The sequence below is a fragment of the Epinephelus fuscoguttatus genome, linkage group LG6 (assembly GCF_011397635.1).
Source record: "Epinephelus fuscoguttatus linkage group LG6, E.fuscoguttatus.final_Chr_v1".
NCBI lineage: Eukaryota > Metazoa > Chordata > Actinopteri > Perciformes > Serranidae > Epinephelus > Epinephelus fuscoguttatus.
Genome location: NC_064757.1, coordinates 44,804,110 through 44,926,005, shown reverse-complemented (window position 1 = coordinate 44,926,005; position 121,896 = coordinate 44,804,110). Strand labels below are relative to the sequence as shown.

General features: G+C 42.3%; 5 protein-coding genes and 1 pseudogene across 11 annotated transcripts; 1 reads left to right on the top strand and 5 right to left on the bottom strand.

Annotated features, from left to right (window-relative positions):
* Window positions 1-580: 580 nt before the first annotated feature.
* On the bottom strand, window positions 581-13,943 carry LOC125889694 (GTPase IMAP family member 8-like). The gene is made up of 4 exons (XM_049577737.1): window positions 13,880-13,943; window positions 9,988-10,035; window positions 5,157-6,311; window positions 581-3,425 (listed from the first exon to the last, which is right to left on the bottom strand). The coding sequence occupies exons 1-4, from the start codon at window positions 13,941-13,943 to the stop codon at window positions 2,488-2,490; spliced, it is 2,205 nt and encodes a 734-aa protein (XP_049433694.1). The 3' UTR covers window positions 581-2,487.
* A 7,647-nt stretch (window positions 13,944-21,590) lies between these two features.
* LOC125890743 (uncharacterized) lies at window positions 21,591-22,640 on the bottom strand. Its single transcript, XM_049579541.1, has one exon. It carries the CDS (start codon window positions 22,638-22,640, stop codon window positions 21,600-21,602), a length of 1,041 nt encoding a protein of 346 aa, XP_049435498.1. The 3' UTR covers window positions 21,591-21,599.
* A 19-nt stretch (window positions 22,641-22,659) lies between these two features.
* On the bottom strand, window positions 22,660-42,365 carry LOC125890733 (uncharacterized). The gene is made up of 7 exons (XM_049579515.1): window positions 42,035-42,365; window positions 33,094-33,206; window positions 31,964-32,047; window positions 31,616-31,675; window positions 30,755-31,393; window positions 26,910-28,121; window positions 22,660-24,440 (listed from the first exon to the last, which is right to left on the bottom strand). Exons 3-7 carry the CDS (start codon window positions 31,980-31,982, stop codon window positions 22,663-22,665), a joined length of 3,708 nt encoding a protein of 1,235 aa, XP_049435472.1. The 5' UTR covers window positions 31,983-32,047; window positions 33,094-33,206; window positions 42,035-42,365; the 3' UTR covers window positions 22,660-22,662.
* A 1,529-nt stretch (window positions 42,366-43,894) lies between these two features.
* On the top strand, window positions 43,895-77,560 carry LOC125890742 (RING finger protein 223). Of its 7 annotated transcripts, XM_049579536.1 has the most exons (5): window positions 61,379-61,993; window positions 62,097-62,178; window positions 67,987-69,139; window positions 72,450-73,420; window positions 76,493-77,560. In XM_049579536.1, the coding sequence occupies exons 4-5, from the start codon at window positions 72,630-72,632 to the stop codon at window positions 76,749-76,751; spliced, it is 1,050 nt and encodes a 349-aa protein (XP_049435493.1). In that variant the 5' UTR covers window positions 61,379-61,993; window positions 62,097-62,178; window positions 67,987-69,139; window positions 72,450-72,629; the 3' UTR covers window positions 76,752-77,560. The 7 variants fall into 7 exon arrangements, with proteins under 7 accessions (XP_049435491.1, XP_049435493.1, XP_049435497.1 ...); XM_049579534.1 differs by lacking the exons at window positions 61,379-61,993; window positions 62,097-62,178 and adding an exon at window positions 43,895-43,961 and having other exon boundaries at window positions 67,282-69,139; XM_049579540.1 differs by lacking the exon at window positions 67,987-69,139.
* On the bottom strand, window positions 56,995-64,378 carry LOC125890737 (GTPase IMAP family member 8-like; annotated as a pseudogene).
* A 9,260-nt stretch (window positions 77,561-86,820) lies between the features above and the next one.
* Window positions 86,821-93,382, bottom strand: LOC125889693 (cilia- and flagella-associated protein 157-like). Its single transcript, XM_049577736.1, has 9 exons — window positions 92,985-93,382; window positions 92,155-92,429; window positions 91,408-91,567; window positions 91,045-91,288; window positions 90,752-90,852; window positions 90,319-90,469; window positions 90,070-90,206; window positions 89,661-89,801; window positions 86,821-87,050 (listed from the first exon to the last, which is right to left on the bottom strand). Exons 1-9 carry the CDS (start codon window positions 93,068-93,070, stop codon window positions 86,987-86,989), a joined length of 1,359 nt encoding a protein of 452 aa, XP_049433693.1. The 5' UTR covers window positions 93,071-93,382; the 3' UTR covers window positions 86,821-86,986.
* Window positions 93,383-121,896: the final 28,514 nt, after the last annotated feature.

Here is a 121,896-nt window from a genome sequence, read left to right as displayed (position 1 = left end):
TCTTACCCACAGAGCGTTACACAGTCAGGATCCTGCTCATGTGGCTGAACTACTTCACCTGTATTCTTCAGCTCGCTCTGTTTGATCAGATGTACTAAATGATCTGTCTGTCCCTTGCACTCACCTTAAGACACGAGGTGATCGAGCTTTTGAGCCCATAGCACCTACATCTTTGAACACTCTACCTGCTCCCTCACAGTCTGCTGAGTTTCTGGTTTCTTTTAAAAGCTGGTTAAAGACGCACCTGTTTAGACAGACATTTGGGGAACCTGTGTGCACCAGCTCTGTGTTTTCTTTATTTTTTGTGTATTCTTGTTGTGTATCGCACTTTTTTTCCACTATGTATTGTGCAAACAATTTTGCACAGTATATAAAGCAATCACTTTATCATCTATGTTTTATTCTTGTATGTTGTATATTGCCTTTGTAAAGCACCTTGTGACCTCTGTCTGTGAAATACATTTGACTTACTTAGCCTGGCTAAAGGCGACAGGAGCATCAGGCTGCACACGTAGCTTCAGATGTTATGAGTTAAAGGTGTTTTATAGACATATGGCATTAAAGACCGTCCACACTGAACTACAGGGAAACACTTTATTCATCTTTTATAATGATAAACAGACAAAATCAAAGATTAAACACAGAACCTGATTAATGATTGACCTGAATTATGACTTTAATTGATATCATCAGATATAAAGCATCCATTCTGATTTGACATGTAGTGAAACAATGGAACTTCTGCACGTTTCATTTCACTTCCATCTTAAACATGTTCCTACATGTCAGAGCCACTTAAGCACATACTTATATTTGGTAAAGACGTCTGTGTTGATATGACATATTATACAGGTTATGGTGATATTCAAGATCACACAACAGCTTCTGTTTATGTTTAACAGTGTATAGTAGTAGTAAAAAGGAGATTAAGTCGTGCGTCAAGGTGACATGAAGTTTGTGTAGGTTTGGATTGTAATACGTTTTTGACTGTGTTATGGTTATATAATACACCTCACGGTGCAGCCTGGACACATCATCAGTGAAGGACCTGGCATCATTGGGTGTTTCGGGTCTTATCTTCAGACACCCTCTTCCTTGTGTCCAGGTAGCGAACTGTGCCATTCGTCACCCCTCTTACTCCAGAGCCACCGGGAAGCCTTCTCAGCGGCTTCCTGGATGTTTTACTCTAGTTAGTGAATTATTTAGCATTAAAAGCCTGATTTATCATTAAATAGACAAGACTTCAACATTTAGTCACTGTGTCTCTTAGCGCCCTCGTGCAGATGTTGAGTACATGAAATAAAAACAAAACAAAGGTACTGATACGTAATCAAGGAAGCAAACCTTCATTGTTTGGTTATTTTCATATGTTGAGTCCTTTATAACCACGTTAAACCAAAGTCCACGGACGAAAGGAGAAACTAGGCCGTGGTCATGAACCAAGTATTGGACACATTCAAATGTTGACCCGATGATGGCGCTAGATGAAACGTTCAGAGGAACACTAAAGTTATTAGGATTCATCCTGGAGGGACACGATGATGATGATGATGATGATGAATCCATCCAATAGAAATATTTAACTAAAAAACAGAAAATGTCAACCTGCTGATGGTGCTGAAGGAAAAGTAAGAGGATCATTAAAGTCAGTAGGATTCATCTTCTGGGGATCGTGAATGTCATGGATGATTTTTTGGCAAGCCACCCAATCGTTGTTAAAATCTTTCAGTCTGGACCGTGGTGGTGGACAGACTGACACTGCCATCCATAGAGCCAAGTCTTGAGCATGGCTACAAATTAAAATCTGTTACGAGGTGCGGCACCAAGCTGGTCTGTCCAGGTCTTTCAGAAGTTCCTGTATCAAGTCACTTATTTGTTTTTCATGGGCTCTCAGCAGATCTTCCTCTTCCTTTAGACTCCTCGCACTCTTCATTTCTTGTTCCTGTTTTTTCAGCAAGTCACTGACTTTTTTCATATTTTGTCTTTTCTTGGTGACACACTTCACTAAGTCATTTATCTCTCTTAGTTTTTTCTTCAGTTGTTCTTCACTCTGAGCTGAAAGTGCCTTTAGGATGTCATACTGTTCATCTTTGGCTTTCATTTGTTCCTCACGCTCTTTCAACTCCTTCGTGCATTGCTCTCTGAATTTATTCATTTCCTCCGCTTTCTTTCTGGCCATTTCTTCAGATGTCTCCTTCATATCCATCAGGGATCTCTCATAGTCTTCCTTCAATTTATTTCGCTCTTTTTCCTCCTGCTCTCTTCTGATTCGATCCTCTTCTTTTCTTTCGTTTTCAAATTTTTCCTTTAGCTTTTCAATCATGTTGTGGTCTTCCTCTTGCCTCTGCTTATTTTCCTCTTCTCTTTTCTTCCACCACTCTTTTCGTTCTTTTTCCGCAGCATCTTCTTTTGCTTTCATCTCCTCCATTTTCTGCCTCAGCTTTCTGTCAATCAATTCCTTTGACTCAGATTCTTGTTTTTCTATTTTCATCTGCAAAGCTTTAAGTTGTTTTTCCCAATCTTCTGTAATTCTTCGTGTCTTTTCATCACCCGCTCTTCTTTTTCTCTTCTTTCTTGTTCCTTCTTTCTTCTGTCAAGCTCCTTACTGATGTATTCCTCAAGTTGTTTTTCTCTCTTTTTTCTCTCAAGTTCAATCTCTTCTCTCTGTTTTTTCATTCTTCTTTTAATTTCCTGCATTTCCTCTTCATATTTTCTTCTCAGCTCCTCCCTCTCCTTCTTCATCTCTTCTTCCTTGTCCTTCAGGATCCTCTGCACTTCTTTCTTTATAGCTGCCTCGGCCTCTTGCAGCATCTCATTAGTGTAGCAGCTCCCTCCATTTGTCTTCACCATGGTGTCAATCTTGGTTATCAGCTCACTGACGTGTTTGTGGTTGTGTTTATCATAGTTATTGAACACATGGTATCTTCCTCCACAGTCAGCAATCAGCTTCTTAAAGGAGTCATCACATCTTTCTTCAATGTATTCTTCAATCGTCATCTCCTCATGTTTCAGTTTATCTCCTCCAGTTAAAAGAATGATGGTGAACTGTTCAGCATTCTTCCCAAAGCCTTCCTTGATGAGTTTTAATGTCTCCTTCTCCTCTGATGTTAATCTGCCGATATGTAACACCAACAGGAAGACATGTGGTCCTGGAGCCAGAAGACTGATGCATTTCACCATCTCCTCATTAACCTCTTCATGGGACAAAGTTGTGTCAAACAGACCAGGAGTGTCGACCACAGCAACAGGACGACCGTCCACCTCACCCACTGCTTTCTGACAACGTTTGGTGACTGATTTTCCACTTAATTCAGCTTTAAACTTCTTCCTTCCTAGGATGGTGTTTCCTGAAGAACTCTTTCCACAGCCAGTCTTCCCTATCAGCACAATCCTGAGACACTCTGGGCTCTGCTTCTCTTCATCACCTGTGAAATAAGAACTGAAGTTACTAATCTTAACAGTGTCACACCACAGAAAGTGCCTAAAGGGATACGCCAACATTTGTTTTGTTTGCAACTGTTGGCTTTTTTTTGTTGACCTACTTACAAGCACGTCCGCGGTGGTTTGCGCATGCGCAAAAACTGCAGTTTAGTTTTGTATGTATTTCTTTAGAAAATTACATAAAGTGCTAATCTTAGTCTAAAAATAGATAACCTAACATAACGCGGTAAAAAAACGAGTCACAACAAGCACACAGGACTGTTTAGAGTTGCTGAAGAGTTTATCTGATGACTGTGGCAGAGGCAGGCTAGTGCTTCCCGTTGACTCCCAGCATTTGAGCTAAGCTAATTAGCGGTGGGCGAGCTCTGCCCGTCTCTCCCTTGTTACTGCACGTACAGTCGAAAGAATGGTATCTATCTGCTTGTCATGGACTCGGGAGTGAGGCAAGACATGCAAACAAAACAATTGCTGGCGTATCCCTTTAAGAAATGGTTTGTGGTTATGTCTTTGGGAATTTACACAAAGCCTTGGAACTAAACCAGCTACTAGTACATCATATACAGAGTTGCATCAGTTGCTGATGCCTTAGAAAGGATTTGGATCTTACTTAATCCCCAGTGAGCTCAAGCCTGTGGTCCAAAATCCTAGAGCTTTGTTTGTCTGTTAGAGCCCGATTGGGCCCGACCCATCAGATTGGGACTGGGCCAGACTGCGCCAAAATCCGGGTTGGGGAGATGACCATGATAGAGTTAAGCAGTTGAAACTGGTTAAAAATATGCTCCTGACCATGTTACGGTGAGCGAATGTGAGTTCAGCCTGTGCAGACACCTGGATTGTTTTATAAAGATTCTAACAGTATCTGCCCCGTCAGATGCACAGACAACTGAAAATAATAACTGCTGAAATGATTCCTGTGCAGACACACCATAAGCAAATAAGCAGGACAAATATTTTTATTGATGCCAGAGAGCAGAGTCTAATCCAGAAACAGCATAAATGAAGGCATGCAGAAAATGGTCTGATCTTTGAGATGTTTCTGTGATGTAGGAGACAGGACTGAACTGTTTATTTGACATGTTGGTTTAAACTGAGGCTGCAGTAAAAAATGACAACAAGATTCCTGCAATGGTGACTCACTGAAAAGGACAATGAACCAAGACTGTTACAGATTTGGGTAACTGCATTTTTTTAATCTATCATCAGTAGTTCTGTCTCATCAGCATTTGGCTGAAGGGAATTTGAAGACAATTTAATGCTTTAGGTTATCAATATTCTGATGATTGTTTGCAGGATCACAGCTCAGATAGATCTGTGCATCATCTGCATAAAAGTGGAAGATCGAATAGCACACATGGAAAGCAGAAACAGACTGAGCACTGAGCCTTGAGGCACTCCACAGGACATACCTTTCGCAACTGACCTGGGATCATTAATACCAATCAAGAAAAGCTGCCTTCACCCCAGAAATACTTCAGCTGAGAGTTATCAGTCACTGTCCATCACAGTCTCAACAAAGGAGATTCTCACTTCTCCACAGCATGCTAACTTTCTTGTGTTGATGTCCGACCCCTCTCATTTATTCTGCTTTCTGCCTCAGACAGGCTCATATTAGATAAGACCCACCTTCTTGACACTGAATCTTGGCAACCAATCAATAGATCAAATGAAACAGTAAATAAGGAGAAAGCCATCAGAGTACTTACAAGTGATGTTGCTCTTTTTCAGCATTTGAAGTTCATCTTGTTGCATGTTGATACATTTCTCCTGTTGAATGATCTTCTCTATTTGGGCATGCGCAAATGTCTCTGTTGTGTAGCTGCATGGTTTGTCCACAATGTCCAACATCTCAGCGATATGCTGCTTGTTCTTCATGTTGACAACATATCTTCCACAGCTCTGACAGAGCTCCTGGATCTCTCTGTTCTGTCTTACATAATCAATATCTGGAGCTGTAGGATCTGACTCCACAGTGAACAGGATCAAGGTGAAGTCATTGACTCGAGAGCTGAATGTGTTCCTGATGGTCTCTAACTCTTTCTTGTCTTCATCAGTGAGGAGACGCACAGGTAGGACCAGGATGAAGGCATGGACGCCCTCAGGATCACAGAGGGAGATACACCTGAATGATTCCTCCATCACTGCCTCCTGAGGTTTTCCATACAAGGCAGGCAGCTCCACCAGGGAAACCCAACGTCCACACACCTCTCCCTGATGTTTAACACACTCTGATGAGCTGGAGACTGAATGAAGCTCTGTGTGACCTAAAATGGCCTTGGCTGCTGAAGTCTTCCCTGCTCCTCTCCTCCCACACAGGACCAGGTTTAAAGCTGCTCTGATGGGCTCTTCAGTGAAGGTGAGGAAGGCTTCTTTGTTGTCATGCACAATGTTCTCAATCTTCTCCATTAACTGTCTGCGGTCATTTTTAACCATGTTGTAGTGTTGTCCTCCACAATCTTTACAGAGCTTCCAGATAGAGAAATTTGTTTCTTCCCCCTCATGTGTGCTGATGACCATGGAGTATTTAAAGGCATCTTGATCAAACAGACTCAGGATGAACTTCAGTGTTTTTCTGTTCCTCTCAGTGAAATCTGAAGGTTCCAATAACAGCAGCAGAACATTTGGTCCAGGATGACAAAGAGTCACACAGTTCTTCAGCTCTTCTCTGAATGCTTCTACAGACAGACTAAAGATGTCTGGCGTTTTCACCACTGTTAGAGAATTTCCTCTCCACTCTCTACAGATGGCCACACAGTCTTTGACTGGGTTACATTTCTGGGAATCAAAGTCTTGGTTACCGAGGATAAAGTTGCCGAGTGTTGTCTTTGGATCATCACTTTTCCCAAACAGCACAATCCTGAGATTTTGAGATGCTGTAATACAACATGGACATTCAGTGGTTGTCAAAGTATTGGAAATAAACTCAGTTTCAAAGTGCAAGGACTTTAACTATACAACAATAGGACGTATGACTAAACAACTTAAAAACAGCAGTTGTTTACAACTATCTAATGAGCATCCACCTGCTGGGGGGAAATATTTAATCATCATCCCCCAATATCTCATGTAAACATATCTGTGGAAGCGATGAGGCTGGAGTTTAGATGCTGACTGTCTAGTTGTCTGACTGAACTGTTTAATTCCAGCTTGCTATCATTAATCTTGCGACAGAATTTGTAAAATGATGATATTATAATTACATCATCACATTGTTTTGCTGAAATCCTGTCCAGCTCTATGAGAATTCTTGCTACTGTTTGCTCAAGACTAGTTTATTATGGTATTATTATGGTTATCAGGTTGATAGATTTTGTTTAACATTTGCTAAACATTAACCCCATTCTGAGTGATTGAGGACCTCAAACACATATTGAGAATGTTTACATGCAGCGTGTATGGATGAAACAGTCTTTACTTTGGTTCCTTGTGCTGCAACACATTCTTACTCTGATCTTGTCACATATTGACATTTGGTCAAGTACTTTTCAGGTTGAGATGCAATATGCAAGGGTGTGTTGGTTGTTGATATTCTGGAATGCCGTGTCAACTTTAGCCTGTTACACAAACTTTATGTCTTCTGCCCTCATAGGAAATGTACAGTCTCATTCAAATTAAAGCATTACTACACCTGTACGACACTGCGAACTGATGTATTTTTCTTCAACAACAAATGCATGTGGTTACTTTTTGCCAACACATGCACATGGCTGGGTTTAGGAAAAAAGAACAGAGATTGGCTTTACAGTCATACATGAAGCAAACACCTGCCTCCCAGTTGAAAATTGATGGTTTTGTACCTATCCGCCACCACTCCCACACTACTCAGACTTCCACTATCTTAACTTTCGTTGTGGTCGCCACGTTTCTCCATGAAGCTGAGTGCTGTTCAACAATAACGGTGACAGACCAGGGGTCCGTTTCAGAAAGGAGGTTCAACAAACTCTGAGCCTAACCCTGAACTCTGAGTTGAGTAACTCTGAGATGGGAAACTCTGTGTTACGGGTTTCAGAACAGGTGATTTCAATCCGTTCAATCAACACAGAGTTTGTTCACTCTGAGTTAAGCGTGTGCACCACGACTTTAAAAAGCCGTCATCAATGGAGCCCCGATACCACGATTGACCATGGCAACAAGCTACAAGAAAAGGTCTGCATTTTTTACTACTCTGGGGTTGGATATTTTCATGCGCTCATTCAGTGAATTTGAAGCTGTTTTCAGGGAGAAGAGTAACACGGCTGCAGCAGCGAAGGATCGGGAGTCGGTGTGGGAGAAAATTACTGCTCGAGTCAAGGCATATGTTTAAATTTGTTTTATACATTTATGCAATCACAATAATATTAGGCTACAGATGCAAACAGGTGGAATGGTGTTAAAGCTAAAATTTAGTTCACTTAGATGCAATCCCACCGGCAAAAAAAGAACGTGAAAGCAGCTCAAGATGAAATATAAAGACATCTTTCAAACAGGTAAGACTTCAGCATAATAATCGGGGTACCGACCCAGGCCACTTGGCCTCCACATTAGTGATGGGCTGCATCACATATGATCTTGACAGTGCAGAGAATGACAGATGTTAGTTGTTGGTCTACATTTCTCATTTCTAATCAAATCAAATGTCTTTACACTTATGACACATCACCTAAAAAGTAACTTGTTTTTAGACAATTTTCACTTCTTTCAAGCTTCTTTCAATTGAAATAAGTAGAAATAACAAACTTGCTCCACTGACAGATTTTTCTAATTATTTTTGAAAATGGTGAAAATGGTCTAAAAACAAGTTACTTTTAGGTGTGATTTGTTTTGACTAGAAATAAGACACATATTCTTGGTATGATTTTGAGTTTTTGCAGTGTGATGCAGTCTGACATTTTGAGACAATCAATCTACCTGCACATTAATGCTGTGACTGGACTTCATATTCACATTGTCTCCTTCATTTTGTGAGGGAGCAATGATGGGAATATGGGTTCCATCAGTGCATCCTATCACACCAGGAAATCCTAAAAGAAATTAAAATGACTAATCCCAGTCTGAGGATGTCATTAACTGAATATGTCATATAATCATAAATTTTAACTTATTTCTACATCATTCACCTGCAATCCTGTGGAACTCCTCCTTGATGACCCTCACGGGTTTATGTCCAGGGAACACAACAAAAGAGTTTAATAGATGTTTCAGAGCTAGGGACACTTTTCTCACGGCTCTGCAGACAGTGGCCTTACTGATATATTCTGCATCTCCGATTTTATACAGAAAACTCCCATTTGCAAAAAAACAAAGAGCAACACAAAGAATCAGGGTAGATGAAAGTGCACGTCCATGGTTGGTGGCGTTGGTTATGTCACGACGGATGAGGTTATGGATATAAATGATGGACTGTGATGTGAAAGCGGTACGTTCAAAAAGAAAATGTTCTGGAAATGATAATACGTCAGTTCTGGGCCTGTGAATAATCTCCCGACGAATCGTAACTCCCTCCTCAGTAACACTGCCTCTTCGTCCACAGGGTCCTCCAAGAACAAACATGCCATGGTCGAAAAAAGTAGATTTAGAACTAGAACACACTTTAGGAACCGACTTTACCTTAAGGATAGATGATCAAACTCACTGAAACCCACGCGACACTCAACGAATGAATGAATGAATGAATGAATCATGCTGCGTGTGTGGCGTAAGAGGAAGGAGACAGCTAGAAACTCGAGGTTCATTGAAGAAAATCTGCTCCCGACCAGGTTAGGTTCACAGAGTCAGTTGCCATAGTAACTAACGCCGAGCTTCAGTTACCTCTCTCTCTGAAACGGGCTGGAGTTACTCCGCTTTCTCTGGTTTAAGTTACCACCCTTTCTGAAATGGAAAACCAAGAGTTTCCCTCATTTCAGGGTTAACAGACTCAGAGTTTTCACTAAACCTGCTTTGTGAAACAGACCCCAGGTGTCATGTCGATGTGAAAGGACAGCTTTTTTTTATTGGTGTCTGACACCGGAAGTCACTGCCCAAGTGCTGGATTTCAATGACTTTGGAGTGACTGACTGACTGACTGACTGGGTTGTTATGTTCCAAGTTAGTGGAGCTGTCACATTTGAAGGACCCATGTAAGCACAGTTTTCATGGGAACACAGCTGTTGAGGCTTTTGTCTCACAGAACTGTCTGTGGTGTAATCTAAAGTAGAACAGGCTGATATCTCAGCCTCTATCATTCCGATGTCGGTTGCAGCATCCTGGAACGTCAAAAGCACATGCAGAGGGATGCCTCGAGTGTAATATGTAGATGAGAACTTGTTGACATTTGAGCTTTAATGCCCATCTGGAGATGTTTGGCAGCTGGAGCATGACCAGAGCCAGATCTGCTCATAAAAGTAAGTAGCATGCAGTAATTTGTGTAAATACTTGCAACATACAAATAAAAGTGGCCAACAGCTGTTTCTCAGGTAAAATATATGCACGAGTTAATGTGAACCAAAATAATAAACAAATAATCTTGTGTGTACTTTGTGCAGTGAAAGATAACAGTGTTTTATCCAGACTAATAAATCTGACTAGACTCACCGCGTGGCGCCATGATGTCACTCTGCTGGAGAACTTTAACTTCAGAACCTAAAAAAAGAAAAAATAGCTTCACTTACTGAGAATTTCACGTTAAACAGGCTCAGTTGTCATTTATCTGGTCACATGTGCAGGTAAACCCAAATTTCTTCACATCTTTTCTCTGAAAAAACACAACAAAACAATCACGCACACATATGTGATGTAATATTTTAGCTGAGTGTGCTGTTGCTCTTCTTAATGGTATTTCTGAGCTCCCTCAGTTCATACACAAACTAGAAAAGTGTCAAGGGTGTGGTTTGAACCCAATTGCGGTACCAAAGGCAGACAGGACAGTCTGTAACGACCTTTAATGAACCACTTCCGACACATAGAACAAACAGGCAAGTGAGACAGTGAGCGAGATCATCTCCTAGGCTTGAGTTTTCCAGGGCACAGGTTTAGTCCAGAAGCTTCAGTGAGCCACACTGTAGCAGAGAGCAGGGGAGTCTCTGGTATCCGCTGGAGATCAACAGTGTGCAGCAGTACCGTGAGGAGCAGACAGGAGGTGATGTCAGACGAGCAGAGGATCTGATACCAGGTGTACACACGAGGAAAACCAACACACCTGTGAGGAGTCAACTGTAGGTTGGTTGGAACCGGCGAGGAGTCGAGGAACCAGGGGACGCCGCAACGCGCACACAATGGCAGAATGTGCAGCCACATGGAGAGTTAATCCACAGCACAGGTAATCACAGGCAGCAGAACAGGTAAACTCACAATATAGAACTGACCCGCAGTCTCTCCACACAGCCACAGGGTGAACAGGTGAAAAAAAAAACAGAAACGTGGAAGCAGAGCTCTTGGTTGGGGTCAGAAGGCTGAGTGGCTTACCAGGAAGCAGATGAAATGGGAGAGTCAGAGCCATGCATACGACAAAAAAAAAACAAGTTGGCCATGAGAGTCTGTGAAGCAGGAGTCTTTATGTTAGCAGGAAGTAATGAGCCACAGGTGAGCAGAGTTGGCTTGATGAGGTGGATGTGGTGGAACATCAGGAGCGGCAGATGTGTGGACAGGTGAAAGACTGGCAGGTAGGTGTGGTGCAGAGGCGGGGTGAGAAATTCACTGGGTTAACTAAGACAATGGCCTTACATATTGACATTTTGGTCATGGACTTTCGACATCCACATACAATGTGCAAGGTACCCTGGGTGTGTTGGTTGTTGGCGTTCTGGGGCCGCGTCTCAAGCTCTCTTCTTTCAAAATACACTTCTGTTTTCACAGAAAATTTAACGTTTAGATACAGTCTCTTTCAAAATAAAAGCACTATGTCGGTACAACACTGAAAATTGACATTTTTTTACTTCAACATCAAAGGCACATGGTTGGGTTTAGGCAACAAAAGGAAGTGGTTACGTGTATGAAAAAAGAACAGGGATTGGCTTAAGAATCTCACGGGATGCAAACATCACTTTCTCAGGTGAAAGTCAGTGTCTGTTGGACCCATCCACCAGCCCCGCTCGCTCACCCCACTTGGACTTTCACCGCCTTAACTTTCAGTCTTGTCCTGCCACATTTCCCTATAATGCTGCCAAGTGCTGTTAAACTATAATGGCAAAAGGCTGCATTTCATGCCGATCCTGATGGATACCATTTTTCATGGGTTTCTGACGCTGCAAGTCACTGACCAAGCACTGGATTTCGATGAGTTAGAGCGTGCTCCTACCGAACACTTAAGAGTCAATAAAAGTTTTTTTTGTCAACAATTATGAATCACTGCAACCATGAGAGGTCTTTGAGCATAGAGTCATACATGTGTGAACAAAATATTAGGCCAATTGGTCCAGTAGTTTGCGAGACTAGATGCAGACAGACGAATGCACATGCACAGATGCAAGCATGCATGAGACCAAATGCATGATTCCTCCAGGCATAGCCTGCCAGAGATAATTACGTAGTACACAGTTTCACCTGAAAGAAGACTGTGAGGTATTTGTAACAATAAAACCCATCCTTTGTCTAAGCAGGTTTTTCCCATTGGTACCTGAGGTGTGGTTCAGGTAACATTTAAACATTCATACCAGTACTTTGGCAGTTTGCCTTCAGCTCAGAGTTGTATTTGTTCAAAGTGACGATTGATGATTTTTAATTTTTAATTTTGATGGTACATTCTGAGAAAAATTATGGACCCTCACTTGATAATACAAATCATCTCTAATGGCCAAAACATTTTTTCAACCTGTAGCTGCTTTCACACCCCACGCGTAACTTGCTCCTGCAATCATTTCTAGAGGAGGCAGAGGGAAGCACTTTCCAACACGGAGGTAGGTAAGCAGTTGCTGCCAGTGTGAATGTGCACAGACTTTACTTTGCTGTGCAGCGTTCACCATGTTAAACTTCTGGTGGTTGCAGCCTGGATTTGAGAGATCAAATAGTGGGCGTCGCTTAGGAAAGAGGACAAGATGGAGGAGCTGATAGTGCTGGCCTGAAGTTATGACAATGGCAACCTGTATGGACAACCAGAGGAAAAACTGAGCCTGGCGGACATTTCCACCAAACTGCAGATGACTGGTAACTTATCTAAATATGCAAAAATATTTGGCAGGGCTAATATCAGCAATTTCTGTTGTCTTGCTACAGCATTCAGCCACAAGCTAGCTTGCACTTCTGCCAGTGTTTACTGATGCACATGTCTGTCATCATAGCTGTGGACCACAGCAGCAGCAGCAGTTTTTAAAAATGCTTTGCTTTTTAGTGGACACTCTTTTGCAGGTAGGTGGTTGACACGGTGGTTACCACACAATGTTTGTATTACAGTTTGGTTGTTTGAAATAAAATCAGTTTGAGGAAAAGGCAGAGTCAGGTAATTAAAGTAATTGAGGCACTACTAAAAATAAGATGAGAGTAGAGGCACAGCCAGTCAAACAGGCTCCAATCAGTTTCTTGTTCTGTCAGACAAACATAAGAACACTCCCACCTGAAACATTCACATGTGAAAGAGTGAAAGTATCAAACTGAAACAATCGCATACAGGTGTGGAAATCATTTGACATTTGTTCATTAACCCAAGCTCAAGGTAACTGATGTAACTTTATGACACTAACAGCAGCTCTATCTCCTCATCGTTCTGTTTATTTAAATCTTAGAGTGCTGGCTTTGAACCAAATGTAGACGATCACAACTAGAACAGGTGAGACACATTTTGATGCACAATTATGTGAAGAGGTTGAAGGAAGAATCTAGTTTCAGACCAAAAGACAGAAAAGCATCAGTTTACTTTCAGATGGTTTGAAAGCAGCATTTCAACCAGCTGCACTCAGCACACAGTGTTTCAAGTTATCTTTGTCTGCTGATGTTCTAACTGGATATTTTCAGACGACACGGCCATTCTCAGTCTCCTGCACAAAGGTAAAAGTCCTTCAGTATAATCCACAGGTGTGTGCAGTGGTGTGATGCCTGGTTACTACCTGGTTTTAAACACCAAAAAAACTGAGGAGATGGTTTTGAACCCCAGGTCAGTGGGAGATCACGACCCAGTCATCATACATGATGAACAAATAAATCAGGTGTGCTCCCCTTAGCGTCCACCTGCACAGCACATCCTCACTGTGACCTCATCACATGTCCATGTGTGGTCATGGACTTTTCACGTCCACATATGACGTCCAAGGTACCCTGGGTGTGTTGGTTGTTGACGTTCTGGGACGCCGTGTCAACTTCAGCCTGTTACATGCATTGTCTGTTTTCAAAATACACTTCTGTTTTCACAGGAAATGTACAGTTTGCATACAGTCTCTTGCAAAATAAAAGCACTATGTTGGTACAACACCATGAATTGATGTTGGTATTTCTTTCAACAACAAAAATGTGGTTGGGCTTTAGAAGAAAAAAACAGGGTTTGGCTTTATAATCTTACGGGACGCGAAGACCGCTATCTCAGGTGAAAGTTGGTGTTTGTTGGTCCCGTTGGCCACCCTCATGCCTGCCCCAGTTGGACATTCGCCGCCTTAACTTTCGGTCTTGTCCCACAGCCTTTCCCCCTGATGCCGCTGGGTGCCGTTAAACTGTAACACTAACCGGCCACGTATCATGCCGACATTAAAGGACGCCCTATTTCATTGTTTCAGTCACTGCCCAAGCACTGGATTTTGATGACTTTGGACTGAGTCACCTGGACAGTAGCCTTAGCTGGAGGGTCCACGTTGACAGTGTGTGCTCTCGGCTACAGCAAAGGCTTTATTTCTTGAGAAGACTTTGGGTGTTTGGGGTGGATCAAAGGATCATGTTTTTATTTTATCAGGCTGTTCTGGAGAGTGTGTCAGGTATGGTATGTCAGCTTGGTTTGGGAATCTGACTGTAGAGTTAAAATCAAAACTTGCTGGTCTGGTTCCCACTGAGCAAGCAACGTCTGTGGACGTCCAAGTGTAGTTGATATCACGTCTGTGGACATGATATCAACTAGACTTGGACGTCCACAGACGTTGCTTGCTCAGTGGGTTCAGACAGCCATGAAGGTCATGGGGAGGAGGGAACACCAGTCCCTCCAGACACTGTATGAGCAGTCTGTTCTCAGACAAGCACAGAGAATACTGTCTGACACTTCCAACACTCTCCACAATGAGTAGGAGCTTTTACCTTCAGGCAGACGCTACAGGATGCACAAATTTAAACTTAATTGTTTTAAAAATTCATTTGTTATTATTCAGATTTTAAATAATGTTGCTTGATGCTTCAGAGGTTGTGTTTTGCTCATGGTGCTCTGTTGTGTGCTCGCATTATGTGTACTAAACAAATGGCTCATGTGCAATGCTGTTATGTGTAGTGCATGTTTTTTTTTTTTATGGTGTATGCTTTTCTTTTCTTCTGGACTACTATGGAAGGCAGCAAAACTTGTGCAGCTCCTGAGTCCAAGATGGGGACAATAAAGTACATCATATCGTATCATATCAATTTACATCAGTAATGCTGCACTGAGTTCCCAGCAGTAAATGGTTGCTGCACTTTTAAAAAATACAGTACTTTTTAATACGTTATAACAAAGGTAAAATAAAACACCTCAGAGCGAATGTTTCATGAATACAGAAGTTATAATTAAAACCCCCTAGTCCAGACACAGCAAGTCCAAATCCATCCAGACAACACAAACACACAATACATTCAGAAAATAACGTATTGAAAACCATATTAGGATTACAGTTCAAGAAGCAACCAACTACAAACACAGTTTCTCTGTACTGCTGCTTGTCTGTGGATTTCTCATTGTGGGACAAAGAGAAATCTTTTTACATTTGAACCTTCTCAAGTCACCGATGTCATCAGGCTGCTGAGTGTCCCCAGAATGCAAACTAAACATGGAGGCAGTGTTCACTTACTGAGCACCACAGAGCTGGAACAAACTAGCGTATGGAAGACAAGAGAATTCCCACACACTGTCACATTACTTGCAGAAAACTATAAATTTTCTATGAATTCATTTTTTGCAAGTAATCAGATGGTATGTGGGAATTGTCCTAGCTGTGGTCTTTGGCCTCCTGTGCACCTGTCCACAAGTTTTTTAATGTGCATGAGCCTCTATATTACATTTCTTAGAGCATGTAAGCCCACCTTGTCCAGGCTCCAAACTTTGAAACCTAAATACTCATCATTAACTATCTCACCCTCCTGTATCTGTATCTCTGTGTCTCAAGTTTTTAATTTGTTTCTTAAAATGTCAATAGCTTAATTTTTGTAAAGCACTCACAATTGCCTTTGTGTATGAAATTGTCTCTCTTACCTGGTGCAGTTCCCTCTATGTCTTCTGTCCAGCCAGGATTGGTCTAATCAGGCACCAGTCTCAGCAGCTCTGGGCACGTTTCTTCATTTATTCACACCCTTTAAGCAGTCGCTGAATAAAAAAAAAATCCTCCCATCTTGTCTCATGCTGACAGTCGTACTGAGAGAGGCACTAAAATATCAAACCACTTCCCTGTTGATCTCTGGGGAATTCTTCAGGACAAAACAGCAGAGCAGGAGGCAGGACATCAATCAGTCAGTTAATCTATTAACCCTTCTCCTGCCAACATATTGAACATACAAATATTAACACCTGGGTCCCTGAAACCAAAATAAACTGCTGTAGCAAAATGTTAACTTGTCCATTCTTAGTCATTATTAGTTATGTAATGATGTCATCTTCAAAGAACAAATTATAATTATTTTTAGGATAGTTTAGGGTAGTCACTTAAGTCACGCTTAGCTGACTCTGAATATCATTTTTCCCGAGGAGGAGCTGTATTTAGGGTCGTCATCAGAGCACATGAGGAAAACTGTGTCTTTCACCTGCAAAATGACAGAGTGAATCTTATCTGCATCTTATCTGATCAGCTCACATTCACCTGAGCTCACCTGACACTCATCAGTGGGCAGTGTCCAATTAATGATATCAGTGTACAGACTCATATGGTCATGAACTTGTGTCCATGAACTTTGCTTCATGCACCATTTGGGTTTTGGTGTCACAGTACTTAATTTTAGTTTCCTCAGCTGCTGAATGTTGTGCTGTGTCATCAGTCCAAGAAGATGAAAGTGAAACTAAAGAACATGTTCAGACGTGTTTCAAAATACGAGACACAAAGAAAATACTGTGAATGTATCTCAACATGTCTATTATTAATGGCACAGCGCAGCCTCTGTTGGTGGATTGCAAACAGTTTAACACTTTAATTTTTCATACATACATTATGATCATTTCTGATGATTTATGTTTTATTTATATTTAATATTTCCTGCCATATCTATGAATTGAGTGTGGCAGGAAAAACACATTTAATTGTTCTAATATTTAAACATGTATTTAAGTCAGAGGAGGTTTCACACAGGATTAAAATGTTAATAGGTACAGGCACGTGAATCATTAAGTCTGTACAGAAAATCCATTCAAACTCAGTTAAACATGTTTTGTTATTCTTTATATTTCACCCTGTTTGATGCCTCCTTAATTAAATAACATATAAAACCATATCTTTTTATTCAGCCAGTTATTTTGGGGCTGCTGTTGTTAATGCAAAGCTGGTACCACACACTGAACCAAATAAAGGGATCTAATAAAGATAGGCGTGTCCATATTTTACAACATTTTGAAACAATACATTAATTCACAACTTGTATAAAATGATACAAACAAAACAACTTAAAAAAAATGGCCTCATCTCCAATAACCACAAACTGCTTTCCAAACTTCTGCTGACTGTTAGAATCTTTATAGCTTCTGAAAGTCAGGTTTTCAGAAACTGAATGGAGATGCTGGAGACTGGACCATTCTGGTTTTTATTAGACTTAGGTGCAGTTTTTGATTCAGTGTGGCATCATGATAAAAAAGACTTCAGCAGTGAGCTGATATGTCTGATACAGCTTTGCAGTGGTTTTCATCATATCAGTCTCTTTGTATGTGTTTTATGTCTGTTGGTGACAGTGTCTTCTCTATCTTTGATAACGTGGAGTGCTCCAGGGTTCAACTTTAGGACCACTCCTATTTTCTTTGTATACGATTTATATGTACAGTACAGGCCAAAAGTTTGGACACACCTTCTCATTCAATGCGTTTTCTTTATTTTCATGACTATTTACATTGTAGATTCTCACTGAAGGCATCAAAACTATGAATGAACACATGTGGAGTTATGTACTTAACAAAAAAAGGTGAAATAACTGAAAACATGTTTTATATTCTAGTTTCTTCAAAATAGCCACCCTTTGCTCTGATTACTGCTTTGCACACTCTTGGCATTCTCTCCATGAGCTTCAAGAGGTAGTCACCTGAAATGGTTTCCACTTCACAGGTGTGCCTTATCAGGGTTAATTAGTGGAATTTCTTGCTTTATCAATGGGGTTGGGACCATCAGTTGTGTTGTGCAGAAGTCAGGTTAATACACAGCCGACAGCCCTATTGGACAACTGTTAAAATTCATATTATGGCAAGAACCAATCAGCTAACTAAAGAAAAACGAGTGGCCGTCATTACTTTAAGAAATGAAGGTCAGTCAGTCCGGAAAATTGCAAAAACTTTAAATGTGTCCCCAAGTGGAGTCGCAAAAACCATCAAGCGCTACAACGAAACTGGCACACATGAGGACCGACCCAGGAAAGGAAGACCAGCAGGTGGCGCTGGACAAACCAGTGAGGACACACAGAGGATCTGTCTTCTATCGAACCATTCATGAGCTGATGGTGACTGTGGTTATACAGGGGGTGGACACAATAACAGGAACACTGTCACTCTAATGCAGATGATGACAGTGTGCAACATGTTGGAGCTTCATGAGACTCATCATGTTATTATTTTGTGACGCTGTCAGAGGTGTTGATTCAGCTCAGTGCTCTTTTTGGAGGCTGGAGTTTGTTGTTGTGTTCAGAGTCTTTCAGTCAATGTTGCTGAGGACCTGCTGTGATCTTTGCTGACAGGTTTCCTGTGTTTGGACCAACATGTGGACTCATGTTTAGTCTGTTCCTCTCACATCCTCTCACTGTGTCTCACACTGATGCAGAAGCTCTTCAGACAGCAGCTCTCTGACACTGTGCTGCTTTCCATACAGCAGCACTAACTTCATCCTCCACAAAGACCAGAAGGTTGAATCAACACGTCTCAGAAACTGTTTCAACACAGACCAAACATTATAACCTTCATGATGGACGGTTTATTACAGGACGGTTTATTACATAGGCTGCATTGGTTTTAGTGTACCTAATAAACTGGAAACTAAATGTATATTGTGCATGTGTAGAAAGTTTAGCAAATGTTTAAACTGGAAATGATTTCTCAGGTGTTTTCACTGTGAGTTTAGGTCATTGTTTAATAGTTTAGCTCTTCACTGAGCAGCAAAGTGTTTCATTGGGTAACTTATTAATTATCGTGATGTTTGAACCTCCAATCACGACAGTTTGTTGACACATAACAAACAGACTGTGGAGACCAACTTTGTGCTCTGCTCTGTATATTTCCAGTTTATCTGTGTCCATGTTGTGTCCTGAGCTGTGACAGAGATCAGCCTGCTGACTCTGAGGCTTCAGCAGTGAAGACTCAATATGAAAAACAACTTTACCGTTTTTAATGCTTTGCTGCAGTTCCTGAAGTTTCCATCAAGTGTCACTATAGAGCTATGTAAGTATTAAAATAATGAGTAGTGACAGACTTTAGGGAAGTCAGGAGGATTTGACCATGCTGTGCTGTGTTACAGTTTGAGTAAAGAACAAAAAAAGTTGTCGTCATTCAGCTTAAACAGTGCGGTTTCATTTATTTGAAGGAACAAGATTTTATAGATTTGTCCAGTTAAGAAAAGCTGGAAAAGCCCTACACCTTCAGAAGTGAGACACTGTGAAAGGAGTAAGAATTAATCTTCAACAAGTATATACATCAATAAACACATACAGGACATGTCATTTGATTAAAATCCATCACTACAGTAACAATAAAATAATTAAAGAGGTTGGTTTGACAGTAATAAGTGAGAAGGTCTTCTTCAAAGTTTTCTTTTCATCACAACTATAATTTCTCCATGTACACAATCTAAACTGAAAAAATATACAACAATGTTTCTTTAAAGTTAGTGACAGGTTCAGTGTCTGACTCTTAACTGTCTCAGAGCTGTCACAGCTGCAGGGAATCAACGTTATAAACTGAACAAACAAATACAGTTAAAAAAAAATACTTAAACATGATATGGAAAAAAAAAGATCGTTCATACTCAAGCTGTGCTTGTTCTATCCCAGCAGGACAGGACAGGCAGCGTTGGAGGCGAGGCTCAGTGAATTAGAAGCAGGCTCCACACCATGGAAAATTACTCAGTAGCTGCAGTAGTTAGCCAGCCCCCTGCAGCTGGCGTGTAGCCACTTAGCATAGCCTTTGCTAGCGGTCCCCCAGTAACCCCCCTGCAGCCGGGGGAAGCGTAGTACCAAGCCGAAGCCCACTGTTCACCACCAGCCTGTTCATGTTTCCAACCCTTTTCCCCCACTCAGCAACACACCCGCTGAGGAGAAAACTCTGATCACTGGCAGCTCTATTCTGAGGAACGTGAAGTTAGCAACACCAGCGGCCATAGTCAAATGTATCCCTGGGGCCAGAGCGGGCGACATTGTGTCATATTTAAAACTGCTTGCTAAAGCTAAACGTAGATTTAGTAAGATCGGTATTCACATTGGCAATGACACCCAGTTACGCCAATCGGAGGTCACTAAAATTGATGTTACCTCGGTGTGTGAATACCCTAAAACTATGTCGGACTCCGAACTTTTCTCTGGACCCCTCCCAGCAGTGATGACATGTTTAGCCACATGTCATCATTTAATCGCTGGCTGTCCAGCAAACAATGTGGGTTTCGTTAACCACTGGCAAACTTTCTGGGGAAAACCTGGTCTTATTAGGAGAGACGGCATTCATCCCACTTTGGATGGAGCTGCTCTCATATCCAGAAACTTGGCAAAGTTTATTAGTAATTCAAAACCCTGACAACCCAGAGATGAGATCAGGACTCAGAGTCGCAGTCTTACACGCTTCTCTGAGCTTCTAATGCAGTTACCCACCCATAGTTTTATACAAACGGTGTCTGTCCCCCGACCACCTAAATTATCTAAATCTAAAATTAAACAAAGAGGAGTTGTGCATAACAACCTCATAAAAATTAAAACCTCTTCTGTGACAGAAAGACAAAACAGGAGAATTAAATGTGGACTGTTAAATATCAGGTCTCTATCGTCTAAAGCAGTGTTAGTAAACAAATTAATATCAGATAATCATATTGATTTACTCAGTCTCACTGAAACCTGGCTGTGTCCAGATGAATATGTTAGTCTAAATGAATCCATTCCTCCCAGTCACAATAATACCCACATTCCTCGAGGCAGCGGCCGAGAAGGGGGAGTTGCAGCCATTTTTAACTCTAGTCTGTTAATCAGCCCTAAACCTAAACAAGACTATAATTCATTTGAAAGCTTCGTTCTTAGTCTTTTACATCCGTCCTGGAAAACCTCGCAGCCATTTTTATTTGTTATAGTGTACTGTGCTCCTGGCCCGTATTCTGAATTTGTATCTGAATTCTCAGAGTTTTTATCCAGTTTAGTTCTTAAATCAGATAAAGTTATTTCTAAGAAACGAGATCATATTTCTCCTGTTTTAGCTTCTCTGCACTGGCTCCCTGTAAAATCCAGAATTGAATTTAAAATCCTACTGTTAACTTATAAAGCTCTAAATGGTCAAGCTCTGTCATATCTTAGAGAGCTCATAGTGCCATATTATCCCACCAGAACACTGCGCTCTGAGAACGCAGGGTTACTCGTGGTCCCTAAAGTCTCCAAAAGGGAGGGAGGGCTCCTCTCCTGTGGAATCATCTTCCTGTTACGGTCCAGGAGGCAGACACCGTCTCCACATTTAAGACTAGACTTAAGACTTTCCTCTTTGATAAAGCTTATAGTTAGGGCTGGCTCAGGCTTGCCCTGTACCAGCCCCTAGTTAGGCTGACTTAGGCCTAGTCTGCCAGAGGACCCCCCTATAATACACCGGGCACCTTCTCTCCTTCTCTCTCTCTCTCTCTCTCTCTCTCTCTCTCTCTCCTTTGCTAACACTCATGTCCTGTTACTGCATCTCGCTAACTCGGCTGTACTGCATGTCACAATTGTGATTTGTGATACTGGGCTTTATAAATAAAATTGACTGATTGATTGATTATTGAAACCAAATAACAGCAGAATAAAATCATCTGAACCTGCTCTGCTGTCACATTTACATGAGACAAGTCCTCATGAAGTCCAACAGATTGACGGTTGTCTTGTGTCAGAAGTGTCTGTATCAGGTCACTCATCTCTCTGTCATGTGTTTTCTGCAGATCCTTCTTCTCCTCCTCGTTTCTCACCTGTTTCATTTCTTGTTCCTGTTTATTCAGTAAGTCAGTGATTATTCCCACATTTTCTCTCCTTTTGGTCACACATTTGACTAAGTCAGAAATTTCACCTTGATGTTTTTTCTTTAGTTGTTCTTCATTGTGAGCTGAAAGAGCCTTTAAGAGGTCATACTGCTGCTCTTTGTCTTTCAGTTGTTCTTCATTGCTGTCTGAAAGAGCCTTTAAGAGGTCATACTGCTGCTCTTTGTCTTTCAGTTGTTCTTCATTGCTGTCTGAACGAGCCTTTAAGAGGTCATACTGCTGCTCTTTGTCTTTCAGTTGTCTCTCATGCTCCTGCTTTAGAGCTGCACATTCCTTCTTGTATTTCTCTTTCAATTCATTGAACTCTTCAGCTTTCTCTCTGGCCTCCTCTTCATGTGTCTTCATCAGATTCTCCATTTTCTTCTTATAGTTCTCCTCCATGTCTTCCTCTTGTTCTCTTCTGAGTCGCTCCTCTTCTTTTCTCTTCTTTTCATATCTCTCTCTCTCCTGATCGTATTCTTCTCGAAGCCTTCTAAGTCTTCTTTGCTCCTCCTTTTGTCTTTGTTCATCTTCTTCATATCGTTTCTCCCACCATTCTTTTTGTTTTCTCTCCCAGTTCTCTCGTTCTTTCCTCATCACCTCTCTGCTCTCCTCCAGCTTTCTGACAATAGTTTCCTTTGATTCTGACTCTGATCTTTTTTTTTGCTCCAAAGCTTCAAATTTTTGTTCCCACTCCTGTCGTTGAATTTCTTCCTGTCGTTTTCTCTTCCTGTCTTCTTCTTCCCTCATTTCCTGTTCTTTCTTTCTCTCCTCACGTTCCTTGTTGATCCTCTCCTCCTTTTCCTGAAGTACTTTTTCTCTCAGTTTTCTCTTTTTCAATTTCTGCTTTCCGTTGTTCTTCAATTTCCTTTCTCTCTTTTTCCTCTTGTTCTCGTCTGAGTCGCTCCTCTTCTTTTCTCTTCTTTTCCAATGTCTCTCTCTCTTGGTCGTATTCGTCTTGAAGTTTTCGAAGTTTTGTTTGCTCCGCTTGTCGTCTCTGTTCATCCTCCTCATATCGTGTCTCCCACCATTCTTTTTGTTTTCTCTCCCAGTCATCTCTTTGTTTCCTCATCTCTTCTCTGCTCTCCTCCAGCTTTCTGTCCTTTGATTCTGACTCTGATCTTATTTTTTGCTCCAAAGCTTCAAATTTTTGTTCCCACTCCTGTTGTTGAATTTCTTCCTGTCGTTTTCTCTTCCTGTCTTCTTCTTCTCTCATTTCCTGTTCTTTCTTTCTCTCCTCACGTTCCTTGTTGATCCTCTCCTCCTTTTCTTGAAGTAGTTTTTCTCTCAGTTTTCTCTCTTTTTCAATTTCTGCTCTCCGTTGTTCTTCGATTTCCTGTCTCTCTTTTTCCTCTTGTTCTCTTCTGAGTCGCTCCTCTTCTTTTCTCTTCTTTTCATATCTCTCTCTCTCCTGATCATATTCTTCTTGAAACTTTTTCAGTCTTGTTTGTTCTTCCTGTCGTCTCTGTTCATCTTCTTCATATCGTTTCTCCCACCATTGTTTTCGTTTTCTCTCCCAGTTCTCTCTTTCTTTTGTCATCTCTTCTCTGCTCTCCTCCAGTTTTCTGTCAGTGGTTTCCTTTAACTTTTCCACTGATCTTATTTGTTGCTCCAAAGCTTCAACTTTTTGTTTCCACTCCTGTTGTTGATTTTCTTCCTGTCGTTTTCTCTTCCTGTCTTCTTCTTCTCTCATTTCCTGTTCTTTCTCTCTCTCCTCACGTTCCTTGTTGATCCTCTCCTCCTTTTCTTTGAGTTGTTTTTCTCTCAGTTTTCGCTCCTTTTCAGTTTCTGCTCTCTGTTCTTCCATTCTTATTTTCATCTCTTGCATTTCTTCCTCATATTTTCTTCTCAGCTCCTCCTTCTTCATCTCTTCTTCCTTCTCCTTCAGGATCCTCTGCACTTCTTTCTTTATAGCTGTCTCGGCCTCTTGCAGCATCTCATTAGTGTAGCAGCTGCCTCCATTTGTCTTCACCATGGTGTCAATCTTGGTCATCAGCTCACTGACTTGTTTGTGGTTGTGTTTATCATAGTTATTGAACACATGGTATCTTCCTCCACAGTCAGCAATCAGCTTCTTAAAGGAGTCATCACATTCTTTTCCAATGTATTCCTCAATAGATATCTCATCATGCTCCAGTTTATCTCCTCCGGTTAAAAGAATGATGGTGAACTGTTCAGCATTCTTCCCAAAGCCTTCCTTGATGAGTTTTAATGTCTCCTTCTCCTCTGATGTTAATCTGCCGATTTGTAACACCAACAGGAAGACATGTGGTCCTGGAGCCAGAAGACTGATGCATTTCACCATCTCCTCATTAACCTCTTCATGGGACAAAGTTGTGTCAAACAGACCAGGAGTGTCGACCACAGCAACAGGACGACCGTCCACCTCACCCACTGCTTTCTGACAGTGTTTGGTGACTGATGTTTGGCTTGATTCAGCTTCAAACTCATCTCTTCCTAGGATGGTGTTTCCTGAAGAACTCTTTCCACTGCCAGTCTTCCCTATCAGCACAATCCTGAGACACTCTGGGCTCTGCTCCTCTTCATCACCTGTGAAATAAGAAGACCTGGAGTTACTTTAGAGACATTTTCAAGTTTTTTTTTTTTAATTTTTCTAATGTAAAATGTCAAAATGTTAAAAATATTTTTGATGGTCAATCTTGAACACAGGGCAGAAACCTCGTATCTTCATCTGTATTCTTACATATATCAGTGCTATTGGTCCCCCTTTACATCTGTCTGGGTTTTACAAATATTCATATAATAATACCATATATATTCCCATCTGCATGATTGATTGATTTACCCTGGGAAAATAAAGGCTCACTAGCACTAGCGTGCTAGCTACATTAGCTGTTGCTGATCACTGCCAGCCAGAAACAGATATCTATCCATGGTAAGGAGAGGGAGGTTTTCTACTTTGGAGAAGAGAGAAAATGGCAGAATTACAGTGAATGTGAGGCATTTATTGTATTCGCACTAGGGATGCACCGATCCGATATTAGGATCAGATATCAGCTGCGATATCAACATTATAGCTGGATCAGGTATCTGTAAAAGCAGCCAAGACCGATCATTCCCCTTTAAATCTTTGCAACACTGGCTATGTCATACGGCACGTGTGCAATATGTCGTGAGAGTTGTGTGCCGGATGCTGGGAGAGTCATGTGCCGCATACCGTGAGAGTTGTGTGCCGAATGCCGTGAGAGTTTTGTGCTGCATGCCGTGAGAGTTGTGTGCCACATGCCGCAAGAGTTGTGTGCCATATGCCGCAAGAGTTGTGTGCCGCTTGCCGCAAGAGTTGTGTGCCGCATACCGCAAGAGTTGTGTGCCGGATGCCGTAAGAGTTGTGTGCCATATACCGCGAGAGTTGTGCACCGCATGCCGTGAGAGTTGTGTACCACATGACGTGAGAGTTATGTGCTGCATGCTGTGAGAGATTTGTGCTGCATGCTGCGAGAGCTGTGTGCCACATGCCGTGAGAGTTTTGTGCCGCATGCCACAAGAGTTGTGTGCCATATGCCGCGAGAGTTGTGCACCGCATGCCGTGAGAGTTTTGTGCCGTATGCCACAAGAGTTGTGTGCCGCATGCTGTGAGAGTTGTGTACCGCATGCCGTGAGAGTTATGTGCTGCATGCTGTGAGAGATTTGTGCTGCATGCTGCGAGAGCTGTGTGCCACGTGCCGTGAGAGTTTTGTGCCGCATGCCACAAGAGTCGGGTGCCATATGCCGCGAGAGTTGTGTGGCGCGTGCAGTAGTGGATCCTGATCAGGCCTGAGTGAGCGTTTGCTCAGGGCGGCACACACTTGTGTGTGTCCAGTGCTGTGCTGCGCTGCTGTGCAAGCAGTGTGTTACACACTGTCCATAACAATAACTTTGTCAGGTAACAAACTACGTCGGAGTCGGGTTGGGTTCTGACAGGAAAATGCATCCCGAGTTGCGCAGCGTGCTCACCTGTAAGTGTGTGCACGTGTCTAATAGAATGGTTGGGGAAACGCTGTTTGTGGTTCTCATTTCACAGGCCAAATAATAAAATCTTGTAATTGTTGCCTAATGTTTTTTTAGTGGGGTGTTGCCCAGGGCGCCATTTAGGCTAGAACCGCTACTGGCCGCATGCCGCGAGAGTTGATTAGAGAGTGGCAAACACAAGCAACAGTGAGCGAACAAAAGGGTCTGCTATATCGAGGTATTTCACCCGTAGCATGCCAGCTAGCTCGACAGCGGTTTGCAATGTCTTGTGTTCATGTGTAAACCCCCCTCTGGCAGTGCAATAGACTGCAGACTGAATCAAAAGAAGAGGAGCTGCACATCAGAGGACTGTGTTGCTCTGTGCTGGCTTAAAGAAGAAACACAAAGATGGACAGTGGGATAGATGAGTTTTTGGCTCAGAATGCATGCATCGTTTGATGCAACTCGTCCTGTTTTGTTATAACTGTTATATTCTCTTTTTATAGAAAAAAATCAAACTGCAAAAATCAAATAGAATCTATCTTTAATAGATAAACCTCAGAAATAAGTCATTAAACCAACAATTTCCTCTCCATCTCTGCCTTTCTAGTGTACTACTATTTGTTTTAATATTTGGTTACTGTGTGTATGTTGTTTCTATGTTTGCCCAATTGAGTTTCAGCTGCAACATTTGTATTTCTTTCTAAGAAGATTGTATTTACCTGAATCTAAATGCTGATGTATAAGCTATTGCAGCTTTTGCACAACTGTTTACTTTTGTAACAAATGGTTCATTGCATTAAGTTGTTTAATCTTGTTGTATTTTGTCTCAGGAAAGAAAGGTGGAGTCACACCTGATGCCTTTAGTGTGTTCGTCTTGTTAAGGTTTGTAGCTTCTTAAATCAACAATATCGGATCGGTATCAGGTATCAACCGATACGTAAGATATCATCATCGGATCTGAAAAAGTCAGATCGGTGCATCCCTAATTAGCACCCCCTCCAAAAGGCACAAGATTGCTGTATGTTGTAAGATTGTAATGTTGAGATGGGATGTGTTTAAATTACTTACAAGTGACTGTGCTCTTTGTCTTCAGTTCATTCAGCTCAGCTTGCAATGTGGTGATGTGTTTCTGTTGTTGGAGGATTGTATCCATCTTGCCATGCGCAAAGATGCCTGTTGTATAACAGTGTGGTTTATCCTCGTAGGCTCTCATTTTTTCCACAGCATCCAACAGCTCTGGGATCTGCTGCTGGTCCTTGATGTTGAGAACAACATATCTTCCTCCACAGCTCTGACAGAGCTCCTGGATGTCTCTGTTCTCCTTCATAAAGTTAACAACAGGTGGAGCTGTAGGATCTGACTCCACAGTGAACAGGATCAAGGTGAAGTCATTGACTTGAGAGCTGAATGTGTTCTGGATGGTCTCTAACTCTCCCTTGTCTTCATCAGTGAGGGGACCCACAGGTAGGACTAGGATGAAGGCATGGATGCCCTCAGGATCACAGAGGGAGATACACCTGAATGATTCCTCCATCACTGCCTCCTGAGGTTTTCCATACAAGGCAGGCAGCTCCACCAGGGAAACCCAACGTCCACACACCTCTCCCTGATGTTTAACACACTCTGATGAGCTGGAGACTGAATGAAGCTCTGTATGACCTAAAATGGCCTTGGCTGCTGAAGTCTTCCCTGCTCCTCTCCTCCCACACAGGACCAGGTTTAAAGCTGCTCTGATGTGTTCAGACATTGGTCTGATGGGCTCTTCAGTGAAGGTGAGGAAGGCTTCTTTGTTTTCACTCACAATGTTCTCAATCTTCTCCATTAACAGCTGGCGGTCACTTTTAACCATGTTGTAGTGTCTCCCTCCACAGTCTTTAAGGAGCTGACTGAGAGGAAGGCTTGCTTTACTCCCCTCATGTGTGCTGATGACCATCGAGTGTTTGAAGGCATCTTGATCAAACAGACTCAGGATGAACTTCAGTGTTTGTCTGTTCTCCTCAGTGAACTCAGAGGGTTTCACTAACAGCAGCAGAACATTTGGTCCAGGATGACAAAGACTGAAGCACCTCCTCATCTCTTCTTTCACTGCTTCCTCAGATAGACTGAAGATGTCTGGAGTTTTCACTGCTGTTAGAAAGTTTCCTCTCCACTCTCCACAGGCGGCCACACACAGTTTGTCATGTTTTGGAGAATGAAAACTTTGATTGTTTAGGATGGAGTTACCAAGCATTGCCATTTTTTCCTTACTTTTCCCCACCAGTAAAATCCTGGGTGCAGACACTGCAATAAGACAGAGAGAGGAGAGAGGACAAATAGAGAGAGAATTAAGACAGTTTAGAGTTGGTGGCAACAGAGGAGTGGACCCAAATTTAGATATTAGGAAAAAGTTTGATGTAAAATTGTCTGGACTTCTTTTTTAGCCCCCTGGCATAGACTTTTCCTGGAAGACGATGTCTCATAATTGAAGGTTTGCAATCAATAATTAAACTTGCAGTCCCCTTTCTTAAGATGAGAACCACCACTGTGGTATGCCTGTACACATGCACTGCCTGCACCCTAAACATGACACTGTGGGTGTGTGAATTAAGACAATCCAACATCGTCCACTCCTGGCACCTTGCCACTGAGGGGTTCTCAACCTTTTGTAACTTAAGACCCACTTCTGAAGAAATATCTGAGGACCACCTTCCCATATAGATGATGAAAAGAAAAAAAACATTACATGACAACAAGGGAGAAAAAATAAATGTGGCTGTAAATATGTGTAATGCCACTGTCAGCTTTTGGTGCTGTGATGTACCCGAAGCCCATTCCTTTAGGAGATATTCTTTTGGCTTCCAAACACATCCCGAATGCTTTGTTCTGAAGTGTCTGGAGCTTCAATGGTTATAGCGCCTCATCTGGCAGATTTTACCACATTCAACACACTGTGCTGTCGGCTCAGCATCACTGCCCAATATTATGAATCCAAATTTAATGTATGGAGGGTCACATTTCCTCACCTCCACATGCTTTGGAGCTTTTTTTGGCACAGGGTCATCTCCCACATTACTTTTTCTTTTCAAAATCCTGTTCATTTTTTGTCACTGCATCCCATAAAAAGATAGGTACCTATCAGTGGCAGAATATGTTTCTCAGCCTGATATTGTGTTGTGATTGGTGTGATGATGTTCAAACATAACTGGTCATTGAAATCATGCATCTTAATGTGATGGGTTTTTTTTCATTTTCATAGTCTTGAGCACATTAAGAAATAAAAATCAATTTTATCTCGTGGATTAAATTGTTATACAGCGCCCCTATTGCTAGTGTTAAAACTAACTCAACACATTCCAACTTCTTCCCTTTAACACGCGGCTGCCGTCAAGGATGTCCGCTATCACCATTTCTGTTCGCCATTGCGATTGAACTGCTTTCCATTGCCCTTAGGAGTTCACTGCTTTTCACCGGTATCTATAGGAATGTGACTGAGCACAGAGTATCACTTTATGCTGATGACCTCTTACTCTATGTCTCAAACCCCACTGTCTGCACCGACAAGATTCTGGACATCTTACACACATTTGGTTCCTTTTCTGGTTACAAATTGAACATTAACAAAAGTGAATGCTTCCCTCTTAATAATGCAGTAAAACAGATCCCGACTCAAACACGACCATTCCGCTTAGTCTCTTCTAGATTTCAATATTTAGGCATTAATATCTTGAATAGTCTCCCTTTACTGTATAAACATAACATTGTGGAACTGTTTAAAAAGGTTAAGTCAGGTTAAGTCTTTTAGGTAGAATCAATTCTATCAAAATGAATGTCCTACCTAAATTTTTATTTCTTTTTCAGTGTTTACCTATATACCTGCCCAAAGCATTTTTCAAAAAAATTGGATACGATTATTTCACATTTCATTTGGGCGGGAAAGACTCCAAGGGCAAAATACTCAATTTTACAAAGAACCAAGGATGAGGGATTTCAGGACATACTATTGGACAGCCAATATTCGAAAAGTTACCTGGCACAACTCCCCCAACACAGACTGGTATCAGATGGAAGCCTACTCGTGCAACTCCATCTCTTTATCATATGTGCCACTCTAAATGCACATCCCACTAAAGTCACCTCCAACCCAATTGTCCTGTCTACTATAAAAATCTTGAAACAGTTTAAACGGCACTTCAAAATCACTTCTCTTTCTCCACTAATGCTGTTGGTGTTCTAAAAGGGGGAAAATGGGTGAAATGTATCCTTACTGACTGAACATGTATTTTGTCTTAATAACCCAGATATATATGGAAAAAAAAAGAAATAAAAATCAGTGGCTGTGTATATTATCATTTCATTTAAGTATTATTTTAAACTAACAAATTGCCAATACCTCTAGATGGCACTAGATGGCCACCAATAGGTCACAGCCCATTGGCTGAGGGTTGCTGCCCTGCACTACCTGTCACTGATAAAATATAATCACATTACTGTCATGCGTTATCAGGAAATGTGTTATGGCCCACTGCATACAACACATTCCTAGATTTACTTTGTTTTTTTGTTTTTTTTTTTACACTGGTAGCTTGTGTTTTCCCCTGGCGATGAAGTGTGTGATGTAGGTCTAGATTTAATCCCTGCTATAAGATGAAACCATAAATATTAACTACAGCATATCAACTTCATATTAGATCTGTATAAATAAATAATAAATATTTGTAAGGTACTCACAGTTGGTGAAATCCTTTGTTGCTGAATACAGGGTGCTTGACATATATATTATTACTTGTATTATGTATATTACTATATAAGATATTTTTGCCCCATAAAGAAGACAACACCATCAGCTGAAAAAACCCTTAACTTAATATGCAAACTTGATCATGGATCAGTTGTATTCATAAAATGATAAAAGTTACTCCTGCACTCTGTGGTACCTTGAGCAGGATCCAAGTTGAAATGATCTCCTTCCCCTTGTTCCGAGCTCTGATGACCACCAGGTAATTCAGATGCTGCATCTTTGAAAACATCACAGCTCACATGCTCTCCATTGTTCTCCTTTACCATTTTGTCCATGAGTGTTAGCAACTGCTGACGTCCAAGGTTTTGGTGCCACAACAAACTGGATCTACATTTTTTGATCATGTCGCCTAACAGTGGATTTTGCAAATATTTTTCCATGAAACCTGAACTCTCCTCTCTTGGTGTTGATATCAGTATCAATGAATGATCAAATGATTGATCACTGAAGAGTTTCAGGACTCTGCAGAGTCTCAGTTTGTGTTCCTCAGTGAGGTCTTCAGGCTGTAGACCCAGCAGGAACACATGAGGTCCAGGATCAGAGAGTCTCACACACTTTTCTACATGTTCTGACAGTTTGTCTTCAGAGATGTTGAGATGCAGCAGATCTGGAGTGTTGATCAGAACTATTTCTTTGTCCTTTATCTGTCCTCTTTCTGTCAGACAGCAGTCTGGTTCTTCCTCAGTGTTGAACTTAGTCTCTCCTAGTATGAAGTTCCCCACTGAACTCCTCTGAGACCAGCTGTTCCCCAGCAGAACAACCCTCAGCTCAGACACTGGAAAGACAAACACTGAATCAAAAAACTTGATTTAGTGCAACAGCCAACTTTATTAAAGGTGGACTTAAGTGATTGTGTCAGCTGTTCTTATCTTGAAACTTTCAAATTTACCATAAGTTTTCAAATATCAAAATAAAATGTTTGTATCCAGAACATGCTAACAGTGTAATTCTAGATGTTAATATGCAGAACAATAATTCTGACTTCAGTTTTACTCACTGGATGGTGGCAGCCATTCATAGCTGCGGCTCCGCTTTAAGGGTTGCAGGTCATCTGACACTATACAGATACAGAACAAAAAAATGCTTTTAACCTTTTAATCTTTAATCAAAGGGACTCCGTCTCCCGAAGGACTCACTGCTGTTTTATCATTTTGATTTATTTTTATGCATTTTTATTTTTTGTGTTCTAGTTAAAAGTAAAGCTTTTTGCCTTTGATTCAGACAAACAGATCAAAATAAACTCAGATTAAAGCAATTTATAGAAAAGACTGAGTGACTCCATGGTAAATCTCTGAGAAACATTTGAGTATTAATATACCACAAACCAGAACTACAGTGAACTCACCAGGTGCTGCAGTCGCCATAATGTCACCCTGCTGGAGACATCAGAGACTGATTCAACTTGAAACCAACTGCCGGGTTTGAGAACCTAAATAGAGAATGTAAAATATCTTATGGCTCTGTCTGTTATGGCCCGCCAATGTCATCTGCATATGTGGCACAAAATGGTCAGATAAATAGGTAATATTTAAAACCTGTAGTTATATTCTGAATATACAGTATGTACCACCCCCAGCCCATGTATAAAAGGTACATTTTAGTGTGCTTTGTTAAAAAACAACAAATTCAATTCAATTCTGCAGAGCAGTGTGTGAAAATACTCCTGGGATTCATGACCTTTTTCATAGCACTGTATATGAAATAATAAATATATATTTGGGTACAATCAAAAAGTCTAAAGCTGAGTTTGCTTCAAAAAGCAAATGTTAACAATCTTTCCTGAATAAAAATGTGTCTTAGGGTAACTTGTCGTCCTGTTCATAGCAGCAGTCATCATGGTGTTAGTGGTAAATAGTTAATGTGTTATCGATGGTGGTAAAACTTTGTGTTTTTATAGCTGTTGTAACGTTTTACATTAACATTTAATCTGAACTTCAGACTCCTCAGAGTTTTATTGCTGCATCCACAGAATAAAAAGCATCAGTATCAGTGAACATTAGACACTGTGGCAAACTGGGGTTGTTCGAAATTCGAACTTCGAACTTCGAAACTTTAATCATTACCATGGTAATTAACAACCAAAAAAATTTAAATGCTCCATATACACTGCTCTAAAAAAATCAAGGGAACACTGAATGGTCACAGTATATCACCAAGTCAGTTGAGCTTCATGACTGGTTTGGTGGTGGTCAGTGATGGTCTGGGGAGGCAGATCCTTGGAGGGTCACACAGACCTCCATGTAATAGCCAACGGTACCCTGACTGCTGTTAGGTACTGGGATGAAATCCTCAGAGTGATTGTCAGACCTTACACTGGTGCAGTGGGCCCTGGGTTCCTCCTTGGCTGATTACTCACCAGTCAAAACACAAACCAATGAAGTCACTTGTGAAGTCTTGTTAAAAAACAATGTTCTGCTGGGAAGCATTAAAGGGATAGTACACCCAAAAATGAAAATTCAGCCATTATCTACTCACCCATATTCCGAGGGAGGCTCAGGTGAAGTTTTAGAGTCCTCACATCACTTGCAGAGATCCAAGGGGAGAGGAGGTAGCAGCACAACTCCACCTAATGGAGGCTGACGGCGCCCCTGATTCAAACGTCCAAAAACACACAACTGAAACCACACAATATCTCCATACTGTTCGTCCATAGTGATCCAAGTGTCCTGAAGCCACAGCATAAAAAGTTGTTTGGAAAAACGTCATTTGAACTCTGTTTTTAGCCTCATTGTAGCCTGTAGCTCTAACCCTATGGGCCTGAACGACGCATAGTGCGTCCAAATTCACACCTGTTCTTCTCTATGGATTTTCTCCACGACCGTGCGTCATAGCGAGAAGCCACAAATATCACATGAAATAATGGAATTGTAGCTTTCCGACAAGACCAAGCACTTGTCGGTAGTCCAATGTTTTCACAGGGAAAAATAATGATAAAGTAACACTAAAATTATGTATAACAAAGCTTTCATACAGCTTTGCACACACATTACTCTTGGATGGATTACTCGTGAATGCAGCATCGCACAGAAATGCCACACATATCACATGAAAGCGCAGGAGCAGAGCTTTCCAGTGATACCACACGTCATTGTGCTGTCATCCCATCATGCTATAAATCCAGATTGATTGTCTACAAAATCCTGACGAATTTCTTTACAATCCATTATACAGATCTTGTTATCAGTCACTTCATATAGTGAGGAATATCATATCTTACCACGTCTTAGGCTTGCGTGTGTTTCTCCCTGTCTATCCACATTTGTAGTCCGGCTTTCAAGATGCAAATATCTCCATATTGTCCAGCTGACACTCCATCAAACTTTGTATGACAAGACCAGCCACTTCACCTTTGCGCACCCTGCAAAAACTGCAGCTGCAGCCTAATTATGCATGCTGACAGGGCCGTAGTCACCATATACATTGAGGGGAACATGTGTGCCCCCCCCCCCCATGCTCAAAATGCCCCCCCAATATATAACTGAAATTGAAAAACAACAACAAACTTTGTTTACTGCAAACAAAGTGGCAGATATTATCTTGGAGGACATCATTGCACTTGGTTGACTATTTTTCTATGATCTTAGATGTAAAATTGCATGTTTCTTTCAGATAAAACACATTTTTGACTCGTGAATGAGTCAATGGAATTTCTTGCAATAATGAAAAAATACTGGCAATCATGTCCGCCTGGCACAAACCACATGTTTTGGACAACTGTGAAGTGACAGAATGTCCCAGCATCATGGTTCTTATAGTGGCAGATTGCAGAGAGTCTCCTCTCTTCATATATGGCAGAATGTGTCATTTTCCAACTTGCTATGCTGAGATACATGTAGAAATGTAAGAATTTTTGTAAGTATGTAAGAATGTTTTTTTCATTGATATAAAAATTAATATAAAATACAGGCACATAGAAGGACATGGAATGATGGCAAATCTGGATAGCCTACATTGTCCTGAAAAACAAAACAAGATATAGCATGTGTATTTAGCCTTTATAATGACTGAGCTTAAAAGTAAAGGCAGTAAAAATACCTAAAAAACGCCTAAGGCCCATAGGGCTAACTGCATCTCTGGGCACCGAGCTCACGTGTGTGTGCTTGCGCGAGACTGTGAGACATGGGCACCGCTTTCATGTGTGTTCACGTGCTTTCCCTGGTCTCGCGCACAAGCACACACACGTCGGCATCCGTCAATTTGCCTTTGTCTCTCGTGCATTGTCCGTGCTCCTCCTCAGTGCTCCTGCCACTATTTTCCTTTGGACAGAGGAAGTAATGGTGATTGGAGGTTCCCTCACTTTTACAGTCTTTATTCCTGCATAAGAAAGTGTCTGAGAACATGTGTGCCGTGTGTGGTGACGAAAGACATTATGATAAAATTTACCTCTGTAAGAAGTTCAGGAGACTGAAACTCCATGATAAGGAAGCTGTCCTGAAAAGAGTCAAAGCTTGCACAAAATGCCTTGGATGCCATGGGAATGATGGATACTGCAGAGACACTTTCTTATGCAGGAATAAAGACTGTAAAAGTGAGGGAACCTCCAATCACCATTACTTCCTCTGTCCAAAGGAAAATAGTGGCAGGAGCACTGAGGAGGAGCACGGACAATGCACCAGAGACAAAGGCAAATTGACGGATGAACAACAGGACTTTTTGTCTGGGCTTTCCCCAGAGATGGCAGAGAGGTGCAGGAAAGTTTTCACCAACAGCACCACAGGAACAACCAACACCACTGAAACCCGGACTGAGCTTCTGGAGAGAAGCGAACTTCCTGTCATCATGATGCTGCTGGAGGTCACAGCAAATGCAGGTCAGAAGATCGGGACTTTAATTGACCTTGCTTCTGATACGAACTACATCACTCATAAAGCTGCTAACAGGCTTAAATTACGGAGCGAGAAAGTGACCTTAGTTGTACATGGTGTGGGAGGGATGACCATGGGAGTGAACACACTAAGATATCTCCTCAGAGTCAGGATCAAGACACCTGAAGGCAGAGTAATAGCCCACGAACTTGTCTGTTATGGGCTGGATGAGATTGCCAAAGTACACAAGACTGTTGAACCTGAGAGGCTGAGGATATTCTTCCCTGAGGTCAAGCTGGAGGAGTTGAGGAGACCAAAAGATACTGAACTTCTCATCAGCCACAGGGAGGGGAGACTTGCACCACAAAGGGTGAGAGTTGTTGGTGACCTTGTCTTGTGGGAGAGCCCTTTGGGAAGGACAGTGGGCGGAGCGCACCCCGATCTGTTTGAGGATGTTGAAGTCACCGCCCATGAGTCGAAAACCCACTTCGCCCGGTCCATGAGAACAGCGGCTGTCAAGTACAAGGAGGTCGTCAGAGGCCCTGAGACTGAGTTTGCCTTCAAACAGAATAAAGGTGGGCTCACCCCAAAGTTCACAACGGCTACCAACTGCGAGTTTCTTAAGTGGTGGCAGTGGGAAAGCATCGGAGCAGCTTGTGAGCCCGTGTGTGGAGGTTGCCGCTGTGGCAAGTGCCAGCCTGGAGGAAAAGAGATGACTCTGGCAGAGGAGAGAGAACTGGAAATCATAAAAGGAGGACTTACTCATGTGAAAATGGATGAGCACACAGACTCTCCACACTGGGATGCCAAGTACCCATGGGCAGAGGACCCCACCTCACTCCCCAACAACAGAAGTGCAGTGGAGGCTACATTCTTAAGGACAGAAAGACAACTGCAGCGACAGCCAGAGTGGAGAGCCACGTACACGACCCAAATCCATGAAATGGTTGAGCGGGGTGCTGCCATCGAGCTCTCTGAAGATGCCAGGAGGAAGTGGAAAGGTCCAGTGTGGTATGTGAGCCATCTGGTGGCGCCAAACCCACATTCTGTCACAACTCCAGTGCGGTTAGTGTGGAATAGCAGCCAAAAGTTCAAGGGAGTGAGCATGAATGATCTTCTGCTGAAAGGACCAGATGTGCTTAACCCGATTAGAGCTGTGTTGTTAAGGTTCAGGAGAGGTGTACATGCAGCCCTTGGTGACATCAAGAAGATGTATAATTCAGTGTGGTTGGAAGAACGTGAAATGCACCTACACCGATTCCTTTGGAGGGATAAGCCTGAGGAGGAAATAAGAGAGTATGCCATCACCCGGGTTAACATGGGGGACAGACCAGCTGGATGCATAGCACAGCTAGCTATGCGGGAGACAGGCAAGCTTCCCATCTTTTCACATCGAAAGGAGGAACGCAGAGTCCTTGAAGAGGATAGCTATGTCGATGACATTCTTACCTCCCATAATAGTCTGGAAAAACTGGATGTAATAACCCAAGGTGTGGAGGAAATCCTGAGAGCTGGGGGCTTCCTTCTGAAACCATGGGTCCGGTCACGGCACAGTGGGAGGCAAAGAGGTGATGATGCCCTGGAAGAAAAGGAGAAAGTGCCGAAAAGTGTAACCATAATCCTCCCAAATCAGATGAGAGATGAAGATAACAAGGCGCTGGGTGTCGGTTATTGTGTAGAGGAGGACAAACTCTACATGTTGACCTCCATCAACTTCTCCAAGAGGAAGAAAAAGATGAGAGAGGGCAAGGACCTTCTCAAGGTGGAGGTGAGACCTGGAACCCCTGACCCACTGACCAGAAGGGAGCTTTTAAGTCAGGTGGCTGGACTTTATGACCCCATCGGCCTAGTAACACCAACCAAACAGAAGGGGGCGATCCTTGTAAGGAAAGCATTCCAGGAGACAGGGGGTGGAAAACTCACCAGAGAAACCTGGGACAAGCCGCTTTCAGGAGGCCTCAGAGGTGAATCCATCAAACTTTTCGAAGAGTACGTGGAGCTTGGGCAGATCAGATTCCACCGCAGCATCACACCTGCCAGCCGGGAGGGGAAACCCTGGGGGATCACCTTCTCAGATGGAAGTGATAAAGCCTATGGGGCTGTGATGTATTTGAGGTGGAGCACCAAACAAGGGATTGATGTCCGGTTTGTTGAATCAAAAGCCAAGCTGACACCATTGGATCAAAAGGGAGATGCTATCAAGGCTGAACTCTGTGGTGCAGTCTTTGCTGCCAGGCTCAGGAAGTACTTTGAGAAGTATGGAGGAATGGATGTGGAACGTTGGATCCACCTGGCAGACAGTCAGACCGTCCTGGGAGCTATCCAGAGAGAAAGTTATGGGTACCAGACATTCTTTGCCAACCGTGTGGGTGAAATCCAGAAGGCTGGGCCAGTGGAAGAGTGGTGGTGGATCCCTGGAGAGCTGAATGCCGCTGACATCATAACAAGAGGGGGTTCCCCTGATGAATTGAAGGAGGATTCCACATGGCAAAATGGGCCGGCATTTCTGAGGCAGCCAGTGGAGGATTGGCCTTCAAAGTCAGCAAGAGAGGTTGCATCGTGTGCCAGAGAAAGTGTTGACAAGCTCCAGAGGAAAGCCTTCACATCAGTAGTAACCAGAGCCCAAGCTAAAGCAAAGCAAAAAGAAACTGAGCATTTCCTTCCATCTTCACCAGCACGTTCAAAACCGGAGAACGGAGTAAACCCCCCTGCTATGGCAAGCACACCTGCTGGTTGGAGGACTAAGGACCTCGTGGAAGTGGAGAGATTCAGTAGTTTGTCCAAACTGGTTAATGTTGTGGCCTGGGTCCGACGAGCTGCTAAAAAGTGGCTGGAGATCAAAAAGAAAAAGAAGAGCAAAGAACAAGTAACTAAGGATGAGAAAGTTGTGCTGAAACCAAAAGAACGGGAAGCAGCCCTGAGGGACCTTTTCCTCGCTGCCCAAGAAGGGGTCATCTTCCCGGAGACAGCTTTGAAAAGACTGGTAGTATTCAGGGATGCCGGTCTCTTGGTCTGTGGGGGCAGGATCCAAATGTTTAACGAAGACAAAGCTGTAGTGCCAATCTTACCTTATGAAGCATGGTTGTCCACACTGATAGCACGTGAGGCCCACAAAGCTAATCATGAAGGAGTAGCAGGAACCATTCTCAGGATGAGGAAAAAGCCTGGGTGGTAAAAGGACGAAGATTAGCAAAAAAAATGGTGGACAGTTGTGTGATCTGCAGGAAAGCTACAGCAAAGCAATGTAAACAAATAATGAGTGACCTTCCACCCGAAAGAACCAACCCTGCTAGTCCATTTGAGTTTACAACTATGGATTTGTTCGGGCCCTACAAAGTAAAAGATGAAGTGAGAAAGAGAGTCACACTCAAAGTCTGGGGTATTGTATTCTGCTGCATGGCCTCGAGAGGTATATACACCGATGTTGTCAGTGACCAATCTTCTGAGGGATTCTTACTTGCCTATCAAAGGTTCACATCTCTCAGAGGGCACCCCAAGAAATTGTGGTCAGACTCAGGAACAAACTTTGTGGGAGCAAAGCCTGCACTTGAGGAACTTTACAGGTTCCTAAAAGAACTAAACAAAACAGAAATTGAAGAGGAAGCCTCCAAATGCGGTACAGAGTGGTCATGGAAGATCCATCCAGCAGACTCCCCCCACAGAAATGGGGCAGCGGAAGCAGCTGTTCGACTAGTGAAGCGGGCTTTAAGTAACATTGGTGGTGAGGGGGCCTTCACATGGAGTGAGTTCCAGACGATCCTCTTCATGGCTGCAAATCTGGGTAATGAGAGGCCCATAGACGCAAGGATACAGAGCCAAGAGGACTGTGTGAGTTACATCAGCCCCAATTCTCTTCTGTTAGGACGAGCCAGCACAAGAGGAGACCTAGGAGACTTCCAGTTTGAAGGTTACTCATACAAGAGACTCCAGAGCATCCAGGGAGAGGTGACCAAATTCTGGAAGAAGTGGTGCCAGCTAGCGGGCCCAAACCTCTTCATAAGAAGCAAGTGGCACACTAAGGAGCGGAATGTGTCCAAGGGAGATGTGGTTTGGTTGGCCGACCAGAATGCATTGAGGAGTCAATATAAGCTGGCCAAAGTGGTCGGTGTCAACGCTGACAAGGATGGCATCGTGAGAGACGTTTATGTAAGGGCCTTTCCCAGCTATCCTGTTCCGATCAAAAGGCCAACCTCATCAAAGCAAGGCTGCAAAGCATCAGGAAAGAAGGGACTCACCTCCAAAATTCCTGCAACAATCCTGCACAGAGATGTCAGACGTTTGGTGGTCCTGATTCCAATCGAAGAACAAAAGACTGATGAACTGTTGTGACCTCCTTGGGTTTAAAAACCAGGAGCCCAAGTGGGAGGTGGTAAGTTGTAAAAAGAGGAAAAAATCTGAGACATTATTATTTATTCATTTATTTTTCCCTTTCTCCTGGTCAATGTAGTTAAAGAATAAGATAATCCTGTAGAAGTAATAATGATACAGTGAAGCAGAGGTGAGAGCGGGTGTGTGCAGGTGGGCGAGAGAGAGAGAGAGAGAGAGAGAGAGTGCGGCCGTCCTGATTAGGTGCGAGCAGTCAGGTGTGCATCCTTTTGTCCATGGTCAGTTTGGCGTGCTGTCGCAGTGAGGAATGAGCCGAGGAAAGTTTGGGTGCAACAATGTTCAGATGAGCACAGAGACGCTATCGGTATGTTGACAGTCATTATTATTTGTTGAATGTATACGATGCGCTAGAGTGGTTTGTGTAGAAGGAGCCCATTCAGGTCTGCCCCGCCCCGTAAGACGTAATTCATTCATTACGGTGTGTGTGTGTGTGTGTGTGAGACTGCGCTTTAAATGTTTGTTCATTCACGTTTAGTTGCGTTTCTGTTTGTTAATAGCTTAGCGTCTTAAAGATGTTTACAAATATAGTTTGTTGCGACATGTTCTAATTTAAAATCATTAGTGTTGATAAATATATGAATGAATGAATGAATGAATTAATTAATTAATGGATTAATAAATAGAACAAACAAATAAGATGAAAATAGTAATGATTAATTCCTTGGTTAATTCCTTTGATATTAAAAAATTGTTTATTCACATTTGCGCTTAAGTTCAGGTTTAATAGCAATTTCAATCTTTGGAGGGTGCAAATTAAAGGACCAGATTAAACCTAATTTGATGTGTTGATTGATTGGTGATATGTAGTTTTCCCCTCTATCAATTGATTTGTGAGTTAGATAATTTGATTTAAGACGAATTAAAACACACTTTAGTGGGGTTTTAGTTACCATATTGATATTTTATTTGATGTCTAATGTGATGGTCTATTTCATCCTACAGGTTATCAACCTACCCATCACCTACCCATCATTTACTTGAGTAAATAAAAGACAAATGAGTGGAGTTGAACCGCGTCCTCTGTGTCCTTCTATGCTGTATTGAGCTTCGGCAGGCATTGGGCAGTAAACCCTGGGATAGCTCAACAGTGCCCAGAGAGGCAGTCAGAGCTACAGGCTAAAATGAGGCTAAAAACAGAGTTCAAATGACGTTTTTCCAAACAAATTTTTATGTCGGGGCTTCAGGACACTTGGATGGCTGAATTTTCATTTTTGGGTGCCCTATTCCTTTAAGTCATGGCAATAAAGTGGATGCCCAGTGACGCACTCCAAACACCACCCAAATTCCAATCTAGTCAAACATTTGTGGGTACCCCACCACAAACCCACAGGACTCAAAGGATCCGCCACCAACACCCTGGTGCCAGACACCACAGTGCCCCTCAGAGGTCCTGTGTTATGCCTTGAAAGGTCAAGGCCAAATCTGATCCAAAGAGGTCCCAGCATGAATCAGGGGTACCTCTAGGCTTTCGGCATGTCCCACAGACACTTGATCAGATTGTGATCTGCGGAATTTTTGAGACCAGGTGGATGGAAGTCTGCAACAGTCTGCAACCAAAGGTTTCCCAGCTGAAAAAGGCATTGTAACAACCCTAATGTTCTTCACTTCACCTGCAGGAGCTTTAATGTTTTGGCTGATCGGTGTATGCATTACCCCAAATATCCCAAATAGCCCACATATTCATCACGCATCAACGCTGATTATTATGAGTTCTTCTCAGACTAGGACATTTTCTGACTCTGACTTGCTGTGATCTAACATCAGTCACCAGCAGGCCAGCACTACTAAAACTGGGACTGTTTGGCAGGCTTAAAGATACGCTAGCAAAATGTTAAAAAAGTCAAGCATCTGGAATAGTTTCAAAATTGACTTGGACGACCCCCAAATAAGTCAAGTACCAGATATGTCAAAGGAGGCTGGTATGTCACAATGAGCCTGGCAAACCACCTCAAAACAGCATGTATCAGCTCAGCTGTCTTGCAAAGGATTGTTTCTTCCAGCTGTTATGATAACTTTACTGTGCCATGCATGTTAACAACGTGGCCAGCTGTCACGTTATATTAGGTGAATCCACCAAAAACAAATGTTTCAAAGGGTTCGACTTATGTCCTCGTCTTTCATTAACTCTGTACCCCCGTCGAAGCTTCGATTAATTACAGATATTTTAGCTGAAGTTTTGGTGTCCCAGAACTGGTATTCAGGATTAATTTCATGTCACCACTTACCTGAGGGGGTTGTTGGTGTTAGCTCCGGTCATTGGCCTCCCATCACAAATTTTTCAAAGTATATTGCAAGAAAGAAAAGCCTGTTTTTCCAGCTCAGTCATGTGGTAACTTTAGTAACTCCAAACAGTGATGACTCTGCTCCAGCTAATCACAGTCCTGAATAGTCAGCATACATGTGAAGACTTGTGACAATCACTTCTTCCCTCGTCAATCCATGAACGTTGTCAGTCTTAAACACCTTTGTTTGAATTTATATTTCAGCTGTGTCTGCTCACCAGGTCAGATCCTTACTGCTGCCAGGTACTTCCTGGCATGAAACTCACAAGGGACGACCTTTCCTCTCAGACTGGGCAGGACACTGCACACACATGATATCAATTCAACAGCTATGTTAATGTTTAACAATCTTGAGTTTTACACCAGGAACAGGAAAGCCTGATAAAAACACTGCTCAGTACTTTATATCTTCACTTAACACACACAGTATTCCTTCACCCTCATGTTGCAAATATCTATCACAGAACATGGACCTATAATGTCGGCTGGAGGAATTCAATCCTTTAATGAATGGATGTGATAATAAATTAGTTAAAACTAGTCCATAGCCATTGGTAGCTTTGTCACCTTCTACCTATGCCAGTCCTCAATGCCTATGTGCAGTTTCACATAGATTGACCACGTCAGTGAGTAGAAAAACGTGGGACAGACAGAATGACTGACTGACAGAATGACACACGGACAGTTTCCGTCATTATGTACAGCATACCATACCATGACTTAGTCATACCAAACATTAGAAAACAACACCAACATTGGTCCGCAGGGGGAGCCACAGCGATCGGTTGCATTTTAGCCATTTTGAAGCATTTTTCTGTTGTTATAGCGCCACCAAGTTGCCAATTAGAGTTAAATTTCTCCAGTCACCTTGAGGCGTCCTGTTCTACATATCTACCAAGTTTAGCAAAAATCCATATGGCGGTTAGGCCTAGATAAGAAATGAGCTCTCTAGCGCCCCCATTTTGTTTGATGGGCTCAATAATGGAGGGGTCCCCTCAGATTATGTGTGGTCATATGCCTACAAAGTTGCGTGGTGATGGGTGAAACCCTTGAGATGTTCTACACCTTTATGTGATGAGCCACGCCCTCCGCAATATTCATTGCCTTATAGAAGCTCAGTTTTAGGAAGTTTTCCAACTTTTGCCAAGAGGGAACTTTAGATATTTCTCCCTAGATTATGTTCACCCAGTTTCATGCAGATCGCTCAAACTTCCTAGGAAGAGATCCATTTGAAGTGTTTTTCAAAAAATTCAAAATGGTGGAAAATCTATATAAGCGGAAGTTATGGGTTCTTGAGGCAAATGTGTTCCTCATGAGGAGAGGCATCTCTGTGCAAAGTTTCATGTCTCTACCACATACGGGGCATGAGATATGCCCATTCAAAGTTTGACATTTCAATGGGTTGCTATAGCGCCCCCCTTTGGCCAATTGATGTAATATTGCTTCATTGGCATCCTCCCATGACCCTCTACCACTGTGCCAAATTTCACATGGATTGACCAAGTCAGTGAGGAGAAAAAAGTGGAACAGACACACACACACAGAGTTTTTGTCATTATATAGTAAGATAAAGTTATGCTGTTCAGATACTACATTTATCTCAATGACACAGCAACCCAGTGCACACTAAAGTTTGTGTAACCAGTCCAACTGACTCTTTGCTAATTCCCTCCCCTCAAATGCAGACTGGCCAACTATAACATTGCAACAACCAGCTCTGACCAGGGTCCGACAACAACACAGCAGTGCTCCATTGACTCTAATGCAGTCGTTTCAGATTTCCTTCATTTTCAGGCTGGTGTTGTGGATTTGGAGCTAAATGTTGTGCCTGGGGCACGTCGTGTATTAATGATATTCGTTACCTGGAGAGGTTGGAAAAAGATAACCGTTTCTTCCCTGTTCCAAAACCAAAATCAAACCCTGAAAAGTGTAGGGTTAGCTAGCTAGCTACTGAAGATATAGCCTACTGAATGTATACACATGCTGCTTTTGCTTTGTAATGATTATAACAATGATCAAAACTTAGCGAGGAGTCAGTGGATTGTTAAATAACTCTGCATTAACATAGCATCACAGCATTCTGTTTTTAATTTTCCTTTTACCAAAATAATACAGAAAATTACGTATTTTAAACAACAACAATAATAATAATAATGATGAATGTGTAGTTCACAGGTACAATGGATGTTTCATTTCACATGGTGTTTGCACAGGGACTCACACTGACTTATTCAGCAGATGGTTTTGTACTAAGTGATAAATAAATGGGGTACAATCAAAGCTGCAGTAGATCAAGAAGTCTTTGTAAATAAGTGTCTCAGTGCTCAATGTTTGACTCCAGTCGGATTGCACAATTAATCAAAAAAAATTCTAAATTGCAATATGGCCAAGTGCACTATACAATTTCAGGAGCTGCAATTTTTTGATAAGGTAAAATGTGTCACAACACACCATTATAAATGAAGCACTGTGGAGCTAAAGAGATGTCCCGTCTACAAATCATATTCATGTACAGCAAAAATGACCACTCTCTTGAAAATTGCAACTTATATCACACTTGCAAATCATCATCAAAATAAAGGCAATATGATTTTTTTTGCAGATCGTGCATGGGGCCCTAAGCAAAATGTGATTTTGGGGCCCTCTATTACTGCCAATAATATTGATTACTGATCATTCACACACCTACTGTAAGTTATTTCATGTTCTACTCTGTCATCACTTGTAAAACTAGATGTGAGAACTTTTTGTTGTAGTTAGATTGTAATCCACAGTGATTAAGGCCATGGAAGCAGACAACATGTTTTACCCATCTGAAAAATTAGATGGATCTAAGATGAAAAACAACAACAAAAGCTAGTCATGTTCGATGTCATATTACACTTGAAAATTATGCTGCTTATTTTCTAAGTAAAATAGTGCAGCTATAGCTTGTAATGAGAAAACAACCTGCCAGTGGCACAACTGAACATTGCTTGAGAAGTTTTGAAATAATATGCATTTATCTAAAAACATGTCCATTTTCATATGATTATATCTTACATTAAAAATGATTCATTTCAGAATGTTCTGCAGTACACTGAGTATTTACAAAGGCTGTTTTGTTGTTAACTTACCAGGTAGAGCTGAGGTTGCAGCAGATACAGAGGGGACAGTGGGCACAGAGCAGAGGATGGAGATGGACCTAAGATGAAAAACATGTCCCTTGTCATATGATTATATCTTATATTAATATCTTAATAAGATAATTTAACCAGAAGTTAAATATATATGGTGACAGTTTTTCCCTCACCTGATTCATTAGCCTTGGCTGAGCCTGAGGAGGTGGACTGCCCCTGGGCTGAGTCAGTGCCTCCTCCAAAATACTTTAACAGTGCTCCTGGGGAAGTTTCATATAACTTATGAGCATAATAGGGAGTTGATGTAAAAGGAATATGTTTATTTACTCAAATAAATTACTATGCTCTGCAGCAAACAATATATCTCAAACTATAAGTTAACGAAGTTAATTCATTAATGCAAAAACATATTGCTAGCAAACGTCACCGCGTCTGTAATTAGTGTTAGTTGTTATTAAACATTTGCTATCAAACGTTGTTATTAAAAACGTTGTTTTGATGCCAAAAAGCGACCCAGAATATATACACTGAGAATCAACTTATTCAAAGTATTACACAAACACAAAAATGTTAGCTTGAATAGTAAGCTATCTAACCTTCCAGTTAAAAGAGAAATGTCTCTAGTTTTGAACTAACGTTAGCTAGCTAATTTGCTATTATAGGTTAACGTAGTTGGAACAAAATATCAACAATAATTAGGGACTTTCCTAATTTGAGGAAACTTTTCAAAATCTCCGTGACACCAAACATTACATTACCAAGACATGCAAACATACCTTTATCTTGTCGTTTTTTTCTCCTCTTTCTTCCTTTTTCTTTTTTCTGCCCCTGAAAGGCATGTCCTTTGTTGCTACATGATTATAAGTTAATTCATTAATGCAAAAACATATTGCTGGCAAACGTCACCGCGTCTGTAATTAATGTTAGTTGTTATTAAACATTTGCTATCAAACGTTGTTATTAAAAACGTTGTTTTGATGCCAAAAAGCGACCCAGAATATATACACTGAGAATCAACTTATTCAAAGTATTACACAAACACAAAAATGTTAGCTTGAATAGTAAACTATCTAACCTTCCAGTTAAAAGAGAAATGTCTCTAGTTTTGAACTAACGTTAACTAGCTAATTTGCTATTATAGGTTAACGTACTTGGAACAAAATATCAACAATAATTAGGGACTTTCCTAATTTGAGGAAACTTTTCACCAAACGTTACATTACCAAGACATGCAAACATACCTTTATCTTGTCGTTTTTTTCTCCTCTTCCTTTCTCTTTTTTCTGCCCCTGGAATCAGTGGTGCAGTTTTGTTCGTCCCATAGGGCCACCCAAGGGTGGTGCGTAACAACATAACACGAAATACAATCCAGATCCAGTTGAAGTAACAGATTGTGTTGAAAGATCATCAGATGCCAAAAAACCACTCAACAGTTAATAGTACTTCGAGACAGGATTTTACATTTCTGGAGAGTTTCACTCCATCCATCCATTTTATCCACCTATCCGAGGCCAAGTCATGGAGACAACAGGCTGAGCAAAGTACTCCAGACGTTCCTCTCATCAGCAACACTTTTCAGCTCCTACTAGACAAAATCCCTCCAGTAGGGCTGGGTGGTATGAAAAATTTTTTATATGATGGTTTTTTTAAAAAAAATCATACCAGTTTCACAGTATTTGACTGTAATTTGCTCGGGTTCGGCCCACTTGACATGCTGCTGTGTTGTGCTATGGCCTATTGAAGTGCTGGAATTTGTAATTTATACAACAACGTCTCAGGCCCTTATTAAGAGGGCAGGGACCCCTGGGCACAAATTCTTGGAGGGCCCCCCAAATACACACGCACACACACACACACGCACACACACACACACACACACACACACACACACACACACACACACACGCACACAAACAGATTTTTGTATTATGGACTGCTATTTGTTGGAAACACCTGTAACGTATACAGGATTTACACTGACAGGGTGCAGCCTACTGTATATGACCACAAAGAAAGACAAAATCGACACCTGCAGATTTCCTCCATCATACAGGATTTACACATAATTGCAACAACGCTTTCCTCGCCAAGCACCAATATCAAGAAATCAGCTAATTGTTACTCATTAGCCTTTGCAAACATAAACTGCTTCACCTCCACAAGTCCAGATTATGGATTCAGAATCTTCCATAATTCACACCTAAACCTACATACACATACCTGTACATATGGCTTTTCTGCTCTGCCTCCAGATGCTGTTTGTGTCCTGTCTTTGGCTCTCTGAGGGCTGTCTCTGTTTTCTGTCTCCTCCATTATTAGCTCTACTCTCATTTACTGGTAACGTTAATAAAAAAAAGGATACAAAACAGCACTGGTCAACTTGACTAAGAGCCTTACTCTGATATTAAATAGAAATAGAAAATTAAGGTAATATAGGTTGTCTTCACACACACATAACGTTACATACACACACAGGCACGCACGCACGCCCACACTCACACACACGAAACACCTGTAGCTGTCTCCTTACTGTCTGTCTGTCTGTCTGTCTCCTCTTTCTCTTCTTTTTTACGCCAGCATGCAGCTACAGTGCTCTGTGCTTTTATCGTGATCCTGCAGACGTTCTGTCAGACGTGAATAGGTGATCCAGTCACGGGAAACTTTTTCTCCATTTTGTAAACGGCTGTACAGCAGATCGTTAGTGAAGGAGTGCACTTTACCGCCTAACGCCAGGGCCACACTGCCCGCGGAAGCGCAGTGTACCGAAATTCTCGTGCGCGCCGGAGCACCTCCGTTCACATCAGACGCGCATTTCTCCATGCCGTCGACAAGCGATTCTGCTCCCAGCTCTTGTTTTTCACTGCTTGGCTTGTCAGATTCGCTCGCGGCTCCTCAGACGCCGAACTGATTGCTGCAAATCGTGATGCTAGGGCCACACCGCCTGCGGAAGCGCCGCGAATAGCCTCGAAGCGCCGAGAAGAGAAGGTAGTTTCCTTTCGGCGCCCATGTTAACCGACTGTGTCGTCCACACTGGCCGCGCCGCGCTGGGAATCTCCGCAGCAGGCTCACAGTTTGCAGCGATCAGTTCGGCGTCTGGTCTATTTTCTGCGCGAGCCGCGTCTGATGTGAACGGAGGTGCTCCGGCGTGCGCGAGAATTTCGGTGCGCTGCGCTTCCGCGGGCAGTGTGGCCCTGGCGTGAGCCTGCCGCGGAGCTTCCCGGCGCGGCCAGTGTGGACGACACAGTCGGTTAACATGGGCGCCGAAAGGAAACTGCCTTCTCTTCTCGGCGCTTCGAGGCTATTCGCGGCGCTTCCGCGGGCGGTGTGGCTATAGCGTTAGCCGCCGTCACGAGTTGATGCTGGGTATGTGCTCGTGCAAGTATGGAAGGCTGCAGGTCCACGATCAGTAAGAACAGCTTGCGTGTTTTCACTCACTTCACCCAACAACGCCGGGTCCGACACTTCGTACATCCACTGAGAGCTGCCGGTGCTGTGACTGCAGCTAATCACAGGTTGTGGCGGGCTTCCTGTGGCATCTTCCTCGCTAGCTTAGCTTGCACCGTGTTCTCCAAATCCAAAGCATCTTCACCCTGATTCTCCTGGCTCCATTTGAGGAAGAAAGTTTGAATGGAAGGCACACGTTGTTGCCTCCCTCGCCTCCTTTTCTTTTCTCCGCTTATGTTTGGTACAACCACTTGTTTCGCTATCTTTCACTCTCTGTCACTGCTATTGCTGAGGACAGTCGCGTAGGGACGGAGCGGCCTGTTACCATGGTTTCCACACTTGCACTTGACCAATTAAATCATTCTATTTAGGTAAAAAAACAAACAAACAAAAACATCATCGTGATTTTTATTGGTTATACATAGTGTCATTTATTTGAAATTTGAAGAGGAGGGATTTAGGGGAAAAAACCTTGTAAAGTCATTTTCTCCCATTCTGGCTGGGCCCTGTCTGTGCATGGGCCCCTGGGCCTGTGCCCATAAAGCCCATTGGGTAATCCAGCCATGCAACACCTGAACGCAACACAGGCTCCGCTCCATTAGTGCCGTGCTCGGTTATAATTGTCTCGGACTCAGGTTGGCTTCGGTCAGGAAAATGCGGCCTGAACCATGCTGAAGTGTGCTCACCTGTGTATGTGTGCTCACCTGTGCATGTGTGCGCACGTGTTTGTGTGTGTATGTGTGTGTGTGTGTGTGTGTGTGAGTGTGTGTGTGTGTGTGTGTGTGTGTGTGTGCGCGCGCATCAGAGTGAAACTCCTCCATGTGTGATACAGAGAGCAGAGGAGAATAAACGGTGGTGCGCTGCTGCTAGTTGCATATAGGGGAAATTGCTCTTTTGGTATGAGCTCTTCTGGCCCCACTTTTATTTCTGAACAAGAATCAGTAAAGCACACCCCTCCCACTTGCCCAATCTCAAATATGTCCCTGTCACACAAGAACTCCCTGAAACTTTTGTGGACATACACACACACACTGTGTAGGCTATATGTATATAAACATAGTGTGTGTGTGTGTGTGTGTACATATAATATATAATTTCATCTGGATTTACAATAGGCTGACCTCATATGGGGATTCTGACATAATACTTGCATCATTATGTGTACAGATCCACTGGCACGTAGCCCACATGTAATACCACAGCAGGACTGCTGTACATCAAATGACCAGCAGATGTCAGTACTCCCAAATGAGCTGTTAAACGGGGCTTCATGTGATCAGTCTTTTGGCGAAGCAATGGCCGGAAAGATTTGATACATTCACAGGGCTTCATCACACCATCACTAGCCTACTTCTGGGTCATCGTGTACAGTTGCTTCACTTGCAGGACTTTCTCCAGCAGCCATTCTTGTCTCTAGACTTTTCTCTGTGCTCTCACTCTCGCCAGCTCTAGCCATAGACTGTATAGAAACAGGCTCTAGCACGCCTGTGGTGTGCAGTGGTGAAGTGGGTCCCCGCTGAAACAATGTTTACCACCGCACATGTACTGTACGTTGTTTGGGCTATTCACCAGTATTGCAGTATATGAAAAAAATATAAATATATATCTACTGCAGTACCACTCGATGATTTCGACTCCTGCATTAATGTGAAAGCATGCATCAAAGCATGTTTATGTTTTAAATAGGCAAGAAAATGGGTTAAGATTACCTGATTTATCTTCTTACACAGGAAAATTTGAGGAAATGACGTTTCATTCATCTTCTAACCGCTTAATCCTCTTGAGGGTCGCGGGGGTTGGGGGGTGGAGTCTATCCCAGCTGACATCGGGCGAGAGGCAGGGTACACCCTGGACAGGTCACCAGACTATCACAGGACTGACACATAGAGACAAACAACCATTCACACTCACATTCACACCTACGGACAATTTAGAGTCACCAATTAACCTGCATGTCTTTGGACTGTGGGAGGAAGCTGGAGCACCTGGAGGAAACCCACGCTGACACGGGGAGAACATGCAAACTCCACACAGAAAGGCTCCCACACCCGGGATTGAACCGGCAACCCTCTTGCTGTGAGGCGACAGTGCTAACCACCACACCACCGTGCCGCCCAGAAATGACATTTGTTTCCTTAAATTTTTTGTAACTTGCAATGTGTGTTGTATATTTTCTTTATTCCAGTTCTTCATGAGAGCTCTGTTTAAACTGAGCAAAGTCCCAAGAATCATGTCTTAAATGGCTGCATAATTCTTTAGAACAGACATAATCAGAGAACCATCGCATGCTTTTATACACATTCCTGCAGAATTTATGACTTTATGAAATGTGTGATCTATATTTGTTTAAATAAGGTTCTGTGGTTGAATGTCTGCACAAATTACATATTTTTATGATGGTGTCACTGCTGGGTCAGCCAAAGTTTAATAAAGTTATACGACACCAACTTGGGAAGACATTTTAGCACTTTCAACCTACAATGATTTCTTAAAAATTGTGGAAGTTATGCCAACAAAATGATCACCTACTATATGCATCACTAAACAGTGACTAAAAACGGTTGTAACCAACCAGTGTTCAGAGGTTCAAAGTCTCCCTCTGCTAGTACAGTCAGAGTCCTGAAATATGAAAACACAACTGTCAGGTTATCAAATCCACACTGTACTCCTGCATGAATGTGATTGGACGTTACGTGACTCAGAGCAATGAATGAACCAATGACTGTGAGGAATACTGCAAACAGCTGATTCCAATCAGGCTATACCAGCAACACCTCTGTGCTCTGTCTGAATTAACACTATGATTCATTTTGAGCGTTTACACAGGAGTGAACATTGAAAACAAATGTAATATTTGTAATAACTGCTCCACATTTACACCTGACATCTGATCATAATTCAGTGATGCTGTGAGGTAATCATCCTGTGTCCTGTATACATTCAAATCTGAAAGGACACAGTAAACTCACAGGTGATGAGTCCACAGGGACGCACAGTGACTTTACTTATTCTGAGAGTATCTTTCATGTCACAGAAACCACTGAGACTGAAACTAGTGTTTTGGATGTTATACTGTTCCTGATGTGTTGTTTTTCTACCCTGGTGCTCTCCCCATTAACCCCAACTCCAGTGGACAATAATCATGATTTTAGATTCATAAAATGTACTTTAATGCTGTATTCACTCATGTTGCTGATGATGCTTCACCGTCCAGGTAAGTAACTAGAAAGGACAACAGAGGAAATACCCACACACCAATGCAACTGGGCTGGACAGCCATAAAAAGGGCCACAGGCTGAGAGCAATGCAGAAATAGTCTGTTTAATCAAGACATGCACAAAGGGAGGGTGCTTACAGTGCAAAACATGATAAAAAGTGAATGAAAGCAGCAGCAGACATTTCAGTCCTTGACTTTCATCAGTGCTGCTGACATGATGCTTCACAGAGCAGATACTGACACTGACAGATGATCACCAGGTGTGATCAATCAGTCAGCAGGTGTCACTAATGAGATGAGATCAACTCTGAGGAGCAGAGGCGTGACGACCAAATCACAATGACCTGTCCTATGAGTATTGCACTGTCCACAACATCCTTAAACACCAATATATGATAGCAGAACATAAGAATATACAAATGTGTAGTTGTTTACTCCTATACCTCATCCACTGTGACGGCCACTAAAAAAACTCGATCAGATAACCTTGTATGTTGCACTACCTACAGCCATTGAGCAAACAAACAAATAAAGGAGGTCATAACCAGGCTCTGGCATATCTGTTGATGATGTGGGTAAAAACTTGTTTTCTAATTCTCCCCTTTTTGTCCCTTGCAGAGGCTGTAGTCTCCGTGACACACTGGTACATGCAGACACCTCTCAAGGAGGGAGTATGGATGGCTCGATGGGCTTCTTTACTTGCCATCATTGCACTTGCTGCCAAAATAACAAGAAAAGCAATACTTGTTAGTCATATCACCAAAAACCAATACAAGATTAAGAAATGTATTACTTGTCATTCCACTAAAGTTATTTACCTTCTGTCATGTCTGTGGTCTGCAATATGTAGGCAAATGATTTCTCACACCTGGTGGTAATCTGTCACTCATGTCAGTGATGACCAGATGATGCTCAGCTGTCAGGTGGATGCACCACATGCTGAATAAAGACCACTGATGGCCATTTTCGTACCGTGAATATCATATCACACAAAACAACAAGATCCTGTTTTGTTCATGCTCTCAATAAGTGAAAGGAAAATATTGTAATTCTTCTTAGTGAGAAAAAATATTTCATTTCTTGTCATGTTGCTTCAATATTTATGGATTTCACATACTATCACAATCATATCACATTTGATTTAGGCCTATTTGACTCTTGGTAGATGACCTGGTGCTCTCTGTACTCAACTCCAGATGTGACTGTCTGCTTTGTACATGGACTGTAAATAAATATAAAGTCTGAGGTTTTGTAAATTGTATTAGTGAATTGTAAAGTTGTCAGATTTGGAATTTCATGTGAAATTTTTCAGGTACATTTTCAACATACTACATGAATATAACAATAATTATTACCATGTGACATCAAGCGCGAGTTTAACACTAAAATCTGTCAAAAAACATAAATTCTACTGGGGACCCACTGAATGTCCCTGGGCCACATATACAGTATTTATGCACTTGGTCCTTTGTAGCCCTCTAAATGGACTCAGAGTCTTGACTCAGCATTTTCTGCACATATGTGAACTCAGACCCCTCTGAACTGAACCGTACTCAGACCCCTCAGGAGGTGGTCTGAGTCCCATTGACTGATGTAGGGGAAATACCTTTTTGAGAATGTTTGCACTCGTGATAATGTTTGGGGCACCCCCCTCCTAATGAGGGAAGTGACTAATCAAATTAATAACTCCGTAAACCAATTATTAATTTGTCAGCACACTTATCAATAAAGAATCAGTCTCAATATCTGGGTTATGAATTCTCCATACAGTGATCTTTGCTCCTGCTCAAAAGAAATATACACAGACAACGACTTAGCAATAAATGAAGATTTATTTAAGCTAAATGGGTAACAGCTGAATAAATGAATGAGGATAATATGAAATAACACAAAATCAACAGTATGTATAAATGGATTAAACTATTTAATTTGGCAATAGTGAGAGAGTATGTGAAGATAAATTGGGAACACAGAGATGCGAAAAATATTTATCTAAGGAATCCTAAATTAAGATTAAGATTATTAAATCTTCTATTTGACATCAGCTCTTACCACTGCCCAGCGGGTCACCTGTGAGGAGAATTCGTTGGCTCCCTTCTTAGCAGCGAATCATGCAGACGTTTCTCCTGGAGCCCCGAACTGTCACTTTGTAACTCCCAGACTTTCCAGCAGAATGAAATCAGCTGGTGCACTGTGGTTGGGGGAGCGGTTTGAGCCTGTGATGTCTTGTGGGTACCCCCAGCGTTGGTTGCCTTACGCTGCAAAAAAGTCTTTGAGTTTAGCACAAGAACCACTGTGGCAAGTGGCTGGCAGCCGCTGGGTTTGATGAATCTTGGGTTGAAGAAGCAGGTCGAAAAGGCACTTGTCTACTTTGTTATAATTACTCACTCATAATAATGGTGAAAACAATATCGTTGGCCATTCGATATTGTTATCAAAGTTATTATTAACACGCATAAAAATGTTGAAAACACTGGAGATAAAAGAAAGCTGGATAAGCAAAACTTAAAAGTTTAAAATAACTTTGATCGTGAGAGCATAAAAGTGTAACTAATACGTAAATACAAGAGAGGCTAAGATACGAAAAAGAAGAAACAATAAGGAAGAGAAGTTAAAAAAAGAGAGCAAGAATACAAGAGAACAAGAAGACAAGAGAGTGTGTGGCCAGTCTGATAAGGCGGTCTTCTTAGTTGTAAAACAGGCTTATTACTTTATTTCAAAAGAAACTTCATGCTTTTTATTATACGAGATCATATACTTTGACATGTTACGCGCAATAGGCACATACTCTTCTTATTATGGTCAAATCGGTTCTTAACATCCAATTAAAATGAATACAATTATTATACCACGTGTATCAGAAAAGTACATGTATAAACTGCTTCAAATACACACACTCTAGACTAACCTATAGTTGCAACATATAATGAAAAACAAAATGAGGAAACACATATTCATGAAGACAAGTTGATTAATAAACCCAACTATATTTTAACTCTAAACTCTAAATAATATGGGGCTCCTTATGGGAACCCACTTTAACTACCATCACAAGATGGCAGTATGTCTCCATGTCAGATGAGGGATTAAAATCTTATTTTCTTAATTCCCTTAATTTTTGCCTTACGGAAACAAGAAAAACATCATTCAACTAACAAACAAGGACCATGCACATCTGCAACGCCACAACATGGATAAAATGTATAATTTCACTTTCAACAGACAAAGAAGAAACACCAAGAAACATTTGGTAAGAGAGTGGAGGGCGTGATTTCCCCGGGGCAACGCAAATGGACAGGATATGGTTGAGAGAAAAAGCATTGTCTCACGACAACTAGAGGGTCGTTCATCACCCTCATCGCCATCTTAAAGCATCCAAGGCTGGATGCTTTAAGATGGCATCTGAAATTTGAGGGATCCCAAGTGACTTTTTTTTTTTTTTACCTCCTTTTGGCTTAAGGATGGCTGAAAGAAGTTTTTGTCCAGTTGGGGGTAATACAGGGGTGAGTCCTAAGCATCTGACCCCCGGTGGTCTCATGGGTCTTGTTCATTGATAATACTGGTTCAAGGGAAGTCCAGAGAGGCTGTTCCTCTACACTGATCACCATTTCCTCATATCTTTTCCTCCAATGTTAAATGTGTGGGACTGACGCCAGGCAAGGAGTGAGTAGAACAAAGTTTCTCATGTCTTTGGGGCACTACAGTTTAGTTACACACATGTAATAGGTGCTGTTCTACCCTGCCTGCAGGATTTTTACTGCTGCAAGAATGAGGTTAACAGAATCATGAAAGATTCCCTGTAGAAAACAGTCTTTTCTCTCTGCTGAGCTCAGAAGGAAGCAACCGGATAAACCATGCCATGTCACTGCCAGAGATCACCCCACTGTCCTCTCCCTCCAATTATAAACATTCATTATTATATTCTTTTTAATGCTCTGATTGAAGGAATGGCTGGGATTACATTACAAAAAATATTTTTTCCAGCGGGTGTCTTAGTTACAACATGATTGAGCTAACTGGAGTAGTTTCATGTCATATCCAACAACGGGAGGCTTTTAACAGATGACGTTCTAATGTTAAGTTAGCTTTGCTTCTGCTGACCCTGCTTTCTAGACATCATGATTTCCCAAAACTGAATAAATACCACACATAGCAACACAAAACTGCTTTGCTAGCTCAATCATGTTGTAACTAAGACATCTGCTGGAAATTTTTTTTTTTCACGGACCGTTTAGAGTTAATGAGTCATTACAGACACAGCTAACGGGGCTAACAGCTAACAGTTAGCCCCGCTAATCTACGATAACCATGTTATTATTTACAAAACATGCACACAGAAATAGTAATGTTTGTTTAATCATTGTGTTGATTGACTTTACAAACACCAGATTAGTCTAAACGGTGACATAGTGAGGTGAAAAATGTGAGATATTCATATATATATATATATGTAGCTAAACTCCGCTGGTTTTCTACCCGAAGTATTTGTTAACAACAAGGTGATTCCCTCCGAAGGGACACTAACAACTCAAAGTACACGTCAAATAAAATTTCTCCAAACATGTTTCTTGTTATTTTAGGTAGTTATTATCACACTAATGTATGTTCAAGTGTCCATTTCCCCCGATAAGTTGGTTTTAATTCGTTATTTGATTCTATAAACACAGTCTGACCATCTCAAGCTTTTATTTTGGTACTTCCGGTGACCGGCAGTGTGAATTTCCATATTAGCTAAATATTTAGTTTCACCCAGAACATTTAGATTTAACATTTAAATTTAGATTTATATTTAGCATTTAGATTTAACATTTATATTTAGATTTAACATTTAGATTTAACATTTAGATTTAGACTTAATATTTAGATTTAACATTTAGATTTAGATTTAATATTTAGATTTAACATTTATATTTAGCATTTATATTTATATTTAGCATTTAGATTTAACATTTAGATTTAGATTTCATATTTAGATTTAATATTTAGATTTAACATTTAGATTTAACATTTAGATTTAGCATTTATATTTATATTTAGCATTTAGATTTAGATTTAATATTTAGATTTAACTATTTAATATATTTCTAAGTTAACAAATATTGCTGTAAATGTGGTAAAAGGTGACGTTAAAAAATTCACAATACTTTTTTAAACATTGTTTGAAACTAAATGTGGCAAAATGTTGATGTTATTTTCAGCGTGAGCCACTTTACAAACGGCACCCCATAGTATTAAAGTTTATTTTATACAAAATTCCCACACGTTCTGCAGACAGTGTTTCCTGGCTGACTTGAAACAGAGAGATGATAACACAATGACAGAATTTTGTTCTACAAAGGCTCTGGAAGACATTGTGTCTCACTCTTACTGATAGATCATTATATTTGCCTCACCTGGACCCTGAAATGCATTTTTTGACCAAATAAGAACTGCAGAAGTTGTCTCCCATGTCTTACACCTTTGTTGTACTGGGAGGAGATTACTTTGAGCCAAGTCCAGAAAGACAGAATGACCACAACAAAAAACAGCTGTTTCAACATACAAATAGTATGCAAGTGCTTAATTAGGGACAGACAGGTGAAATTTATTCTAACTTATTCTGTTTAACATCCAGGTCACAAGGCAATTTCATATAAAAAGGAAAAAAAAAAACCCAAAAACCCCAAAACAACAAGATAAGAAACCCAACAAAATACAAGTATTACCCTCATAAAACCTTTCACAATTATGGCAGACTGAGCATGCTTTAACAGAACATGCCATTATCATTAACATTTCAACAAATCAAAGTCACAAACTGCTAATAATCAGCTGTTAATGAATTTTCTCAGCACTTCTCTCAGCAAGTGTTAAAAAAAGATATAAGATAAGATAACATACACAAGGCACAAAGAAAGCTGTCAGAGGCAAAAATGAACATATTTTCATTTGCTTACACAAATTATTTTTAGTGTACACTTAGTATTTATGAGTAGAGCCTGAAGTGAAAAGAAAATCTAAATGGAACACAGCAATGAATCCAGAGTCTTCGTGTTATAAACCCCTCTTGATCAATTCCACAGTATTTTCCTTTTTGTGTTAAGTTCCCAAACTGCAGCAGCGGTCAGAAAACATGAGCTTCAGGAGACAACATGCTGAAGTGTTTTGTAATTTCCTGTCAAATTTTCATCATCAGATAGAAGTGAAACTCTCATCCTTTCTACTCATGATAAATGAGTCATATCACCATCCATCCTTTCACTGTCTCAGACTGATGCAGCGGCACTTTAGACAGCAGCTGTGTGACATCATGTTGCTTCCTTACAAAAACAGTAATACATGTGATTAAACTGAAAGTGCAGCTTGTGTTGCTGCCTTCATAATCGTGATTTACAAAGGCTGACAAAATAACAAAAAGCAAAACATAAAAAAGGGTGTTAAGTGGTGTTTAAATCATAGGTGCACAAAACAACAAAGGCAACTGAGTTATCAGCAAAATCCCACAAGTCCTTTAGGGATTGAGATGCTGACCATGACCACAATGTCGCCCTGTTCGAGTCCAGCTCGAGAAATTTGTTGCTCTGTCCCTCGTTTCTTATCATCTCTCTACTTTCTATGATAAAAGCACAAAAAGAACTTTGTTACCACTAAATTTAAATGTTATGATTGGCACCATCTTAGTGCCCAAATCTTGCTGGAAGTACACACCTCATGCAGCCAAAAACTGCCAGGAAAGTTTAACAAATGGATTGGAATAATTTACATTTACAGTTTTAATCCAGACAATATAAAATGAGATAAGATGATAATGTTTAACTCATTGGCGACAGGCCTTTAAGGAGTGATTGATATCAGTTATTATACCTTTCAGACAGCTGTTATCCAGTGCAGATCTGAAGAGAACAGAAAGGGCTTTTTTCATTTGAGATAGCTTTGTCTAGTTTGTCCATTCATTATTAAGTCAAGGATCTGCTTCTGTTCCCTACACCAGCAAGGTGGAAACATATCTATTTATCTGGCAGTTCATTTAAAATATGCAGACACAGCACACAAAACTGACAGTATGACCAGGACATAAACACATCAAAAGACTAAAATTGATTCTTTAAGAGGTGAGCAAAGCAATTTCCTGGCTGGACTTCTTGTATATGTTCTTTGTTCCACACTATCACTGAATGGGGCATCTGTTTTTCTTTTCAGCCTGTTTACGCTTTGTTTCTTCAAGTTCTTGTTTAATATTTTTGATTTCTATCTGCAATTGGAAGAGATTTTGCTCATCAGCTTGTTTAGCTCTTTGTTCCATTTTAGATAGTCGTGCTTCCAGTTTTGTTTCCAGCTGTTGCATTTCTTTTTGTTGTCTCTCGGTGATACTCTGTCTCTGTTCCTTTTTCATCACTTGCTCTACTTCCCTTTGAATTGTTTCCCTTGCCCACTGGAACATCTCAGTGGTGTAACAACCACCATTTTTCTTCACAATGGTGTTGATCTTAGTCAGTAGCTCCGTGACTTGTGTGTTGTCTGTGTCATCTTTGTTACTGAAGACCTGGTATCTTCCTCCACAGTCACTGATGAGTTTTTTTTACAAAGTCATCACAGTCTTCAATGTAACTCTCAAATGACATATCTTTCAGTTCTTCTCCTCTGGTGAAGATAATGATGATGAAATCTCTAGACTTCTCGCCAAAAACCCTTTTGATCAGTTCCACAGAGTCTTTCTCGTCTTGTGTAATGTTCCCAAGCTGCAGCACCAGTAGGAACACGTGAGGTCCAGGAGACAACATGCGGATGCATTTTACAAGCTCCTGTTGAATTTCATCATCAGACAGAGTCGTATCAAACAGGCCGGGGGTGTTGATCACAACAGCACGCCGTCCATCAATCTGTCCTGAAGCTTTCTCACAAGACTTGTTTGCTGGTTTTGGGGCGATTCTGGGTTTGAAATGCTTTTTGCCCAAAATAGTATTTGCTGTTGCACTCTTCCCACTGCCAGTCTTCCCAATCAGCACCATCCTCAGACACTCTCTGCTCTGAGTTTCATCATCACCTCCCATCGCATTTCTCTGTTTCACATCCTGCAGTTCAGCTTTAAGTCTTGAAACATTCTCCAGCTGAGCCTTGGTGAACGTGTCCTTTGTGAAACATCTGGATCCTTCAGCCATCATCTTTTCCACAGCATCCAACAGCTCTGGGATCTGCTGCTGGTCCTTGATGTTGAGAACAACATATCTTCCTCCACAGCTCTGACAGAGCTCCTGGATGTCTCTGTTCTCCTTTATAAAGTTAACAACAGGTGGAGCTGTAGGATCTGACTCCACAGTGAACAGGATCAAGGTGAAGTCATTGACTCGAGAGCTGAATGTGTTCCTGATGGTCTCTAACTCTTTCTTGTCTTCATCAGTGAGGGGACCCACAGGTAGGACCAGGATGAAGGCATGGACGCCCTCAGGATCACAGAGGGAGATACACCTGAATGATTCCTCCATCACTGCCTCCTGAGGTTTTCCATACAAGGCAGGCAGCTCCACCAGGGAAACCCAACGTCCACACACCTCTCCCTGATGTTTAACACACTCTGATGAGCTGGAGACTGAATGAAGCTCTGTGTGACCTAAAATGGCCTTGGCTGCTGAAGTCTTCCCTGCTCCTCTCCTCCCACACAGGACCAGGTTTAAAGCTGCTCTGATGGGTTTGGACTTTGGTTTGATGGTTTTGGACTTTGATGCATCCTCAAACACATCACAGCTCACATGCTCTCCATTGTTCTCCTTTGCAGTTTGACCCAGTCGTGTTAACAGCTCTGGACGTTCAAGGTTCTTCTGCTTCAGGTATCTGTATCTACACATTCTGATCATGTCTTTTAAGGGCTGGTCTGGTTCATCTTTGAAACCTGAACTCTTCTCTCTGGGTGTTGATATCAGTATCAATGAATGATCAAATGATTGATCACTGAAGAGTTTCAGGACTCTGCAGAGTCTCAGTTTGTGTTCCTCAGTGAAGTCTTCAGGCTGTAGAACCAGCAGGAACACATGAGGTCCAGGATCAGAGAGTCTCACACAGTCTTCTACATGTTCTGACAGTTTGTTTCCAGAGATGTTGAGATGCAGCACATCTGGAGTGTTGATGATAACTATCTTTTTCTCCTTTAATTGTCCTCTGACTCTCAGACAGCAGTCTGGTTCTTCCTCAGTGTTGAACTTAGTCTCTCCCAGTATGAAGTTCCCCACTGAACTCCTCTGAGACCAGCTGTTCCCCAGCAGAACAACCCTCAGCTCACACACTGGAAAGAAAAACACTGAATCAGAAAACTGACTCACTGTTTACTTTGTCCAAAATCATATTATACTTATATCATATTCAAAATGTGAGTTTGTACCCACCATCTACGAACGTTGTAATTAGATATTATTACAGTTTAACTCACTGTAAGGTGGCAGCCATTCATAGCTGCTCTTCCTCTTCAGGTGTTTCACATCATCTGTCACTGTAATGACACAGAAAACGGATTCATATACATGAAAGGACTGTTAATCAGTTAACCACTGAGAATAATTTTGAAATGGTTGCATGTCTGTCTATTGTTTACTTTTGCTAGTCTGCTATTTATTGTACCATGCATTGCATACTGTGTCAAAATATGGGAAAATGCACACCAAACAGATACCAATCTAGTCATTACATAAAAATAATCACTCAGTCTGATCATATATAGCCAACTGATGCCTCGTTTATGAAATTAAAAACACTGAAATCTACTGATCTGATTGATCATAGTTTTGCAGAAATAATACAAGGCCCATAACATCTGCTGATAAGAGAAGTATAAAATACAAATATAATTTGCTGAAATATTCAAAACATGTTTGCAAAGAGATACTGGTTTGAACATCTTGGGTGATCCAATCCCAAGTGGACAGCTCTAAGTCTGTCTGTCTGTTTGCACCTGGCATTAGGATGCGTCTCCACTGACCAGGGGAGTAAATGAACATTTGCATATGTACAACTGCTGCTGCTTGTCAGGTACTCATTTACAAAATCTCAGCCATGCAGGGGCCAGGGAATGAACCACCAACTATTCCACTGGTAGACAAGCGTTCTACCTTCTGAGCCAAAGCTGCCTGTCAGCTGACGCAGCTGCATCAGTCGGTGAGTTGGCTTGCACACACACAAAGTGACAGACCTAACGGTTATTAGTGGGTTTCACAAGCCATCTTGCTTTTAATCTGATTTTATTGTATCTGTTTAACAGCTGCTGCTGCTGCTGCTGCTGCTGGGAAGACTAGGCATGGTCCTTCAGTGCTGCATCTAACTTGTGTAATGTTGAAGATAAGGTAGATATCCGCCTCAAGACAAAGTGTGTTTATCTGGTGGAGAGTCAGGATCCTTCAGTGTAATTCTGGAAACAATAGTGTACCTAGTGCTGAAAGAATGTGGCCATATGCAGCCAAACCACCTGGGAATCTGGTCTAAGTAATGGGATCTCAAGACACACTGAGGATGAGCTGGGTTTCACTTCAGCAGTGAGTCAGAGAATTACTCAACAAACGTTCGAAAATGATTCATATTGTGTAATTCATCAGAATGAACAATAAGTCAAGAGGAATGCTATCGTCGTAATAACGGTTATGATAAGAATTCTAAAACAATATTTATCAGCATGAGTGGGTATGGAGCTCACTTTAGTGCAGGAACAATTAAGAGGATACACTTCTTTTAAACAGATGACGAGAGCAGACAGTGTGTTATCCAGAATAATAAAGTGTGACTGAACTCACCAGGTGCTGCAGTCGCCATGATGTCAGGCAGTCAGTCAGAGACTGATTCAACTGGAAACCAACTGCTGGTTTGAGAACCTAAAGAGAGGATAGCATAAAAGGTTCAGCTGACCAATCCTAAGTCCCACCCTGCTTAGTTACTGTTGTTAGGTTGAACAAGCTTGACAAAAAGAGACACCAGTTCCATTTAACCGCGTAGTGTATTAAATAGTTTCTGGGTGTCAGGCAATGCAGCTTAGGAAGCCGACAGCAAGGACTACAGTGGGCTATGTGATGGAAGGATATATGTAACCTGGTCATTTATACAGCAGTAATATGTGTAATCAAGTTATGTAAATGTACATTTGTAATATGTTCCCTACATTCACCTTTCGGGGTACCCCAACTATAAAGGGGTGCCACCTTACCTCGCCCCTTTTGCTGTTGTGCTCCATGGCAGAGGAAAGTGACATTGCTCTAGTAGTAACTTCTGTGTTTGAGTGCTGTTAAGCTGTTTTTAAGTTCATTTTATGCTGACATATTCCTTTGAATTTGTGTAGGGGCTCAAGTTATATGGTCATAATTGATGGAGGATTTTGCTTTTGCCACTTGCTGTCAGGAATAAACGGAGATCACCTCCAAAGATATCTACAGTCTGAGCCTCTTCATATCTACACAACACAGACAACCCTAGAGTCCACCAGTTACATAATATTCATGATGATGTCATTTCTATCCAAATAAATAACACCAAAAGTTACTTGAGAGTGGCACGTAGCTGTACAGAGATAATACAAACAAAGCAACATTGGCCTAGGTCTTTTCTGGCTAATAATATTTCATGTCCTCCTGCCAGCAATACGTAGAAAGAGAGGATGGACCCACCAGTCTGTGAGGGTTCATGAGAAAAAACATATATTAACATATATACAGCACAGTATATTAACACATTTCTCCTCCATTTTGTTGGTGTTCAGCACTTGCACATCGAGGCCCTTTGGCCCACCTCAGGAAAAAAAACGTTGGTGGACACTGCCCTTAATGGTGGTGGTAGTGATGAAAAGTTAATTTGTTACCAATGGTGGTAAATCTTGCAACTGTAATCTTGTTTTCATAGCGGTTGTGCTATTCATCAGGAGATGATTTACCTTCCTTCTTCATCTGTGGTCTGATCTTTAGACTCTGCCAGTCTTATGTGTACATTTATAGACCTAGGACATTCTGCCAAGATCAGATGCCCCATCTTGCAATGCTGAAGGTGAATTATGCGACATTTAGACCTTCCTGGCAGAGGTAATAATAAAAGAAAAATCTGTATCTTTATCAGTATCGCTTAACATTAGACACTGTTATATGTCATAAGACTTCATTGTTAAACTTCAACAAAATTGTGAAACAAATTCTTGAAACTATTCATTTTCGTGCCACTACTTACCTGAAATGGCTGTTGCTGTTACCTTGGGTCAAAGGTCTCCCATCATGGATTTGTTAAAGTATATTTCAAGAAATAGTAAGCTCAGTTGATGTGGTTACTTTGGTAACAACAAAGAGCGATTCTGGTCCAGCTAATGAAAGGTCCAGTCCTGAATAGTCAGCTCACACCTGAGGATCAGTGACGGTCACTTTTTACTCATCGATTGAAATTTAGTTTGAATTTGTATTTCTGTCATGTCGACTCACCAGGTGAGATCCTCTTTGCTGCAAAGTACATCAGTGAAATTTCAAACTGCACACTAAAGCCAGACTCACCTGGTACAACCTTTCCTCTCAGAGTGGGCAGACACTCAACACATCAATTCAACAGCTAAGTTAATTTTTAACAGTTATTAAAGTTATACTGTACAAGCATGATTACACACACATAAACACACACACACACACACACACACACACACACACACACACACACACACACACACACACACACACACACACACACACACAGCCTGCAATCCTAAATGAGACAAAATCAAGCTGGCATCCTTTTCCACCTTTGTGTTTCCATGACAGTGTTTCCATGCTTAGCTGTGGCAGAGGAAATCTCTTGGATGTCATATGAACAAATTTCTCCGTGTAGTAAACCTACAAAACACTGCCAGGACAAATTTTCAGAATATTATTTTATTATTATATTTTATTTTATTTATGGCTGACCAGTATATCAATATTATATTGATATCATGATATGAGACAAGATATGGACTTAGATTTTGTTTATAATTGTATGATTTTTCTTTCTTTTTTTTGTGAAAGATAAAATATTCAACCCTACAATATCATCGCAATATTGATATTGACGTATTTGGTCAAAAACATTCTGATATTTGATTTTGCTCATATCATCCAGCCCTAATAATTTTTGCATTTTATTTTCGCAACATTTAAATGACACTTATCGCCCCTTTTTACATTAAAAATGATATTCCTATATAATATGATGCAGAACTATAATAATAATCTACCCAGTAGTATACAAAGTATTTAAATTTGGCTCCACATTAAGAATTACAACATTAACATGATTTACATGTATTGTACATGTTTGCATGTTGGTGATAAAAAAAAAAAAGAATGATATAATATTCTGGGCGGCACGGTGGTGTGGTGGTTAGCACTGTCGCCTCACAGCAAAAGGGTTGCCGATTCGATCCCGGGTGTGGGAGCCTTTCTGTGTGGAGTTTGCATGTTCTCCCCGTGTCAGCGTGGGTTCTCTCCGGGCACTCCGGCTTCCTCCCACAGTCCAAAGACATGCAGGTTAATTGGTGACTCTAAATTGTCCGTAGGTGTGAATGTGAGTGTGAATGGTTGTCTGTCTCTATGTGTCAGCCCTGTGATAGTCTGGTGACCCGATGTCAGCTGGGATAGGCTCCACCCCCCCCACAACCCTCAAGAGGATGAAGCGGTTAGAAGATGAATGAATGAATGAATGAATTAATATAATATTCTATAGTAAAAAAACACTGTGAAAGGAGCTATTCAGCTTAATGTGTACCTTAAAATACATTTTGCTGATAATACCTCTTTTTATTTACACAAGTATCATTTTTGAACAGGACACTCTCAGTGTGGTATTGTGTCTTTTAGTTGAGTGAGCACCGTTATTTCTTACACCACTGTACATAAGTTGCTGACTGCTGCACTGTAATGTATAAGGTAACAGTTGTCTGAAAGATTTTTCCTTTCTGTAAAATTATATTATAAAAAAAGTAACGTAACTTTTCAGGTTAAGATGCCTGCAATGTGGCCACTAACTGCTAATCATAGATGTAGGTTATTATTTAGAATACAATATTACATTTAAGTAAGAATAAATAAATAAATAAATAGTAATACAAATAATAATAAATACCAACTAGTCCATAGCCATTGGTAGCTTTGTCACCTTCTACCTATGCCAGTCCTCAATGCCTATGTGCAGTTTCACATAGATTGACCACGTCAGTGAGTAGAAAAACGTGGGACAGACAGAATGACTGACTGACAGAATGACACACGGACAGTTTCCGTGATTATGTACAGCATACCATACCATGACTTAGTCATACCAAACATTAGAAACAACACCAACATTGGTCCACAGGGGGAGCCACAGCGATCGGTCACATTTTAGCCATTTTGAAGCATTTTTCTGTTGTTATAGCGCCACCCAGTTGCCAATTAGAGTTAAATTTCTCCAGTCACCTTGAGGCGTCCTGTTCTACATATCTACCAAGTTTAGTAAAAATCCATATGGCGGTTAGGCCTAGATAAGAAATGAGCTCTCTAGCGCCCCCATTTTGTTTGATGGGATCAATAATGGAGGGGTCCCCTCAGATTATGTGTGGTCATATGCCTACAAAGTTGCGTGGTGATGGGTGAAACCCTTGAGATGTTCTACACCTTTATGTGATGAGCCACGCCCTCCGCAATATTCATTGCCTTATAGAAGCTCAGTTTTAGGAAGTTTTCCAACTTTTGCCAAGAGGGAACTTTAGATATTGCTCCCTAGATTATGTTCACCCAGTTTCATGCAGATCGCTCAAACTTCCTAGGAAGAGATCCATTTGAAGTGTTTTTCAAAAAATTCAAAATGGCGGAAAATCTATTTAAGCGGAAATTATGGGTTCTTGAGGCAAATGTGTTCCTCATGAGGAGAGGCATCTCTGTGCAAAGTTTCATGTCTCTACCACATACGGGGCATGAGATATGCCCATTCAAAGTTTGACATTTCAATGGGTTGCTATAGCGCCCCCCTTTGGCCAATTGATGTAATATTGCTTCATTGGCATCCTCCCATGACCCTCTACCACTGTGCCAAATTTCACATGGATTGACCAAGTCAGTGAGGAGAAAAACGTGGAACAGACACACACAGAGTTTTCCTCATTATATAGTAAGATAAAGTTATGCTGTTCAGATACTACATTTATCTCAATGACACAGCAACCCAGTGCACACTAAAGTTTGTGTAACCAGTCCAACTGACTCTTTGCTAATTCCCTCCCCTCAAATGCAGACTGGCCAACTATAACATTGCAACAACCAGCTCTGACCAGGGTCCGACAACAACACAGCTGTGCTCCATTGACTCTAATGCAGTCGTTTCAGATTTCCTTCATTTTCAGGCTGGTGTTGTGGATTTGGAGCTAAATGTTGTGCCTGGGGCACGTCGTGTATTAATGTTATTCGTTACCTGGAGAGGCTGGAAAAAGATAACCGTTTCTTCCCTGTTCCAAAACCAAAATCAAACCCTGAAAAGTGTAGGGTTAGCTAGCTAGCTACTGAAGATATAGCCTACTGAATGTATACACATGCTGCTTTTGCTTTGTAATGACAATAGCAATGATCAAAACTTAGCGAGGGGTCAGTGGATTGTTAAATAACTCTGCATTAACGTAGCATCACAGCATTCTGTTTTTAATTGTTCTTTTACCAAAATAATACAGAAAAAATTACGTATTTTAAACAACAATAATAATAATGATAAGAATGTAGAGTTCACAGGTATAATGGATGTTTCATTTCACATGGTGTTTGCACAGGGACTCAAACTGACTTATTCAGCAGATGGTTTTGTACCAAGTGATAAATAAATGGGGTACAATCTTTGTAAATAAGTGTCTCAGTGCTCAATGTTTGACTCCAGCAGGATTGCACAGTTAATCAAAAATATGTTCCAAATTGCAATATGGCCAAGTGCACTATACAATTTCAGGAGCTGCAATTTTTTGATAAAGTAAAATGTGTCACAACACACCATTTTAAATGAAGCACTGTGGAGCGAAAGAGATGTCCCGTCTACAAATCATATTCATGTACAGCAAAAATGACCACTCTTGAAAATTGCAACTTATGTCACACTTGCAAATCATCGTCAAAATAAAGGCAATATGATTTTTTTTGTAGATCGTGCACCCCTAGACAGAAGACGCACAAGGCTACATGTGTGTGACAACACAACTGTGTTTATTCTGCCTGAAGAAGAAATGAAAAAGAGAAATGTGCTCTTTTCTATTTGTGAAAAGGAAGAACAGCTCAGCGGCTTCCACTTGTAATTAAATTCTATAACTAATGATACCAATTCAGCTAAATAAAGAGTTACACTGTTTTCAGCATTGCTCCTAAAAATAAAAGAAATGTTTGGAGGGCACTTTGTGATCTTTGCCATTTTGGTTTTGTTATTAAACAGGCTTCTACCAAAACTTCCTAACTGATATTGAAAGTTATGTTGTAGTCCAGCATTTAAACATCTCAGTCTGGATTTGTTTTCTCTTCCTGAATTGTAGTGACATTACATTTAATTGGAAAGCAACAGAAGTTCTGTCACGTCACTGCTCATATGATGACTAAGTGACTTTCTCCCTCTTAACACAATAGTTTTGGTCCATGAGTGATTTGTTCTCTGCTGTTTTACTAATGTTAACAACCAGCTGTGTGGTCAGCTGTTGAATAACTGAGGTGTTCATGGTTGGCTATACTACAATAATTCTTCGATGCTGAATTCCAATAAAACTATATGATCAGAAAAGATGAAGTGACTGATTTTCTCATCTGTAGACTTCTGTCTCCTTTTTGTGGGTTTTGCTCCTGACTGCTGAGGTTAGTTCACTGTGAACATTAATACTTGTCAGTGTCACAGTTCACTCTTTTACATTTGGGGCATTTTGTTCACCAATAGGCAACAGTTAAAGCAAAACATACTTTCACACATTTGTTTAATGACTGGGACAATTATTAACACATGTGTAACTCAGAGTGATAGCTTAATTATTGGAGGAGAACCCACAGAGTGTTGGTGTAAAATGGCTTCAGGTCCGTTAATCAGCATCACTTCCTTCAGGTGTGTTAGCCTCAGGTACAGACAGGAAGGCGCGCGGCCAACAGGTGATTTGACTCATCAGACACGGAGTGAGACTGTGACAGGGTGGACAGACAGAGACAAGCTGAGGCCGAGACACAGCCACAAACCTCCAGGAGGGTCAGTGTGTGTGTAATAAGCCAGCCTGATGATGATGCAGTGTGGGTGACAGGGGACAGCAGTCACCGGTGGTTGTAAACGGTAAGAGCAGAGGTCTCTGCTTGCGCGCCAAACTTCATATATGAATGGTACAGTTTAGTTTCCCGTTGATGTGCAGAGGCACACACACAGTAAAAGTGCTTATTTTTGAGATTTCACAAATCAAGGGGATGCTAAGGTAAATTCGGCGTAATGACTGCCAACAAAGCAACGCTTACTGTCGACGGTATCACGCAAAATAACACACAGTTTAACCAGAACGCCTTTCGCATGTGTGCCGAATTTAGAGACTCTTCGCACTGATTAATTTTTGTCTCTGAAAACAATTTTATGAAGTGCTTTTCTAATAAGGTTATAGATTTTAAATTGCGAGATTTTCAGATGGCGTTTGGTGAGAGTTTTTTCTTTGTAATTCCGCACAGTCAAGTAGTTCCTGCACTGAAAATGTACAAGTATTCCTGTTAAGAGCTGGTCCTGTAGGGAGCCGTCATGATGTAGTAATTTTAGTGTCACTTGCTTTATTTGTATTTTCAGGGTTTAAACTGGTCACTAAATATTTAATAGAAATGGTTGTTTTGTCCTAACATGACGAGGAAAGAAGGAACTGACCGATCAGCTGGTGCGATGTGATTTACATGAGGATGCAGGACTGAACAACACACACACACACACACACACACACACACACACACACACACACACACACACACACAGGAGCTTTATGTGCAGCCATCAGCATGCTGAATACACACCTTTATGAAACACTACACTTCTATCATCATGTGTGTCTCCTGTTCGAGGTGTTCCAGGAAGTGGCTGTACATCTCCACGTGTGCAGCCAATTAGAAACGTGCACATGAATTCTGCTTTTGTGTAGCAGCAGAGCAGGAAGCACAAATAATTCTGTGCATGCTCAAACATCATAAGAGCAAAGACTTTGCTACAGAAGCACAGCTCTGATCTGCTTCTTGGTGTCCAGTGTGATGTAAGGAACTGATAGTCGTCTATGAAGCTCTTAAAATACACAGAGTTCGGCTGCATGTGTCCAAAGGACAGAGGGATGTTGTATGCTGTAAAGCCTCTGTATGCTGTAAAGCCTCTGAGCCTCTGATATTGGGCTTTATAAACAAAACTGATTTATTCTCGATGAATCTGCTGATTATATTCTGGAATATAATCAGTTTATTGTCAGTGGTGACTCTCAGTGTGACAGATGGTAAAGATCTCAGTACAGATGATGCCTCTGTGTCTCTGCTGTGTTGGGAGCTGCAGGTGATCCCTGCTGGGTGTTCCTCGGCGTCACAGCTGGAGGCCGGCAGCTTGTTTTGCATCTTATTTCCCTTTTCAAATAAAACGGACAATGCAAACTTCTGTCCTGTTGAAGCCAGTTAGACTGCAGCACATATCATGTTGTGTGGGGCAGAGTTCCTCATTCTGACTCAGACCAGCGTCCAGTTTTACCTGAACTTAGACAAACTGCAGTTTAGCACAGAGAGCTGACGTGTTAGAAACGACTGCAGCTCTCCGGTAACTGTGGAGGTAAGTACCGTCTGTCTTTATTACCAAATAGGTTTCTTTTAAGGCTTTAAAAAGTGCATAATTGTATACATTCAGCTGATGAATCTGATGTCTGTGGGATAGCTATGGATTTACAGATGAACTACATGAGGTCATAAAGCTCAGAGCCCGTCGTGGTCTGACAGGATTTTAAAGGTTTATGTGGAACTTGTTTGATTTTTATTTTGCTGCAACAGGCAACAGTTCTTAAAACTTCGTGTTATTCTTGCATGATACACCACGACGGGCAAACACAAGGAAGGAACCAGCTGCACCTTCACAATAGTTGCCTCTCTGTCCATGCTAAGTGTTGCTTTGCTGGCTGTCACTCATGAGTGAGATCCTGTTGATTGGTAACACATCTAGGATAAGACACTTTTTTTCAAGTCTTTTGAAAAACTGACATGTTTGAAAATTAGTAGAAAAAAGGGAAATGTGTTTTTTCACATGATACTTTCTTCACAACATGTCACTGTCTGCAGAGTGTAGTCAGTGAGACGCACACAGATGAGACGTATGGCTGCAGCGTTGCAGTTTGACACTATGATGATGATGATGATGATGATGATGTCAAAGTGTTTTGTAACCTGAGATTGAAATTTGATGTTTGACCAGAAACACTGTTGACTTTAACTTGTCTGAACCTCTGACATGTTTGCAGCACAGAGTTGTTTTTTCCTTTTCAGTGCTGAGAGAGGGACAGAAATAAATTAATTGCGCAGAAAGTGGAAGTTCCCCTGAATCCGTCGGCCTGTAGAGTCTGTACGATGATATGTAGTTTCCATGTGTTGTCAGTGACTTAAGCTTGGCTGGATATATGCTGTATTGTTACCATGGATGGGGCTGAGGTCAGGACTGCAGACCAGTCAAACCATTTCCTTATTGACCCAATCGCCAGATTAAAGTTGGCATTGTACGTTTCTGCAAACAAACGATTTTGACATTTGTACAAAATTTTGTGACAGAAATGTTGAAACTATGTTATCACAACATCGTGGTTGTGTTTAGGCACAAAAACATTTGGAGGCGGCTGTGGCTCAGAGGTAGAGGGGGGCGTCCATTAGTGGTGGCTGTTCCATCAGTGTGTGAGTGTGTGTGAATGGTTACTGAGTAGCAGGTGGCACCATGTCCAGTAGCCTCGGCCATAGGTGTGTGAACAGGTGAATGTTGCCTGTAGTGTAAAAGCATTTTAGTGGTCCGGGGACTAACAAAGCGCTTTGCAAGTGCAGTCCATTTGGTTACGGCTAAAAAAAGAGCATGTTTGGGCTTAAAATAGTTAGTGTTTGTGCCACAGTCACACTGGACATGCTGCTGATACCTCTATTTGTTGGTTTGGCAGCCATCTGGCTTCAATCCCACACCATCCACCATCCTCTAAACCCCCTGATGACAAACTCAGCTCATATACATGTGATCAGCACGATGTCACTTTCTGAACATTGATGTGACACGTATGAAATGTATAAATGTAACATATCGGTGGTTTGCAGGAAGTCAGCAACATTGTCTTCTGGCGACCAGGCTGGTTTTATGGAGCTGGGTTTGTGCATGGGGACATTGGTGATGTTAAAGCAGGAAAGAGACGGAGTGTTGACTCAAAGCTGGAACAATACCACTTTCTAGAAGGTCATGATACGCTGCAGCGTTAGCATTTAACTTCATTGGAGGCAGGAGTTCAAGACCAAATCAGAGTAAAACAGACGGGGGTGTCCACATACTTTTGGCCTTGTATTATTTTTACTTGACTCTGTAAGCAGATTAAATCTGAGTGTTGATGATGTCGTTTCATTTGCAGATTAAGTGTTGATTTGAAGACCGAGGCTACTCCACGAGCACCTTCATCATTTCCTCCTCATCCTCCATGTGACTGGTGTCTCCCTGCTGACCGCTGAAGGCTCAGCTCCCTCCATCTGGTCACCTCCGTGGAGCTCCACTGTCGTTGTCTCTACCTTAACCCCTCCTCCATCCGTCCGTCATGAATCCCTACAGACACACAACACCACATTCACCTTCTGACCCTTCTGATATTTCCCATCATCCCCCTCTGTCCGCAGCGTCACCTCCAGTCATTCAGACAGGTCAGAGCTCTCTGAGAGTCGTGAGCTATGACTCTCCTCACCATCAGGCCTCATCAGACCATGATGAAGGTCAAAACCTGGTCCCGTCACCAAAGTCAGACCGCTCCTCCTCGCCGCTTCCAGCCTCAGATTCAGGCTCCAGCCTCAGTCCCCGGCCTCAGTCCGGCCTGTTTTCAATCTCATTTCCAGGTCGAAGTCCATCTGCTGTCTCTGCTCACACACTGAACCCTTACCCTCCCCCCGGCCCTTCACCTGCCCCTCCCCCGGCCCCTTCATCCACCCCTCCCCCGGCCCCTTCACCCGCCACTCCCCCCTCCTGCCAGGTCTCCATCATCATCCCGTCGCCAGACCTCCAACCGTCTCCCCTCCCATCTCTGTGCTCTGAGGACACCGGCCCGGACCTGGAGTGCTCCATCTGCTTCAGCCAGTTCAACAACATCTTCCGCTGTCCCAAGATGCTTCAGTGCAAGCACACCTTCTGCCTGGAGTGCCTGGCACGCATCAACGTCAAGTCGGCCGAGCCCAACGCCATCCAGTGCCCGCTGTGCCGCGGCCTCACGCCTCTGCCCGCCCTCGGCCTTCCCAAACTGGCCACGAACTCAGACATGCTGTCGTACCTGCCGGCCGCCATGCAGAGAGTCTACAGCATCCGCTTCCAGCGCAGCAAAGGGAAGCTGCAGGTCAAAAGGTATCACCACCCTTAGCTGTTGAACAGTTTTAAAACATGATTCATATTCTTCACTGTTTTTATTAATGAGTGAGTAACTTTTCTGAGGCTCAGGGTTCTTGGACTGTTCTACATAATACTGAAACTAAATTTAGAATTTAATGAAGGTTTTCTTTTCGGTCACGTCCCCTTTCTTAAATATATTTGGGGATGTGGGTAACAAAACAAGTGCAGCTGAATGTCATTTTATTAAAATATTATCACCAAAAGACGAACTAAGGCTCTGCACTGAACATGGACCTGACAAGCACATTTTCACATCCTCATTGTTTGCTGATCATCATCATATATTTTACTGTGTAAATAAACTATGATGACCTAAATATTAATTGCCTTGCTCGCTTCAGAGAGCTCCTGTTTGTTTGTTCAGTTCCGTCGGGGAACTTCCCCTCAGTCAGGTCTTTTCTGTCCGAGATTCACCACAGTGAGGGGGTGATGTCAGCGCCATAAAACAACTATGATGTGCACCTTTACAGTGTCTGTGGACAAGAATTAAAAACAAGTGATGTTTAGGAGTTAAAAAGCCTCCGGATAGGTGTTGTTACAGAAATTAAAAAAGGTGGTTGAAAGAAGTCTTTTTTTAAAATAAAAAAAAATCTTCCAGTGATTTCATCAGTTCCTCAGATTCACACTGATGCTCAGTTTATCTTATGGCGTTTAACCTCTCTAACTCCTCCCCCCTCTGTTAAATGGTATCTCCCAGGCGCACTACGTCATCAAACCATGTGATGTTTGGTATTGCCGGATTCAACAAGCTTTCGACTTTTCAAAAATAACATTGTTTTTCTTTTATTTATTATGTATTTCACACCAGAGCAGCCTAAACACACAAAATCCAGAATCGCGATGAGTGGTGACAAGTCATGTCATGCTGTTTTTCGACGGGAAAAGTTAAAGTATTACTCGCGATAGTATGCGGAGCCGCTAGTGGGGACTTAGCTGTTTTATAAAAGGTAAGAGTCTCACTCCTACCACTATTTTTGGCTGAGATACACCGTCTAGAAAGTGGGATCATAACTTTCCCGTTTCATATGGCTTTATTTGGTGATATTTTATGGTGTTTCTGTGTCATAAACAACATCAGCTATCTTAATCACACCTGATTTCAATAAGGCACAATGTTTGAAGCTGGCTGAGTGTTGTTTGATCACTGATAGTACTGTTTTGAAGACGAGTGACCGACTTGTCATTTGGAGCTCCGCCTGGATCTTTTCATAGAAAAAACACTGTAGAATGGTCATACTTTGAGCAGTCTTCTTCAAATTTGACACAAGTGTTCATTGATAGTGTGCCTACAGCCCCACAGTGTCATTTACCTGCTCAGATGAAGCCACAGACAGTTATTCATCCTGAAAATCATTTTTTATTTTATTTTAGGCAAAATCTTCAATTTTTTACTGACTTCAGAGGCCCATTACTCTGTCTCTGTATCACCTAGAGTGTTTCTGACACTTTCACAAGAAACTTCAGGGAGTTTTCTTTGTGGCAAGACCTCATGCATGCATGTAGTCAGAGCGGTTCAGACGCTACAGTCATTTTAATTTGGGTATGTCATTTTAGGCGTTTTTGCTACAAAATGGGGGTGGAGTGCAAGATTAAAAGATGCAGAAATTTTAAGACTTTTGCAAAACAGTTACCCTGGCATCACTAGATCAAGTTAGTCTGGAACCTGAAAGGTCATTTTTGATTTTCAAGGGGCGTCCTTAGCAGCTGTAGACCAAAATACCTCTGGACAACTTTTTGGCAACCAGCAGGGCCAGTTGGTAAATTAAACTTTTACCAAATCCTGTCTGAAGTACGGCAAACACATCTTTCCCATCAACAAAAGCTTTAAAGAGAGAATCTGACATTTTTCAACCTTCTGTGTCACTGCAGTGTGCACAGGTGAACGGTGTTTGGTTCCCCTCCATGTTGCCAGCACCCGGAGCCTCCCACTCGTCCTCCGGTGGGATCTGCTGGGTGCACCGAGGGAGGTTGAGCGCTTTTGATTTGCATGTACTGCCCACATTGCAAAGAGACAGAGATGGTTGAAAATCTGCGGATTTCCCCTTTAAGGGACACTTACCCTATTTTCCACCAGCTTTGTATCGTAACACTGTGGGTGGAATGTGTAAATTAAGTGTGGTAAATTTCCCTCCTTCTAACCAGTGCCCAGATCTCCCTGCTCTCTGCCCAGCAAGACTCCGCTGGATGACGCAAAACAAGTCATCCAGCAGAGTTTTGCTGGCTCCCAGGCCGTTGCTCCATCTCCAAGCTGTATGTGTGCATTCTTAAATAGCCCACCACCACGGACTCAGAGTATGGAAGCACCTCAAGAGAAAGACCAACCCTTTTTCTGTTTCTGTCTCTTAAACTGAGATTGAAATCCAATCAAACCTAAAACACAGCAGCTGTTTGAATGTAGTTTAAGGTTATGTTACTGTGCTGCTTGTTTCTCTCCTCAGATGTATCAGAAACATGTTTTAGCCTTCTGTTTAACTGAAATATGATATTGTTATCAGACAGACAGCAGGAGTGTTTACTGGTCCAGTGCGATGCAGTGCATTCTGGTAGTTGTAGGTTTTGCAAACGCAAACCTCACAGCCCTGTCCCTCGGTGTCTCAGGTCACACTGTACCAATTTATTTATTTATTCAGTATTTGCATCTTTCTGCTGCACAGATGTCTAGTTTTATAAAAAAAAAAAAGACCATCTTTCCAGCAGTGAAATACTTCTTGAGTTGTTTGTTCTTCTTTAAGAGAAAATACACTCTACAGTTATTTTAATACTGACGTGACGGCTGATTCACGTCAGTGTTCCACACCAGCGGCAGCCATCTTGGTGGTTTACAAAAATGCCTCAGCGGCGCTCCTCTGTCATCATCGTGTCAAAGCCGCCCCACATTAGATGAACTGTTGTGATTGGCCAGACGCATCAGCCAGAGCAAATAAAACTTGAAAATGTCTTCTGAAATAAATAAAACGATCTTAGAACTAAAAAGACGGATTTTATAAATTCAGTTTCATCTGATCAATAATGTTGTTTCTCGTTCAGCTCATCTCAAGGTCATCGGCGGTGGGGTCAGAGGTCGCTGACATCTCTTCGGTCTGTGAACCGCTCTCTGGATGTGGGGCTTCCCAGCCCGCCTGTCATGGGTCCCAGCGAGGCCAGCGGCATGGGTGGAGCTCTGTTCAGACTGACGGGCCGGCCGGCGTGCCGAGCCTTCCTCCTGACATCCGTGGTGATGATGATGGTGCTGCTGACAGGCATCATCATCTTCCTCCTCACCTTCAATGACAAGGGCAGTGAGTGACATCACGTTACATCATATCCTGTTTTCTTGATTATATTTCTGTGGAGGGAAAATGCACAAAAACTCATTGAACAGTAAAATTTAATCTGAGTCCAGCTAATGAGCAACATCTGTCCCACTGCTGAGGTTAGAGGATGAAAACTGAGCCATCAAGTCACAGAGAGATCAGGACTCACACCTGAGCCGAGGACGTGAGGAGCAGTGGACTTTAATCTGCTTCATACTGTTGAACTTGTGCCAGAGTTTCAAATAATCACATAGATGTCTGAATCTAAGTCAGCAGCTGAGGTGGGAAGGTGTCTGTGAATCTGAGAAACAGTGGACTTTAATCTGCGTCACACTTCTGCCAAAAGCTTTAAATGATCAGCGAGCTGTAGCCAGACGAGTCACAAAATGTCGGTCAGGTAACAGCAGAGGTGTGACAGCTGTGGAAACTGAGAAGCCGAGGACGTTAATCTTCTCACAGCACTTAAAACTTTGACAAAAGCTCCACTCACCTCAGGCTTTGGGAAAATATGCACATTTATCACTTTTAATGTCGTGAATTTCATGTTGCCAAAGGGCCATCTGGAAAAACAAGATGGCTGATCTAAAGGTCATTTGATAGCAGACAAGATAAGTTTGTAATAAGACAATAAAACAATTGACTGACAGCAGGTTTATTATAACTTATGTACAACAGCTCAAAGTCTCTGGTGGCTCCAGCTGCAAATAAGAGCCCTAAACAAACATCAAATATTTGATTCCAGGGACTGAAACTTTAGGACATAAAACAATGTATAAAAAATAACATGACACAAACCTGTCACTACGTGGATCCCTCTTCTTCATACTTTGAGCACTTTAAAAACGCAGCGACTGAATGTTACATGTTTGATGTTTCTGTGTGTTTGTTGTCTTTTTGTGGACATGACGGTGTGTTTCCTGTCGGAGCTGCAGCTCCGCTCCTCGCTCTTAATAACCAAATTCTCTAAACAGAAGTCATGCAAATAGACCTGTGTTCCAGTTAGTCTGACGCAGAGAGCAGAGGATTTTCATACAAATGTTAATATGTGACGGTGGCTGGAACAACTGAACCTCGAGACACATGGAGAATGTAAAGGGTTAGTTCACCCACATTACAAAAATACATAGTTTGGATGTTTAGAGGTGGGGTTTTATGAGGCACTTATTCTGTCACACACTGTAGATGCCATCGGCACACCCCCAGTTCAAAGAGGCAGGCTGGAGTACCACCACAGAAACTAAGGAATGTACTGCTGCAGACAGATATGGCAGCAAAATGGATTCTAGCCACCTAAAAACAAAAACACACAAAGATCTGTCTGATTACCTGTGCACCATATTAAGGATATTTTCACCACTTTACCTCAATGTCAGACAACGACTTCCAACAAGGAACTGAAGCCGTTGTATCGCTCTCGTCAAAGCCAGACTCTGCCGCTGAGTGGTTATTTTATTAGTGTTAATGTGTGACTTCAGTGTTTTTAAAGGCATAGTTTGGATTCACCAAAGTCTCACAACAGCACAAACTAACTGATCAAAGCAGCGTTAGACCAGCATCCCTCATCCTGAGCCGTCTCATGTTGCCGCTTCATCTGTGGCCTCTCACGTCTACACATTACATGCTAGGTATCCTCCTGCATCTGCTGTTGAGGTTACGGGACGCCACAACCAGCGCCGGGATGTCACCAAATGCACATGGTTAGATTAAGAAAAAAAACATCATGGTTTGGCTTTTCAACAATACAGGAAGCGAACATCCATCCACAACCCCTCATATCCTCCTATCCATCCTTACAGCAGCGTTTCAACCTAACACCATCCAGTGGCGAATCATAAATCTGCGCAACGTTGCGTCTGGCCGCGTTACAAACTGACGCTCCCTACTGGTGTATTATACCACCAGGAAGGGTGGCTTTTGGCGTCCGGTGTCTGATGCTAAAACCACTGACAAGGCGGCAGTATTTGATGACTTTGGAATGACGAGGGTAGACCAGTGTGTTAAATCACTGGCGTCTGTCTGACGCTAAGGTACAGTGGTGAAAACATTCTAATATACCGCACACTTAACTGATATTTCTATGTGGCTAAAATATGTTGTGCTACTGGCCTCGTCCACAGCAGTACATTACTAAGCTTCCATACTGGTGCCTGCTTTCCCAAACTGGGGGTGTGCAGATAGCATCTACTGTAGGTACACTGACTATGAGTACGTCACATAACCCCACTTCAAAACATCCAGACTATCCCTTTAACCTCTAGAGCCAGCTCTACAAGCAGGTAGTTTTTGGTTTTATTGGACCATGTCTGTAGATTTCAGCCTGACACAGTGAAGGTGAATAGATTCTGTTCTTTTAAATGTCATCTTCCAGGACTGCGTCACAACAAAGTAAATCCCATTAGAATCCATTTTATGGTGAAAAGACAGAAATCTGAAAGTGTGGATGAACAAAACCAAAACTGGATCGATGAGTTCACTCTGAAGGCGCAAAAACGTGTCTGTCTGAGGCCGTCGTGCACCTGAAATTAACTCTTGAGCCTTCCAGCTGATCTGTGACACCCTGCAGGAGGCTGGGACGGTCCCTCTGTCTGATCCAGTCGTTCAGTCAGAAACCTGATCAGCTAGTTTTAACTGATCGATCAACAGATCAGAGACACATTTCACATAACACAATCATGAATTTATTCTTGGGCTCAGCTGAAAACTGCACAAGGAAAACTTTTTCCACAAATGTTTTGACTTGCAAATCAAACAAGCCAAAAGAGCAACCATTAAAATATGTATCATAAAATGTTATTCACAGGTATTTCCATGATGGCTTAAGGCTGAGTCTGAGAGGGAAAATACATTTTAACCCAATGTTTCCTTTTGTTTTTGATGTTTGTATGTCGTGTGTGTTTTTAGGCTCTGACGTGTTTTACTGTGCAATGTAAAATGAAATAATTTTATATATTTATACCACTGTTTTAGCAAAGCTTGCACTATCACTGTGTTTGCCTCATGTTGAACTTGAATAAATTCCTTTTTGAATCCCAGTTTGTCTTTTTTTTTTATGAAGCAAAAGAAACTTTTCAGAGTTGAACTGATTTCTTAAACGGGCAAAATCTGGAGTCTAAGCTTAAATAAATATGCACATTGTTGTTAAGGTATCTTAAACTGTATTTTAAATTCTGTACACAGCAGGTAAAGATCTGCAGGTTGGTGAATGTGGAGCTTATGTTCAGTCCAGCAGAGTTTCAGAGTTTAAAATTATCAGGAGAGAAAATCAGAGAAAATGTTAAGATTTTTTTAAACTATAATTTACTACGACTAACGTTTTGCAGCTCACTGCTGGTGCTGACAGGACTCATCAGTCAACAGTCTCTGGTGTTGAGTGTGCCAAAGTCTCCCTCTGCTGGTGGAGAACACACCTGAGCAGTGTTACTGACACTGAAGGCTTTCTCACAGCAGACACTTTGACGTGTATCAGCAGGAGCAAATAATGAAATGATTGCTTAATTCCACTCAGCTGCTTAGAGTTCAGGTTCAGTAACACCTGAGCTCCTACAGCAGGTCAAAATGTGTGCTGTGAGAAAAGCCTCTGATGAATCAGTTTGGTTTATATGGTCAAAATCACATGTGTGCTTCACAGGTTTTACAATGTGCACAACATATAAGTTTATTCTGAGAGCCTTGATTTAGATGAGAGAAACTGATTAAAAACATTTTCACTGAGAAGACGGGAAGAAACCTCACAGAGAGCAACAGGTGTGTTGTAAATGGACCTCTGGTTCACCTGCGTCCTGCTCCCCTTTCTCTCCCACCTCTCCTGTCCATCTACAGCTGTCCTGTCAATAAAGTTATCCAGTTAAGGCTCATGTACCTTCATGTCCATGTGTGGCCTGGCTGTTTGAATGCTCACACTGTAATGCACTCTGCTGCTGACTCTGACATTTTTGTCTTGGTTTACTTTTATTATGAATACGGGCTACAGGTGTGGCATGTCACATGACGGGCTCGGGGAGCACTATGGGTATTTAAGATGACGACTTTCTATCATGTATCAGAAGTCTGAGGAAGAGCCGTGTGGCTCTAAACCTCACTGCATTAAAATCACTCTGAAAGGGAGCTGCTTGTCTTTTACTTTGCCAGACTTTTCTTTGGTCCAGCACCCACTCCACTGGACACTGGGATATGTGTGCGTCTTTTACACTGTTTTTATATCAGTGAAATTAAAAATAATTGTAAAAAAGTGTTGTAAATGTCAACAGGGGTGAACAAAAATGACAATATTATGTAAAGTAAAAAGCAAAAATGATCAGAAAAGTGTTGAGTATCACACAGATATTAGGAATCTCTACAAAATGTGGTGTTTGTCAAAACTAAGAGCCAATCAGCTCTTCAGTCAGGTGTTTCCCATCATGCCCTGGGTCCTGCACTCAGTGGACAGCAGCTGCAGCACCTCAATCTTGTGAGGTTATTGTTGCCCACCTGTGCATGATGTCGGAGCAAGTCGAGATTAAGTCAGACACAAATCTAAACATTGTGTGGCGATTGGCGATGTTGAGTACTGTGCCAGCCTGTCTCATCCTGAACGAGCCTGCTGTCTTTGCTTCAACCAAATCTTCTGAGATCCTTTTTGTTGTGTTGCACCTGCAGGCAGCCAGCAGGTGGAGCTGCAGCATCAACAACGACAGAGCAGTTTGTACAATACCACAGCCTCTCCTGCTCAGATCTGCAGACACACTCCTTTACTCCTCACACATCCTGTATGACACAGTGTGGGTGTGTGTGTTAATAGGTGGTATAATGACAGTGGATACACCTTAACTCACTGAGCACTTAAACAAACCTGTTTCCATGGAGACCAGCCATGTTAAGAGGTCACATCCTGCACGTCTTCGTCCTGCAGTCGGTCATGTGACTTCTACCGCCTTCAAAAGCAGAACATGAACAGAGTACCTCCACCCACAGTAACAGTCCTGCTGCCTCTCAGCTGTCCTTCTCCACCCTGAGCAGTACAACACAGCCGGGTGTGGTCACGGGTCAAACTGACCACACTCACCGGCCGCAACAATCAAACATCACAAAGGGCTGTGGACACAGGTGGAGACGATGTAAACCAGCAGAGGTAGAGGAGGGATGACAGCATCAGTCCATTCAGAGAGTGTCCCAAAATGGCAAAGAGATGGCGCCCAAGCACCCAGGACACACTCCTGTGTCGCTCTGCAGGACGTGAATAAACAACACACCTTGTCATTAAAGGTCGAGGCAAACTTTCAACTACCTGACAGACGTGACATCAAGGAGCATCAGGCTCAACAGCTGCTGATAACTGATGCAGCATCTGGGACGCTTCATGACGTCTGAGCAGAGTGTTCTTCAGCTGTAACCTGGAGAAGAGAAGCAGGAGCCATGTTTGATGTCAGTGACCCAGAAACCCTTTGACTCTCGCCCTCAGGTCAGGAGCAGTCAGTGAATCCCATCTGTCCGAGTGATGTCACCTTCTGCACACACACTGTGTGTCTGCTGCCCACCACACACTAATGCCTGACCAAACTTGCTCTTTTTTGGTTTTCCATTAGCAAAAGTTGTGGACAGCACCTGGTGCTTTTTTGGTACCACCTTGTGGAGATTGGTCGGAGAGAATCATGGCTTGCACAGGACATCCTGCACAAACCAACGTTTTAAACAGCCAAAGTACCCTCAAAAGCAACTGTCACTTTTTAATTTACGTGACCGAGATTTTAAAGAATGGCAGCCTGCACAACCAAGCCGTGGTCAGTTATCAAAGTGCATATGTTCCCTTTTTAGTGTCCGATGAGAGGATCCAGTAGATCTCTCTGGTGATGTCACAGCAGTGTCACGCAGCGTTCCTGTTTACATTGACGGGATACTTCTAAACGAAATCAAGAACATTTCCTGGTAGCAATAGTGAGTTGACAGACAGAGACATCCTGATCAGATGAACCACCTCAACTGACCCCTTTCAACGCGAAGGAGCAGCGGCTCTACTGCGAGCTCCCTCCAGATGTCTGACTCCTCCCCCTATCTCGAAGGCTGAGCCCAGACACCCTACAGAGGAAACTCTGCTTGTATTTGCGACCTTGTTCTTTCGGTCTCTACCCAGAGCTCATGACCATAGGTGAGGGTTGGGACGCAGATGGACCAGGAAATTGGAAGCTTTGCCTTCCAGCTCAGCTCCCTCTGAACCACGACGGTTCTGTGCAGTGCCCACATCACTGCAGATGCTGCACCAAACCGCCGATCCATCTCACGCTCATGAGCAAGACCCTGAGATACTTGAACTCCTTGAACTTGGGGAAGTAACTCTCTCCAAACCCAGAGGGAACAGTCCACCAGTTTCCAGCAGAGAACCATGGCCTCAGATCTGGAGGTGCTGACTCTCATCCTGATCGCTTCACACTTAGCTGCAAACCGCCCCAGGTCATGCTGGAGGTCAGGGTGTGATGGAGCCAACAGAATCACATCTTCTGCAAAAAGCAGAGATGCAATTCGGAGGTCATCAAGCCGGACCCCTCTTCACCCCGGCTGCACCTTGAGATCCTGTCCATGAAAATCACAAACAGAATGGCTGCCAAGGGAGAACCCCGGCTGAGGCCAACACCAACTGAGATCGTGTTTGACTTTGTGCCAAGTATGCGGGCTCAGCTCTCACTTTGGTCATGGCATCTGTGTAATATGATAAACCTGTTCTTGTTGATCCTGCAGATCACTTGATGTTTTCTTTACTCACGGGAACAACCTGAGTGGAGATGAATTGTTTCTGTCAGTGAGTGAGGACAGACGAGGGTTTCCTTAGTTCAGTGACCTCATTCAACATTCAGAACAATTTCATGTGTCTGTGCAGGACACACACACACACACACACACACACACACACACACACACACACACACACACACACACACACACACACTGTGTTTGTGTGATAGAGGCCTGTTGTTGAAACAGGAGAGAACATTCACATTGTCTCATAATGTCAGTTTCCCAGGATTCCCTTCTCTGCGTGGGCACGTATGAAACCAGACAAACAGCGTTAGTGATGGTCAGTTAGCCCGATCAGCTGATCAGAGGTCCACAAAGGAGAGAGAGAACTGCTCCTGTTACGCCTTCACCCGGCTGTTTTTGTCAGGTTTGTATTCTGTGTAACGCTGAGGAATCAGAGATCAGACATTAACAACATCCAAACTTCCCTGCATCAAACAGCAGCGGAAACCTGGATCAAGTCTTTCTGCTATTTAACATTTTATATTCTTGACAAAATAAGCAACAATCAAAGTTACGAAAGCATCTTTAGGTGCTGTTTATGAAGGGGAGACACTGCAGGTGGAAGCTGTTTTTCATGCATTACTCAAGTTTGAGATTTTGGGCTCTTTTGCTGCCACAACAACTCAGCTTTATCTATACAGCACCTCTCATACAAACATGCAGCTCAAAGTGCCTCACATGGCAAACTGGAACAACACAGACACAGTTTAAAGCATTACACAAATAACTATACATGAAGTTATGCAAGATTAGAAAATGATAAGACAGTAAGATATTAAAAAAGCAACCAATGAAAGCATAAGCGAGTATCTGTCTGGGTTTAAAAAGCTCTGCCTTTAGTGACGTGCCAAAGATGAGACAAGGATGTTTTGATGACTTGTTAAAATGAGAAGTAAAACTGAAACTGGAGTCTACGGCTCCGTTCACACAGAATGTTTTTTTGCAGCTGGAGGCGGATTTTTGTAACAGTTTTTAATAGAATGAAACTGTTTGCTTTCTGTTTCTGCGCTCTAGGCACCTGGTGTTTTTGCCTGAGCGCTCTGGACTCCTGGATTTGAAATAACTTCAGCTCAGAGTGGAAAAGCGCCTCACATCATCTCTGCTTTTTACCCATTGTCCAGTGGGATGATTTGAGAGGTGGGCCTTCTGTGGTGGTCACAGCAACAAGTTTACAGTTGGTAAACAATGGAGGAGAAACTGGTTCAGCACAACCAACTGACTCCCTGTGGCTAGTATTCATTTTTGTTATGCTAGGCCTGATGATAGACAGCAGGTTGTCAAACTGCCCCTGAGTCATCCTAAAATCTGCCTGTAAACGTCCATGATGGAGGAGAAGCTCCTGGACCAACTGGTGGTACTCCCCATGATCCAGCCTCTTTTTTAGGGTCTCATGTACCCACACAGATCTCTGTTTATCTGCTGACAGCCTCTCACCCTCAACCAGAGCTACAGACAGCACCCTCTGCCTCAACATGGCAGCAGCTACACACTCATTACTGCAGGATACACACAAATCAATAAAATAAAATAAAACTAGATTGATTACACAGGAAAGTCAGGGTAAGGAGGTGGTGGGGTGGTTGCCTGGCAACAATAAAAAGGTGCAACAAGTGTCCAGTGGCAGTGCACCTCACGTCTGTGTGATCGGGGCCTTAAGCCATCTTATTTCATTTAAACTAATGGACGGAAAAACTTTTAGTTCAGATCTCTGTTCTGGAAATATGAGGCAGAAGTGCACATTTATTCAGATAATGCATGGTTTACAAATTGAATCATATTATGTCAGAACACCTGTGATACAATAGATAATTATCTTAACGGAAGTCATCATCTGGGGACGTGACATCTGTTCGTTAGAAGTTGTTCACTTCCTGTCCTTCCTGCTGTCATCCGTCTGCTCTTCACAAGGTTCCGACCTCATTTCAGATGAAATGTTAAATATACACAGTGCTATGAAATGTCAGTTATCAGCTGCAGTAACAGACTTCCTGTGACGTGATGACGGTCTGTTTTTACAGCAGAGAGAAACTAAATATCTGACCTCAGCTGATTTTGTGGATTTTCTGCAGAAATAAAAGTTAAAATCCACAAATGTATCAGAGCCTTATGACTCCGTCTGTGTGTGTGTGTGTGTGTGTGTGTGAGTCAGCTGGTTGTTCCAGGATGGCATCAACTTCCTGTTCCACCAGCAAACACGCTGCTGTGATTTCCAGCGCAGTGCAGTCACACTGACTGCTCGACCTGCTCAGAGTCACTCAGTGTGTCTCACAGTCAGAGCTGACACTGTTTGAATGAAATGAATAAGAATGAAACTCTCATCCTTGATGACAGGAACCTTTTATCCAAACTCTGTGCTCAAAACACAACGAGGAGGGAGTGACTAAATATAACTGCTGATTTCTCTTAAAACAAAAATCCGGTGTCTTTATGTTCATTTCAAAAAGCTGAAAACAAACTTCTATTTTAAGGCTGAATTTGAGCTAAAACCCTTTTTTTAAAGACACAAATGAGCAGTGCATGAGTTCAGAGAGTCTTGTCCTTCTGTCCGTCTGTGTGGAGTGGATTACCTGCAGAGAGGCAGATGAGCTTGAAGTCAGTGAGAGTCCCGTCAGCTGTGGGTCAGGCTGAGTTGAGCTCCATCACGTCTCTGGTATCTTCTGTCTGCTCAGATCTCTGCGTCTCCGCTCATCAATTTTTTAACAGTGGTGACGGTTCAAAGTAAGCAGGCTGATGTGGCTGAGCAGTCTGACCTTTGACCTCGGCTTGGCTCAACTTCCTGTAAACACTGTGGAATTTATCAGTTTTATTTGTTTGGTGTGCCCCTGATCTGTCTGCCAGTGATCAAACAGACAAAGACTTTTAAAATGCATGTAATACATCAGATAGTTTAAACTTATAGTTTAAAATTAAATAAAATGATTCTACAACTGTTTTGGCATCCAATAATTGTTATGTAATTTATTAATATTCTGTCTCAGATGTGACATTTTCCTTTAAATGAAATGTTTTGGGCTGTTTGGACAAAATAAGACCATTGAGCAGGTGCAACTGGGCTCTTGGAAGTTGTGATGGCCATCCTTTATTATTTCTGATACCTTACAAACTGAAACGTTCATTGATGAACTGGAAACTGAATAATCCTAAAAGTTATAAATGTGACTTTTCTGTAAATGCTCAGAACAGCAATTATCCACAAGTCTACACAAACAGATCAGCAGGAGAACCAAGGCAGGATCAAAGTGACTAAAATGTTTTGAAAAAAACAAAATCCAAGGCAACTCTTCTCTGGTGCAAAAGTTTTTTAAGGCCTTTATTAAATGTCAAGTTCATGATGAACATTAAAATCACCAACATGTTTCGGCCATGCTGTTGTCTACTGTTGTCTTCAAGACTAAAATGTTTATTTTGAAGTGGAGCAGTGGGATGAAAAACATGTGTCGAACTTCCTGTTGACTGGACTTCAGCAGTCTGCAGAGGTGGAGGCGTCTGGATCACAGCTGGATGTCCTCTGACTGCAGAGCTTCCTGATGGACGAGCAGAGCAACAGTAACTACCGAAGAGATCGTCCAACAAAACTACACAAGAAAATATTAAACAGTGCTCATTTTGTTGAGGAAAACTTTGATGACAATTTTTGTCCGCAACCTTTTTTACATGACGACAACGAGACAACGAAAAATAGATCTTGATAATAAACATTAAGATATGTTTAATATTCATTGATGAGACGAGACGTGATGAAAATGTTAGTGGTGGATTATCGGATATTGAAAGTCAAGAACAGCTGTGCTTGTAATTATCTTCAAATGCCACATGAGCGACAGGCTGGTAAACTCCAGTAAATAGTCTGCACCCAGACGTTTCAGTGTTTGTAAGTTGACTATATATTTATTATTGCAGATCATTATCCATCTTTGGACTTTCTCCCAAAATGAGGCAACACTGGCACACCATCACATTAAATGACCCAGACTGATTCCTCTTCATCACTGCAAAACAGACACATTTGTTCCAGGCTCCAAATAGATCTATATGATTTGTAGTTGTATGATGTGTATAGATCCATCCTGGGTAGTGTTATAGATGATATTAAAGGCATCTTTCCCTGGAATTATTATATGTGCAGTCTTCCCACTTATTGTTAGCAAACACTTGTTTATTCAGACATCACTTCTGCATTAAGTCTCCATTCAGTTCTGGTTTCCATTTCCACAAACTCCTGGGAAAAACTTCCGGCTCTAAATGCTCCATTTTATTCACAAGAAAAAAGTTGTCTTTTTTTGGTCTAATTTTGTCTGCTGTCTCTTGAGCCAAGTGACGATATAAAATTCTGAGAGTCGACACCTTTCACACTCAAACTATCAAGAAATATCTGAGCTGAAACAAGAGATTTTCTAAAGGCGACGTTAAAGTTGGTGAGTTGGTCCTTTTTCAGCGTCACACACTGACATGAATCTGTCTCTCCTCCTGTATGAAGTCTAAACACTGGAAACACGTCCACTGTGAGAAGGGCCGCTTTTTTACCCATCATACAGTGTGCATGCCTTCTGTATGAGGACAATAAATCTGTATGACAGCAGATCCGGCAGAGGATGAGTGTAGTTTCTGGATGCAGACTGAAAACACACTTTTGCATAGGGCTGGGCGTTATGGCAAAAAATGTTATCACGATATATTTTTTCATATTGATCGATCTCGATTTTTATCACGATATGTAGTTTTTGCTGATTCTGCCAGCTCGGGGAGCATCCTGATTGGAGCTTGAAGAAACGAGATTCATTGAAACTTAACAATAAAAGTTTAATAACATAAAACACTAAATAATATGCTTTTCCAATATTGAGAACAAAATGTTTTTACAGGGTATATGCAGGAATCCTGAGATTAATTCCAATAGCTTTTTAAAACTTTTTTAAAGACCTTCCAAAAAGAAACCTTAAGACCTCATCGCCACTTCAGGCTGTCGTTAGCAGCAATGCATCTTTAACTTAGTAAACAGTTGTAGTTTGCAATTAAATCTATGGAGCACAAACATACAGCAGAACTCAGATAAGATGAGAAGGAATAAGGCTTGAAAGAGTAAATTAAACCAAAGGCAGCTTTATTAAAATACACCTTAGGTCATAACAAGTAACACAGCTCTACAGCTCAACATCAGCTATTCAAGGCCAACTTGCTGAAAACAACAACCTTATGGCTAGCCCCTCACATGTGGGATTTAGGGCTGACCCAAAAAATTCAAAGCTTCAAAGCTTTGTTCGATGGCACAGGATTCGATTGTGAAAAAAAAAAAATCAAATATTCTGCCGTTTACGGTTGTTTTTTTCCCCTTTAGCCATATGTAAACTCAAAGAACGAGAAGCAATGTCAAATAAAAGCTTTAACTTATTGAAACATTGTGTATAAACTTACCGCTTTGAATGCTTCTCATATGGGGTAATGGCTGCAAAACACGACTGGATAGACTGTTGTTTTGCTAAGCTGCCGCTAGCGACGCTAACAGCAGATGAAGGGGTCTTGCTAGGCTGTGCGTGTGGAGTCGGGGCAACTTGAGGCCGCATAGTTAGACTCTCTGTGTGGTCACTGGGATGGTGCCGTGTCAGGTGATTGAAAAGGTTTGTGGTGTTTCCCGACCTGGTTGGTACCAACTGCAGACCGGCTTCATCTGCTCCTCGTCACTTTTGAGGTAACGTTATTCAAACCACTTTAACACAACTGACGTCACATTATCTCTTTTTTTCAACAATATCTTCGGTTTCGGATGACATAGTGATGTCGCTTTCACGTTCTGCATTATTTTTGCCGTCCTCGACTTCAGTGTCACTCATTTTTCCTCCTTTTTCCAACTTCTCTCTCTGTTTACCTCCCGTCACAACTGTAGCCACGCTTACAATGAGAAGTGGGCGTATCCTGCCTGCATGGCATACGGTAGCGGCAGACTCTGATTTGCTGTTGTTGCGCTTACTTTTGCCATATCATATCGATTCAAAATGTCCCATGCTGATAATTGAGATTGATCAAAATTTTATCGCGATCCCGAATTGAGATCGTTTGATCGCCCAGCCCTACTTTTACACTGGGACACTGATTTGACTCGACACTGCCCCCTGCAGACAAACTGCTTCATCACAGACCTGCTGAGACGCAGCTGAGCTCCTGTCCGTCTGGCTGCTGGCTTGTGTTTCATCATGGGTGGTGGTATGTAGCCAAAGTCGCCCAGTCTGTAGCGGGCCATCAGGAAGAGTGGATCTGTGGCCAAGTTCAGGGTCTCTGCTCTGTGGAGGACAGACAGGATGATGGACACATGAGCACAGTGATGGAGTCAGTTTTCAAGAGCGCTGCAGCAGGTTGCATCTGAGGTTGCTGTGTATTTGGTGCATGGCTGTTTGAATATCTAATAATAGTGTGGTCCTGTTGGGACTCTGATCCACTCACGGAGTTCTGGGTTTTTACACACAGGAAATCAGCTGTGTTCCCATCACTGTCGCCACGAGTCATGAAACTAACCAACAGACATGATCCAGTGGAGACTGACTCCAGTACCTGGCTGGGTCGGGGTCAGAGCTCTGTGGCGTCTGTCCTGGACTGCTCTCCTCAGGGGCGGAGTCTGGTCCCTGCGGCTCGGCGCTGTGCAGCATCTGCTGCAGGATCTTACACTGAGCCTCCGACGTTTCCTCTTTCTGCAGACGACAAAAAACAACATCACTTCTGCATAAGCTTTTTACTTATGATACCAGAGAATATTTAGTCCTGTGATCGCTAACACTGTGGGTCAGGACTGTGTGTTTTTACCGTCAGCATGCGGCCAAGAGTGACGGCTGCTTCCTGCAGGATGCCCTCCAGCTGCTCCCTCCTGCTGCTCCTCCTCTGGATCTCGGCCCTCAGCTCATCGACCTCGGCTGTTTTCTGACGACACTCCTCGGATGCTGAAGCCAGGCGCTGTCTGAACACACACAGTAACACTATGAGTCAGTGGTCGAGCATCTGACTGCAGCTCAAGAGGTCTGGTTCAAGGCCAGATGCCCCTGCATGGGATTTTTTAAATGTTTCATTAGTTTGTTCTGTCAGTTGATTTCTATGAAAACAAGGCAGTGGATTCAGAGATCTAAAGAACCTGAAATGAGACTTAATTCTTTAAATCTTGAGGAGTATAATGTTCTTTAAATGTACCTTACATGACAATAAATTTGGATCTGAATCTATGGACAGTAGAAAGAGAGTGAACCTGAGAGTCTCGTTCTCTTCCAGCCTGCTCTGATGGGTGCTGCTACACTTCTTGATCGCCACCTCCAGCTGCTGACACTTCTCCGTCAGCGTCTTCGCCTCCTGAAGATGGAAGGTTTTGTTTTTAAACTCTAAAAAAGGAGGACATGGTAAAGGAGGTTCTGCTGCTAACCTGACTGATGTTTTCTCTGTCTAAATATCATCTGATTATATTTTAATGTCATTAAAGGATATCGTTCCATAATCAGTGTGCATGTGTCCTTTCACTGCTGTAGATGTAGACTGTCCTCTCACCGTCTTGTAGGTGAGTGTCTCCTGGATGACTGTGTCGACATCCTTCAATTTGTCAATCTTAGAGTTGAGATCTTTCTCTTGTTGGCACAGTTTGTCCTTGTCCTCCCACAGATCCATGCTCTTTTCCAGAAGGAGCTGAACCTTCTCCTGAAGCTCTCGGTGCTGAGCCCTCTCCTCCTGGATAATGTTTGAGACCTTCGTCTTAATGATATCCTCCTGTGTACTCTTCCTCTCCTCCACAACCCTGTAGGTGCTGGACAAACATTTAGTGTTTGTTGATGTGCAATTTAAAAAACATGAAACATTAAAGAGGGAGATCAGTGTGATGTAACGCTGTCACTTTAACTCTGCCCTGGACTTTACTTTAGCCTCTCCAAGTATGCCGCTTTCCTCAGGCTGTTGATGACAGCATCTTGCTCCTCCTTCTCACTGGTCACCTGCCTCTGCAGACGCTCGCTGATGAGCTGCTGCTGCATCAGATGCTCCAGCTGCTCCTCCAGCTCCTGCTGCTCCTCAAACTTTGCTGCTGAGGGAAGGAGAGGAGAGTAAACAAGGAGAGAAGATGCGTCTCACAGTGTGCTTCACATAGTGTCACACCTTTGCAGTGTCAGACTTGCAACACCTTTCAATCCACCCGCTCCACCGTTGGCTGATTGGTCATCACGACATTTCTTTGGTTGAAAAAGAAAATTGGATCCAACGAGCGCTGCATCAGGACTAAGGATGTCAACAGTTTATTGGTGCTACATTTTTGACCGGTTATACACATCGGTGTATTTGTTAGTTTTGCTACTCTTCAGTTTACTGCACTGTGCAACCACCTGGACCTGGTCCTAGAAAACTAACCAGTGGCACCGCTCATTTGGCCGATACCACCAGTAATGCCGCTCTGACCTAACAGCGTTACTGTGGAAACATGGCAGCGACCCTCAAACCCCCTTTAGCATTGCTGACTGGCCTATATTATCAGTGTCAGCAGTCCTAGCAGTGCTATGCTTAGTTGTTTCTATTTCCCAAAGTACCGTCACTGCAGTCCAGATCTTACATGTGAGTTGTAAGAGAGTGGAAGATGAAGCAAAGAGTGTGTAAGAAACATTGTTCCTGCCTCACCTGCCTGCATGCTGCTCTCTGAGCAAAGCTCATCTATCTGGTCCTGCAGCTCCTGCAGCTGCCGGCTGTGCTGCAGCTTCAGCGCCTCTCGGTCCTGTTCGACAGCCTGCTGCTGATGCTCCAGCCGCCCGGTCAGCTCCTCCACCTTCTTCTCCTGTTCAGCCACGCAGTGCTGCAGGTACTCGGTGATGTCCGTCTTGTCCTTCTCCAGGATGCTGTACTGAAGGGCCAGGTCCTTGTTCTGTTTCTTCAGCTCATCACACTGAAGCTGACATCTGCAGGATTACATGTGAGAATCTACTGTGACTTTTGCTGTAAATACTTAAATGAAATTATAACTGCACTAACTGTATGTGTATGAATACACCTGTATATAATGGTGAGGTGAATTACAGTGATAATTCTTGGAACCAGAAGTCTTCAGAAATCCATGAAATGTTTCATTTTGTTGTTGTACAAAGTCAGTAAAACTTAAATGAGGTATGAGTACAATAAATGCTTTGACACTGATCCTCCATGTACCACAATTTTCTGTATATTTTTGTGATTAATTTAGTCAGAACACAAAGTGCAATGACCTTCAACAGAACTGGGACTCAAACAAATGGGGAAACTGTGTTGCTTTAAAGTACATCTAAAGATTAATTTAAGAGTCCAACTTAAATACTTTGATTGTGTTTGAGAGCTGAAACATTTAGCTGATGAGTTATATTACAGATTAATTAACAGACAACTATTTTGATAGTCTGTCATTGTTTTAGTCGTTTTTCAAACAATAAAGCAACACATTCACTGCAGTGTGTGTTAGCATTAAGCTAACTCAGGCTTACCTCTCCAACTGCTTATCCAGATGTTGTATTTGTGTCAGATATAACCACATCTCTTTGTCGTCAGAATCACTTTCATCCGCCATCATTATAAATATGTTGTTTTCCTGTGTATTTGTTGACTTAACGTTGTTGTTCTCCACTCGTTTAATCCTTCTTTCAGAGTGTTTTTCAAAGGAAGTCCACAGAATAATCTAAGTAGCTGAGAAACTAATGTGTATGTAGTTGCTAGGGAACGTTGCCTTTAGGAACCACTTAGGAAAGTTCTACACTTTTCAAAAATAAACTGCCCATGTCTAACAATCAGGCTGAGTGCTACTTGACATACTTATGATTATCATTAATCAACTCAGTCAGCAGAAGAAAATATTGGAATTGTAAATTCATACAAACCGCAAATACATTTGTACATTTCAAACGGATCATATCAATGTTTCTAAAGTGACGTAGTTTAAGAGCTGGCTGTCATCAGGAGGTGGAGGGGATGGTGGATGGTTTGTCGGGCAAAACTGCTTGCAGTGAAGCGAGTCATTGCTGCGTTTCCAGCAGCTTTTTAGCCCCAAAATGTGGGGTGTTTTTTAATTATCTCTAACTGCATTTCTAGCGGCTTTTCATCCCCCAATCGTTGGTGTTTTGAAGCAACCTGTCACTGCACTTCCAGTGACCTTTTAGTCACCAAATATTGGTGCTTGTTAATGACCTATAGCTGCGTTTCCAGTAGCTTTATAGCTCCACACGTGGATGTTTGTAGCTACATTTCTAGTTGCTTTTTAGCCCCTCAAACATGTCTGTATTTTAATGACCTGCAGCTGCATTTCCAGCTCTTTTTTAAGCCCCCAAACATGAATGTTTATAAGTCACCTGTCACTGCACTTCCAGCAGCCGTTTAATTACCAAACATGACTTGTGGCTGTGTTTCTAGCAGCTTTTCAGGCTCTAAACGTCCCCTGGGAATAGCGGCATGAAAAGCAGTGGATTTTTAGGGATTTATTGCTGCTGTTCCAGCCGGGGTAGTGCCAGAAAAAACCTGGATATTTAAAGCCCAAACATGATCTTTTCCTAACCACGTCTAAACCTAACCACCTGATAACCACAGTGCTGTTGAAACATAAAGTTGCCATGTATCAGCTACACGATAACATATGAGTGTAACATATCTGTAGTTTGCAGAAACATACGTTGCCAACATTTTTTCTAGTGATTGAGTTGCAAAAATATTAATCAGCTTTCAACATCTTTATATAGTCAGAGCGTCTGGAAGTGAAACAGCTGACCTGAGTTGAACCTGAGCTCACTGGCCCAAGCATGCACCTTTGCACCTTTGTGAGGACACCTTCAGGTACAGTAAGTCATTTTCATAGCTGAGACATCTCATCTGTGTCGTGATTCCACCTCCACCTCCAACAAGTATTCAGCCTGAGGCCGGCGTACTGTACCTCAGCAGTCTGTGTGTTCCCATCTGTTTTTCTTGGCTGTTTTTTTTCCTCTGCATCCACCCAACAGAGTCAAGCCTGGGAGGAAGATACTGTTAAAATACGCATAATGTGCCCTTTGCACGAAAAGTGAGAGGAATATGTTTCATCAGCAGGGAAGGATTAGACCGAAGGAGACACGAGAGGAAAGACGGAGCAGTTTGTGGTGGAAAGTGAGGGTGTGGAGGTGGAGGAGGCAGATGAGCCGAGACACTCAGCTCTCACGACACAGACAAAGAAACACATTTTCATTTAACCAAAACAGAAACTGGAATCCTGAGATTTTCAAATTTACAACCACATGGGCCTCCTCTTCGTGCTGCTGCCATGACATCAGTTATTCTGCACGTTATTCAAGCTTGTTTAAAATGACCTCAACAACATGTGTTTACGTGTGGAACAAAAGAACATAAATGAACAACAACATGAAAGCAAAATACAGTAAAATCTGCGCAAAACAATCCAAAATAATCCAATTTATATCATTAAGAAAAATATAACATCATCCAGAGCAGCCAGCAGGCCCTAAGTCTTATTCAAAATATTAATAATAATAATAATAATGATAATAATAATACATTTTTGAGGTCTTTGTAGTGGATGCGGTACTGTACAGGGAGCCAGTGAAGTTGGATGAGAGCAGGGGTGATGTGGTCAGATGATTTGGTGCAGGTGGTGATCCGGGCGGCCGAGTTCTGAATGATTTGCTGTCTGTTGATGAGTTTGGTGGGGAGGCCGATGAGGAGGGCGTTGCAGTAGTCGATGTGGGATGTGACAAATGAGTGAACCAGGATTTCAGTGCTGGATTGGGACAGTGATGGGCGGAGTCTGGAGATGTTGCGGAGGTGGAAGAATGCAGTCCGAGTGATGTTTGAATATGAGGTGCAAATGAGAGGGTGCTGTCCAGAATGACGCCGAGGCTCTTGACTTGGGAGGAGAAGGGTACAGGGAATCCGTCGATGATGATGGGTGGAGCTGGGCTGTGTTGTGACTTGGTGAGGGTGGATTTGGAGCCAATGAGCAGGGCCTCTGTTTTATTGCCGTTTAGCTTCAGGAAGTTCCTGCTCATCCTGCTCCGGATGTCTTCAAGACAGGTGGTGTGGGAGGTGGGAGGGATGGCAGTGGTGGGTTTGGAGGAGATGTAGACCTGTGTGTCGTTGGCGTAGCAGTGAAAATGGACCCCATGGTGACAGAGGATTGTGCCCAGGGGGAATAGTAGATGATGAACAGAAGTGGACCCAAGACTGACCCCTGGGGGACACCCAGTGAAACACCTGAACACCCAGACTTGTGGTTCCTTAATTGCACAAATTGTTGATGGTCGGTGAGGTATGATGTGAACCAGGAGAAAACACAGGAAGATTTTAGCAGTTTGTTCTTATTTTTCAAACATTTCAAAAATAATTTAATCATAAAGCAAATGAGGGTTTGGTGCCTCTCTAGTTTGACTTATAAATCATATTATTTAAGATTTTGGGGGATTTAATGGCGTCTAGCCGTGAGGATTGCAGATTGCAACCAGCTGAAACTTCTCCTGGTTAGAATTCCTTCAGTGCTCATTGTTCAGGAGCTGAGTCTCCGTCTAAAGCCAGTGTTTGTTTTGTCCATTCTGGGCTACTGTAGAAACATGGCGATCTCTGTGGACGAGGACCTGCTCCCTGTGTAGATATAAACAGCTCATTCTGAGGTAACAGAAACACAATGATTCTTATGTTCAGGTGATTTTACACTACAAAAAACATAATTTCATATATAGTCCAAAAATGTACATTTGGCTGCTCTCAGGTTCACGAGAATGAGTCAGCAAAAAGAGGATTCAGGACTCTCCAGCAGAGTTTTAGTCCTGCAGTACGAGGGAGACTTCAAGCGGGGAGATAATAATGTGTAAATAAATGTTTTAGAGTTTATTTTGGTTGCTGGGTGGGGTCTGTGAAAGTGATTGGACTTCTGACCTCATTATTCATGTCATCTGAACTTGTCTTGACCTCACAACACGTGGAGAGAATGTAAATACACGTCAGACACCACGAACGTAAAGCTATAAAAAGTAACAGACAATAAAAGTAAAAGGCGGGAAACAAAAGAAAACCATTGTGGATGTTTCGGCCACCCAGTGATCACAGAGCCATGATGACACAGCTGCCTCTGCAACACAGCTGCCATTAACTCACACTAATTACTCGTTAGCAGCACAGATGCAACACATACTTTCCAAAACAGGACAGTCTCGTATCACGTCCCACGGCTGCTCAGGAAAACTTCTGAGCTTTATTAACAAAGTGCGTTAATTTATGTTTGTGTTGCATTTTAGCTGGAAACTAATTTGAAGTGTTTTTATCTACAAACGTGTTGCTGCCTTCAGAGCAAACTGCAACTGTTACACCATCTGAAAGATTTCTGAGTGCGCCCTCATGCTCTCACGAAACCTTCAGTTTCATCTTGAAACCCCTGCAGCAGCAGCAGGAGTGTGTGTGTGTGTGTGTGTGTGTGTGTGTGTGTGTGTGTGTGTGTGTGTGTGTGTGTGTGTGTGTGTGTGTTTTGTGGTTTAAAGCAGTAACACATCAACAGATCCTGAGAACAGAAGGCGACCTGCTGCAGAGGGGAGAGGCATGCTTCAAAATAGCTCCTTAAATGATGCTATTAACTGTCTGAATGCAAATTCTGTCAGCTGTTTGTTTCCCAGTCGTCAAGGACAGTCTGTAATTAAACTTAGAGGCACAACAGGCATTCACTTATTATTACTCAACACATCAAGCAGCTTCACACATCAGCTCCTCCTCCTCACACGCTGGCTGCTAACACATATTTCATAAATCTTGTCTATTTTTCCTGATGCAGGGACATTGTAAGTTACATCAGCCACTACAGATGGATTCAGTCCAGTCAGCACAATGAACTGTTGCCACTGTACGTTTCTGCAAACCACAGACATGTTACATTTGTACCTCTATTCCTATGACAGAGCTGAGTTTCTAATCAGCTGGAGGAGGGGATGGTGCCTGGTGTGACACCATGGTGAAATGGTGGCCAGGCTGCAGGCCAACAAAAGTGTTTTGTTTTTTTTAAACAGAGTTCAGGAGATTTCCAACCATGTGCTGCTACAAAACTGGGTGATTTTAGTGAGAGTTTGGGACATTTCCATTGGTGTTTGCAGCAATAAAAGTATTTTTTGACAATACAATTTCCAACTGTGTTAGTAGCAACAAAAGCATTTGTCTCTTTTTGTAATGAGAGTTTGGGACATTTCCAACTGTGTTTGTCGCAGCAAAAGCGAGTATTTTTTCACAAGAGTTTAGAACGTTTCCAAACGTGTTTGTTGCTACAAAAACAGGAGTTCTGAAAATTTCCAGCCATGTTTGTGGCTACTAATTTTGGCTATTTTAAGCCAAAACCTGATCTTTTCTAACCCTAACCAAATAATGTTTGTGTCTCAAGCTAACCACACATTAAACACATTGTTTCCAAAACATTAAATTTAAAATTGAAAAATAAAATCAAGCAAAGTTTTGACATATCCGCGAAATGTGCAAGCTACAAATTTAACATTGGTTTGCAGAAACAAACAATGCCAACACTTACTCTGCGGGTGCTTTATGAAGCTAGTGTTCTTTTTTTATTGTAAACCATGAAAAATCGATGTGTAAATCCATCTCTCTGCTTTTCTGTGCCTTTCAGCTCCAAACCCAAAGATGTTAATCATAAAACACAACACAAACATATAGTTTAGTTTTTTAAGTGGATTCCTCAAACAGTTTTTCACTGTTGTTCAGACAAACAGGAGGAAAAAGTCACTTTGGTGGGGACTGTCTTCAGCAGCGGATTAATCCACATTTGGTCCTCTAGTGAGTGTTTGTGGCAGCAGGACGGTGTGTACGACTGAGTCAAAATAATCTACAGTGTGTGTGTTCATGGCAAAGAAGGAAAATGTCACCCAGTGACACCGTGTGGCTCAATGATGTGTTCTTAACAAGGATGCAGCTCCATGGCACAGAGGACAAAGATATATCAGGCGCACACTTTACTTAAGTAGTAAAACAAATAACAGTTTTTATGTGCACATGGAATTTATTGATGAAAATAAGAGATGGTGAGATGCTGAGAGAATTAGCCAGATTTTCTGTAAACTCTCTGCAGAGGTAACTAGATGGGCATATGGAGAACGCAGACCTTCACCAAGGCCAATAGTCCAGTCTTGTAGGATATGCAAATCTGCAAGTGCAACCATTACATGTCTGCAAATATGTTCAGAACTTTTAGAATGATGTCACAATATGGCTGTGCCCGTCTAAAGCGTTATTGCCTGCTCCTCTGAAGTCTGATAATGTTTTTCTGTAAAATCTGTGGTTTGTAATTGTACCAGTATCCCATGAAACCTCTGTCCTCCATAATGACTACTTTCCTTATAAAGCTTTAGCATCTACATGTGTCGGCTACCCAAGAAGATGACTGGTACCAGAGTCATTGGCGTTTTTCACCACTGAACTTCACTAGACTCCACTGGATTTTTAAGATGTATGGCATTTATTCAGGTGGGGTCAACAGCCCTATTTCGCAATGCTAACAAAAGTGAAAAATAATTTGTGTATCCGCCCCGTGATTCAGAGACGCTCCAAAATGTACTGGGTTCTCTCCTGCCTCATGCTCCACCCCAAAACAAAGAGCTAACCTCCTCAGTGGAGGTAATAATTGATCAGTTGTCATAACAATGTGAGGAGATACTGAGGATACACGGTCCGCCTCTCAGGATCCAACCCAACATGCTCAATTATTAAGTTCCACCTTCGGCTGTAATTATTGATATTAGGCTCCTCATTATTTGAGGTTTAACATCTGAGTCATCATGACATAGAGAAACAAATCTGTGTCAGAGGTCTGGATAAAGGTCAACACAGCACGTGACACCGAAACTCAACACTGAAAATAATCTGAACTATGCAACAATGAAATAACTCACACAAATCCAGTTAGACTGCAGGGCACTACAACAACGTTTAGATCAAAGAAATTCTGCCTGACAACAGTTAGATTATCAAGACTCTGATTCGGGAGATATCCTGAACCTAACCACACCAACTTGTGTTGCATGGCATAAAGTGACACACAGACCTGAAACGTCCACAAGCTCAGGAGGATACTTATCATGTAATAAGTAGACGTGAACAGCGCTGACCAAGCTTATGTGATATGCGATGACTTGGGATGAGAACGGGTTGCACTTCCAACTCATCAAATTCTGACACTTAGTCATTGAGATGCACCAGGGAGTAGCATTTTTAGTAGTGCCGAGCAACTACAGTAGTATAAGGAGAGAGAAAGTCTGCAGATGGCAGGTGGGAGGGGACGTGGATGGGTCAAACAAGCTCAAGACTTTCACCCGGGAGGCTGCTGTTCATTTCCCGTGTATAACGAAGTCAGTGGAGTTATTTCAAAAACTATGTGGTGTGCTATTGTGCTTTGTGCAACCAAGTCTCACTGCGAAGACACCAGACAGACACCAATGAAAAAAGCCGTAGTTTCACGTCCACATGATAGGCGGCCAGTCGCTGTTATTGTTTAATGGCACCTGACAGTGTCAGGGGGAAATGCTACAGAGCAACAACAAAAACAAGGTCGCAGAAGTCCAAGTAGAACAGGCAGGAGGGGTCCAACAACCACCGACTTCCCCTGAGGGCTGGTGTTCGCTGCCCATAAGATTGTAAAGCCAAACCTTGTTCTTTTTCCCTAAACCAGACCACATGTTTGTTTTTGAAGAAAAAAAACATCAGTTTGCAGTGTTCTACCGACTGATGCTTTTATTTTGAAAGAGACTGTATCAAACTGTACATTTCCTGTGAAAACAGAAGTGTATTTTGAAAACAGACAATGCATGTAACAGGCTGAAGTTGACACGGCATCCCAGAACGTCAACAACCAACACACCCAGGGTACCCTGGACGCCATATGTGGACGTGGAAAGTCCATGACCAAACGTGGACATGTGATGAGGTCACAGTGAGGATGTGATGATGTGTGACATCACGTGACGTTACATTACTTCAGTGACGAACTTATTTTAAGCAAAACTGTGATGTTTTTTCTAAACCTTACCACACGCTTTTGTCGTCTAATTTAAATTAAACCTAAAGATGAAATTTTGTACCTACGTCCTAAGTTTCTTCTGAGAGGAGATTGTTTGCTTTTAATGAGCAGAAACTTTCCATTTCCTGTGAACACAAAGGACACAGTGCTTGTCACAGGCGTGAACTGACACGCCGTCTCTAAACACCCAAACAGACACAAAAGGGGACCTGAAGCATTACATTTAGACGCTGAGTGTCACTGACCAAACCTTGGTATTTAACGAATCTGGAGTGAGTACGGTTTTCACTTTCTAGTTGAGGAAAGAAGACTGTGTGTCACTGACACTATTCATCCAACCACCGCAGTAACTCTGAAAATCTCCATTCACACAAACATTTTCCATATTAAAATTAACCAATATCTAAACCTGACCATGAAAGCTGAGATGAACCAACGACTGCTCTCCTTTTTACTGCACAGCTGAGGGAGCAGCTCTTCAGATCCTCCTGGGTGTTTCATACCTCATGAATGTAATGGTTATAAAGTTCACCCTAATTAAAATTCCTGAATAAGAGTAATTGGTTGAACCAACAGGAAAGGTGCCAAAACCACAGCTCTGGTACAATTAAACTGTAATTTTCCTTCAGACCTTTGAGACAAACGCTAAATGATGAGGCTGAATTCCTCCAGCTGGGTGTTTGCTGCTGTGATCATCACTCTGGGAAACACTCATCTGTATTATTAAGCAGTAATAACTGTGATTTTCAAGCTCCAACGTGTCTGCGCCTGGTGTTTCCTGAGAGTCAAGAGGTCGAGCCTTTTCCTCTCAGCAGGTATGAGCCAACACGTCGGTGCTCTGTTGCCATGTCAGTGCAAACAACAGACAGCAGCTCCTGCAGCATCACGCAACATCAAGAACATTCGAGGCCATGTGGCAGCAGGAGAGTCAAGTGTTCCCAGGACAGAGGTGGATACTAGCAGAAAAGCTTTTAGTCATCTTTATCAAACTGTCCAGAAGGTCAGCTGCTCCATTAATCAAGCCTTTGTTTCTCGCTGTGACTCTGATATCCGTCATCTCAGGAATTCATTTGAAGTCATAATTTTCTCTCTGTGTTGCAACAGAGATGTCGCTCACATCCGCTGCGGTTGCTTCTATGGATCAATACAGAGAATTTGCACATTACTACAGGAGTTCTTCCCAAATCTCCTCCCTTTTCCAGTGAACAAAAACCTGCAGGAACCTGAAACATTTGACCAATGTTCACTAACGTGACTGAGTTCCATTCATTTCTCTCCAGCTAGCTAACTTCTTAAATGTCATTTAAATGAGAAACTTGGCCATATGTCCAGTAAACAGCTTATTATATACACACGCACCACAAAGACTTGAGATGTAGGTACATCAGAGTAGTATCAGAGTGGCCCTGTGCCAAAAAGAGTCTTAAAACGATTCCACACCAAGTCAGACTGAAACTGAAAAGCCAAGCATCTCCTAGAAGTTTCCACCCCAGAACATTTGATGATGAACATCCAGCGTCTTCTCTCACTAGTGCTATCAAAATAGGCGAGTGATGTTTCCAAAATAAGGTCAGGTGTAAATACAGCCCTGCTGCATGTACAGTATACGTAGATTTATAGTGCATGGAAACATGTTCTCCAATTACCTGAGTAACCTGGTAACAGTACACACAAATATCTCTCCTTCAGGTCATTTATGATATTATAATAATAACCTGTATTTATAGCACACTCTTGAAAAGCAGTGTCACAAAGTGCTTCAGAAGGCAGCAAAAGAGACAAGTCATAAAATCAGCAGGTTTTGAAAGGAAACTATTTGGTGTATAAAAACTGATGAAATAAAAGACAGTTTAAAGGAAACTGAAACTGGTAAAAAAGTATGTTTAAGGAGGGGCTGAAAAGAGATCACTGACTCAGCCGGCCTGATTTCGTCAGGCAGAACGTTTGCAGAAATGAGTTTGTAGAACTCTGCAAAACTGACTGAAACACTCTGTTCTGTTTAGTTTTCAGCTGAGCCTCTGGAACAGGCAAAAGACCTTAAAATCTATTCTAAAACATACTGGGAGCCGAGGTTAAGAGACTAAAACTGGAGCGATGTGATCATGTCTCTGGGTTCTGGTTCAGGCTTTTCTCGTGCACTGTTCATATGTTTTTCTACAAAAAGTAATCCACCAAACTTTGTACATATTCTACATTACCATGAGCCAGTAATTTGTATATAACCCATGTATCTGAAAAGGCTGCAGAATAAAGAAGGAAGTGGTGCGGTAAGGAGGCAGGTTGGGGTGGCGCATGGTCACAAAACACAGGACTTTCCCCAGCAGAGACCAGTGTTAGGAACCACGTGAACATGTGAACACAACGATTCTTGGTGATTACACACTTAAGAAAATAGACTCCTAAATGCTACACACTGGTGCTTTGCATGTAGACGTTCTGAAAGATGCTTCGTCCACACTTCATTTATGCTACAACACAACTGTCAAAAAGTAATGCTGCAAACAAAGGCCATCCATTGCCATTGGCTATTGGCAAAAGATTGTGTTAACCATTTACAAGTCTGACATGATTACAGACCACTGAGCATCTGTGAGGACCAAACTCATGGATTTGTTACTCAAACTGGACTTCTGGATTATGCTTCCACTCGTACCTGAGGCAACACAAACCCTCGTGTTTTGTTTTTTCTTTAAACAAAGAGCTATTTTTGGTGTGAACACCTGCTGTCGGAGGTGAAAGGGTTCCAGCAGTGACTCAGTTCAGGATGCAGCAGCATGCCAATGTCAAATTTTACTTGGATTAACTTTCAGTTGGCATGCTGTGAGAACAAAAGAGTGACCTCTGAAGTGCTGTGAAAACACAATACACTGACGTGCAACAGCTCTGACTTGTGACAGCAGAGGATTTCACTGTGTTAAAAATAAAGCTGAGAGTTGAATAAGAAGCTTTAATCAAAACAATCATTCACTTTGTTCCAGGGATTTAATCTCTGAGTGAAAGAGCTTATTGATACATGAACGCTTTAATAGCCTGAAGCTCAGAGCACTGCTTCACCAAAGTACAGCTGAATCATATCATATCAAATCATCTTTAGATTATAGACCATTTTAAGGCACCCTTCAGTTGCTGGGACACAACACTGATCTTCCACTAAGACTCCAGTCCCAGCCCCACTGCATGAATACAGCACATGAAACACTGAACTGAAATACTCACTGTGGGAAAGAAGTAAATTACTTTTAGGACCTTTTTCTTTTACTTTTAGGACCAGGTACGAACTCAATGTCTACCACTTCCCCAAAGAAACAAACCACTGCTGCGCGTGGATAGCAGTGGTCAAAAGAAAGAACTGAACACTGTCAGGAATCTCCAGCTCCAGTGTAGAGGCCAAACCATGAAGTTTTCTTTTTCTAAATCTGACCACATGCTTTGGTTTATGTTCTGGTGTTGGTGGCAACATGCTGGACCACCAACAGCAGATGCAGATGGACGGAGACAGAGTGCGTGTAAGTCCCGCCCCCCTCGGAGGGGAAAACACTCCACACCTTCAAGTCTCCACGACTGAATTGCTAGCTAGCTAGCTAAATTATTAGCTATAGCTAGCTAATAATTAGCTAATAATAAGATGGCAAAGGATTATTTTAGCACACTATGCCTGCCAGAGAGGCAACGGTATATTGATAAGCTTAATATTGCTGGTCTACCTCAGTGTCCCTTCTCCTTACCTTGCTCGTCTTGGAAAAAACATGAGCAGAAATCAGTCAGTTAACTAAATCGACCGCTACTCCCCCATCTCCACATTCTCCCCTTACTGCAGTCCGAGCATGATGTGGAGATTTTTAAGAAGATGAGCATTTGGGCATGCTCAGCCGTCAGCCTGCTCCTACACGCTGTTGTTTTGAGACTCTACATGCTGGTAGATTGATAGAAGTGCGAGAGCGCACCGCTGGAATGGATTGCTTGAATCGCGCTTGAATAGTGCTGGGCACAATTATAACACAAGTTGCATTCACACTGTCAATGCTTTAGCTTAAAGGCCCTGACACACAAAGCTGACGGTCGGCCGTCGACCAAAGTCGGGCCGTCGGTGAGCGTCTGTCTCCCTAGTTTTTGCGGTGTTTCCGGCTGATTGAGCATGTTGAATCGGTGGCGGAGCTTGTCGGTGAGAGAGATCACTCTGATTGGCTGTTCAGGTTTTATTTCCTCGCCCCTGTAGCGAGTGAATCTGCCTGTAGTGAAACCGGGGCTAACCGGTGCTTCCTCCTCAGGCTCCACTTCACTCAGCTGCCCCACAGACCCGCTGCTTCTTCACACTTTAACCTGAATAACAAACCGGAGCTAGCTGGGAGCGGCTAGCGGAGCGTTAGCCGCAGCATGACCAGAGGGAAGCGCAGCCAGTTAGCCTCCGCTAGTCTCTGAGCTAGCCCCGGCTCTCCGTTTGGATCCAACCGGAGCACCGAGCCCTGGTTTGTTATTCAGGTTAAAGTGGGAAGAAGCAGCAAGTTTATCGGGTGCTGCGGTGCTCGGCTGCACAGATAGGAAACCCCTCGGCTGACAGGATGTACCACTCTCTCACTCCGCTCTCTCTCACGAAGGCGCAGAACGTACGTGCTACTTGGCTGTCGGATGTAGTCCGTGTAGTGTGTTCAAATGCAACTGACACAGGGCGACGTGAGGCGACGTAGACGACACAAGAGTTGGCTTTCGTTGCCGCTAGTTCTTTGATGTCGGTTTGGTGTGTCCGCACCTTAACATACATAAATACAGTTAACTGTTACTCTAACAAATACATTTGGAGGGTTTGACAAAGTGTTTGCTGCACACATAGGCATACGAGTGTCAGGATCCCACAATTTCTTCCCTGTTGAAGCCTCATGTTTCATTGCCTGTATCTACTTTTGTCTTCTACAAGGTTCCGTTTTTCTGCTCAGCAGCTGATAAAAGCTAAGCTCTGGGTTTTTATTGGCTGTGCAGCCCACCACACAGCAACTTTATGGCATTTGGACTTAGGGAAAACTCAACAGGCTGGAAACGGCGGGGGGAAGTGTGAGGGGAAAGCGGGCCTCGTTTCACCTTTGGGGGTGTGGCTTTCAGATTATGACGCGTTGCACTCTGTCTCTATACCGATATGAAGACATGAAAGTCCACCGACAAAGCAGCGACATGTGACGACCTGGGATGAGAGCGTGTTGGAAACGGTCTGGACGTGGTCTGTAATTACAGATAAGTAAGCTTATTCACGCTTGCAATGCCTAGGAAACATCGCTAGCTTGGTCAAACTAATGATCGCTAGCCAACAGTCCAAAGAGGGAGAGAGGAGCATTTGTGTCTGCGAAACTTACCGGTAACAGAATGAACTCTACAGATGCCGGAGTTTCCCAACAGTTCTTTCGTTTGACCGCTGCAATCAACACCTTGCCCTGGTCCATTTCTGTAAGGAAGCAATCAACTTTAATTTCTGAAATTAAGATTGTACCTTATCAAAGGGACTGAGCAGCAAGTCCTAAAACTAATTTCACCATTTCACTAGTATTTTTCAGTTCAGGAAGAATGAAGTTCAGAGTTTCATATGCTGTTCTTGTGCAAAGTCCAAGTAAAACATCCAACTAGCAACCAAAAGACGCCTTGAAACTGTCTGCAGTGCATCATGTTATCTCTTCTTTGTATTATTTTGCATCAGATTGTGGACCAGGAATCTAAAATCTGAAACTTTGAGCTGGATTGATGCAAACTCTTATTTCCGTTCTCCTCTTTATTTTTTCTTTAACAGTTAAATTCACCTTTGATCTGATGAACTAATGAGTTCTTGTATATCTTGTTCTTTTTTTATTGCTGCTTATTCACTGACTTTGGGTGTGGACAGACTGAATACATGAACCTTTATTAAAAAAACAAGCTCAGGGACAAAGACAGCATTCAAGTCAAGTATGTGTTCCCTTTGGCCAGGGCCTGAACCTCCGACACTCCCTCAGTGAATCACACAGATCCACTCAGAAGGGTTTGAACTCGTGCTGGTTGAACTGTTGAGGGTTCAAAGAGTTGAGATGCAAAAGAATCAGGATTTAATGAAGCAGAGAGTCGGATGGTACACATGCTTAATTTCAGTGCAGCATGTATATGTTGTGGAGACGATCCAACATCTCATTATTCTGTTGTTCTTTTCTCCTCTCTGTGCTCACCGCGACCCTCTTCTTCTTCTCTCATGAGACACGTGGCTGTGATGTCACGGTGCTGTATGTCAGCAGCAAAGGGAAATGTTTTAGTCCTCAAACTCTGCAGCACACCACTACAAGGATGTCTTGTACGTTTATTCACGTAAAAGTTCTTAGAATACTAACAGTGAATACTTGTCAATCTATTACCAATTCATGTCTTTGTTGTCTCCAGAGCTGTTGGAATATATATATACCGTACAGGTCTTTATAGCACCACACTGTCAGAGCACAGAGCACACTCGGGGCAGAGATTAATCAGCAGAACGTGAAACTTCATCGTACATTTTCGCAGCTCTAGAAGTTTGCTTTCACTTACACACAGCTGCTCCTCTCATCCATTGATCTGATCTGATCAGCTGTGACAGATCAATTATCCACCCTGTGAGTCACAAACTGGTGCTGAGGAAAAAAGACCTCATGGAGAGAGGGGACACAGAATGAAGACAAGATCCTGGTTCCCAAATAATCCAAGTCAGATCACCACAGATCAAAGTGCTTCACTGAGGAGGAGCAGAGATGAAGAAGGGTGTGACAGTGAAGGTGACCGACAGCACGCTGCAGAGACAATGTTGTCTGTGTGTGTCGACTTACTGTATGTGATGCAGTGTGTGTGTGTGTTCTGCATCCTGGATCCAGTGTGTCAGGACTTACAGCGTGTTGTATGCAGCACTAAATGACTGTACATCACGGTACAGATGCAGTGGTGTGTGTGTGTGTGTGTTGCATGCAGGGATGTGTGTGTTGCGTGCAGAGAGAGAGGCAGGCAGGCGATCAAAGCAGCTCCAAAACATTCCAGAAACTTCAGTGAGAGTTTCTGTGGTCAAAGCCTGAGGAGAGAAGAGGAAAAACAAAATCAAGGAGACACGCAAGGAGAGGAGAGGAGAGGAGAGGAGAGGAGAGAAGAGGAGAGGAGAGGAGAGGAGAGAAGAGGAGAGGAGAGGAGAGGAGAGGTTTTAAAAGTCCCTTTATTAAACCACTTCAAGGAACAACAAAAAAACTATTGCATTTGCTTCATGGCAACAACAAACAAAACCAACAACAAACAACATCATTAACACCAAGGGTGATTCAGAAAGTAATATTTAACTCCCCATCCTCCCCCACAGAGCATAAGACCCCCCCAACAGCCCATGTACGGGTGAAGGTCTGCACATCGTCCATCATTCGGTAGTACACGTACTCCACCCTAAAGACCCATTTATGCTCAACGTTAAATATGGATCCGGATACAGACGGAACCTTCTGTCCGTGCTCCGTGTTCATTTAGTCTGTATTTCTACATGCTTCCATAAAGCTTACGGATATGGGCCAAACGGAGCAGTACCACCGGGAACCACGGGGGCAGTGTTGCTGTCACTACCCGATACGTAGCTCTAGCGCGACACAAAGAAGAAATAACAATGGCGGAACTTTTTTGCCTGAAACACTGAAAATAAAATAAAAGAGGGAGACAGGTTTTTCCTATTTTATCTTATGTTGTTATATTTCTCCCTCTCCCCTCTCTGGGAGTGTCCAACCTCCCGCCACCCGCTCCCGTCTCAAACACGGAGGCCTCCCTCTCCGCGGAGCCCACCCTCCCAGCCCCGCACATACTCCTGAGGCTCGAGTCTCCCTCCCCGTGGAGCCGCCCGCCCTCCCGGCTCTGCTCCACTCCCAGGGCTGACCCTTGCATCCTCTGACTGGGGTCCCTCTGTTTTTGTCTTTTATGCAAGAGGTACATTATCAATATCTCCTCCACAGTCGCCATGTTTGTTTTTGAGTTTGTTGTCATAAACTTTTGACTCTGGGCTGCCCCCTGGTGGATATATTGGTTAACATCCATGCCAATGTAAAGGGTGCATGGAAGTATGTGGGCAGTGACGGTAACATCGTTTGAAACTGATGTATACATTTGTGTACGTAAAGGGAGCATAAATGAGCCTTAAGTTGGGCCTTCAGCAGTCCCTTCATAACCGGTACCGGCTCCACACTGCTCACACTCTGAGCCCGGTTTCTGCGTGTCAGTCAGATGGCTAACTTTGCAGAGCCAGACAAAAAACAAGAGGACTAGATGAGGAGAGGAAGAGAGGAGAGGAGAGGAGAGACAAGGAGGAAAGTCCACACATGAGGAGAGCAGAGAAAAAACAAAACTAAGGAGACATGCAAGAAGAGGAGAGAAAACAAGTAAAAAAAGGGGAGAAGGAGAAGGAAGACGAGTAAAAACTACAATCCACACGCTTAGAGGCATATTCACTCAAAGTGAATGAGCCTCTGCTGCTGTTAATTTGTGCACAGGTGGCTCAGGAGGGAGAGCAGGTTGTCCACAAATCGGAAGATCTGTGGTTTGAGCCTTGGCTCCTCCAGCCTGCCTGCATCCATGGTCAGCTGATACCTTACCCCAAAATTATTGCAATAAAGTTAAAATTAATAAAGTATATAAAATTAAAAATAAAAAAATTAAAATTAAATGGCTTCAATGGCTCCAGTGGCATCACTTAGCGTATGTGAATGTCTAAACTGAGTAGCAGGTGGCACACTGTATTGTAGCCTCAGCCAACACTGTGTGAATGTGTGTGTGAATGTGACAAGAAATTCAAAAGCACTTTGAGTGGTCGAAAGATTAGAAAGGTGCTGTGTGAATCCATTTATCTTTCTTCTGCATGTTCATGGACTCTGAACTCATTTCTTGTATTTTCTTTCACTGCATAAGTGCAGCGTCTGCCACATTTCATTCAGTCTTACTGGGAGTAAAATGCTCATGTGCAATGATCCACTCAGAGCCAGAGATCTGAACTGGAGCCTGTCTGGCAGCTGCAGCAGGGAGCTCCCTGCAGCTGTGCAATGTGATGCAGACAGAAGAGGAGGAGGTGGAGGAGTTCCCTTTGGGGAAGGGGAGGGGGGGAGAAGGAGTTTGCGTGCATCTAAAAATATTTTTAACTCACAACAACAATAATTCCAAAGGTGGGCGGGGTTTACCTGGCCACAGGCAAGATGACAACACCTACTCTGCACATATTTAAAGAGTCTGTGTGCTGAATTTAGATCTAGATTTGTGATGGAGATATACTTTAGAGACAGAAAGAGGAGAAAATAGGGACGAATGCAGAGTGTGAGACACATTTAAAGCCTTGGGAAGAAAAGCAGAGGCAGTTTGTGATGGAGAGTCTCTGATAACAATCTGAAGACTGACAGCAGAAGATGCTACGTGACAACAGCAGCACCTGAGAGATCCTGGCAGAGACTCTCATATCAAGGCTGACAGAGAGACTGAGGGGTGAAAAAGTGAAGACAGAGGGAAAGACATCAACCATGTCTTCCTCTTCCTCCTCCTGCAGACCGCTACCTGTGGCCCTCGGGCCTTTGGAGACAACCAGCACCTTCATCTCCTCCTGTTCCTGTTCCTCATCTTCCTCCCTGCGTCCCTCTCCTCCCCGGAGTCGTCGCCCCCGCCGGGTCCTGTACCCGGCCTCTCAGAACAGGAGGCCTCAGCTGAGGGAGGCGCCTGACAAGGCCTGCCGCTGGCTGCTGCTCCTCTCTGCTGTCGTCTTCCTGCAGATCTACACTGAGGAGGCACACACCTGCACAGGTCGGTTTGCACACATTAATACATCACCAGTTTATATCTGTCAGAGAACAACATAGACTCATTTCTGAGTGAATTTTGTGTAAGTGTATTGATAGAAGAGACGAGGCAAAAATTACCTTTTCAAAACGTTTTACATGGAAAAAAAGTCAGTGACTGTAAGGACCATATGAATGTGTTCTTTTGGAGTTTTGCTTTACTTACTAGTCTTTTGAAAATGTTTCTGAGTCAATTTTTAGTCATTTCATTTTTGCTTTTTTAAGTTTATTTTTTTGGCATTTTTGCCAAAAGAAATTGGTCTGACTCCTTTTTTTTTTTTTTTTTTTTAAATCATTTAACTTCTTGTCTTCACCAGAAGTGGGAATGTTGAAGTCTCATTTAGTTTTTATTTGTAGATATTAAATGTTATATCTGTTGCTCTTTTTTTGTCCAAAGTTCAGTTTGACAAATCCCTTTTGTTGTGAACTTGCAGAATTCCAGAGTCAGAGTCCAGACATGGCAGCATCTCAGCCTCAAGAGGTCGAGGGGAGCCTGGGCACGGAGCAGGGATGGACGGGGGAGGAGCCCTGGAGGGTCCAGATGGTGGGTGAAGCTCCAGAGACGCAGCTGGAGTGTGTGGTGGCGTGACGGAGGAGTGAGTCATTTTCATTCACGCCACCCACCAAAGGAACTGTGGAGGGAAGCAAACAGAGGACACTGCAGACAGAGACGATCAGTGAGTGCAGATGATGAGATGATTCTTCTTAGAAACTTTTTCCATCCATATGATTCTTAATGTGGAGGGACAGTGCCATGTGGGTCGAGACTTGAACTCAGAGAACTTTTTCTCTGTGTAAATGAGCATCACTTACTAGCTGCATGAATCTGTTTAGGTTGGAGGCAACCTTTGACTTCTGTGCAGCTGGGTGCTTGTAGTGATGCTCTTTAAGGACACAAAGCCATGCCAATATCTGAGTGACATTTGATCCTGGAGGAGAATCGAAAAACCTGAGAGAGCAGTGACTGGTTCAACTAATACGCTGACGACGATGTGCTCTCTCTTTGTAAAGGACGGAAAACAAAACCAGAATTCATCAGTCACATTTCTGTAAAACTGCAGGTGAAAACATGTTTTTTTAAAACTGTTCAAGAGAGTTTTGCAGGATGTTAATACTACATTGAATCTGAGAACTGTTTAATGTCTATATTCTAATAAATTCTAATAAATTAATTGTTAAGTGTGTTTGTGTTCAGCAGAGATGGAAAGTAACTGAAGTACTGTCCTCAACTACAGTTTTGAGATAGCTGTGCTCTACATGACTATTTCTATCTTATGTTACTTTATACTTCTATATTTCTGACAGATATATGGCAAATTTCACTGCACTACTTTTATTTGACTCCTACAATTATGATTTTACACACAAACTATACATCTGCTCATTAAATCTGATTAGTTGTTGTATTTTGCATGAAGTAGCTAAAACAGCTCCAACACTAATGCATCAGTATTGATAATCTTTGAATATAAAGACTAATTATATAACGCAGTGGTTTTCAAACTTAAATTAAATTAAATTAAATCAAATTACAGTTTTTTAGCTCGAGTTTGACTCTATTTTAGGCCATGGGTGTGACAAACATACTGATACAGTGATGAAAATTCATTCATAACTTTTTTTATAGGCCCAGTTGTGCGGTTATCACAAAATCCCACGGCACACCTAGACTGGCATCACGACACACCGGTGTGCCGCAGGCAGCATACCATTTGACAAACACTGCTGTAACGTATACAGGACCAATTTTTCTGGAGAAGATTTGCTTTTGTGACTTAAAGTATATTTTGCTGACAATACTTATTTCAGGCGGTTTTATGCACTCTTTGTATGTATACCATAAATACTGCACCAGAGTTCGTATATAACTTTATATAATCATAAAGTTGTGATCATGACAAATGTGTTGACGGGATTAAAAAGGAATCAGTATAAAGAATGAAAGTCTGCGTGAGGAGGTAGGGTGTGGATGGTGGATGGGTCAAACAATCGACTTTCTCACAGAAAACTGGTGTTTGTTCCCGTCTGAGTTATCTTAAAATATGTCATCACGTTACGTTAACTTTACAGTAAGTACGTGACGTGGCAACACCCAACCATGATTCTTTTCCTTAACGTAGCCTAACCTAATTCATTGGGCACTAATCTGTGAGATCAACCCATCCTCACTCCGACCTCGTCACATGTCCACGTTTGGTCATGGACTTTCCACGTCCACATATGACGTCCAAGGTACCCTGGGTGTGTTGGTTGTTGACGTTCTGGGACGCCGTGTCAACTTCAGCCTGTTACATGCATTGTCTGTTTCCAAAATACACTTCTGTTTTCACAGGAAATGTACAGTTTGCATACAGTCTCTTTCAAAATAAAAGCACTACGTCGGTACAACACTGTGAACTGTCTTTTTCAACACACACACATGGTTGGGTTTAGTTAAAAAGAACAGGGTTTGGCTTTACATTTATACAGGAAGCAAACACTGACCTCCTGTGTGAAAGGTGATGGTTGTTGGATCCGTCCATCACCCCTCCCACACGCCTTTCTCAGACTTTCACTCCCTTGACTTAGTCTGTTTGTCCCTCTACGTTTCCCTGATGCTGTCGGGTGCTGTGACTGGCACTGCCAACTTTTTTCATCAGTGTCCGATACCAGAAGTCACTGACCAAGCGCCTGTATTTAATGACTTTAGGAGTGAGACAGGGTTGGTTAGATATTGTACAAAGTGCTGTATGAGGCTGCGTTGCTTTAGTGACATTTAGTGACTCTTGTTTATAATGGAGTATGTTTGAACTGTGATGCTGCTGCTTTTATTCGGGTAAAGGATGTGAATACTTCTCCCACCACTGGTGTGCAGTACAAACTCTACAAACTCTGACAAGGATCTGTTTCTGGTTCAATCCGCTCTGTGCTCCGAAACCCGACAGCGCCACCTCCGCCATTGGCCAACCCACATTCTGATGTTTCCTGAGGCAGTCTGCGTAACTGTGTGTGTGTGTGTGTGTGTGTGTGTGTGTGTGTGTGTGTGTGTGTGTGTGTGTGTGTGTGTGTGTTGACTTTGAGTGCAGGGGTCTTTGAACTGAGGCAGTGACTCAGAGAGACGAGGTAATCCCTCGTTCAGCCCTGGCAGGCTGAGAAAACAAACACACACTAATCTGAGACCATCAGAGGAAATATACGAGCGGCTGGTATCACTGTGTGAGAAAGTGCACGTGTCTGGACATGTCTCGGTATGTGAGTGTGTGTGCAAATCCAGCTGACTGGACAGATTCATGCTTAAACATAATACATGATTAGTCATACAAGACTGCTTTGATCCTCAGGGTGGAGAGTTGTGTTAAAGCAGATGAGCAGACAGAGAAATATAACTGTCTGATATCAACATACAGTAAATAACGGAATACCTGAACTTATTCAAACATTTGTGCAAACTTAATGTTCATATGTCACTGAACCAGCTTTGTTTTAGTCGTATAATTACTTGCTGAAAGTCTGAAATCAAAACCAGTAGCTAAAGTGTACATGCATTACATTAGTGCAGATATATGTATAAATAAATAAATGGTACAATGGTAATAAAACATAAAAATATATCCAGCAATGTCCTATTTCTACAATAATAAGATCATGTATATAATTAATTGCTATACCATACTGTATATCATAATAGAAATAGAATAGAAATGATAATGTAATGTGACGATATACTGTCTAAACAAAAATGCAGGGGTATTAAAAGGCATCACAATTAAATCTTCAATTTTAAATACTTCTTTAAAGCTCCAGTGTGAAGGATTTAGGGGGAAGTATTGGCAGAAATGGAGTATCATGTAATCAGTATGTTTTCTTTAGGCTCTGGATGAAGACATTCATGTTTTTGTGTTTTCTGCAACAAGCAGCACCAGAACGACACTGATTTGTTTAATGTTAAACTGTTTCATTCAGTGTTTTTATCAGTTTAAATCAGCTGGTCTGTTTGTTTCTGAGAGGGAGAGACCTCTGTGGATAATTCAGCTCCTGAACAATGAACACTGGAGGATTTCTGACCAGGAGACATTTCAGCAGGCTAAAGTCTGCACCACTCACTTCATTACTGTGATGCTTTTCTCGTTGGTGGGGCGTTAAATAGACTGTAACATGTCCAAATCTCAGCAGTGAGAGTATCTACCCTACCCTTCAGCAACTTCACCGGCTCCCTGTTAAACAGCACATTTGTTGTCTCCTTGTCTTTAAATCTCTCCATTGCTTTCTAGTGTTCTCCATCCCTACACACCTCATTCGCCCCGTTCTTCTGGTGCCCACTTGCTCTCGACTCTTTCCTCCGTGCTGTGGGTAGCCTGGCCTTTAGAGTAGCTGGCCCTGATCTGTGGAATACCCTTCCTCAAGTTTTGCATCAGTGAACGTCAGTTTCTTCATTCATTGCGTGTGTGCTTTCACGAGACATGAGACATGGGCACCGCCTTCATGTGTGTTCACAAACAAATGATTTTGGTTTAAAAATATAAATTCTTGGGGCGGCACGGTGGTGTGGTGGTTAGCACCCTCGCCTCACAGCAAGAGGGTTGCCGGTTCGATCCCGGGTGTGGGAGCCCTTCTGTGCGGAGTTTGCATGCTCTCCCTGTGTCAGCGTGGGTTTCCTCCAGGTGCTCCAGCTTCCTCCCACAGTCCAAAGACATGCAGGTTAATTGGTAACTCTAAATTGTCCGTAGGTGTGAATGTGAGTGTGAATGGTTGTCTGTCTCTATGTGTCAGCCCTGTGATAGTCTGGTGACCTGTCCAGGGTGTACCCCGCCTCTTGCCCGATGTCAGCTGGGATAGGCTCCAGCCCCCCCGCGACCCTCAAGAGGATGAAGCGGTTAGAAGATGAATGAATGAATGAATATAAATTCTTTGGACGATGGATGATTGTTCTTATTGTATTAATCCAGAAAAGCCTGACTGATTAGAAATGACTTTTTTTCTCAGGAGCATCCTGGTCGCAGTTACAGGCTGACAGCATCAAACAGAAAACATAAAATGTGTATTACAAGTTATGAGTGGAACAGAATGGGCCTGAGGAACCATACACACAATTCAAAATATATATATAACATATAAAATATTGGATCCTATAGAAGCAACCTGAGGCACATCTTCCATAAACTATCAGTGAAAATAAATAACAGCCATCAGAAACTGTTATATGATAAATTACAGACACCACACATCAGATCATATAACTCTAAAAAGCATCATCAGACAGTCGAGATTCATACAGTCTGCCGTCAGGCAAAATTATGTCACTGTGGATTTGTGATATTTCTCTGTTCAGCCATATGAAGCTCTGCGTGTTGATGTGACATCACCGTGTTGATCATGAGTTTGAACACAAACATGATGTCACCTCAGAAGACAGACAGACAGTTTACTGCAGCAGATCACATGATCCTCAGCTGCAAAGACTCGAAAAGGAATAAACATGTCTGTTTGATTCTGCACACATGTAGCAGCATGCAGTGTGTGTGAGAACAGGAATCCCTCAGAGGGATTACCCGACTGCTGTGGATGAATGCACGAGTGACTGCTGAGAATAAACAAGGAGAGTTTAAAGTTTTTCTACTCACTGCCTTTATTTTATACTTAAAGGTCCAGTGTGTAAGATTTAGGGGATTTAGTGGCATCTATTGCAACCAGCTGAAACTTCTCCTGGTCAGAATTCCTCCAGTGTTCATTCTTCAGGAGTTTTTTTTACCAGGAGCTGAATTATCCACAGAGGTTTCTTCCTTTTATTTCTAAAACTAAAAATGTACCTATGAACAAAAGACAGAAATGTCGTGCTCCAAAAAATATTCAGCAGTTTCCACAATCAGGCTCCACCCCACCATCTGTGTCGCCAGTTTCCCATCTCCAAAATGTTTGGAAGCATGGGTCAGAGTTTCTCCTTTCAAGTCTGTTTCTATAGATCACAACTTTTGCATGAGAAGTGGCGAACGCCTCTTTCAGGCCTTGGAATGAAACAGCTTCATGTCACAAATCAGTTTGTGCTTCTCAAAGTCAAGGAAGGATCCTAAACTGACTGAATTTGAAGGAGGCTATGTCATCGAATTCTGCCACAGTTTTTTGTGCATGATTTTGCCTGAATTGAAGCCGGGGTCTCTTCAATGACGCACATGTGGGTACTCGCCAGCCTGTATGCTAGGAAGGAGTCTTGCCGAGCCTCTTTAAGACCCGCACTGGAAGGACCTGTTTTACCAAGGAAGCATCCTTGACTTTGAGAAGCACTGAGACTAATGCTAATGTGTGCTCTCCTTTTTCCTCTGATAGCTTAAGATCCAGACGTTTAGGGTTTTTTTTTTTTACTGGGAGTTAAATTAATCTGACTCCAGACTGGACTGATTTGTATCTTTAAATGACAATCTTCCATAATGGCTACGGTTACATGATGGCTTCTCATTCGGAATGAAATAAATCTGAATGAAATCATTCGGAATTAAAGTTTTTCCAGGTAGTTTACATGAGAAATATTCATTCTGAATGAGGGTTTACACGGGAGATCAGTTCAATCGCCTTTATTCAGGTCTGCACAAGGTTTGGGGCAGGGAAGGTTTCTGATTGGATAGGGGGCGGGGCAGATGTTACGTGTTTACGTTTACCAGAAGAAAACACTGTAGTCCTCGCTCCGGATAACAAGATGCTTGACGACGCCGTTCTTAGTGCCTTTTTGGGGCTTGTTTTGTTGATATTCTTGAAGCAGCAGTACGACAACAACCTTGTTCTGCTAATGCTTCATCTGTTGAGGAGGAGAAGGGAGGTAGAAGGTCGAAGAAGGGAGGTAGAAGACCGTGCTGTGGCGAATGGAAACCGGTGAGTCCAACAAGTCCGACTGCTCTATCTCAGGCCGTTGCTATGCACGCTATATACGTCATCACGCCAGAAGGAAACGAGCATGCGCAGAAAGACCAGAATGAACTTAAAGAGGAATGAGTGTATACAAGTGTGAGAAATTCTTTCATTCGGAATGACAAACGGAATAAACCACCCCCTTTAATCGGATTTAATTTTCAATCGGAATGATCGTTTACATGACCACTTTTAATCGGAATGGCCTTTCATTCCCATTAAAAATGGAATTAAACCGTCCATGTAAACGTACTGACTGATAATTTATAGTCTGTCTTTGTTTCCCCTCCTGCCTCTCCCTCCTCTGCTTCTACACACCTGCTGTGAATCAGCCTCGTTAGTCCTTCCCTGCTTCCAGAGTCTTCCTCAACCTGCTCTCCTGCCTAATCACCTCATTCACCTCGCCTGAGCTTCTCCACCCTTCTCTCCAGCTGCACCTCATCCCCTCATTAGATAAGTCTGCTCATCAGTCCTGGTCCCTGTTAACTGCAGTCTCCTGTGTTTGCATTCATCAAAGGACCTCGCTGCTAACCAGTTTATATTCATCACACTAACCATTAACCTGTTTACATTTTTGGTGTTGTGTACTTTTATTTTTTGCACCTTATTGATCATTTTTATTGTTTACATTTTGTTTCATTTGCGCTTCTTTCTACTTTGTCCTGCAGCTGCAGCACAACTTTCCCTCAAAATAAATATCGTTCAGTCTTATTTTGTTATTTCAGAACTTATCTGTGCACTTGCAAACATCTTGTTTCTCCCATTAAAGTGCAGGAAGCTGCTGGGAAGATGTTTGGAATGCTGTCCTGCTCGAATGGATGTAGGGTTCTGCAAAACTGGAGATGAAGGGCACGTCCCAAGTCTCTCATTTGATATTTTCTCACTCCTCGATCATTGCTTGAACCGGAAGTCGTTCTGGCGTGCCATCTTGAGTAATGTCGCAAAGCTCTTATTTGTGCTCTGAGGAGCGATGGGGATACATGAGAGCAGCCTTCACTGAAGACTTTTATTAGCCGACACGCTCCTGTATGAGACTGACTGAGAGAAACAATAACTGTGATAAGTATGAACCTTTATTAGTGTTACTTGTAGCACAGTGCATGTGTGCAGACAGAATCAGCTGCCGACATCAGAAACAGATGGTTTCTGGCCCTGAAACAGTTTTTCAGGGCCGTTCTGAGTACCTACCCACGAGGCAGGGACTTGTTTAGCCCCTGTAAAAGCTCCGGAACTCTGTCCTTCGGGGGTGGTTCCTGCGGTGGAGACACGCACCAACGGCCCCGGCCCCGTAAAATTACCCCGAAGTTCCTGTGGTGGAAACGGGCCTATGGATGCAATCATGAGACTGAGAATGAGACTTGGGATGCACCCAGAGTTGTTTCTGTGGGATGTAGGATGGTGAGGAAAAGTGAGGAGAGTGGAGCAGTTAGCAGCTGAAGAGCTGGACATTTCCCTCAGGAGCTGGTGGAGACCAAAACAGGGCTAAAAGAGAGTGAATACTGGACTAACGTTCATCAGGTGGACACAAACATGACTCCAGAATGTTGATCTGAGTCTGCTGGATGTGATTACTATCATTTCATCCACCGAGTTTAATTTTTCTGATTTGAATTTCCGGCATAAAGAGCTGTAGATTTGTCAGGCAGCAGTAAATAGATGGTGTGTACGTAGGATGGTGATGCAGACAAACAAATAAATCCTAATTTAATCCAACATTTTTGTGAGTTGAGCTGCAGATGTTGTGAACGCACATCAGCTGATGTCATCAATCCTCACCATAAACAACCAGCGTGAGGCGATGACCTCACAGAGTCTCTCTGCGGAAGAGAGAGGAGCCATATATAGAGATATAAACAGACGTGTTTGAGGGTTGAGGTGTTGTGATGGATTCTGTCACCGCGTCAGTGACTCCGAGGTGACTAAAGGCTCAACTGTTTGAGGAAGAAGACGTAACGTCACCTCAGAGCGGGATGACAGTTTGATGAGCACAACAGTCAGTTTCTGTCACGGCTGCCATAAACATGCGTGGTTTATATTTGTGTTGTGATTCACAGCTGTGTTGAAAGAAAAAAACTGGCAGAACAAACAGGACACATACTTAGTGCAGGTGTGTACAGGTGTGTACAGGTGTGTGTTAATCTGGTTCCCACGGAGCTTCACATAAACTCAGAGGAGATTTCAGAGTCGAGCAAATTCTTCAAATGTTGCAAAATATCAAATGACGTTTTGTGTAATTGTTTGATGCTCACTGTGTGCAGTTAAAGCTCAGAACATATTTAAGCAGACAAGAAAAAATAATTTTCTTTGTTATGTCCCATCATTTATTCAGAATATGCAGTGCCATCTATTTGTTGCATTTTCATCTTTGTCATACAAAAGTGTAAACTTCAGATGCATGCAGTGGTTTTTCTGCATTTAGGATGTTGTGTAATCTGACGCTCAGCTGTGGACTCAGATCTCAGCTCAGTCACCAGTTAAATGTTGGCATGGAATGTTTCGGCAAACCATGGGTATGTTCTATTATCACCTCTCAAATAAAACATACGTAGTTCGGATTACATGTATGTGAGCTGAGTTTATCATCAGAGGGAGGAGGGGGTGGTTGACAGTGTGCAGCTGGGGGAGATGGCTGCCAAGCTGCAGACAGCAGCAGGTCACTGACCAACAAACAACAAAAGCGAGTATTCTTAATGACACACTGGGACATCAGCTGTTTGTTGCAACAAAACCAGGTGTGGTTAGCCCAAACCTGATCATGACCAAGTGTTTTTTATGCTTAAACCTCACCACATGCTACCTTGGGTGTTCACAACATAAAACTGAAAATTAAAATGTAAAGAAACATAAAATTTTAACATTCACATCACTATGTGTAAAACATACAACCTTAACATAGCTGTGGTTTGGAGAAAGCTACACTGCCAACATTTATCCTGGTGATTTGGTTGCAGATGTTTTCCTCATTCATTCATTCATTTTCCGTAACCGCTTATCCTGTTAGGGGTCACAGGGGGTGGAGCCTATGCCATCTGACAGGTCACCAGACTATCACAGGGCTGACACATAGAGACAGACAACCATTCACACCTACGGACAATTTAGAGTCACCAATTAACCTGCATGTCTTTGGACTGTGGGAGGAAGCTGGAGCAAAAATACTCCTCCAAGTAAAAGTCCTGCATTTAAAATTCTACTTTAATAAAGGTAAATATTTATTACCAGCAAAATGTATCAAAAGTAAAAGTACTCACTGTGCAAAATAGCGAGTGTTACGTTATGAGATCGTCCAGGATGATTTTCTATCTAAGTTAATTGTTTGTACACGAGACTAATTACTGTGTGCAACAAGACTGTTTCTCCTGGACTTCAGGGGCTCTCCTGTTTTGTTGCAGGACAGTTTACAACTTTCTATTTTTATGATGAACACATGTAAATCCTAGTAGAGCTTTGCACAACCAACCTGAGGAGGTCGAATTAGCAACATGACTGACCTGCAAAGGTCATGTTCGTCCTTAAATCTATAACAGAACATGATATTTCAAAAGCTGATCATATAATTTATCTGAATAGAGGTGGTGCAGTAACATGTGACATATTTCCCTCAGAGATGTATCAAGTAGCAAAAAATGGATATAAGTACAGGTACCTTCAAATTGTATCTGAGTAAATGTACTTAGTTACATCCCACCACTGCTGACAGCTCGTTGCATCACCTGTAATCTGATATGTAATAATTTGCATGTTGTACAGCACTTAAGAGTGACCCCGCCCACTCATTGTTTCCATGTGTCGCCACCTGCAGAAACAAACTCAAGGCGTTTCTTCTTTACTGCTCTGCAGGAATGTTTGTTCATCTGCACCGTCATGGTGAGCTTGTTGAGTCCCAGCAGAGGAGGAAGAAGTCCTCAGATGTTGTACCTGAGTCCAGGTAGCATCACAAGTAAAAGTCCTGCATTTAATTTTTTACTGAGGTAAAATAGTCACTATGCTGAACGGCCCATTTGAGAATAATATATATGATATTACTGAAGTATAATTATTGATGCATTCATGTGTTCATCACTTTAATGTTGCAGCAAGTAAAGGTGAAGCTTGTTTGGGTAGTTTAATGTGTAATAATGCACCAGAATAACAAATATATTTATTTCTGATTCTGCCAAGTAACTAAAGTTATAACTGTAGTGCAGCAGAAGTGTAAACCTGCAGAAAATGTAAACACAAGTACCTCAAAATTGCGCTTGCATACAGTAATTTAGTAAATGTACTTTGTTTCTTTCCACCACTGAGTCTGACGCTGATTTTGTGTGTGGCCGCTGTGTATTAAACTCCACTTCAGTCCTCTTGCACAGTCTGAACTTTGACACCAGACGTTTCTGAAAAAAAGAAAGAAAACAACGCCCCAGCTTTCTACAGTCTCACAGTAATTAAAACATGCATTTGTGTCACCTGATAGTCACATGTTCTACATTGTGTCCATATAAACTATTTGGCGCTGGTTCTTTCTGCCACACCTCGGCCTACTTTGAACAGAATTAAACTCTTCAGCTGCCTCCTGTGTTTGCACTAACAAATAGATTCATGTGAATATTTTGTCTTTGTGTTCATGGTCATCAGATGTTGTCTTTTTGCAGAGGGGTCTTTGAGCTCACATGCACTAACATGAGCAGAGCCATG

What these genes read in the sequence shown, in the direction of transcription:
- LOC125889694 (XM_049577737.1), bottom strand. Translation starts at nt 13,943, where the DNA reads ATGAGGGTGGCCAACGGGACCAACAAACACCAACTTTCACCTGAGATA. An exon ending in GATAGCGGTCTTCGCGTCCC is followed by an intron (nt 10,036 to 13,879) that starts GTAAGATTATAA and finishes TTCTTTTTTTAG; the next exon opens with GTTCTGAAGTTAAAGTTCTC. An exon ending in ACTTCAAATGCTGAAAAAGA is followed by an intron (nt 3,426 to 5,156) that starts GCAACATCACTT and finishes CTTATTTCACAG; the next exon opens with GTGATGAAGAGAAGCAGAGC.
- LOC125890743 (XM_049579541.1), bottom strand. Translation starts at nt 22,640, where the DNA reads ATGAGGGAAGAAGAAGACAGGAAGAGAAAACGACAGGAAGAAATTCAA.
- LOC125890733 (XM_049579515.1), bottom strand. An exon ending in TGAATGGCTGCCACCATCCA is followed by an intron (nt 31,394 to 31,615) that starts GTGAGTAAAACT and finishes TTGTCTTTCCAG; the next exon opens with TGTCTGAGCTGAGGGTTGTT. An exon ending in CAACTTGGATCCTGCTCAAG is followed by an intron (nt 28,122 to 30,754) that starts GTACCACAGAGT and finishes GTCTTATTGCAG; the next exon opens with TGTCTGCACCCAGGATTTTA.
- LOC125890742 (XM_049579534.1), top strand. Translation starts at nt 72,630, where the DNA reads ATGAATCCCTACAGACACACAACACCACATTCACCTTCTGACCCTTCT. An exon ending in GGGAAGCTGCAGGTCAAAAG is followed by an intron (nt 73,421 to 76,492) that starts GTATCACCACCC and finishes TTTCTCGTTCAG; the next exon opens with CTCATCTCAAGGTCATCGGC.
- LOC125889693 (XM_049577736.1), bottom strand. Translation starts at nt 93,070, where the DNA reads ATGATGGCGGATGAAAGTGATTCTGACGACAAAGAGATGTGGTTATAT. An exon ending in CTGGATAAGCAGTTGGAGAG is followed by an intron (nt 92,430 to 92,984) that starts GTAAGCCTGAGT and finishes GTAATCCTGCAG; the next exon opens with ATGTCAGCTTCAGTGTGATG. An exon ending in TCTGACCCCGACCCAGCCAG is followed by an intron (nt 89,802 to 90,069) that starts GTACTGGAGTCA and finishes TGTCCTCCACAG; the next exon opens with AGCAGAGACCCTGAACTTGG.